At 32.1% G+C, this 127771-nt stretch overlaps 9 protein-coding genes across 16 annotated transcripts; 4 read left to right on the top strand and 5 right to left on the bottom strand.

The window, feature by feature from the left end:
• Window positions 1–15929: 15929 nt before the first annotated feature.
• LOC126853669 (5'-nucleotidase domain-containing protein 3) lies at window positions 15930–21562 on the top strand. 3 transcript variants are annotated; one of them, XM_050599637.1, is made up of 8 exons: window positions 15930–16159; window positions 17569–17744; window positions 18219–18446; window positions 18949–19089; window positions 19224–19381; window positions 19469–19655; window positions 19746–19886; window positions 20028–21562. In XM_050599637.1, the coding sequence occupies exons 1-8, from the start codon at window positions 15970–15972 to the stop codon at window positions 20382–20384; spliced, it is 1578 nt and encodes a 525-aa protein (XP_050455594.1). In that variant the 5' UTR covers window positions 15930–15969; the 3' UTR covers window positions 20385–21562. The 3 variants fall into 3 exon arrangements, with proteins under 3 accessions (XP_050455594.1, XP_050455596.1, XP_050455595.1); XM_050599639.1 differs by lacking the exon at window positions 15930–16159 and adding an exon at window positions 16313–16595; XM_050599638.1 differs by lacking the exon at window positions 15930–16159 and adding an exon at window positions 16890–17300.
• Window positions 21563–21684: 122 nt separating this feature from the next.
• On the top strand, window positions 21685–24724 carry LOC126853677 (dynein regulatory complex protein 9-like). Of its 2 annotated transcripts, XM_050599652.1 has the most exons (6): window positions 21687–21903; window positions 22155–22390; window positions 23043–23410; window positions 23560–23843; window positions 23902–24149; window positions 24436–24724. In XM_050599652.1, the coding sequence occupies exons 2-6, from the start codon at window positions 22169–22171 to the stop codon at window positions 24700–24702; spliced, it is 1389 nt and encodes a 462-aa protein (XP_050455609.1). In that variant the 5' UTR covers window positions 21687–21903; window positions 22155–22168; the 3' UTR covers window positions 24703–24724. The 2 variants fall into 2 exon arrangements, with proteins under 2 accessions (XP_050455608.1, XP_050455609.1); XM_050599651.1 differs by having other exon boundaries at window positions 21685–22390.
• A 95-nt stretch (window positions 24725–24819) lies between these two features.
• LOC126853676 (dnaJ homolog subfamily C member 3) lies at window positions 24820–27720 on the bottom strand. The gene is made up of 6 exons (XM_050599650.1): window positions 27520–27720; window positions 27325–27435; window positions 26999–27198; window positions 26594–26919; window positions 26132–26475; window positions 24820–26018 (listed from the first exon to the last, which is right to left on the bottom strand). Exons 1-6 carry the CDS (start codon window positions 27563–27565, stop codon window positions 25600–25602), a joined length of 1446 nt encoding a protein of 481 aa, XP_050455607.1. The 5' UTR covers window positions 27566–27720; the 3' UTR covers window positions 24820–25599.
• A 593-nt stretch (window positions 27721–28313) lies between these two features.
• On the bottom strand, window positions 28314–38082 carry LOC126853648 (ATP-dependent RNA helicase bel). The gene is made up of 8 exons (XM_050599540.1): window positions 37674–38082; window positions 37025–37097; window positions 36224–36738; window positions 35668–36140; window positions 35282–35586; window positions 34834–35133; window positions 34457–34720; window positions 28314–34306 (listed from the first exon to the last, which is right to left on the bottom strand). The coding sequence occupies exons 1-8, from the start codon at window positions 37716–37718 to the stop codon at window positions 34197–34199; spliced, it is 2085 nt and encodes a 694-aa protein (XP_050455497.1). The 5' UTR covers window positions 37719–38082; the 3' UTR covers window positions 28314–34196.
• An 814-nt stretch (window positions 38083–38896) lies between these two features.
• On the bottom strand, window positions 38897–40709 carry LOC126853723 (60S ribosomal protein L8). The gene is made up of 5 exons (XM_050599747.1): window positions 40579–40709; window positions 40174–40319; window positions 39776–39917; window positions 39324–39637; window positions 38897–39132 (listed from the first exon to the last, which is right to left on the bottom strand). The coding sequence occupies exons 2-5, from the start codon at window positions 40309–40311 to the stop codon at window positions 38953–38955; spliced, it is 774 nt and encodes a 257-aa protein (XP_050455704.1). The 5' UTR covers window positions 40312–40319; window positions 40579–40709; the 3' UTR covers window positions 38897–38952.
• Window positions 40710–41354: 645 nt separating this feature from the next.
• On the top strand, window positions 41355–44991 carry LOC126853670 (carboxylesterase 1D-like). Its single transcript, XM_050599640.1, has 7 exons — window positions 41355–41633; window positions 42595–42880; window positions 42972–43157; window positions 43314–43593; window positions 43672–44147; window positions 44238–44526; window positions 44633–44991. Exons 1-7 carry the CDS (start codon window positions 41376–41378, stop codon window positions 44922–44924), a joined length of 2067 nt encoding a protein of 688 aa, XP_050455597.1. The 5' UTR covers window positions 41355–41375; the 3' UTR covers window positions 44925–44991.
• On the bottom strand, window positions 43437–48444 carry LOC126853636 (proline-, glutamic acid- and leucine-rich protein 1-like). Of its 2 annotated transcripts, none has more exons than XM_050599511.1 (9): window positions 48248–48444; window positions 47772–48164; window positions 47293–47636; window positions 47019–47195; window positions 46672–46936; window positions 46315–46515; window positions 45950–46239; window positions 44997–45859; window positions 43437–43580 (listed from the first exon to the last, which is right to left on the bottom strand). In XM_050599511.1, exons 1-8 carry the CDS (start codon window positions 48296–48298, stop codon window positions 45001–45003), a joined length of 2580 nt encoding a protein of 859 aa, XP_050455468.1. In that variant the 5' UTR covers window positions 48299–48444; the 3' UTR covers window positions 43437–43580; window positions 44997–45000. The 2 variants fall into 2 exon arrangements, with proteins under 2 accessions (XP_050455468.1, XP_050455470.1); XM_050599513.1 differs by lacking the exon at window positions 43437–43580 and adding an exon at window positions 43896–44036.
• Window positions 48445–50987: 2543 nt separating this feature from the next.
• Window positions 50988–105967, top strand: LOC126853656 (uncharacterized). Of its 4 annotated transcripts, XM_050599566.1 has the most exons (7): window positions 59644–59865; window positions 79356–80029; window positions 89604–89967; window positions 91452–91819; window positions 92364–92417; window positions 92481–93301; window positions 105728–105967. In XM_050599566.1, the coding sequence occupies exons 2-7, from the start codon at window positions 79807–79809 to the stop codon at window positions 105776–105778; spliced, it is 1881 nt and encodes a 626-aa protein (XP_050455523.1). In that variant the 5' UTR covers window positions 59644–59865; window positions 79356–79806; the 3' UTR covers window positions 105779–105967. The 4 variants fall into 4 exon arrangements, with proteins under 4 accessions (XP_050455521.1, XP_050455523.1, XP_050455520.1 ...); XM_050599564.1 differs by lacking the exon at window positions 59644–59865 and adding an exon at window positions 50988–51410 and having other exon boundaries at window positions 92364–93301; window positions 105728–105964; XM_050599563.1 differs by having other exon boundaries at window positions 59645–59865; window positions 92364–93301; window positions 105728–105964.
• Window positions 105968–108158: 2191 nt separating this feature from the next.
• LOC126853639 (ras-interacting protein RIP3) lies at window positions 108159–126972 on the bottom strand. The gene is made up of 3 exons (XM_050599523.1): window positions 126495–126972; window positions 113701–113784; window positions 108159–111820 (listed from the first exon to the last, which is right to left on the bottom strand). The coding sequence occupies exons 2-3, from the start codon at window positions 113768–113770 to the stop codon at window positions 109398–109400; spliced, it is 2493 nt and encodes an 830-aa protein (XP_050455480.1). The 5' UTR covers window positions 113771–113784; window positions 126495–126972; the 3' UTR covers window positions 108159–109397.
• Between the last annotated feature and the right edge of the window lie 799 nt (window positions 126973–127771).

The raw sequence follows: 127771 nt of genomic DNA, 5'->3' as shown, positions 1-127771 counted from the left end.
TGCATCTGAATCTGTGTCTTTCGCATCACGGGATGTAATGTTCGAAGGTTATATTTATATCTGTATCGAACTCCTATACATATATATACACGCACACATTAAACGATCTTTCCGCCGACAGGAAGGCTCTTAATCTCTAGAATTGCATTCCACACTTCTTTCTACAATAAAATTAAAATAGACGCACGTCGTGATACATAAAGTCATATATTAACTTTTACGTAAATAATATAAAAATATATTGATATACGAAATATATTATATTATTAAAAATGATATTTCTTGATGTAAATTTAAAAAAAAAAAAAAAAAAATTAAAGTTTCATTCACGCGCGTTAACGCGATTTAAGGAATGTCCAGTTTCATTAGTGAATCGATATAATGAAGTAAGTTGATTGACACTTTTCGAGGCGCCACGCAAAGGCATGCAGCCGTGCGAGTCTGACCGATTTCTTGTTCCGGTAACACCGGAATCATAAGAATTCGACGATTGGTATCGAAACAACGAGTAAACCACGTCGATTTCGATCGCGGTGCCGCTCGACCGCACGCCTGGCTAAGTCGAACGGAAGATTTAGTTGTGACACACTTTCGAATCACGATGCCGGGGGAGGAAGAGGGAGAGGGGAGGGGGCTCTTCATGTACCGCACCCACGAGATTAACATTACAAATTGTGGATGATGCATCCCATCGACGCCACGTAACATCGATTGATTCGCGACCGATCGTAACCTGTCGCGTAAAGACGGAGAAGAGAGCTTCTTTTTTTATATGATTTATATGATTTTATACGATTTATATGAATCGTCGTACGTTCAATATTATGCAAAGACAGATTAACCCACATATCGATATGATACAAACTATGTAGGAATCTTGATCAAAAAGTGGTACGTTGAATTTCACGATGTTATTCCAGAGATTGTAACGATGATAATAAAATAAAGAGAGACTGATTGAAATGTTAGAAATTTGAAAATCGACTTTTGTAGACTTTATGTCCAAATGTTTGAAAATTATGGCCTATAGTTTACTCTCTTACTATCTAAAACTTTTATTAAGTGTTCTAAAAATATTCATTCTCTACGAACGCGATATAAACGAAATGACACAAAGACGTTGACGAGAAGAGAATAATTTACTTCACTTACATCATTAATAAAAAATGACATTTCACGTATAATATACATAGCGTGCTAATAAAATCGATAATCTTCCGCAGAGATGTTGAATTGCGCAGCGAAACGTTTCGGATTCTCTCTGTAATGAGACAAGCAGAGAGATCGCTCGAAGTAGGTACACACATCAACGGCATCTGGTCGTGCCCCATTATTCGTAAGCACGCGAGAGAAGATCTCTCGGATGATTTCGAAGACAATCGCTTTGTGGGCGTTTATTACAGGCAACGACTGTGCCGATGTAGTACCTATACGCGCTCGTAATTTTGGGTCACCGAATCGTTGACTTTCTTCAATCTTTTCACCGCTCGGGCTCGACGAGAGGAAACAGAGAGAAGGAGCGTAGAGTGCACTCGCCAAACCTTGACGAACGACGGAAAAGAAACAGCCGGTAATTACGGTGAGTGCGGGATAAATCTTCGTCGCGTTCGCGCCGCATGACGTACGCGAATTCGCTCAAGACGAATCACGGCAAGCGTGCGATTGCAAGACGTATGCACTTTACTTATTTATCGAGAATAAAAATTCGTCGGCTTGAAAAGCGATGGATCGAACAGAGTCAGATGTTTTTTTTTTTTTTGTGAAGTTGTTTTTTGAACTTTTAATTATAAAAGAAGATTGAATTTTTTTTATTATATATTTAAGGAAAGTTTTTTTCTTTCATCTATAAATACAAATCGCAAAAAAATACTAATGAGATTTATAATAGATCGCTGTGTTATTTATATCATTTATGTCATTTCTGATATCCACGGTTCCAAGAAGGATTGCACTTTCTGGGACAATCCGTACAGATTCGAGATTCTTAGTATGTCAGTGTGCCTATATGCTAATCGCTCGACGATGAGAAGTTCAACGTGTAATATTCGTGTCTGGTGCGAATACGCTTCCACACGCTCGTGACAAATGTAAATTATCATGTACGTCAGTAAATCCCTTGACGCGCGATTATCCTTCGCACTTAACTCCTTCGCGATACGCGCGAATAGTAGAAAGTAGCCTCGTACGTTTTCAATATCCGTCCTCTCTGCATTTATAATTGCGCGTACACGCAATAACGCGCAATCGTAAAATGATCGCGAAAGTAGAAGAGCGGCGCGGTGCTAATTTCGCAATGCGAAAATTTGCCTATCAACGTGGATATCGTGGCGAAAAATTACATCTAATTATAGCTAGCATATTCTAGCACTTATTAAAAGAGTGGCTATGGAAAGATGCTAATCTTAAAATATTTTATAACATTCCGTGTCGGTTATTTTATCATTCATAAAAATCCATAAAAATGTAATCTTGCCCTAAATCGTATTTGAAATTTACACATTGTGTTTGAAAAAAAAAACACGCCGACCAACTGTAGAATACTGTACTTGTAAATTTTATAGTACGGCGGTGCGAAGCAGACAAAAAAAAGTAGAGACGTCATCTGTAAAATAGCTTAAGACGCTGGGAACAACTGTTTTATCTTTCGTTTCAATTTAAGTATTACTGAAATTAGCCATCCGGATGGAATAGTATGTACCATTTCACGCAGCATTCACGCGATAATATAACTAAGGAACGAATGTATCCCAACATCGTTCTCCAACACCGGTTAACTTAAATTTTCTCCATCTCAGCCGCTATATTACATGTAGGACTGTAATTTAAAAAGGGATAGCGCGTCTCTAACCCAGGATTAGGGAACTTAGACTGTAGCTCAGTCCACGGAAGAGAATGGTATTTAGCAAAAGTAGGTATCTATGTCTTCCTCATATATATAACGTATCTTACGGTTCTCCAGTGAAATGTTATTATGACCGCTCTTATCGCAGATTGACTCTTATCAAAGCGTGAGTTGTAATTCTTGCAGGTTGTACACAATATACCGTGCATTTTCGTCGTGTCATTTCATTAATTCGAATTAATCGAGATCTCCTTTCTTCTCGTAATGACTCGCGGAACCTAATTTAATTTTGAATAACGGGAAGCCTAGTACGAATCGACCTTCTCTCGGTCATCGTATCAGCTTCTTCTTCTATACGGCAACTTCTGCGTAGTATTAGATAAACTTAATTGATTTCTATTCACATCGATGAACATGGGGATCTAGTCTATGGAAGGTAAACGCGACGACCGGATGTATAAATTAATCGAGCCCGAAAAAAAAATTTCCGAAGAAAGTTAGTTATCATCGCGATAATCATTAAAATGGATTAAAATGAATTCGATCTTTAATATGGACCGTATACAGGGCATACTAAAATTGTACACTTTCTCTTTAAAGAATGTGTTGTATTATTCAGAAGAAAAACGTTCCCCATTCGTTGCCGGATTACATTGACGTCACTAAAAAGCGCTCCATTTTCGCTTTTCTAATATCGGCACGATGACGACGTCGTTTAAGTCAGTCGACACATTCACTTTCACCACCCACGTGTCAATTTTCTATACTGTTAACCGCATTTGCGTGACAATGACTCACTGTCGCGAAATCCCGTTTTTCGATGAATATTTTATCTCGTATCTCGCTTTACGGGTGTGTATTCTTGTTTAATAAAGACCCATAGTGAAAAAGATTTGAATCCGGTTCGTAATTTTTTAAAATTATTAAAACAGAGTTCTTTCCGCGTTAATCCTTTTAGGGATTGCTTTCATCTTTCAGAAGCTTAATTCGCGAAATACCTTTCATTCTCATTCAAAAACTCAAATTCAATTTTCCCTTTATATTTATTACGTAAAAATCTCATCTATTGATTCATGAAAATATCTTGTCTATATAATCCATTCTTAAATAATCTGTTCATGAAAGTATAAAACATACATATCCGATACATTATAATACTTTCGATATATATTTTTAATCCATACATAAATAAGTGAAAGGGAAGACAATTCCCTGCTATTTTCATACCGCCTTGCGCATGACAATATCTATAAGCAGAACTACTGCTTGCTTTCACTTTTCACTTTTATCGTTTCGCCTCTTGCACGTCAACGACCACCGGAAATCCGAATATAGAATGACGTCAATGAATGGTTACGATATCATTTCTCAAAACTTTCTTATGACGCAGACTATTGGTAATCGAAATTGAGACAATATGTTTATTTTTTTTTTTAATTAATATAATCAGTATAATTTCCCTCTAAATTTTTATTCTTAATACTTGAATCATATTTTTGGCGTTCTTTAAGAAAAAATATAAATAATGTGCAGATATTATTTAATAAACTCTTATTATAAAATACAACACCAATTTTCCTACTTAATAAAAGTAACATTATTTTTACGTTTAAAATTTATTCAAAGAATAATTATGATCTTCTCGTAGGATCGAGTAACGCCGCATTTTTCAGTCGAGCTGATCAAATTTTTTCAACAACGAGCTCGGGTACGCCCCTGGACTCACTTTCACCGGCTGCATCCTGCGTATCCGAAATCAAGATTCTACAAATAAATAGAATAAGAGATGCACCAAGATATGCGATAAAATGCCTACGCGCACTCTTTCTTCTTCTTCTTCAACGCCTTTCATTCAAGATCACATTAAGAGTGGAACTCGTTCCTTTATATTTTATAAGAAGAAATGCTCGAAAACGAGTAAAGATTGCATCGGGATTATTAAATTCTTTTGTCTTTTCAGTCGCGTTACACTTACTTCGAATTACGATACAAAAGAATAGTTTCCAAGGCAGTCATTTTACGTCGTCATCTCTTTACAGAGCGATATTCATCGCAAAATAGATCATTAATCTAACGTTTGCCATATACGAGCAATTACTATCGCGTTTTACTGCAATATAATATGATTTTTATTACACAAATATAAAAATATATATAAATAATATTTCATAATTTTATTTTAATGCAAGTAAGATAATATTATAAAAAATATATATCAAACATATCTATAATAATTATTTATCTTGATTTTTGCACCTCTCTTCTTTCTGTTCTAAGTTTATTTTTCTTGTTTTTTTTTTTTCTGCAAATTTAAAGAAAGGACTAGCCAGCTTAATTAAAAATATGTACTTATATTATTAGGTTTACACGAAATTTTTTAAATAATAAATATAGACACGTTTCGCACGTTCTTTTTAATAAACATTTTTAATATTTTTATGAGAACGTTATTTTTCTATCACGAATTAATTATATATATATATATATATATATATATATATATATATACACCTTCTGAAAGAATTAGATATTGTTACGATTGAAAAAAATTAAGCAATTATATGCAACTGGTTGCCTTACGATTTACAGTTACTTTATTTTTGCATTTTATTTCTCTCGATTGAACTTTCAATGTTGAAAATATCGCACCTCTTTCTGCGCTCTTACTATAAATTTCGTAATACGATCGAACTAGTGCATTCGCCAACAATAGCGTTGCAGTGGCTTTTCTCGCAACGGAATTCGAGCCACATCGATACTGCGGGGAGAATCGCATCTAGCACTCCCGCAGCTTTTGCGAAGTGCATCCGGAATCGATTGGCGCTCGGCATTCGCAAACAGAATATTCGCTCACTGACGGCTAGATACGTTCTATCCTATCCATCAATTTGAACGGGTCATAATCGCTCACTCGCAAATTCTCTTCATGCACATTAGCGCGTTCTACACACTCACGATAATTGTGTATCTTTCTTATCCTTTCACGTCCTTTCGCGCAGGATAATCGTGTATTAAAACGAACATGTTTTTGATTAAGTAATTTTTATGCAATCATTATATCATAATTCTTATTTTAGAACGGCACACATATTTGTGAAATATGTACTTAAAAGTTCTATTACAATTTAATTTTTCACTAATGTACGTAATTTTATTTTACGAAAAAAAATTATATTTTTTCATTGTTTTATGAATATTTAATAGATAAATATTTAATAGATAATATTTAGAATAATATTTAATATTTAATAATAAATATTTATTACAAAAACAAAAATATCAAAAAGTATCAGTTCCAGATTAATCCTCCGTTAGTCGCAATATTCAAGATATATATTCATCATACAACATATTCTTTTATGTATTTTAGTGTCTGGTCTATTAGCCAAGTGCTAATAGAAAGAAAAACTGTCTTAAGAAGCTGAAAAAATAATGGAAAAATTAATGTATCTGTAAGATATTATAAATATATTTAAAAAATATTGCAATTAATGGAAGGTTAATTATACGAAATTTTCCTCAGGACAAACGATAAATATTTCGTATACCAGTAGCTAATTACAGCGCAATATTATCGTCGATACACCGTCTAGATCACGGTGACTTGCGAAATCTGTATCAGTCCAACCAGCGCGGAGAGGACGCTCTGATTCCTCAAGCAATCAGAACATGGCGATCGGCGGCGTTCTCTGGCCCCGAACAGGTTACAATCCGAAACTCAAGTCAAAGTCAGTTGCAATTTTCCAAAGTGTAAGTAGCGAACATATCGAAGATATATGGTCGCGAAGATTTAACCTTCGAGAGATAATCGATGAAACTCGTCGAACTGCTCCTCTCGAGATATGTGCACCACAAGAGCCGAAGATACGCATTCACGACTCCGAGATACCAATTCTCTCAGGTGTTTGTCCGATACTCTCGCAGGGATATTTTACTGCCTCGCGAGAGCCGGTCGCTCGCGGATTATCGACCTGGTGCAAGCGAGTGGTGCACGCTTCGTACACATGGTTTATGGATCGTGGCCTATACTCGGATATACCGTCAGATACTCGGCCAATGGAACGTTCCGAATAATACTTTTAGTTGCACGTTGGCCGATTAACAAAAATCAGAACGAAATGAGAGACCGTTTTTAGCGCCGATAACGGCGAATTATTAATTTCCTCCGAATAGATATGGAGACCGATTCGGTCAAATAAAGTTTAAAAACAATGACTTGATCCATTTTCCAGAAATAATACGAGGGATTATATCGATTTATGTCATATTTCAGTATTGTCAGCATTGCGAAGACTAAAATTTATTTTAAAATTTATTTATTTATTAATTGAAGCGGACGACGTTATAAATAATAAAAATGTCAAATACACGTGTCACATAGATCATTCAAGAAAAAATAATTAAACTAGATCCATATTTAAATCTTTTTAAATAATGTAGAAATAAATTAATCTATAAAATGTAAAAAGAAAATATCACTTACATATAGCATCATAAAAATTCACATTTTAAACTCAACTTACATTTATGTTTATGTAATCATCGGATCAATTTAACATTGTAAATAATACAGCTCTCTCTCTCTCTCTACCTAAGAGATTGTAAATTTACTCGTACGAAGATCAAAGATAACATCTGAAATTGACGCAGCCAATTATTTAGCGCTAAAGTGCACTTTAGCGCTAAACTTGTCTTTAGAGCTAGAGTGACATTTTCACCCACCGTGCATCTTCGAAGAGATGACGAGCGCGGCTTCCCGCGCTCGTCATCTCGAGACGGTACATCCGATCTCGAGTACATGCCGCCGCTCTCGGTTCTCGCGTGAACGCACGAGCGGCACGAGGAGAAAGTTTCTCGAAGCCAGGAAGTGAAGTAGGCCACGACTTTGACCGCTCGCAAGGTCCATACTCCCGTGGCACGCCACTTTGTAATGTCTCGTTCCTTCTCCGGCCTACACAACCGAGCCCCGTGTGTGTCACGCACGTATTTGTGTGCGGTAACGTCGCCGCACCATCATCCGGGGATGTGGTATGCGGATCGTCGATGAGACTCTTCCATCGTCTCGATATTCTTTCTCTACAGGGTGGCCCAGAAAAGGTGGAAATCAGTAGCAGGAACTGATCATATTCTTTGACCAGCGTCCAGCCGACTTTCCCTTAGCGGAAATTTCAATCGAGCCCTGATTACGGAGCGTCTCAATTTTATAGATTTAAACCTCCCTTGTAATATAAAGTATCAGAATATTTACTTATCTCAATATTTTTTTGTTTTGTTTTTATTTATCATAGAAGATACTCTGTCATGACTAAAATTCCAATTTTTAATTGCCAATGTAAAATGACATTTAATGACTATTCAGTCTACATTCACGTTCTAAAAATCGCAATCGAGCTCGTTAAACAAAAGAAATATTTTCGACTATTATACTCGGGAAAATTTATGCTCGGCGCGGAGATGATAATGTATTCTATTACGATTTTAATTGAACACACTGTAGTCGCGGTCATAAGCCGGGGCAAGCGTTGCCTATTGAATTTGTATGATAAACGAAGCCCTTTAATCGACATTATTTATTATAGCATCGCTCCCCGACGATGAGCCGCATAAATAACATGTCCACGTAAAACGAGGAGATATTTTGTATTTGCGTTAATGTCCTGCTAAAAATACACAATATAAAATATAAAATATAAGTGCAATAATATCTTCCATAATGTCATTTTGCCACGATATATAATGTATTTTGTAATTTAATCTAATTATGTTGAAAGAGAAAATTTTGCTTAAGCAATGATAATGTGAGAGAGATATAGAGAAAAATATAATCTTTTTTTATAACTTAGTTAAAATCAAATGATCAGAAAAATTTTCTATTAAGTTAGAGAATTATAATCTAATGTAATCGCGCGCGTGCATCTGTTAAAATTGATATAGCGATTTTGATTCAATGTCGCGTGCTAAACATTAATGCGACAGTAACTATTTAATGCACATCAATTACACATAGTATATTAAAGAGTTTGAAATTATATACATATAATTATACATATCTTATAATGTTTTTCATCATTAAATTTATATATATATATATATATATATATATATATATATATACGTACATTTCTAATTATATAATTTTATCATATATTTTGAAAGAGATATTAAATTATAATTAATAATTAAGCTTCATGAGATGATAATAAGCTGCTTCTACTTCACCCAGACTTTTTTCAACTATTTTTTCCTCCAATTATGCAATGCAGAAATATGATAAAAAGAACGAGGATCAGTTAATGACATATAACATAAAACCTCTTACGTCAATTGCTTGTTGCAATGATTTCTATTGTGCTGCCTGTGGTTAGAACGTGTAAAACTGAATTGTCTTTGCCGATAGCGAATTGGTCATAAAATACTATTTTCAGATACGTCAATCGGACATTACACACATGCTCACCCGACTAGGTCAAGGCTGTTTTTCCATCCGGTAAACGTGCATGGAGAGTGCCACTTGTCGCCTCGTCGTCTCATAATAATATATCCAAATCTCCAATATATGCTTAAAGTCTTCAAAATATCATGTTTACGCTCATTATCAAATTTTGCGGAGAACATTTAACTCTTCGCAAATTTATTTGTTTAATTTCTTTTAATTCCAGTATTATATTCCATATCTAATATGTAAAACAAATTTTTAAAATATTTACAGTTTTTAATGGAACATTTGTACATATGGGATCAATTAAAACCTAACAAGAAGACCGTTACTTGTATTGAAAGGGCGGTTTTCTTACATTCTTCATTGCTCTCCCGCTTGCTGTTAATAGTTAATTGCACACTGTCTTGTTTGCTTTGTTATCTGGTTCTGGGTGATAAATACCGTGCTATTTTCCGACCATATTTCGCGGCATGCAACCAGCGTTAAGGAATCACAAGAATTATTATACTGAGCTTTCTTTTCATTGCCTGCTTCTCCATTGAAATCAATCATGTTGCATTCACACGTATCTCAAATAACGCTAAATCTCTGCAGCGAGTTTTAAACTATGCGGACAAGGATAACAACGCTGCAAGGGTGGTAGCAACAAGCAGGCAATAAAACGATGCACGATTCAATTTTCTTACGCATCAAATCACACGATAAATGTAAGAGTGACGTCACGATAAGAAAGTCGTGGCCGCACTTGTGCAAACAACTTGGAAATATATGTTAAGTAGGTTCCAAACACAAAATGCCCTCATTTGCCAAATATATTCGATAAAAGTATGCCGTATTTATTTAACAATCTTTATTTCATCATGTAAAGTAAAATATCACATACTCGTCCCCGAATTACGATATAAATTTACTGTTGTTTTAATCCGTTATGATTTAATATTCAAAGAAAATTTCAAGACACAACTCGTTAAAAGACATATAAATGTCATCGACATTTAAGAGCGAGAGACATCACATATGTACTTATGAGTCGCGTTAAAAAGTCAACGATTACGATAAAAATGCGTGAAAAATAGGATAAAGCGAGACGATCGAAAAGCATCCCGCGATTAAAGAATCAAGTTCAATATTCACGAATCGGTCACGCTTTGCCGCCCAGATCGATCGCATCCTTCCATCGACCATACTTTCTCCGCGCGGACTCTTGCCAGAAATCGACGATTATCAGCCAGCGATCCGGATTCATCATTCATTTAATAACGAGAACGAAGAGGGAGATCGAGAAATATATCTGAATTTTTTTTGTTGGCTTGATGTTTCATATCCGAAAGCTATAATATAATTATATCAATACCAATCAAATAATATGACATTTCATCTCTATTTTGATAAAAAAATATTCTCTGTAATACTATATATGTTATACATTACATTTATTTTAGTAAAAAAGAATATACTAATATAAAGATATTAGATTTCCTCTTATTCGAGATTTCAAAACTTTTAAATTCACTTTAATATATAATAATTTGATATATAAAAATCAGAGCTGCCTAATAATATCCAAAAACCTCTAGTATATTTTGATAATAAATTTGTTTCAAGTGACTATAAAAATATTGCCACTTAAAACATTTTATTATTGTATAATTCAAAATTAATTCCCTCTGTGTTGCTACAAGATACTTTCTATTATTTATGTAAAATATTGTGGTACAAAACAAGGATATTTATTATATATGATATTGTGTGATTATTTTATATATTGTATATTCATCAAAAAATAATTTTGACGCTAAGAGAAAAATGGAATCACAGTAAATTATATAAATTGGATTGAGGGTAAAATGAAGATTCGCGATCTCTACGGGCAAATGTCAGTTCGATGCACCTGTTAGAATCACGGCGAGAAAGGGCTCGAAAAACAAGACGATTCGACAAGTACGACGTTTATATCGTGATTACGTCCCCGCGTCCTCATTTTCTCGTGATGTGGTATAGTTGGCAACACTAGTTAACGTTCACGCACTTGCATCGACGATCGGCCACCAGTGAGTGATAATCGCGGAGTAGGTCACCGGAACAGCGCCTTTAGCGATCTGCGTTCTTCGCCACCTTTGCGCCGTTTGCGCGCGTTCGCGCGCTCACACACACTCGCGTATCCTTGAGTGACGCGTACTGCAATTTTACATGTCGCACGTGCACGTTAGATGTGTGTGCGACTGTAAAGAAGAGACATTAATTAGACATGAGCCTTTTAAAGCAATTTCCATCACCAGTGAGCCGAAGATGAGTAACATCTTGAAACCGAAACAATTTTCGTTTGTGTCCTCTTTAAATATAACAGTCGCAAAATCAATTTTATCAGTATTAAACTATATCTAATAAAATATTTAAAAAATTGCATAAATTTCGATTAATAAAAATTTAATATAAATATCTATATAGTTATATATAAAGTTAACTTTATATAAATAGTACATATATATATATATATATATATATATATATATATATATATAAAGATTATCCAAATAACTTTTTAAAAAAATTGAAAAAAAATATTAAATTTTTAATTTTTAATATTCATTATAGATTGAGGAACGTGGGTTTTATGCTTTATGCGATTTTATATTATGCTTCAAAGCATTTATATTTTATTAATTTTCCAATTAACTTTTATTAAATTTTAATTATTATTTTTTTTTTTTTTTTAGTTGAGGTGATCCAATACATTTTTAAATCATTTCTATGTTTAAACAATCGTTATTGTATTACATAGTAGACAGTTGCTGCTTCGAACATACACGTTATACCAAAAACGTGTTTGCTTTAAGCGGTTTTGCATCATCAGCGCACGTCGAGCTTTAGATTAAATTTCATTGTCATTAGAAGAGAAAATCGCGCGCACTTCCCTTACGCGCACTTCCCTTATAAAGTCTCCAGGCACCATTAACACAGTCTCTCTAATTGTAATTAACCTCCGTCTACCAAGAAGACAAATACGAGCAATTGTTCGAAAACTACAAGGAGTTGAAACGCGAGCGATAAAAACCGAGTCAAGAAGTCATCCGTGTGATGGGAAATGCGACAATATCTTTATACAGGAAGTGCACATACAATTTACAACTTCAAGTATTCAGGAGAAAATCTTAAAGTCATCACTTTCCGGCTTGATAATAATCTGATCTAAAGAGCACTGAACGCTCCAATCGTATTATACAAATAAGAATTACATCCCTCTTTATAATTCTTCATTTAAAGCTGTAAACAATATGCTTAAAAAATAAATATTAAATTAAATTTTGACGAATAAATTAGGTATCGACGTATCGAGTCATTATTTTCTATTTATAAAAAGTTAACAACATAATTAATAGCAAGATTAATGGCTTACTAAAAAATTGCAATCATTAAAAAATATTTCTATAAATAACTAGAACTGCCGGTTTGTTTTATAAGAAAGATGAGAAAAGCGTTAACTTAAATCATTGGCTAAATCTTATTCGTGACTCTCGTTTATTTTTTACTTAATTAATGGACGCGATTTACCGAGTGCTGCTGCAAATTCGACGATCCGCGAAGAAATGAATCAGCCTAATGGCTGCAAACTAAAATTAGTGAACCATTAAGTAACAGATTAATGCAGATCGAAAATTGCAAGCGTAATTATCAGCTAATTAGCGTGTATCGCTCGCGTATATAACTCGTTACATCTATGTGGTAAGTATTATTATGGTATAAACATAGCGCGTGTGTAATAAATCGACAAAAAAGAAAGACCCATTCGTAAATCACTGGAGAAATTCTTTTCGAACATTTCTTAAAAAGCGAGCGTTCTCGCAAATTTATCTTTCTCCGATATACTTTTTTCTCCCCACAAATTCTCTAATAAATAATAATTATATTTTATTTTAACTTTATAGCGCGAAGCTTAACAAAAGTATAACGATTAGAAATACCGGACTAAATGTTAATCGGAAATAATTGATAAAAAAATAGAAAAAAAATGGTAAAATCATGTTGATGAATCATGAAAAGTGTCAAATAATATTGTATATAATAATAATAGGAAGTTGTAAGCATAAGATTAATTCTCTATAAAAGAGTAAAAAATCAAACTGCTATTTTTAACATGATACAATATTCACGGATATGAAATTTGCGATCGAACGAATCTTCAGCAGCAACAGCGTGCATAACGTTGATTCTGCTGAAACTGTCAATATACGAAACGCAGGATATGCATTCAGTGCCTCGGGGCATCACGGAAAACGTATGGGAAATTTTACAGAGAATATTGTGAATGTGTATACTTTGTAACAACGTAAAATTCGATTGTACTGTGAAATTGTATATTTAAAGTCGAAATTCGACGACTAATATTTCAAAAATTCGATCGTAAAAGCTTGTGCTTTTATTCGTCTCATTTTTATCAAAGAGTTAAAAAAAATATCCGCACATATGTGTACTTACTGTAATACTTTTGTAATATACAACATTTATCAAAATAATATTAATTTTTTGAATGACAGAGAGAATGTATTTATAATATTACTTTACTTTTACCTGTATATATTTTTTTATTATTTTTCATATAAAATCAAAAATTAATCTAATTAAAGAAAAAATATTATGTAACATTCATAATCATAATTATATGCCGAAAAGGTAATCAATCGTTTGAGATAATGCTCTGCAAAATATATATGATTAAATATCATTAACATAGAAGAGTACGATGACCGAGGATCTAAGACTACGTTAGATTAAGGTAATGAGGTCGCGTGTCACCAATAGCATGGTGGATGGTTACATGTGGATATATTGGAAAAGTGCAGCTTCCGCGATTCATCGATCAAGAAGCAATGAATAATCATTTTTGAATATCGTAAGCCGGTGTTACTCTGACGTATCGATACTTGCAAGTAGCATAAGGAAAAAATATGCAAATACACAAATAAAAAAAAAAATACTATGTTACAAAATATCTTTGATGATAGCTAATATTTGGCCGTCCTAGTCATACGAAGTACTTATCGCTTAAAAGCTACTTGTAACGCGCGGAATAATTATTTATTTCTTCGTATTCTTTCATCCTTCCATTTCAATACCGATGATTTTCCATAATCTTACGCCTGGAATAATCGACGTTTACGCGCCTTTTTCTATTGGTCTGTTAAATAAATCGATAGCGGCAAAACACGCGGATGCAGAAGAAACGGACGGATGACACAATCGCTCTCGTTAATCATATCTTCGACATCGTTCATCGCACGCTCGCGGCCACCCATTAAATATGAAGAGGTATAATCGGTATATCGATTGCAAGCGCGAGTAGTTTCTCGCGATTAGGATCTTGGAACTCCTCCTACATGTTGCGCGTGGACGCTGCATCAGGGATTGGGAATTTCACGTTGGATATTTAGCAAAAAAAAAAAAGAAAACCTCCACACGAGATCGCTGCATTCAAATTACACAGGTTGGATTCGTGCGGTAATTAACCCAATTCTCGAGCTAACGCGAAGAAAATATTAAGCAAATAAAGGGGAAGGGAATCGCGCCACGGAATACAGATCCCGCGGGCAGATAATGTCCGTCCGGCTTTCTAAAAGCGCCAAAGCGTTTCGAACATTCGGCCGACCCTAATTGGATATCTAACGTCACGTAGCTATTAGAACGCAAGCGTATTTTAATAGCTCGAAATTGAATCGATCAATTTTACTTTGTGACTTGGGAATAGAATGAAAGAGAAATGTGTGACGTTTTCCAGAATATAGCACGTTTAAGCAGGTCTTTCGTACGCGACGAGAAAAAAATTGACAAAAGAAATTGATGAAAAGAATGCTATCACGTCATCATTATAATGATATGTATTATAATGATGTGTATTAGTGGCGAATTGAATATTTCGTTGTGATAAAAATAACAGTAACGCAAACTACGGCAAGTGTCATTTAAAATCATTTTACAAGCACAAAATAAAAACGCAATAAATAATATATTATATAAAGAAACCTAAGAAAATTTTAAAATATTCAAAAAATATCGTACAATTTTTAAAAATTATTTTTTTAGTGTGAATATGGTGATAAGACGATAAGACGAAAGAACAGGAAATTTTTGAATATCTCAAAACTTTCTTGCGACTCTTCGTGTGTAGAACATTACCTTAGCCACTTAAATTCTTGACAATATCGCATAAGAGGCGCTGTGATTTCAAAACAACGTTGTCATCGTCGATTTACATCACGTTTAAACTCAATGAGTACAAATAACAGTTAACACGCACAAATAACCTTCCCATTATATAAATAATATTTCATATATATATCGCGCACTATCACACGAGACTTACGCGGGCGCGTTTCGCGCGCGGCCTTGGAAGTAACAAACAATCTAGAATGAAATGTCACTTACACGGAACTTCATCCCGCGTAGGTGACGCTCGATGCGCGCGTCGTCCAATAAGAACGCGTCGCGCGGCCGCGATGTACATCTGAATAAAGTAATAGCCAAATGGCGGAAGCAATCGTGCGCTTTCGACTTCCACTTGCCGAGTTGTTCATCTTACTCTCCATTTCTTAGTTCGTGACGGCGCTTCGATTCAAATCGGCCGCCCGCGCAGAACGCCAATCGCCGCGCGCCGCCGCGACAGTTCGCGTCGCGCGCCCGCCAATCGTCCGTGATGTTGCACGCGAGGTTCGTCGTGACAACGTGTCGCGTCGCGGAAACTCGGCTCGCGCGATCTGTAAGCCGGATCACCGCGTTTCACGGAGGATCGAGACGCGCGATAGGCGATCGCGCCCTCAATCGCGGTCATGTGTCGCGCGAAGTTATGCGCGAGAATTACCTGAAAACGTACGAGAAGTGCAAGTGTAAGTAGCAAGCGTCCGCCGCAGCCATGCCAGTAGCCGCGTCGTTCGATGTCTCAACACGTCTGTCTCGCTCGCACACATTCCACGCGCGCGTGCGTCTCCGTCTCGCATGCGCATCACATTCGATATATCGATAAGATACGACCTTGACACAGCGCCGAAGAATTTATTGTTATTGGCGCGGATTTATTTCCCTCGGTGGGGGGGAAACGCACCGTTACGCATACCAAGTCTTTAGGAAGGGATGAGATTTAATTAAGTCTAGAATTTTTTATGCGGATGAGAGAGAGAGAGAGAGAAAGAGAGATTTCGTAGTATTTGGCGACGATGAAGCGATTCTGGCATATTGACAAGTATTTGCCACGTGTCCGAGAGTTACTATTAATGCGCGCGATTAGTCTTTTCCTGTTATTCATAACATACCTTTGAAGGACAGGTTCGATATTACCGACTATATGTCTTTATTGTAAACAATTGATTTTTCTTTTTTAAATACATCAAAAGACTCGAATTACAAATGCATATTTTGTCACTTATGTAAATAAGGAATCAATTAACGCGCATTTATTATTATTCATAAATTCGCTGAGCGTGTCAATAAATAATAAAAATTGAAAGTTTTATCAAGAAAAGTATTTAATCCGATTCACATAAATCTGTTACGGGTGCGAAAAACATGACATAATGCATCGTAAACGCGTCACAAGATTTAAGATTAAAAGTATCTTGTATCTCTGCCAATCCCCTCGTGTTGACAAATTTATTAGTCATATTATATTTATCGTTATAAGCAGACGATCTAAGACTTACTAAGTCATATTAAGCAAATTATTCGAGAGAACAGATAAAAAAGTACATAAATTATTGATGAGGTTTGCTATCTTTTCTCATTACTTTTTAGCTCATCGGACATTCATCTTAATTAATTAATTCGCGACGGCGCCGAAAAGAACGACATAAAGAGGCCGAATAGAAAGAGAGAAAACAACGGAGACAGATTAGATTTAGATCGGAGATTGGTTTCTCACGGCACGACGAAAGCAGAGACGAATGTATAGGCAGAAAAATCTAGGACAGTGAAAATCAGCTTGTGTATCTGTAAAATGAAACGAGAGCACCGCGCGAATTGATCGCCAGTTAGGTCTGAAGGAATATGATAACTGTAGTTCTCATGTCATTCCAATTAGAATCATAATTCGCATGGAAGTAAAATCGAGAACAATAGATATATTTAGGAGATTCTAATTTGTCAAAGAGCATAAAAAAATGATTCTATTATATTATATATTATTTATTATAGAACAGATTTTTTTAATGCACCAGATTCAAACATATAATTTTTTTAAACTTGCGAATCTGTACCTGTAGTTTAGTTAGTAGTTAATTTATTTATATGGTTGCAATTTTAGCAAAAAAACTCCCGCAAGATGTGAATCCAAAGGGTGTATTCGCCTGCAATGAACTTGATTTAAAAGAAGTCCAGGTCTATGGATTTGATTACGATTACACGCTGGCCTGTTACAAGCCATCCATGGATTATTTGCTTTACAATCTGGGACGCGACATGCTCATTAAAAAATATAAGGTTTCTATTACATTTGTGTAACAAATTCGAATATTCATTAAAAACATGATAGTGCTTAATCAATGCAATTTTTTTTTTAATACATTCTCTTTTAAATGATATATTCTTATATCATAATAATATGAATGAAATAAATTACTTTATTTGAAAAGCCTTCAATTTCAAATATGTATAATTGTTAAATAGAAAGAAAAGTATGCATATATGTGTGTCGCGAGCTATCCAACATCTATTTTATTTAAAAAATTATTATTTAATCATATAAATATAACGTGTTAAAAATATAATCTCATTTATATTTTATCGACATGAGGAAGCTGAAAAAATTAAAAGTAAAAATACACAGAATTTTGTCACTTGCCTTCATCTCAAAGGACAGCTACTTAAAATTTTTGCTGAAATCAAAAGACAATTACATTTCCGATTAGAATTTCATCTTGAACTTCGCTTAAACTCATTTAATTGCTCTTCCAGTACCCAGAGGGAATTGCCAATTTGGAATATAGAGAAGATTTCGCCGTCCGCGGCCTCCATTACGACATCGAAAAGGGTCTCCTGTTGAAGCTCGACAGCTTCTTGCAAATTCAATTGGGCGCCGTTTATCGTGGTTTGCATCCTGTACCCGACGACGAAGTCCTCCGAATCTACAAAAATAGAATAATACCAATAGCTTACGTGGAAGCTTCAAACAAACACTCTAATGTAAGTTTATTATTGAGGAAATTGCAAATGTCAATAAATAAAATTAAAAATATAATAACGCATCAAGAGAGTAAGTACACATAATATGAAACGGCATGAAACATATTTCTTTTTAACAAAAACAATGCATGATATGCTTAAAACCATAAACCTGTAAATATAAAATTATTTCTTTTAGTTTAGAGTTTCTTTTTATTCTTACAGTTGATAAAATTTTGTTTTTTTTTAATTGTCAAGAATTCCTTCTTGAAATTTCTTTTGTGCTATGAAATACAAAAAAAAATAACAATTCTCGCAAAATTCATCATTTGTTTCCATTTGTAAAGAAAACTTTTTATAGTGTACTAAAAATGCTTAACCTTCTCTATTTGTATGTATCAACATGTGTGTTTTTGATGATGGGTCGTATTATTCAGAAAGTGAGTATATGAGTATACATATATATAATAATTTTTGAGAAGATTCTAATACAGTATGCACACATTTTTTTCTTTTCTTTAAGGATGCTATACATCGCGCGAAAATGGTTCAATTAGCTGATTTGTTCTCGGTGCCGGAAATGGGTTTATTATGCAACGTTACGGAGTATTTTTTACAGAATCACATTGATTATCATCCAGAGATATTATTTAGAGATGTTAAGGTAAACTGCATTATTCTTGCATAGCCAATCCTGCTAATTGTTTATACAATTAATTTTATACAATATATAATCAATATATAATCAAGAATTAATAACAATATATAATCAAGAATTAAATACAATATATAATCTAGAATTCTGTGCAAAGCTGCCATCCTATAATGCATCAAATGGTGGTGGAAAATGTGTCCGAGTATCTAGAACAAAATAAAGATTTGAAGAGATTTTTTGATCGACTTCGAAAAGCCGATAAGAAAATGTTCTTGGTCACAAACAGCCCTTTTCATTTTGTGTACGCACATTCAAAATAATAATTTTAATTCAGATGAAATATTTATCTGAATATAATAACGTCTAAATATTTTTTAATGTTTTGCAGTAATAAGGGTATGCAATTTTTGGTCGGTGAAAATTGGAAAGACTATTTCGATGTAGTGATCGTTCAAGCGAGAAAACCAAGATTTTTTACCGAAGAAACGCGTCCTTTGAGAATTTACGATGAAGTTAAACAAACGCAATTATGGGATCGAGTCACTAAACTTGACAAGGGTGTTATATATCTTGAAGTGAGTCTTTCTACTTTAATATCTTATTGTTGAAAATTACACATTCGGAACACTACATTAGACATTTTTAATAATAACGAATTATTTTAGGGAACAGTTAAACAACTTCAAGATATGACTGGATGGCGAGGACATCAAGTGTTATACTTTGGTGATCATCCGTACAGCGATTTGGCGGATGTAACTTTAGAACATGGTTGGCGAACGGGTGCAATAATCAAAGAATTAACGGTAATTTAAGCATTTTAAAATTTTTATTAATTTTTTTCTGAATAAAATTAAATTACTATCATGAAAGAATATTAAATCTTTGAAACTAATTCAATATAGATATAATATACAAAGTATAAAGAATTGCATATTATATTACAGCATGAAATCGAAACCTTGAACGATCCAAAATTCAAAGAAAACGCTAACTGGCTTCAGATGTTAACTGGTGTAATCGAGGAACATCAAGATTACGAGGGGCTTGAAGTACAAGAAGAGCTAGACAGGTGGATAAAAGAACGGGACAAACTAAGAAATGAAATCAAATCTGTCTTCAACAAACAATTCGGTTCAGTATTCAGAACATATCACAATCCTACTTATTTCTCTAGAAGATTGTTCAGATTTGCTGACATCTACATGAGCACGATCACAAATCTCTTAGAATATTCCACGAGTCATACGTTTTATCCTAGAAGAGGTGTAATGCCTCATGAATATACTAGTTACTTTATGTAAAGTGTCGGTATTTTTAAAAATAAATACTTATTATTCTTACGCGAGTAAGAGACGCTTTTAGAGCGTACAATCAAAATATTTTGCATTAAACGTCGAATCAATAATAATAGTATTTTCAATCATGGAGAAAGACCGATCTATTTGAATCATAATATAGAAATTTATTTCGAAACAATGAGAGATGCTTGCACATCATACAAATACTTCCGTCTTATTAATAGGTATATATATGCATAATTACACACACACAATGCAAATCTATATCGATCAACGTTAATATGCTTTTACAGTCGCGTAGTTACAACTAATTTGCATTGAAATGTAATGTATGTAAACGCGATAAAACGAGCTATATAGATTACGAAGGCTCTTACATTATTATTATTATTACCATGACAATAGCCATATTATGTAAAATGAAGTGATATATCACATTGTAACGAGTAAAATGCATAGAATAGGAAATGAAGTAAGAGCTGTAGGCAAGAGAGAGCAGCTACAAGTAAAGTATTATTGAAACTCATCAGATATTTTAAGAATCAATAACTACTACAGTTTATTGTTAGTAAATTATATAAGAAGAGATAACATATTTATCGAGCTTTTGCGCGATAGATATGGTTTTTAAAAAAAATGCCAATTTTATCATGTTATTGATATTCAATTATTTTTGCAATGAGATTTATATTTATCGTTAAAGCATAATAAATTTAATATTTAACTTGTATAATGAATATATTTATGTACATAAGCAGAGAGTACAAATCTTTCGCGCGCGCACGAAACTTATCCTCCGGGATTTACATAAAGTGGAGAGAATTGAAATATATTATTATTAGCCTTCTATTTAAGTTGCCATAAAACTTTTTTATTTTCTTTTGCATGGAAATTAATTTTAATTTTCATGAGGATTAAAACTAAATTTTCGATCAATATTTGTAAATATGCCAATAAAAGAGGCTATATTATTTGTTATATTCTAAAAGAATGATTTGTTATACACTATACTCATCAAATATAATTGTTAAGATAATCTAACATGTTCAAACATTTTAGTCATTAATAAATCAAAAAAACTGCTGATTCCTATAAGAATATATACATGTATTTATCTAGTGTATTTGTAAACTAAATGTATTACACTGTTATCAAATATACCTTTATTTTCAATAATATAACTGACGAGATCCTAACATGCAACAAGCAAAAGAGAATATTTCTATATTCCATAATATTTACTTTATTTTTAAAATATAAAAAAAAAAACATAAAGCATAAACATAGAACGATCTTTGCTTGTAGCGTTCATGTGGTTCGAGATTTTTCTTTGTTCGAGATTACCTCTCTATATAGACAGTTTCAAATTTTTATAAATTTGACGATAGCAAAAATTCAATATGACTTGGGAAGAACTTAAGCCCATGATTTCTGTGCCAATATTTTGCGCCGTCACACTCTGTATCTTTCTGGCAGATATACTAATTGACGAGAAAAAATAAAAAAAACCAGAAAAGTAACGGTAAGATTCGTAGGTTAAATCTCTGTCAATGATACAACTATTTTAATCCACAAAGTCATAATTTTTAAAGCTTTGATTAACAGTGATTATTGCAATATCACAAGTCTGAAGTATTTAAAAAATTTCCTGAAATAATTTAATTATATTAATTGATTCTTTTTTCCTCCTTAAACTATCTAAATTTTTATTCATTAAACTTTTGAATTTTATGTGGAATGGCCTATCATTATGTGTGACTGCTATAATAATAGCACAATCCGACAAAATGATAAATGAACTGGGAGTATCTCAAGACATACAAGCATTTCAAATAGACATCGCGCTCGATAAATTATCGTCTATAACAGCTCAAGAAGCTCGTAGAAATGTAATCATCCTCAACGATGCGTCAACGGATGGACATGCCGTTGAAAAAACATTGAAACAGACATCCAATACGTTCATGCAAAATTTGAATAAAATCTCTAAAAACATTAAAAACGAGAAAGTAAGATTAACATTATATCGCAATGAGATTAATGGAATTAGAATTAATCGAAATTTATATGTATGTAAATTATATAAAAAAAATTAATTTTATATTTAAAATTATACTCACAAATCAAAGTTATACATATATATAAATGCATATCTATAATTATATATATATATATATATATATATATATATATATATATATACATATATATATATATATGGAAATATAATCATCGATCGTGGAGCTACTACAATTTTATTCTCAAATGTTTCAGCTACGTTAGATATAACTAATTCATCGTAAGATGATAAAAATCAGAAATAATTATTTAAATATATTAAATAAAAATAATTATTTAAATATATTAAATTATCGGGAAAAAATTCATAAGATATTCTGTAAAGAAAGTTTGGCGAATTAAAAAATTTAACTACTAATTGGTATTTTCTGAAATATGTGATTTAAAAAAATATACATATGTATTCTTTTTCTTAATATCTCATGCATCATTCTGCATATCATATGATATGCAAGGTTTTAGAGTATAAAATAATTGATAATGAGTAATATATCTTGCTAAAAAGATGACTATTGTCAACTTTAAATTTAAATCTAATTTGATCATCTTTCGTCTTGCCTGCTAATAATATTTGTTATTCAGCCGTTACATCTGATTGAATCATCTGTAATCACACCTTCGAATTCTGTGGAGTTGCTCGTAAATATACTGCCGAAATTAAAAACTTCAGAGAATATCGGGGTGCAAAATATGCAGATGGAAGTTCCATCGATCGACTCGTTCACTCCGTTGGAAGCGGCCGCTATATCGTGTGTTCTCAAGGAATGTTTAGATCAGCTCGCCATAATAGGATTCATGCTACCGGCCAAGGTTGACTCACGCTGGGACGACACGTTTAAGACGATCGATGAGACGTACGGAGTACCTGATGAGCCTACAATGATCTTTAGAGAAGAGATGGGTCTCTTACCAATTATACCTACAGAAGCTGAAAAAATACAGAGAGATAGGTGCGCAAAAGCGCACATTGACTTTTTCTAATACATATACTATTGTATAAGCTCTATACATTTCTATACGTTTTGATGTTTTTGATAGATAATTCCTAAAAAAAAAAAAAAAAATTATTTACACACATATCTAACGATTCTATATTTAGGAATTATGCATATCAAGTCCTTGAGAGAGTTCTCCATGACATAAAAAACAATGGCAGATTCGATAGTCTACAAAAAGAAATTGATAATATCACAAAGAAACAGGAAGATGATCGTAATCTCGAAGCAACTGCCCAAATCTGGCTCAGTCAAGCTGAGGAACTCCAAGAGCTGCTGGAATCTGAAAAAAAAGCGAATGAAGAGAATCGAAAAAAAACGATAAAACTCGCGCAGGAGAGCGATGCGCAAATTGATCACGCGATATTTTTAAATAGCGGAAAATTAGGTAAAATGCATCATTCACATATATAAATATATTTCTCGATCGGTATTATTACGCTCAGGCTATGCGCAAAAATGGGAGAAGGCCAGATTGGAACAACAGGAACTCAAATTGCAGCTGCAAAGAAAAGATATGCTAAACAAATTGAGCGACTATTTAAAGGAATATAACGCAGAGCAAATTATATCAGCAGAATTGACCGCTCACTTAGAGGAAGACATCAAAGAAAAAGAAGAGCAGATAGTTAAGTGGACGAAGAAATATAACGTAGAACTTGTGGAACGACAGCAGGAAATCGATGAATTAAAGGTATATTCGAAGATTAACGTAAGAGAATAGTAATATTTTAGTAGCAATAAAAAAAATGATTTCGCATATCAGAATTATTCCTGAGTGATTAAAATATAAGTAATATAATATTTCTCTTTATCTTATAAAAACAAAAATATAATTATATTAAAATATAAGAATAAAAAATTTAAAAAAATATAAAAAAGAAGATTGTGTAGCATAAGAAATATAATATGATGTAAATGATAGCATATTTTCAAATAGTTTGTAAATTATTCACAAATTTGTATTTTTCTCTCGATAGCATCTTATAGAAGAACAAAAATTAGAAATAGAAGAAATGCGTGATTTGATAGACAAGCAACAAAAACTTATCGACGAAAGCATCGTCGAACAGAAAAGATTGCAGGAAGAAGCAAAGCTAAATAAAGCTGCAACTATTATCCAATCGATATGGAAAGGTTACATGGTGAGGCACGAATTAGGAAAGTACAAAAACCTGCTAAAACGATTGAGGAAACGGAAGAAATTAGGAAAGAAAAAAAATAAATTGAAAAAAAAAAGAAAATAAGTAATCAAAAGCTCATAAAAAGAACGTTTTGGCGCCTGAGCAAACAATAAATAATTTGATATTTTATTTTAATGAACGCTTATGTTTTCTTTATATACTAATAATACCTTTTCGATATATCTCTGTAATGGTATATAAATTATTCAAATATATTTTTAAACAAATATCTCAGAAATACAGTATTTACATAAGTTTTGACTCACATTCATGCAAACGCACAACTACACATTATGTGAACATTACCGAGTACGAATATTATACGCGAGAAAGTAATAATAATATAAATATCGATTGAATATATTCGTACTCGATAAATGCGTAATATTTTTTGAATTCGATCTAATTGTCGCACGTTCCAAAACTAAAAATGAATAGCCGCTGAAATAATCAGTGGCAGTGTGATGATCACTGTACATACCATTTGTTTGTACTGCAAGACTTGGAACAATCACAATTTTATCAATAGCATAATATACAGACCGATGGTGCGATGATAAAATTATGCGCGACGAATGTTTACGTGAATTGAAATATATTATATTTATCGTTCAGTCTGTATGCATGTACTAGATAGAGCGAGTACTGTATTATAATTTTTGCAATAAACAAACTAGCGGGCGATTAAAGTCTATCTTTGCATCTCTTTATTAAACGCGTGCCGGGATATGTGTGTTACCCGGTATCGCTAGATGGCCATTGGTCTGTGTTTAACGACCCATCGATTTACTCATTTGCAATCTCCCGAATTCTTTTGACAGGTTAAACACGCGCGATCTCCATCGATGACATAGCGAGACAAAATTCGGGCTAGAATAAAATAAAGATACCGTCGCGTTCAAATCAGCGAGCATTAAAATTCGAGAAATTGCTCTATTATGACGAGATCTTACGACATGTTTAATTGAAGTGGAATTTAAATTGGAAGGGAGAACCATGGAAGTGATGAAACTCCTGGAAGGGATTGAAACCTTGCTGGTGCCGACCCGACTCCGGATCCAAAGGATCCTCGCCTTGATCGAATTTCGCTCTCTTTTCATCGTCCGTAAGAACCTCTTTGGCAGCGGCAATGTCGATAAATTTTTTTTGCGCACGCTTCTTCTCTTCGCCTTCCTGGAAATTATCAGGATGCCACTTCTGTGCTTGCTTTCGGTACGCTTTAATAATATCTCGCTTGTTGGCATTTCTCGATACGCCTAAAATTTTATAATAATCTCGACTTTCCGACAGTTTCTGACGTTGTTGCGCTTTTTGCAATCCTTGCTTAGCTCTTTGCATATTAGGTTCTATTTCTAAGGCATCCTTATATTCTCTGATGGCTATTAAGAAAAGAAGAAAAAGATATTAGTTCATTATATTATACAATTATCATATAAAAGTTCATGCACACGCTTCATCACTATAAAATACAAACTAAAAAATTATAAATTACCGTCGTCAAACATTTCTCCTGCGAGATATGCTTCGGCACTATCGCAAATCAGATCAGGTTCCCTTCTGATTTGCAATGCCTTTTTGCAATTATTGATCGCATGAGTTGCATCAGAGATCCCTGTGTAACATTTACAGAGATAATGATAAGCTGTAAACTGTATATTTTCATTCAACTCTTGCTTTAATACACGTTCAGCTGATTCGATACACGCATCATAATCCTTTGTATCCTCTAGTGCTGTCCTTGCATCTTCTAGCAACTTATAAATCTTTCTTATCTTCTTATAAAATGGAAAACATTCCTTATGATCTGGATCAAGTTTTAAACACTCTCGAATCTCCCTAAATTTTATACCAGATTGTAATATCACATTTCAATTAGTGACGTACGCGCGCGTGTATGTGTGTGTGGTGTGTGTGTGTGTGTGTGTGTGTGTGTAATTGATAGTTAATTACTCACTTTAATGCCTCATCAACTTGTCCGAGACGATACAACCATGTCGAGAGCTTAAAAAATCCTTTAGTATTATCAGACAGTAATTTTGTAGTTGAACGTATATCAGATATAGCACTCATATAATCCCCAAGAAGATTATAGCTCTCTGCTCTCTGCTCTCTAAGATTAGAGGACCATGGACATACTTCAAGGATTCGAGTGATCTGTTGTACAGCTGTTGCATGATCACCATTATATATCATTGCATCAACTAATTTCACATCTTCCCTAGCTGAGTATAACCTATTTAAAGCATACAAGGCATCCCTATTATTTGGCTCTACTGATAGCTGAAAAAGAAAAAAAACGAGAATAAATTTCTATATACAAATTATGATTTACTTAAAGAATGCATAAAAAATTACATACAACATCTCGAAAATCTATTTCAGCCTCATCAAAGTGAGCTTGCTTGAGTAAAATGTTGCCACGCTGCAATCTTGCTGGTGTAAAGTCTGGCTTCAATTCTAAAACCTTATCAAGGTCAAGGAGAGCGAATTTGGCTTTACCTAATGCTAAATAAACTGTGCCTCTCTTGTAATATGTCAGGTAATTGGTCGGATCTCCCTCTGAAAATAATTTATCAATTTTTTATTTTTTTTTCTACGTTAGAATAATAGTCGTCAATTAAATTTATTTAGTAATGCAATTTAAAAATCGAGCGCATTGTAAATTGAAATATGAAATCAACTTACCAACAGCTGCATGATAATGCGATAGTGCGTCCTGCAACTGGCCCTTTGCCAGAAATTCCCTGCCGTAATCTAAATGCTTATCAATCTCTAATTGAGAAACACTTCCGACCACTAAAAAACGACCGTTATCAATTGCGTGAAGATAAGTATTATGCTCAATTATTTAAATTTACGAGAAAGGTTAGGAATACTTACAGTCAAAGGTTAAATCCAACAATACCACCATCATGAAACCGTGCATGCTGAGAGAGAAATTAATTCACCAAGTGCAATGAAGCGACGCTCTAAACAAGAAAATTAATCCGAGATCGCGACGAGAAACGTAATGACCTAACCACCCGATAACACAAAACTATCCAGCCACGCCGCCATTGCATCGTGGTCTTACGCGATTGGTCTTACGCGCATCGTGCTTCCCCTACCACCGCGAGTCGATTCTGATCGAATCTGGTAAGCGAGTCTTGCGACTGCGTATCGCGGGAAAAATAAATGTCTAAAATTAAGAGACTATATTCATACTCGATTATATATTAATATTTAATATATCCTTTTAATATATACTTTTTATAATAAAACTTCACAATTCTGTTTATATATGAAAAATTATCTTTTCAAGCTATCTAAGCAATTAATAACAAATTAATTTCCATAAATATTACATACAGATGAAATGTTATTCTTCTCTCATTTACTTTGATTTTAATCAGAATTCATTTAATTAGAATTTTAATTTAATATGCTTGTATAAAATCAAACTATAAACAAATGGCGTATAAATTTTTTAAGAACAATTGTTGAATCTAAATTTGTTTCACTACTTTATGTATAACTTTATAATTGTAATATAATTTCTTAGTTTTTTTTTCTACACATTTTTTTGTGCATAATAATAAATGGTAATTGCACAAGACAATCAATTTAATTTTTTTTTCTTTATGTATAAGGATATCGGAATATTATGTAGTGGAAAGAACGCACAAAACAAGGACTTTGCACTTAATCCTCTTTTGTGATCTTTATTATATTCATTTTTGTAGGTCTCCTGTCTCACTCGCTCTTCTCTCTCTTTCTCTCTCTTCATATAATACTATATAAATAAATGAGAAATTCACCGAATAAAAGAACACCGAATTAATATGTGATCGTCTCGTATGAGGTATTTTGTAACAATATTGACACTCTACATCATTCTTCACGGAGCATACGTTGTACCTACGCATGCAAGAAGTATGTGTACACGCACTTTGCGGCGCACACAATAACTTATTGCTAATGAACGATAAGTGTACGACACACATTGATCTTCATCTATTTTTTTCTTTGATCAATTTCTCTCCTTTGCGCATTCATTGGGACATTTTTTCTTTATTAATTTATCCAATGCGTATAATATATATATATATATATATATATATGTATATAGAACCATACGTGTATGTGTGTGAGCATACACAATGGTTCATCGGAACATTTCGTTCATATTTGTTTGCGTATTCGACTTCGCCTCGATTTTAGCGCGTATGTAAATTACTAAATAAGAGACCGACAGAATGGTACATTTACCGTTCCGTTAAGATACTCTTTCTCGCTCGACATCGAGTGAAGTAAACGTATAGCAGTATCATTACGGTTACAAGCAACTAACGCGCGAGGAACGTCGCACACAGATTCATTGTACACATTGCACATTCGTGCAACATTACATGTCGTTCATAATATGTTACTCTTATCGCATGTACTGCTCCGATTACGCCAATCGAAGCTGAATTACACGTGATCCTCTCTTACATTCTCCATATTACTCTCTCCGCGACACACGTACGACGATCCTCGACCTCAAATTGAAACATTCGGAACAAGTTAGAAGACATTTCTTTTGCCATCCCACCTCGCTCTACCAAGAACACGCGCGCGCGCGCGTGCCCCATAACGCTAGGATTCGCATTCTTATCGCTATCTCCGGAGAGGGTAAGGAAGCGTTAAGGCCGAATTTATAATAGATGTAATGCATCTTAAGTCATATGAAAATTACCAATAACAATTGATTGTTCTCTTTACATTTGACTGTAATGTTTGAATGTAAATGATGACAATTTTTTTATGGCTTGAAGCTTATTATATACACCTGTTGTAAATCCAGATTAACGCATCCGATCCCTCCTTTCGATGAGTGTCATCGGAAATCGCCCACTCCGACATACACACACGCGCGTGTGTGTAAAATAATAAAAAATACAAGACTATAATCGCACGTGAACAATTTCTCCGCTCTCGCCGGCGGCATAATATAATGTATAATCGCGCACGCATTGCATTATTACATAATACGGCTTACAATGTGTAATGTGTTCCTTGCGGATCATGCAATTTTTTTCCTTCCTTCAGTAATGATTGCAGTCACAGTCAACGCTACTTCTTTCTCTTCTTTTTTCCGTTTTAGTTCATCGTATTGATAGCCCCTCTTTTCGTTTCTCTCTTCTTTTTCTTTGCTCTTTTAAATATTCTTTTAAATTAATCTTTCGTCTGGATCATCATTCTCTGTATGTATACGTATAAAGTGTTTTCTCTAAGGCTGCTCGTCCGATATACTTCAGAGGACCAAACATGACACGAAAAGTACAGTACACAGTACAGAAGAATATTTACTGTTTACCTTCCAAAAAGTGTAAACATAGAAAATAAATACTAAATCGATCAATAAATAGTAATCGTTTATTACATCGTTCTCTATTCTCCCCCACTAAATGTATATTAATACGCTATATAAATCATAGTATCATATTTTTAATTTATACATATGTTATAGTTATTACACGGTGGACATTGACTATTTCGCAGGAACGTAATAACGAGTTTCTCTAAGTGTGTTTGATATTACGCGTTCTAAGATTTATAATGTAAATATAAAGCGACAGTTTTTCTATTGATGTGTAATTAACATCATTATCATTTTGAAAAAAAAAAAAAAATAAAAAAATAAAATAGGAAACATTAATATGGAAATAGCCTTATATGTAATTATAAGTATATATACTTTTCTATATCCTTTTTGTCCACCATGTTAGTTATAAAGAAAAAGTATATTGTTTCGAAATGCATAGGATTGATTAAAACACGTAACGCACGACGCGTTACGAATGCTTAATGCATCAGTAGTACAATTGGATCTTAATCCTTGGATGCACGACCTGATAAAGATTTGCAAAAATAATTTCAATATAAGTTTGAATTGAATATATAAGCTCTAGAGCTCGAAGTTTCGCTAAAAATTATTTAAAAAGAACAAATATTAAATTGAAAAAATAATAAATATCATAAAAAGGTAAAGAGAGAGTGCAAGATCGTAAAAATCTTTCTTATGCATCCAAGGATTAATTATAAAATGATATCAGGTCTATACGTGTAACATTAAATTTGATCTATATCAATCTATAATCTTTATCTGTTTACAAATAAATTTTTGTAAATTTACTTTTCCCTTGATGTTCGTATCATGTATGCAATACGCTTCATTAAAATCCAACGACCATGATGCCTTTTCCTCTTCTTTTGTCACTTTATAAAATAATACGAAATAAAATAGAAAAAAAGAGATGCAAAGGCTTGCGTATGTAATACCAGTCTCGGAACTGATGTAAATTTTCTTGCTAAATGATATACATGTGTATGGCAAAATCTGTGTCGATTGATAAATCATACAAAGATTATTGCCGTTGTAGACAGATATTTGCATGACACGAGAAGTGTCGTCGAATCGACGTATCACTGTCCACGAAGGATTCTCTTTTAATGTTCTTGGCAGGGCCTCCGAGAGCTGACCAAATAGCCTCGATGACGAATCGTATTAAAAATTTGAGAACACTCGCACCCGCGGTCGGAAGCCAACGATATTTTACCTCGTTAAACGCTATTCTCGAATGGTTCTAGATGAAATAATTATCGATCCCTCTCGTAAAAAGAGACATTCACACATCTTGGTCCACGGTCACACGGCATACGATTCACGCACGCGATTGCACTATTAAATCTAGTAATATAACAGATATAAGTATGACGTGTGTCTAAAAATCTTGTCGGTTGTGACGCAAATCGAATTTGTACTTTTTTTCCCTCTCCCTCCCCCCTTTCGCGCGGTAGATCAGATAGATAAGAATCCGACATTTGCATAAAACGATATCGACACCCTATAAAGCCCTACCAACACCATCATTATCAACCGGTAATGACTCTCGCTCGAGCTCATCTATATATCATTATAATGCGCATTATTTTAAGCAGAAACAATGCCCTAGGAAGGTCCCTTGAGACCGCAAGAGCCTAGCGTTCAGCCCTCCCCTGATCGGACAACAGCCACGTTGTCTTGTGTGTGTTACTGTTAACGACTTAATATTCCGTTCTCAGTTCAAACTGAGCTAGTACCTTCCCGACATTCAATACCTGATTAATGTAATACATTTAATGCATTTTGTTATTCCGTTAATTGTTCACATTTATCAATTCGCGTGGAAATTGAATGTCACAAGATCGTTCGATATCACAGTCGTTTTTTCAATTATTTTAGTTGTATGTATTTATATATAGCGCGTTATCATACTGATAAATACAGCTAGAAAATAATATGAGTGCGCCCCATGTATCTTCATATTCAAGGGGCTTTCGTTTGTTTTCTTTCCTTTTTTTGTAATAAAGTTGAGCCTACCATCTCTTTCTCTCTGCTCTTATAGCAGGTTTTAATATCCCTCTGTAACTGCAACCGTATTTTTAACCCGTCTCAATATAATTTATCTTTCATGAGCACTCTTGCACATTCACACTTGATGTGTGTAGACTAAGATTTTTTATAAAGCGCCGTACCAATTTCGCAGGGCAACGTCTCCGTTACATTTAGAAATGCTGTTCAAAGCACAGTTCTATGTAGGATCAACGCAGTTCTGTCTGTAGAACTACTCAAGACAGTTCAGGTACATAAAATATTTATATATACCTGCTTTCCACTAAAACATATATATTTAGCCGTTTTTATACAGTGAAACCTCTATATCGCATATTTTTTCTTTAATATTTTAATTAATCCTGTGTATCTTTACTGCAGCTATATTGAATTATGATATCAGAAAGCATATTTGTATTTGATAATATTGATTAGTAAATACACTGAAAATTCTCTTTTTATATATAATTCGTGAATTAATAAATAACTATAAATTTTGAGTTGTCATAAGGTCCATTTTTGCTAAAAATGTAGAACATGTAAGTTATATGTACATGCATTTATTAATGCAAGATAACAAAAAAGGAATTTTTTTATTTTACTAATCTAGATTGTCGAACATGAGTGATGACATTCAAAAAACTTATATATTTATCGTATTTCGCAAGAAAAAAACGCGATATGATTTTTCTTCTTCATAATTCAATATAAACTAGTATATCATAAGAGAAAAAGAATAAAAAAAATTCTTAAAGAAATTTTTTCGTCATCTAATGCTCATTTCAATTGAAACAGATAGCAAAAAAAAAAAAAAAAAAAAAAATTTTGTGTAAACAAAATTATTTCTTTATATAAATAATATGAAACTTATATTTTGTTATGAAAAATTGAAAAATTGAGAAACTCTCTTGCGTTTATAAGTTAGATTATATAAATGCCATACATATCGAGGTTCCACTGTAATGGCCAAAGTTATCAAAATAACTTTATTAGTTGTAAATTGCATAAGCGTCTTGAAATTTACTAAATTATAATCGATAGAGAGTGTGTATACATTATCAGACTATAACAAAAATGTAAGATTTCTAAAAGTATCTTAAGACGTAGCCTGTGTATATGTATTGCCATTTTTTCGCCGATACCGAAACTCTCGATCCCCGAAAAATTCACGTGGCTTATTCAATTAAAACTTATGATATTGCCGACGCAATATCTATCTCTGGGGACGGCAAAACAACAAAGTACCATTCGTCGCTGAACTACACAGTAAATTAAGAAAAAAAAAAAAAAATAATAAGGAATCGTCATGTAATCTATGGCGATGACGGTGAATCGGCATATCCTAGGCATTTAATGAATGTGCATATATATAACCAAAGAATTATGTCATGCATTCGAAGAAAACTGTGTGACTCTTCTACTGGCCATTATAATAGCAAAGACAATAAAAAGCGTTTATTATAAAACGTTTTGCAATAAGTGTCGAGCATTTACAGACCGAAGATACGCCCACCGCACCCCTATTAGGAAAAGGAGAGAGGAGAAAAAAAATAATAAAGCTACAATGAGCCCCATATAGTCTCGACAGGAGTTCTAAAAAATTTTACTAAGTTTCACCACCTACTATGTGTTACATCGTTATTACCTTCGAACAGGCATTAACGATTTATCGATTTGATTCGTTAGTGATTATATACTACGTGTGTTTCTCAGCACGCACGGCAACAAAATGTTAGATGAATCTCTAACTAATAATGTTGAACAAATCCCATTCATGATACTCGCATTTTTGTATGGTGAGATCATTTACGTTCGAAATATTCCTCGGTAATCCACCGGTACGAATACTAAATTGCACGCAGGATTTGTTATAATGTTGCGCATAAACAAATGTAATATAGTGGAAATTTAAAATATAAGTATTCTTTTTCTGCTTTTTCATCGAAAAATCGATGTGCACAGGCAGTTAGCAAAAACGTGAATATGTATTATACATGAAACTGTCTGTACTTTGCGCATATGTATAACGCGCGCAAAACACGTGCTTGTAGTGTCAGACGTAATAATGTCGTGTGTTTTCCTTACATATAATTGAATTTGCGCGTAGAGTAATAATAATAATAATAATGATAGAAGTAGAAATAGAGATGGAAATAATCGTCTACTTGCTCCCATGCTCCCATGCTCCCCACCAATCAGGGCCACTATTGCCATTGTTAGTGGAATTATTGTACGATGAATTATAATTACCTCCGTAACTTGAATAACCACCTGTAACAAAATGAATGAAACATATATTTAAATATAGAATATTAAATCTGTTCAAATTTGTAAACAATTTAATAATCGTTTCTTACAAACGCAATTGTATATTTTATTTCATTTTTAATATATTTCATTAATCATAATTTTTTAATTTACCTCCATAACCACCAGGTCTAGAGGGTCCGTTACTACGACCAGATCCAGAACTGGGTTGTTGACGATAATCTCTTGCACCAAAACCACCGCCGCTGAAACGTCCTTTAGTGCTGGTGGGACGTCGAGTTGCACTTCCGGAATATCTAGCTTCGGTATACATATCATCCAGCCAGGGTGGAAGTTCCTGATTGGCTTCGATAAGCAGAGACACCAAATCGCGTACCAAATTATGATTTTTGTGATTGAAGAACGAAGTAGCCAGACCTAAATTACACAAAATAAGACGCGATGTATAGTTTAGCCATTTTTCGATAACTCATAACCTTCTCTTACAAAATTTCATTACAAAACAAAAAAAACAAAAAAAAGAAACAAACCTAAATTGCCCATACGGCCAGTACGACCGATACGATGAACATATTCCTCAACGTCACCAGGCAAGTCAAAATTGATGACATGTTTAACATGTGGAATATCGAGACCACGCGCTGCCACTGCAGTCGCGACCAGAATCGGGGCTTTGCCCGCGCGGAAACGACGCAAGGCTTCCTCTCGTTCGCGTTGGGTCCTGTCACCATGAATACTAGTGACTGGATATCCCATTGAGGCCAAATATTCTTCAAGCATATCGGCTCCTTTCTTTGTCTCCACGAACACTAAAGTAAGTGACTCTGCAGCTGCACGATAATAAAAACATAACATTAATAACTTCTTTTTTTAATACATAGTAAAATGTAATTTGCCAATTATAAATTCTCACAATGGATAATTCAATATTAATTTATCTATATATCCTATTAATCGTAATTCAATACTGCAACTCACAAGGATCCGAAAAGTTGCTTGCTTGTAACAAATCGAGCAAGTATGAACGTTTGTCATGTTCTTCTACCCATACAATCTTCTGCGTAATATTCTCGGAGGTCGAACCCACCCGACCAACCGCCAAGAAAATGTAGTTGCTAAGAAAATCTCTGGCCAACATTTGAATCTCTTTTGGAAAAGTAGCAGAGAACATGAGAGTTTGTCTCTCTCCAGTCGGCGGCATGTTGTCTTCTTGGACGATACGTCTTATTTGCGGCTCAAAACCCATGTCCAGCATGCGATCTGCCTCATCCAGAACCAAATAACTGAAATAAGAATAACGATAACAAATAAAGACATAATCATCGTCGTTCTTTAGTCGATCATTATTCTATCACGCATCTTACCGGCAATTGTGTAAGCCGATTTTACCGCGTCCCAACATGTCCACTAAACGTCCCGGCGTCGCCACAAGTAAATGACAACCGCGATCTAATTCGCGCATTTGATCTACTATATTGGAACCACCATATACGACCGCAGGACGCATACGCGATCGGTACGCGAATTTCCGCGCCTCGTCGTATATTTGCGTAGCGAGTTCCCTCGTGGGAGCCAATACTAGACCTAACGGATACTGTTTACGTCTACCAGAGGAATTCGCCTGCGCTGGTGGCGGTCGCGGCCCGCTCTCGTAAATTTGATTCAATATTGGCACTAGGAAGGCCGCTGTTTTTCCGGACCCAGTTTGAGCGCAGGCCATCACGTCACGGCGTCCGATGATGATCGGTATCGCGTATTTCTGCACTGGTGTAGGCTTGTCATATCCTGCCAAGGCAATGCTATTCTTTATTATCTCTGTCAGCTTAACCTCATCAAACTGAAAAATAGGAAATAGTCAAATTAAAGCTTGTTAGAAAAAGTTACTAATATCAAAAGACATCTTCCATATGTTATACTTACAGATGTGATGTGTGACGGTATGTTATCTCCAGTAGCCTCAACTGGGATATCCTCGTATTTGCTAAAATTAATCCCAGTATTGCCAGTACCAAACAGCTCCATCTCCAATCGTTCATCTCTGGCAGTCGGAATCGTCCAGTCGACCTCGTTTCTTCCGCCGCCTCTGCCACCTCTATCGTCGCCCCATCTTCCGCTACCACTTCCCATCCTGTCATTTCTATTCTCTTGCCAGCGATCATTTCTAGTTGGCTCCTGCCAGCGATCATTACCACTAATTGGTCGATCGCGCTCAGAATTGGAATATCTGTAATCCCTTCCATTTTCTTGACTGCGCCTGTTGCGCCCGCCGAAGCTCCCAAAGTTCGCGAAATCGACGTCGCGAGGACTTCGCGAGTCTCGATAAGCACCACCTCTTCCTCTATCTCGTTCCCTTTCTCGATCACGATCTCCACCTCTGTCTCTGTCGCTAAACGATCTTGAGTTGGAAGAGTAATTTAAATCCGCAGGTGGATTACCTGATAAAAGAATTAATTTATATAAATAAACATTCTTTTCTATAGCAATAATAAAGTATTTTTATTTCATAAATTAAGAGACTGAGACACAGTACACCGACTAAAATACATTTATCAGCTTTGTGACTCAATCTTTTTGACTGATTAATTTATTATCCTATTATTGTCATTTAATATTTTGTAATAAGGGTACCATAAACAATAAATAATATATGTTATAAATAAAAAAATTATTTCTTCCTAATTTAACTTATAAGTTAGATGGTTGGAAAATTTTGATACCAACTTGCAGTTTTATGACGAAGATGCGGTGGAACGTAGCGACCCTGACGGGAGCCCTGCAAGTCCAGACCAGCTAACTAAAGAGATAATAAAAAAGATCACGTTAAATATTTCACCATAGCATCGAGTATCAAACATTAAAACACAGGTCATGCAAAAAAATCATTATCATCCGAATAATGATGATTAATTTTCTTCGTTAGGCCGCACGAAAAAAATCCAACCGCTTACATATAACTCGTGCGCTCCAATCGCGGGAATTAACGTATATTAAAAAAATACAAAGAACGCGTATACGTCATGACACACGACATGCCGTTCCTGGAAACTTTACCGCCATTATACATGGCGTACGTCACGAACTGTCCGAGTGACGACAGCCCATCATGCTCGTGGCAAAGGATCGTTCCTTTGATCGGATAAAAAAAATCTCTCTCTCCATTATATTCTTTCCGAGAACAAGCATTTTGCTTGCGAAATTTCGCGGAAAGGACAAATTTTGAGAATCGTTAAGGAACGCCATGGAGACATGAAAAATCAGAGAAAGGAAAAAATGGAGAGAGGAAGGAAAAAGGACTTGCGGAAATAGCTTCTCACAAGCAGCGAGAACGAGATGTAATTCTTTCTCTTTTCTCTCTCTTCTCTCCTTTTACCTGCTGCTCTAGACCTGATCCATTCTGGTTGGCTGCATTACTCATATTACTCTGCCTCGGTGCGTAGTTTTCGCAGCTCTGTCGCTTGAAGCCCTTTTAATTCTCGTCCTCTCTAACACACACACACGCCTCACTTGAGTCGAAAAAGTTCCCGACGCGTCCCAACGCGCTCTACCTCTGTCTTTGTTGTCTCGTGGACTTGATTTACGCTCGCCAACGATTTCGTGACGGCCGACGGCTTTTATCCGTTAATCGAAAAATGGCACGTGTCGGATCAGTCCCTCGATACGCGCGATGCGGAGAAATTCCGAAGATAAATGGCTAAACTGTATGCTAGGATAGCGCGAGAGGCCCCTGGCCGCACACTGATGTCGACGCAACAAAAATGGCCGAGACACGAGCTAGCAAAATGGTGGTAAATTGGTAGAAATAGTGGCGCTTCCGCCGGATATCAAAGTAATGAGCAGATGGGAAATTTCTGGGAGAAAATGTCCCGATTTTATATTATCCTGATGTTCACAATATATATGTATATACTTAGAATTTTACGTTAGGAATATATTATTCATTATATATATTTAGATTTGTCATATATGAGTAAAGGAAATTAATAAATTAATAATTGTTGATCGTTTGTAGAGTAATATGATGCTTTCGATACTATAATTGAGAATTTGAAATCGGGTCTATAAACTATATACTCTACTTTTTTATTTCATATATCGCATAAAGATATTAATTCTTTTTGTGATATAGATAAGAATGTCCACATAGGAAAGGACAATCTCTATATATATTTAAGTATTTACTTTTTATACGAGTCAAAATACTTATCTAAATTCAGATATACATATTACCAAAAGTAGTCATCATATATATCAATAGTTTAATGTACACATATAAAATGTGATATTAATTAAAACTATACAAAAAGAATTTACTGAATTGAATTTGAAAGATAAATATATCGCAAATTATTTTTTTTTTTTTAAGTTAATTTAAGAGAAAATTGCTTTACATTTGTACTTGCATATTCGAAATTAAAATTATAAAATTAATATTAAAATTTTACGTTTTAGAAAATGCAGTTTAATTAAAAATTTAGGAATAAAATTTAATTTTTCGAACAGGTTTCATTTTTAACTTCAGTTTTCAATTCAGCCTTCATTGCCTTTTTTCAATACTTAAATTGGTGAAGTTTCTTCAAGTATGCGATAAATATATTTTTATAGGTATTTTTCTTTTTTTATTGTACATGTGTGACAAAATTATTATATAATTAATCGTCCTTCTTCGTGTCGGTCTTGCCTCCTCTGATTCTTCCAGTACGACGAGCAGCAATAAGACCGATCTTACGACCAGCACTAGTTCCACGCTTGACAGTAGATGCCTTACCAATGTGTTGATGGTTACCACCACCGTGAGGATGTTCCACGGGATTCATAGCAACACCACGAACCTAGAAGAATTCAAGCATCTCAATAACAATGCATAGACTTTAAATTAAATATAAAAACAAGTTTATATTGTTCAGTCAAAAAAATTTCTACATGAAATTCTTCAGGTTTCAAATGTCATAATTACCATCATAACAAAAAAATTATACTATTATTGTATAATAAAAAAATGAATAAAATCAGAAAAATGTACCTTAGGCCAGCAATTCCTCTTTGCCTTGTATTTATGATACGCTCTGCCAGCTTTCAGTATGGGCTTATCTATACGTCCACCACCAGCGACAATTCCAACCATCGCTCTGTTGTTAGAGGGAATGACTTTCTTGGCACCAGAAGGTAATTTAACTCTAGTTTTCTTGGTGTCAGGATTGTGGGTTATCACTGTAGCATAATTGCCAGAAGCTCTGGCCAATCGACCTCTATCTCCAGTCTTCTCTTCTAAATTACAGACGATCGTACCTTCAGGCATCATACCAACCGGCATTACATTACCAATTTGGAGATTAGCTAAAAAATTCAAAAAGATATATGATAAAATTAATATACAATAAGTGTTTATAAATAAGAATTATAATGATTACTATAGGCAAAGCATTAATTTTATTTATCACTGTATATTGTTATTTGTTATAAGCATTTTTGTACCTTTCTTTCCACAGTACAAAAATTGGCCAGTGTACATTCCTTCTGGTGCAATAAACAATTCTTTACGTGTTTTAAATTTATAAGGATCACGGAAATGTACTACCGCTAATGGTGCACCACGACCAGGATCATGGATAATATCCTAACAACAAAGAAAAATAATAGATGTTAAATATCTGTAATTAAAAAAATATTTTTAAAATATGAAAAATTATATCCTCAGAAAGAGCCTCTGATTTGACGTCATTTAATCAATCAGATGTAGGTAAATTAATATCATCACAAATATAAAGTTGGATAATTCATAAACAAACTGAATTAAGTCCATAAAGTCCTAATATACTTCACTAAAGTTGCTCTAGTATTAATTTATAGTAGAATAGAAAATTGTTACAAACCTTTACAACCCCTTTGATAAATCCATGCCTTTCAGAATAGTCCAGAGAGCGGAGCTTTGGTGCTCCCTTCCTCCTTTTGGTGTGGGATCGAAAGACGGATCCCGCACCTTTACGCTGAGCACGAATTACTCGACCCATCTCAAAATCTGAAAAGAAATCACGACATCATGCACAATACACTCGTTATATATACATTATCGTGTCACGTTATATATTTCTGCTGGCGCGTAACCTCAAAGTGACGTACAAAATACAAATCTAATATTTCTCGATTTGTAAAAATATCGAAAACATCTTACGCACGAATAACAGAAAAAATGTATTTTAAAATTTCTTTCAGTGGATTCGTTTCATACGCGTAAATTAAAGTGGATATTTTGCGCCAGTGAAATCTCATACACATACCGAAAGTTCCAACATCAAATAGAGAAAGGCAAAAGCGGAAGTCGGCTGGTCATGGCTCGGCGTGGTTGGGGACACTACTGTACTTCGGAGTGTGTTCCGAAATTCTATCGTGGGATTTAATTGACCAATCGGGACAAACGGAGCAAGAGCTCTTTATTCTGATTGATCAATAAAATGTTACTTTACGTAAGATTTTTGAATGCATTCTTGATCGCGTATTTAACCCGCCAAAATATGATATTTAAATTAAACCTGCTGCTCGTACATACAACATAATAACTTAATATTTAAATAATAAATTTATACTTTGACATATATTACATTTTAATAATATTATATTTATGACTTAGATTATGATAAGCATAAATTAATAAGTAAAGTATATGAGTTAAATAATATATATAATAAATAATATTAATATATATATGACTTTTTGTTCAAAATGTTCAAGATTAAATTATTTTAATAATCTTTCTATTATAAAATTTGACATTTTTATGAAAAAATTTCAATCAAATTGTTTTAGATTCAATTATTTTCTCTCTAAAAAGAAAAATCTAAACTTTTATATTACACTTATTATATATAAAAAACAACAAATGTTAAAATGTTAAATATATAAAATTTACGAACTCTTTATAGACACTAATAATTTATAAAAAAAAAAGATTTTTCCAGGCATTTTCTCGTAAAGAATCGCAAAAACTTTGATATATAACATATCCCCACCAATAATTAATTCACATCGACGAGAAACTCTTCACAATAGTTCTTTCATTTCAACTCATGCGTTCGAAATGGATAGACGCATTGGTTTGTTTTTCGTTCTTTTACTTTGCTTGTTAATCAACGCGAAAGATACAAATTTAATTAGACAAAAAAGAATTGTTGGCGGTATCGCGGCTGCACAGCCACCTAAGGACGATCCGATAGTTTTTGTGAATAAAAATGATCGACACGCGCGTATTATCGGTAATCGCGATTTTGACAAAGGATTCTATATCTTTCGTGGAATCAGATTTGGGGAACCACCCATTGGTCGAGCCAGATTTCGGGTAAGACAAAAAATGTAATTATACGATAATACAAAATTCAGTATTATATGTGTGTAAACTCTATATCTCTCGCGCGCACTTAACATAATTAAAAATCTTTATCTTTTGTATTATATTCATCGAGTAAATAATAATTCATAATTAATTCTATGCTATTAAAAGATTTATTTAATTCGATTCCCATCAATATAAGAATAAAAATTCGAATTTTATTAATAATGCAGATTCAAAAATATAATATTATATTAATATAATATTATATTATATTAATTATAATTATATTAGATTAGATACAGAGTTTATTAAATTAAAATTTTTCATATAATATCTCTACCAGTGCAAATACTAATTATGTGACTAAACCGTTATGTGAAACTACGATACTAGGAACACAATGTGTGCAATAATTAAATTCAATGACCTATCGAGTAAACATGTACGCCGCTTTAACAAGAAGATTGAAAATAATAATAATTTTCTTTCATATAGGAACAAAAAACTGCTTCTTAATATATATTTTACACATTAATTGTTAATGCAAAACTCGGCGACTTGATCAGATTGCATGGAGAATATAATTTTTTATCTCTCGATGTATCCTGTCCCATTTTAATGAACTTGATATACGTTATCAATCCAACCCGAATAGTAGAATAAAGTATATTGAAATTTACATGTTGCGTAAAACGATCGATGTACTGTTCAACATTAATTAATTTTATACATTTTTAATGCGCTTTTATCAATAAAAATGATTTTAATTTAATTCAACTATTATTTTGATCGTTATACTTACATAGATTTATTATATAATATTAATTATATGTTCGTATTAATATACTAATTATAAAATTAAATAATTTTAATAGTACGCCAACAATTTTTGCTCTTTCTTTAAAACACAAAATAATAGTTGTAATTAAAATAGTATATTCATATCGTAAGAAAAATAAATTTACAGCGTGCTTCGCCCGTACATCTTGAAGGAGAATATAACGCCACTACTTGGGGACCTCCTTGTCCTCAGCCCAGCTCTGATGGAACGAACAAAATTATAGGAAGTGAGGATTGTCTCTTTCTAAACGTCTTCACACCATCGCTTCCGGATTCCAGTGATGGTTATCCTGTACTGATATGGATTCACGGTGGTGGTTTTAGAAGGGGTGCAGCGTGTCAGTATGAAATGAGACATTTGATTAAAAAGAAAGTGGTCGTGGTGTCTATTCAATATAGATTAGGGACGTTAGGTAACTAAAAAAAGCATTCTGAGAGATAGATATAATTTTGATATAATAGAGCAAAGAAAGAAAATGAAGAATTTATTGAAATCTTTCCCAGGTTTTTTGAGTACCGGTACGCCGGAAATGCCGGGGAACAACGGGATGTTTGATATGATACTAGCCATCGATTGGGTGAAGGATTACATACACTTCTTCGGCGGTAATCCGAAGAAAATAATAGCCTTCGGTCACGGTACCGGTGCCAGTTCTGCCATGATGCTATCATTGTCAAAATTCTGTGAAAGTAATATATTAGCAACTATATATACATATATATATATATATATATATATATATATATATATATATATATATATATATAATTTTTACGAAGAAATGCGCATTTTTAACGAACAATATTTTTTTAATAATGAAAGAGAATTATTACATTCTTTTACAGATAGTTTTAGCGGTTTAATCGCTATGTCCGGCTCCATTTTATCTCACTTCGCTATCGATAAGGATCCTTCCGAGACAGCCAGATATATAGCGCGTAAGAATGGCTGTCCAACGAATGATACTCGAAAAATGGTGTACTGTCTGCGAGAATTGCCAGTGAATAAATTGATCAGAGTCGATTCCGAGTTAGAAAATATTCGTGCAGCCGCACGAGGTTTCGTCTCCAGTCTATCCAGTCTACTCGGATCCGGTCCCGTCATAGAAGGTTCTGATGACGGAAGGTATAGCAAAATTCGCCGAGAGAAATTCTTCATATTCTTTTTAATTTATACACATTAAGTCCTAATTGCATCTTTAAGATCGCTCCCGAATTTTATGACCGCATCGCCAGAGGATTCTTTGAGGCTTGGCAATTTTCCATCTATACCCTTATTAACAGGAGTCATGAACGATGAAACAGGAGGTGCCGTTTTTGGTCAATACAGAGATGAAGTCCAAGATAAATTAAACATGGTTCCGAATTATTTGACTAATGATTTCGTACCATATTTACAAGAAACTATTCCGAATGTGCGAAACGGATCGCGCTTCATCCCACAAGTTTTTCGTGGCTATTTCAATATCTTTGAAAGTGATAACACGCGGAATACGATCGGTAGAGTTGCGGAAGCTTTGGGTGATTCACTTTATAATGCTCCTGCATTTTTGACTGTCGATCACTGGTCTAAAAAAGCAAATGCATTTCTATACACTTTTGACCATAAAGGAAAAAAAAATTACGGTAAAGACTTTCTCGCCGGATTGCCAATCGTTGACGCCAAACAATCATCAAATGGTATAATTTGTGCGATAATCAATAAATAAAATAAATCTTATTGAAGTTTTTCTTACACACACAATATTAAAATAATTAACTATCTTGTAGGTAATTTGAATCACGGCGACGATTTAGGATACATATTTAACCGAAACACAATTACCGGTAAAAGAATAAGTGACAGCGAGGAACCAGATGAAATGGATGAAAATGTAACCGAAATTTTTACAGACATGATAGCAAATTTTGCACGAAGCGGCAATCTTAGTGTGCCTACTACAAATGTATTACGCTCTAATGGCACTGCTTGGATACCGAATATAATTCCAAAATTCTCAGATAAAACTAATTCTTTCGTTAGTATTAGGACGAATCCGAAAAACATGAATAATTTTAGGTAACGCCGCAAAAAATTTACAGATTACATTTATGATATCATTGAGAATGGTACATTATTAAATTGTTGTCATATTTAATATATTTAATATATTTATATGCTCTAGGTACTGCGAAATGGGACTGTGGACTGTTATGCCAGAACGATTACAATCACCTATGTGTAGTTTATACAAAGTGCCTCTGCAATTAATAAAACAAGGAACGATATCTGTAATTCAGGAACCTATCAATACAATAACCGATTTTGTTCCCGATTTCAAATCTGACCTCAATATCGCGAACAAATCGATCAATCGAAATATTGAAGAATCAAATAAAGAGGATATTACACAACATAAAACAAATGGCAGATTATTACCAAAGGTACCTATACCACGAATACCATTTGCTGGTTAAATTTGTTCTTCATTTCTTTTATTTTATACATATATATCTTTTTATTGTAAAAGAATCAAATAAAAAACATACCAATCTAACTATGCCAACTTGGTTCATCTTTCAATCTGTTTGGAGAATTTCGTATACTGATGTCCGATTCTTCTTTATTTTCTGGATTTTCTTCATCTATCTCCATGTATATTTCTTCTTCAGTTATGGCATATTTCTGAGAAGACATCTCTTCTATTCTTTTATCTGTACATGTTTTACTTGTACACGATTCTATATTTTCTTTGAATTGTTTCTCTTCTATGTTAACATGTGTAATTAATTCACATTCTACTTTATCTTCAGTGGTATTTATGATTTTATCAATATTATGCTGATTTTCCTTTTCATTGTGATGTACTTCATATTGTTCTTGTAATATATTTTCAATTTCTTTTTCTTTGCATAAGTTTTCATCTTCCCGAGATTTATCTACATTTATTATACTATTATCCGTTTCTATTGGTTTTATAACATTTAACATTACACTTGGAAATTTTCCAGTACATTTTGAGGCTGCAATTATATTTAACGGTTTGCAAGTTTGCCGTTCAATAAATGATATTTTCGAACAATCCACATCTGTATCTTTTGCCTCTTGAAACTCTTCTTTAGTTCTATCATTTTCATTTAATTTCCTAATAATGTCTTCACACGAATTCTCTTTCATCTGAGATTTATTTACATTTAATATGCTATTATTTACCTCTATTAATTCGATACCATTTCTATTCTGTATTATTTCAACACATTTTGACGAAATTATTTTTGGCCGTTTGGCCGATACAGATAATGTTGCATCTACATTTTGGGAAAGATTTTCTTCAGCCCGACTTCTTTTGTCTGATTTGCTAATAGTAACTTCTTCTGCTTGACTTTCAGAAACAAATTCATTATCAGGTTTCCTGCAAATTAACAATATATTTTTATGTAGAATTTGTCTCTTATATACACACACACAACATATAAAGTTAAATAAAACTTGAGATATTTACTGTTGTCGAGGCAATTGTAATGTAGGTGCAGCAGGATGTATAATTTTTTCTAATTCAGCTGATGCAAGTATTGCTTCTTGAACAATGTTTACATCAATATCATGAGCTGCCATATGTGATATTTCTAAACAATATTGTATGGGAAATGCTAATGTAATATGTGGATTCATTTGCAAGGCTTTTAATACTTTGAATAGTTCCAAACGGCATTTGTTATCTTTATAAAAGCTTTGCTCGGAACAACTCAAATAAAAGTTGTATAATAAAGGTATCACAGTGTTCAACACATTCTAAAAAAAAAATATTCAAATATTATGAATCATAAAAATGTTTCGTTATAATAGAAAGAACCTAGATAAATTTACCTTGTAAAACGTTTCTTTCAATAGTGTAGTACTGAAAAATATATTCTGCAAAGTAATAAGGGCTTCTCTACACAAATCTGGATCTAAACGTTCACTTTTAGTAGAATCTTTTTCATTATTCATAACTGTGCTATTTTCATACTGACTTTGTTTAAAACGTTTTATTGCCCGTTTAGATAAATGCTGCGTTTTTTGGTGCATCTTAAACAAAATAAAATTTTTTTTTATTAAATAGCTTCTAAATATATATACATTGTTATACATTTAATTTATAGTTCATAAATAATATATAGATTTATCTAATAATTTTTTAATGTATTAGATTTATAAACATATATGCTTATATCTGAAACTTACAGTTAATAATATACGATCTCGTTCTGGTGTTATATCCTTTAATAAGAAACTAATACATTCGTTTGCGATTGTCTCTATACCGGACAATGAACTGGTATTCATAAGCCAAGAACAAAGACATTTGTAAGCCTGTATTTTTACACTTTTGAAAGGTTTACTATTGCTAAATGTTACTTGATTTTCTAAATCAATACTTGTCCATTGCAATATTCCTTGGAATAACCCTAATATTTTTTTTCCAAATGGTATTAACTCCTGTGCAAATCTGAAAAACATGTTTATATTATAAATCATGTTATTCATATTGCTTAATTCAGTAGATGTATAATATTTTATAACATTTATACCCATTTATCAATGCATCAAAAACTGTTAGCAAACTGATATGTAATTTTGGCAAAATTATATACAATTGTTCATTAGAAGAGGTTTTATTCTTTAAATTTAATGGTGTAATCATCAATCCTCGATGCAAAACTCTTAAAATATCCTGAGGCAAAACAGCATTTTTTGCTTCATATCCACTGCAATCATAAATCAATTATGTATCCAAAATGCACACATATTCAAAAGATGATATTGAAATATAACAATTTAATAATATAAATTGAAGACTAGTACCGTAACATTGAGGAAAGATAGATACACAAATTTGAAAATCTCTGTTTCTGTTTGTTGTAATTATGTATGTTATCAGCTATATATGGTAATTCTAACTCATCTTGGATATTTACACTTTCCAGTTCTAATGTTTCATAGAATAATTTATTTAATATAGCATGTAAACTATTACAAAGCAACATTTCATTATATAGTAATCTAGTACATATAGGTGTACCAGATTCTGTTGATTTAAATGAACGCTCTGTCGCTTTAGAGAAGAGAACATAACATTTTGCACTTGCATTAACCAAATTGTCATTTGTAGAATCAATTTGTAATAATATCATTTTTTGTATCAATCCCTGAAAGCATTAAAAGGATATCTTGTTCATATACAAATTTATTAATTTAATAATTTATAATTCAATATTCATTAAAAATTTTATATGTAATATAAAATATCTAGCTAATAATTAAACTTTGATCCATTTTATTACCTGAAACCGTTCGCAAATTTCAGGATAATGATATAGCAAAACAGCTATTAAGTAATACACTGCTCCACATTTTGCATCTGTTTGCAAAGCACTAAGTGTATTTATGATCTGTTTTACATTTCGTGTAGAAATCTGTTTATGTAATTCTGGTATGTTTTTGCAATGTTCAATTAGAAATCCTAATACTTTGCATGCCAGTGTTAAATCTTGTGTACTACTATGCACGTTTTCCACTACTTTAGTAGCATTAGTTATCCAGAATAAACCATATTTGGATAAGACATCTTTAGAACAAGTAGGCAGAATTTTATCTAGCATAAATAAACCATCGTATCGTGTTTGATTTAAATGGGAATTGATGTTTTTTATAATTGTCTGCTGTACTGTCTCGATCTGGAATGTAACACGTGAAACGTACAGCATTTAAATAAATTATGCAAAGTATTTTTGTAAAACTTATGAAAAATATTTCATACCTCTTGGCTATCAAAGGGCACATCGTCATTATCAAGGTGTACAAACTCCATTCTTTCGTTTCTTTCCTTTCATATATTTTCTTTCACAAATGAGACGAAATATATGATACACTAAAAAAAATAATAACACAACTTCTATCTTTGAAAAATGAGGTTACCTTCAACACCACATGTTCTCAAACTTGAATATGAGTGAATTGAGGCGAACGGCGACTTAAATTTGGTCACGTGACAAAGACTGTGGTTGGGAAGACGCTAGAAATGCTTCGAAGCATTGCATTAACCAATCAGAATGAAGAAATTTTTACTCTTTTTGTCTTGATTGGTTAATCAAAGCTTCGAAGCATTTCTAGCGTCTTATCGACCGAAGTCAAGGATTTGAAGATGGAAAGTATAAATGCCATATGCATATGCACAGAAATGCGCATATCTGCAGATCAAACGATTGAAAAATGTTTATAACACCAAATAGAATTCATCCTAAATGTAGACTAAGAAAAATAGATTTCTATCCTGATTATGTTTCTTATAATAAAAAATACTATGATGTGTTATACATGTGTGTTTGTCCTGAAAAATAGAATATTTTGGAGAACTTTACAAGAACAGTTCAATTATAGTAATATTTGTAATTTTTTAGTAATCAGTTAATTTGTAGTTTTTAGATATATTAGATTAAATATATGTATAATCAGTTTTTTGCTCAAATATAAACAAAATTGTCAATATTTTTCGTACGAACACATGTGCGTTATTCATAGATGATATATGCTTAGAGAATTTTAAGTGTTATATAAAGACATCAAAAATACAATGTGAATTGTACTCTCTGCGAAAAAAAGTCTTGACGGTGCTGCACAATGCATTGTTATTATACGACGGCGCCGCTATTAATGTCCTCCTACTTTTCTTGGAATTTCTTAATTGCACCTGCTGCGCGACACTAACATCACACTACAAATGAAAAAGATTACGCATTGTACACGCAAATAAGGATATTGTACTACTAGATATATAATCCAGCGTTCCCACACAAAAAAGTTCCAACATGTTGTAAAAAATAATCGTTTAAAAGTTGCTATTATTATTAATTCAACAAATCATATAGAAGTTTAACACAAATTAATTAATCAATAATTAATAATTAGAAACACTATTCAAGATGCTTTATTGCTGTTGTTCTCCAAGAATTTATTTTATCTGTGGCGATTCGCATACATTATTTCCGCGTGTCTCTAAAAGCGCGGTAAAAATTTTGTTTACGGAGATTTAAAATGCGCTCTTATTCCATCAACTGACATATATCGCTCTGAACAGCTTGAAGTCGCTCTTAGAATTTTGGAATATATATACATGTTACAAAGTACATGTCTATTTATCGTTATCTTATAATGAGTCGACACGGATTTGTTTATCTTACAGGAATTATCGTATAAATTTTGCTAGCAGCTCAACCGGACGAAAATAAGACAAGAATAAGAGCGAACAAGATAGAGCAATATTTCACAAAATCTGATATTTTGGTATTCATCAAAGTCGAGATTCATTCGATAGCTAAAAGGCCAATCCGCAATATTTTTATCAGAGCGGAAATCGCGCGATCTTATAATCATAAACTTATAGGAAATATAGACTGCACGTATCGAACAAATGTTGCGCCAAAATTAGAAAAAGAACGCTATATCTCTAGACTCTACCATGCATTACTTTAATATCTCTAGACTCTGAAACTATCGATGAGTTAAGAACAATTTCTCTCTAGTTAAAAAAAAAAAATAAATACATTTTTTTTCTAATTTTGGCGCACGAATTGCTAGATAATAATACTATATATAACATAAAATAAGCGCAGTCTATATATTTCCTGTCTATTCTCATAAGATTTATAGACTGTGTATATATGTATATTGAAAATTATAATTACATGGACAATATTACACACTGTTCAAGATATAAGCTAAAAATGGATATCAATTTATAATCTATTTATCTATTTAATGATTTTATGTATAATCATGTTCCAAAATCTATCTATACTTACATAAGAATAACATAGCAAAAAGATTTTCTATCTCGTAATAGTGAAAACATTAAAAAACTATATTCTTTCCAATATATATATATGTATATATTCTAAACTTTGAATTTTATTCATATAAAATTCGTTTGACAGTTTGAAACTGTAGAAGCAAATATTTTCATCTTTAGATTTACATTTACATCGGTAGTTAATTATGTTTTGATAATAGAAACTATATGTTTTTGTTGTCCAAAGTCAAATATAACGAAAAAGAAAGAGTGGTATAGATAAACATTTATATATTAATAATATTAATAATCAAACATTTCAATCCATTTCTTGCAATTGTGTCTTAAAGAAAGTCACGCGCTACATGTCAGATAACATTAATACATTTTACTACATAATATTTTTTGCTGTTACTATTTTATTAAAAACAGGAATAGACAGAGAGAAAGAGAAAAAGAGAGGGAAAGAAGGAAAGAGAGAAAGAGAGAGAACATAAATTTTGCGATGTTAGCCGGAAATGGATAAATACAATGCTGTTTATATGTCTCGATCATTCTTCCTCCTACTCATGCTTTAGTGAGAGGCTTTTTCCCTCTCCTTTTAATTCTACTGTCCCACGCCCTACCCCTACTTTCACGGCCCTTCTCCCTCTCCCCTGCGCGTCTTCGCGTCATGAAGTTCGCGACGGTTCAGTTCCCCCACCAAATAGCATTCAGTTATGTTGTGGCGAGCGTCGGTGGTTCGAGGTTCGAGTGATCGGTACGCTTCGTCCTTTCGCGTCGTACGTACATATAATTTACATTCTTGAGTTTTAATCCGTGACGTCGCGATATACGCGATTCGCGATCATAGTGCGTGTTTTAATAATGTATCGCGATCTCCCTTTATGCTGTGAAAACAAGGCAAAGTGAGCTACGTGAAATTATTGACACGCGCAGGACAGATCGTGAAGCGAAGGTAACGCGGAACAAGGATCGGCATCGGTCTGAAATTGCCTTCGAAGGATTTCGCGGGTGAACCGCCAGTGAACCGTCAGTGAACCATATCAGTGATTCCAGACAGAGTACGTCCACCGCGAGAAAACCACAGCTAGAATGCAGCGTGGCCGGCCGATGGACGATGGCTGTTAGAACGGTAAGTGCATTTGTATTCGAATACATATAATCCGCGCATGAGTGCGTACATACATGATATATACATGTATGTATACATACATACGTGCGCGCGAGCACTGCCATATTGAGCAACAAAAATTTTCGAGGTTCGCCGGCATCCGCCGTATTTCTGTCTCTCTCTCTCTCTCTCTCTCTTTTTTTCTTTCTTTTTCTCTTTTCTCTCGACACGTTTTTTCTTCTCTATATATGTGTGTGTGGACATACGCGAAGCTACTTTTTGATTCTGACAGGTGGAATGCGACGGCGGGGTATTGGTTAACGTAAACCGATCGCAGCGACACGCACCAAGAATGCACGAGTGTATCGTGCCGGATCGTGATGTGAAATTTACGTAATTCTTAATAAAAATATTTTTTCATATTTAATTTTAATAACAGATGTAGATACGTGTTCAATTTTATATAGGATGTTTTAGATGGTGGTCATTTTTGGATCATTTTTCTCTTAACAAAAATATTGTATAAAGGATCAACGCTTTTTAAATTACAAACACTTGAAAAGACCTTTCGCATATTAAACTTTATTGACACAAATAGATAAAAAAAATGTGTGAGCATAATTTTTTTTTTAATGAATTAATGTAGTTACAAGTCCGTTGCGCAAATTCATCAGACATTTTTTTACAAAAAACATGTCTGTGATGTATCTATGAGAAAATTATTATTTTATATATGTATATATAATTTATTATTAGACACACACGGTACAAAATCTAGAATTTTATGTACATTACGTTTTTATAATAATATGTTATAAAAATAGAATAACAGTTTTTTATTACTGTTTAACTGTATAACTGTTTAATCTTTCATCGATTTTATTTAAATATTAAATTAGCTTATATCGCATATGCAATAGCTAAAAATAGTCAAATATCTTTGAGCTCACACATTACACATACAGTATAAAAATATTTTAAGAGAGAAAGAGAGAGAGAGAGAGATAGAGTAGAATATATATATATATATATATATATTATGAAACAAGTATATTTTAGGGATCGGTAATTTAAGAAAAAGCATCGAAAAAATATTTTAATGATTAATTTTCCTTCAAAGTATTAAGAAAAAATTGATTTTAATTCGCAGTGTATATGTGAAAAATATTCTCCTTTTTTAAAAAAATATTTTATTAATCTCTTTTTAACACCATGCGGTTTTATTCAAATAAAATTATAGAAAAAGAAATGCGCACGGACTATGTATATAATACCGAGAAGAGCGATCCTTTCGCTTTCAAATCTGCGTCGGTGTTGATTTGCGCGGCATCGGCCTTGTCATTAACTTCTTCATCCTGCCGATTAATGACACTTGTAAAAGTTCCGAGAGAGACGGGCGCGGTGAATTTGACTTTCACTCAAGTGCACTGCTTTCACCTAGCTTATGCTTAGGTCAGAAGTATTTCGAAACGGAAACTCTATTCGTGAACATGCTCGCACGTGTTTTCTCCTGAGAGACGCGCTCCTAAATATGTAATGCGATCTTCGTGAATCCGAGAATCGCACGTGCAGCTTGATAAATGGCACAGACTTAAAGAGATAGACTCGTTATCAACTATACATTTGTCTCCAGAAAAGATATAGTAAAAGACGATAAAGAAAAATAACCCTGTTATCTCGATTCTTAAATATATTCTCGTTTTATAAATATATTAAGCTATCTAAGCCAAATTATCAAAATATAATAAATTATATATGGATTTAATTTCTTAACTTTTTGCTATTTTATGCTTTAAAAAATAATTTTTTTGCTGTAACTATTAAAAAGTTATAAAGAGCTAAATAGTTTAAGCTACCAAGCCATTGTAAAATATAGTACATAAGCAAAAAATTAATAATAATAAAATTTGTTACTATATTATTCTTTTTTTGCTCCTTTTTACTTCCAAACAAATTTTTTTTGCTCTAACTTTTAAGAAGATATCAAGAACAAAATATGGCGCTTAAAAGTAAAGCGCATTAAAGAAATTATTGCCCGAAATAATTGCAATAGTTATATATAAAAATTATATAAAAAAATTAGCAAATTAATTCTATATATACTTTAATAGATTCTGATAATTTGGCTTAGATATCTTAATATATCTTCATTTTATCGCGATGTCGATGCAACATTTATTATAGAAAGTGCATGGTACGTTAGCAATAAGTTTACATCTTTATATCTAAAAATAAGGTGATTGCGAGTGAAACAAGAAAATTGCGAAAAGAAACGAAGAAGTAACGAGTGTGAAACAGCGCGTATCGTTCAAACAAAACTTTCATTTCCCCGTTTATGAACGGATGTCGTAGCTTTTCGTTCGTCCGATATGCGCGCTTTTCCGACATTTACGAAATTTGATCGATTCAAGAGGTGGGAGGGGGGGAGTGGGGAAATATTCGTCTTTAATTTTGTTTATCGCCATGCTGTATCAAGCTCTATAGCATCTTGATAAGCCGGGCCTGTACACCCGAAGGGTCCCGAAGCGATAAAACGACCCACGCCTTGAGGTCTCTTAGAAGACGTTTCGCAGTACGTCCTTGTCTCTTCTTTCCTCCCTCCTTCTGCCTTTATCCCCGTCGCTCTTTATCGCGCACAATAATCTATTTCTATATCCAATCCGCGATACATAACGGAAACAAGTGCTATAAATCGTGGATGCTACTTGTCTCGCTTTGCACACTGTAATAATAATATCCCTGCTTCGCGCGTACGTTTCATAAATTTCGATGCGCGTGAATCTGTACCGATTGAATTTTCCCGATTGGTAATTCCTGATCTGTCTCAAAGAACGAATTGATGATATTGTGATTAATAATTTTAGATATCTTAATAGATATTGTTTAATAATTTTCGTCAATAATACAGAGTTAAAAATTATCAATAATATATTTTATTAATCTTTTTGGATTTAATATTTTTTCTTTATTTGATAACAATTTATTTGATAAAGTATGATTTTATGTAGAGAATTAGAGAAATATATCTAAATAGCATTTATATGATAAAAAAAAAAAAAAAATAAAAATACAACAAAAGAGAACATAAATTTCATTAAGTTTAAATGATTTTTGAAAACATGCACATTATAAGATGCGTTAGATGGTAGGGTTAAAACTAGATATATTGTAATTCGCGAATAAAATTTTTGAGTGCTCAGGAAATAAAAATACGATAGATCGAATGCCAATTGTATGCACATCGCAGAACGAGTTACACGGACACGTTATCTCGCGAGTTGCCCCGATATATTACTTATACGGTACCTGATGAATTTTTCATCATAATCGCTATCCTTCCTGATCGTTAGGCACGTTGCATTTAACTGCCGAAGGGAGCGGCAATCGCCGCGCAATCCACTACTGCCGACAGATTTGAAATTGAAATCTGCATTTGAAAAAAGATTTATATCCGCGTGAGTATCGTCACCGACATCGCTGCTCCAATGTGAATTGAAATCACTAGATCGCACCTTTTTACGAGAAAGATTATTACGCGAATACCCACTTTTGAGATTTTTTTTCGATGTGCGTAGTTTACGTTCGCTATTTCTCTTACGTTAAATATAAATAATTTGGATATTTGAAATAAAGGCATCTCTTATATAGCGATCGGCAATTTGCACTTTCAATTGCGCAGCTTGCAGCAATGACATATTTAACTAGCACCAAACTATGTGAAAAATCGTATGAAAATCATCTAATAAATAAGGGATTTCTTGTTGGAACTTTCATTATTCTGCATATATCTGTGCAGCAATTTCGAAGTACACATTAAAAAAATATTAACTCTATATTGTACAATATAATTAAATTTAAATCTCTGGTTTATTGTGAGAAATAAATTTACGAAATACTTATCGTTGCAAAAATTGATTAATATTACATAGAAATCATGTGTAACGTACTTGACTATAATTAATTAATAATTGATTAATTTACAATTTATATTAATCTTTGCCTCGTTTTCTATGATTGCCGACGATGGATTTAGCGAGTATACGCACTTATCGTTGCTTCATATACATTAAGAATTGTGATCGTTATCGCCTGATATAAATAATCTTCGCTCGATTTCGAATGATTCAAATCAATTTATAATGATAACCCATTTATATACGACAAGTAGATTCTTATCCGCAAATAAAACCTTTTACTCATCATAATTCATACAATATCTTTAAAATATGTGTGATCTAAACTACACATTATTTTACGTTTAAAATAATATTGATAAATAGAGTCGACTTAAGAATTATTGATACCTCTTTCGATATTAAAATGGATGCCATATTTCCTTCAACTCTTGAGTAAATATATGATTATTATTTAACAGAAATTTTCTTTGGAAATTTAATTTTGTTCTTTTTTTCTCATTTTGAAGCATATCAAGAATCATATCGAAAAGTATTAAAATTCAAACTGGATTTAATTAAAATATGATAAATAAATATAAAGTTGACATTTTATATCTTCGAATTATTATTTCTTATACTTAATCTCTTTAGAATTTTTTTTTAATTATATATAAATCTATAAAATTCTTTACAAAAGAGTTAGAACTCCATTAATTACATCGAAATTTTGGAATTAGGGTATACAAAGATAAGAGATTATTATTACATTTGCTCTTTATTTTTTGTTTGCATATAAATTCCGAGAAATTACAGTACAGCCGTGCGTGTGCAGTCTGTCGTTTACGTCATACGCGGACAAATTGGATCTATCTAAATTACCTCGTTAAACATATTTGGCATTCAGCGAGAAGATGCTACATCCGGATATCCTTGCTGTGCAAGGCACGTTTTCTCGCGTTGCGTAATTACTTCGTGCGAACGAGGAAAAAACGATTGAGAGATGAAGGGAAAGAGAGAAAGTGGGAAGAACCCCGGAAGAGAAATATTTTAAAGCAGAAAGTATTGTATTATTTGCGCGAATAATTCTTTTAATAATTCCGTCAGTGCGTAAAAACATGTCGTACGTAAAATTTAATTCAAATATTTTCTCGTTTTTTTCTGATAACTTTGAGTTATTGATGTTACTAAATAACTGATCGAGATAAAAAACTTGATAGTTACATTTTTAATTTAATTGCTTCTTTAAACTAAAATCTAGATAAAAGCAATTCATCGCATCGAGATTAGATTATTCCACAATGATTGTTGCACGTTACTGTTTTACAGTGATATGACAGTATACACTGACATATGACAGTATCGAAAATAATCATCATTTATCTATGTTTTCTAAATCGTTGCTTATCAGAAACGTTATCATTGTTTTATAAATGACGTGGCTAACATTGTCGTAAAAAATATTTCTATATTTGACGCTTGATATGCAATCAATTTGTTTATTTATATTCACGATAATAATACGCAGTACAATTGCTAGAGTATGCTTATTGTCAATTGATATAGACTGATATCAAAAATATTTAACAATGTGTGTTTAACAATATTTAATAAAATTGTACGATCATATAAATTATTACAGGCGTAAAAAAGATATCAACAATCTTTTAGAGGTGGCAATAAAAATTTAATAGCTAAAAATATAAAAAAGTGGAAATTACAGCTAATTAGCAAGTCTAGATATCTTTATTTAGACTTATCAATACTGTCAGGAAGAAAAAGTGAAAAAATTAAAATGATCGTTTCTCGATCGAAGTTTTTTCGAGGTGGAAGCGAACTAATTACGAGAATATCATTATATACTTTGACTTGTGTCATGCCTTTGAAAATGAATATGCATATGTATAATATGCATGATTGATGTCATAATCTACAAAGATCCTGTTTTCTTTCCTCGTATATATTACGTCTTTATAAATCTAAATAGTATACATGTAATCATTTTTCTACAGAAATATAATATAAATTTTTCCAACAAATTATTAAATTTTTTTGTATATAAATATAACTGTTAAAGTAGAGCGTCAAGATATCTCTCGGTAATCCTTAATATTTTCAAAATATTTGCTAATGTATGTGTCATAAATTATGAAAGGTTTTGTTCCGACATCTCCAAGACCTTTCCAATTTATTTAATCGTCGGCTAAGGTCAACTCGATTAAAAAAGGTTACTCGCCCGACCGAGAACAATCTTTATTACATATATCGCTGCTTTCCTTCATGACTCTACATTGTATTCCATATGCAACGTGACTGTTTCGCTTCATGTCTATAACATTGTCGATATGATTATTAACTATTAGGATGAGTTTATGCAAATTTACATACTTCATAGAACATTGTAAAAGAACAAAAAAGAAAAAAAAACGTGTTACAGCAATATACATATTTTGTATCGTGTATTTTAAATATTACTCTTACAATTAGTTCAGATGTGTGATATTGAAAAGAAACGAGCAATCAGACTAAAATTATGTAAAAAAAATGTCTCGCCAATTCTATTCGAAAATTAAAAATAATTGATGATTTCTGCAAAGAAATAACTTGACATTGCGTTTTGTAAATGTATATTAGTCGAAGATGAATCGTTCACATCGTATATGAAATTTCTAAATATTGTTTTATGTTTGTCATAATAAATCAGATATTCAGTGAATTATAGATATTTCAGAGCATGTTTATGCTTTTTTCAATTAGCGGAAACAACTGAAACTGGGAATTGTAAAAATTTGACAAGTTGTTGACCGCGTGATTTTGTAAACAATTGATAAACATGTTGCTTTTCTAATTCAACATTTAATCCACGGTCTTTCCAATGTATTTTCGATATCGCAATATTCCACGCATGGATCAGCGTATTTCGTGATTCCGCAATTTGGCAACATACCCGCATTGGCATGCACATGTGCGAACTGCATGCTTACGAAGCATTAACACCCTAGCACACCAATTATAGCTATTTGCTCATGTAACAGGAATGGTGATGCATATAATATTTTGATAATATATGAAAAGCAGTAGAAATAGTGTTCAAAGGAGTAGAAATAATGTTCAAAAGTCTATGACTCGTCGAAGTAAAAAAAAGTTTGTGTATAATATCGAAATATAATATCGATTACATCGATAAAGATTTAAGATTTAAGAACTCATTTTTAATAAAATCTTTTATAATAAACGAAATGCGAAGAAGAGAATTTTCTCACGTATCTTTAAATTTTATTAGTTGTAATTGCAATAGTTTATGTTTACGTTTAATTTTTTATCGAGACAAATTGAGATAACCCCAATATTTTATAGTGATAAAAAACATATACGGTCTATCTTATTGCATGAGCGTACAGTCAAAGAATAACTCGATTGAAATAAAAACAAAAATATTTCAAGATACAAAACAATCATATATGACGCGTTATTGCATCTTGTTCATTCATCACTTCAAAACATCGCAGGTATATGTATTTCCATAGCCATACTATATATATATATATTGGCAAGCAGGCACGTATATTGTATATATGCATATACATGTACGGTCTACCGCAATCGTGTAGATGTACAGTATGGTGCATTAATGACACTGTTGCAAATAAATCACCGCCTTCTTTGGTACTTTAACGTCGTGTCCATTCTATTCTCTCTAAATTATTCGCGTCTGTACTTTGTACGTCGTTCTAAAAATAATATTAATAAGCAGATGTCAACTTACATACACACAAATTTTGTTATATTTTATATATTTATATAATATATAATTTATATGTATGTGTAATATAGATTTAGTTGCGACAGTTTTCTTTTTAACAAAGCATCTTTTTTAATAATATTTTAATTTAACAAATAATTATAAAGACATTTACGTTCGAAACTTAAAGAAGTTGTGATAAGAGACAAATCTCGATAAACCCGTTGAACTCAAAAGCGTTAAAATAAGGTTTATGTGAATTCGAGTGATCAGGTTTCGTATTCATATATTATTATTCTGCATTAATTAATTATTAATTAATCATTATTATTTATTCATTATTATTTTATATTCTTTTATAAAGCCTTCAATGCAATTACCGTCTTAATCCGTGGTTTTATAATGATTTATGATTTTTGATCCGGCCCTGAATGATACGTCTACTTTAATTGCAAGTGCATCTGCACAGGTGCACAACATTAACGCGCTACATTGTACACACACGTTATGCATGTACACATGTATGTACCCACCTGCGAATGCCGAACTGTTGGCCAATCGCACGCCGAGCGATAGACGCCATCTATAGCCAGATATCGCGCGTCTCGTGTCTCGTCCGGCGAGCAGTCGCGTCTCGCGTCAGTTAGTGCTCGGCTGTTGTGATGTGTGCAACGCACGAGTCTTTTCGCGCAATAAAACGAAAATTTAAACACGATAAAAGCCAATCACCGTGAAGTCTCTCCTCACGTGGGCATTATTAGAAATCGATTCTCACGCGCACATGTTTCCGCGAGCCGTTGGATCAGTCTAAGAAATATCCCCGTTCCAATAAAGACAACAGGTAGGTGCATGTATATTAGGAATATCTTTTGATGAGATATATATCCGCGATAAATTTTTCATGATTACATGAACGCTAACGAACGAATATTTGATCTGAAGTTGCGATGAATTTTCTTCACGTTACTTTCTTTAAAAAACACTGTGTGTTATAAAATAACTTGTAATAAATAATAAATTGTAGGGTATTGTATTGTTCTATTTATTACACAATGACATTAGTTGATAAAATATTTTACCGAAGTTGAGATTGAGAAAATAATGTAAATTCTTATATTTTTATAATTATTAATATAACGCGCGTATTTATGTATTATTCGCTTTGATTGTGTATCAAATATTATACCTCAATGTTATGTTTGTGATTAGTTACGAACGTATTACGTTCTATGAATTTTTAGATCAAATCTGTGATATATCAATGAGAGATTAGGCAAACTTGTTAATGCACGTCGAGATTGCAGCTTCGCTTCCACCGATGTAATTTGAGTTACCTAATTTCAATTAGATCTCGTCCCTTTGATTATAATTCTATGACATAGGCAAAGTATAAAAAAAATTGAAACCAAGTTCATATTTATTGTAAGGACCTCGAAATGATACGTGCTTGGTATTCAAATTATTTACGCAGTCGAGTGACAGCAATAGTAATGACAAGCGAGTAATTAAGAGAGACGGAAGCATTATAGGATGATCATAAAGATCAGATGGTGACAATGATTTATGATATTAGTCCAACGCATTTGTTAGCGGAAATCTTTGTTAGCGTTAAATATTTAAAATATAATTAAAATAAACATAGTTGAGTTACTGTATAATTAAAATTAGCTGAATTAGATTACGCAAAATATTTTATTTTCACACGGACATTTATTTATTTTATTGAAATATATATAAATTTTAAAACGCTTGCAAAAACGCATATGATCCTTTTGATCCGACAAAAAGCAAAACATTTTACTTGAAAAATTACATAAAAAAATTTTTGTTAATGTAAGTTTAAATATGTGTAAACGCGAATAACATTAATTCTCCGGCTATAGTTTATTACTGTGGACACACAAAAAAAATTCTATTCTGTATTTTAAAATATTTATATCCAAAGAAAGGATTTTAATATATTTTAATGTTGCATAATAAGTAAAATAAAAAAAAAATCTTGGATTTTATTTATTTATTATACACATTTATAAAAGACAAATCAGAATAAGTGGAAAAAAAGAAATTTGTTGGTCAGAAAAATTAGCACAAAAATGTTCCAGCAGCGCAGTTTTATTAAATGTTAGATACTTTCTCTGGGCTATAGAGTGCGTTTTTTTCAAGATAATCTACTTTTTTTAATCCTTAATTTTAGTGATTAAATTATTTCATTTTATTGATTAAATTATACGCACATATAAAAAATTTTATTAAAATGTAGCTTGTTTGCGTGAGATTTAACAAGAAATGAAGATTCATTATCTGAACATTAATTGTCACTTATACAATATATATATATTCCAGCATTTATTATTGTCGAATCAAATGGCGGTTCCCTTTTTTTTAATATGACCTTTAATATTTACGCGCGATGTGTGTGCTGAAACATCGTATAGACTAAAAATAAGGCCGCTCGCCGACCCTCTTTCAATTTGCCAAGCAATTGCTTGGTTTGCTCGCGCATGATATCGGCCCTGAAATTATCAATTCTATCTCGCAGCCCCGTATATCTCCTTCATATTACGCAATAATCGTTACATCCAATGTGACATCTTTACGAGGTAACGATGCTATCGATCGATAATATTCGCATGCTAACCTTAACCTGACAGTTATATCCATAATAATCGATACGACAACACGAATATCCTTTAAGAAATTGTTGCGTAATCTCGCTAAAATCCGCAGGACCGATGATTAATCATAGCGTGTCGCAACGCTTTATTATCCTTTTCCTGCTGAAGATGATATCCGGACGAACCTCGCGAAGAACTAATTTTAATTCTTCGCAGGCAACGTTTATTTTTTGACGTTAAATTACGGACACATCCTTTTCTGAAGCATTCAAGGAAAGAAAAGTGTTTAAAGAAAATAATTATGAATATCAAAATAAATAAATCATTAGATTTCATAATATTCAAATATCGTAATAATATTGATAAAAAATATAATGTACACTACAGAGAATATATATCTTATATATTTTATAGCACAAAGAATAGCTATCAAAAATATTTAAAGGAATGAAAATAATTAATCGAATATTTTCTCGACAAGCTGCTGTAACAATATAATAAAAATATTTTTCTTGTTATTAATAAAAAAAAACTTAATAAATTAAATTTACTCATAGAATTGGAAATTTAAAAAATTATCTTTTTATTCTTTTTCTTGAGTGTTAAACTATAAAAAATAACTACAAAATACTATAAAATATAAATAAAACTATATATAAAAACTAAATTTAATAAAAGAAATTGATAGTTAAATAAAGCAAATTATTTATTACAGTTCCTAATTTTTCAATGGGTTATGTAGCTATTTTTAATGGGTTATGTATAATTACTGAGAATTATCAAGTCCCTAAATGCATTAGCAGGAAATTAAAGAACCGGTTTTTTTAGTCGAGTACCGTAACTTTGCTATTTTATTTTGCCTCCGGATACAGCGATACTATAGATGGAGTACGAGATAACGCACTTCTATCGCTTTAACTTTGCGCGGTCTAAAGTGCTTACATTCGTAAATAAATAGTTGCTTAGCTTCCTTTTAGAAAAGATTTCTGGAAAAGAAAAAAATAAATGTAAATAATGACTGCAGCCAACTATATATGTATAAGTATTAAATATGCGGGGGATATATATTTGTTGCGCAATAAATAAATTAAACGAATAATCTGATAATTTTGATTTTAATTTATTACACATAATATCGCTACATTGTGCAAAGTCGGATCGTTTTAGTTTGTATTAGCGATATTATGTGTAATAAATAAAAATTATATATATATATATATATATATATATATGTATTTATGTATGTATGTATGTATGTATGTATGTATGTATGTATGTATGTATGTATGTATGTAGACAGAACGACATGTGTAGATTATTTGTAATTTAAAGATACAGTCATTTTAGGTATTAATATGCACTGATGATGTTATCAATGATTACAATCGCTTCTCGATATCGAAGAGTTTCAATATGCGACGCAATATTATGTGCAAGATTATGTATAAGACAAGAAAATATTAAGTGTTGGTCGATGTGCAGAGCGTCGAGTTGTAAGTTTCGAAGTATAAATTTGTCTTCACGAAAATAGGGAAATAATATAACAGCGCGATACAGTTGTGCATTCTACGTTAATGAGAAAATTAGGGACCACGAAACAGGCGCGCGGTGCCTAAGAACTGCCACTTTAGACAAGTCGCGATTTCCTCTCAGATATTCTTCGAAATTATCATCATGGGAAAGATAACTAGTAAAACCACAAAAGAATGTGCTAAGTTCTGCTGGCAATGGCAGCTTAATAAGGTGCATCTCGTTTGCTGTAATGCGTTAAGCTGCAGTATGAACAACTATATGAATTTCGCCTTTATCTAATTAGGTGCCAATCGCGTTGATATATATATTTAATTTTCATTGTCATCCTATTGATTAGTTGTTGAATCGAGCGGTTGAATTCCGTTATAGCCTGTAGACATGTAAGAGTTACTTTTATACCTGTTATATCTCTACGACTACCTGTCATAGTAAGGTAGGCACAGCAATCGAATGTCAAGGTTGTTTCTCATAGAAAATTCTGTAGAACAATTTCTCGGAGATTGTATCAGTACACTATTGCATGTAAGCAAACTATCTTTTGCATGATGCGACGTAATATCGATTTTAATATTTAACGATAATTTGTCTGTGATAAATTTAAAAGGAGCTTTTTGCTTTAGGAAAAAATTTTGAAAAAAATTACTATGCACAATATTTTATATTTTACGTTAAAAATATATTAAATTGAAATAAAAATCTGACTTTGTAGTATGTTATTTAATTACAATATTAATAGTTTAAAAATTTTTAGCTTTTATTGATTTATATCGTAATTATATACAAACGCAAAAGTTTCGAAATTTCTTTGAAAATAATAATTTTACTGCGTTCTTTGCGACTAGCATTGCACCGTTCTTATTACTAGAACTTTTTCAATTACGTCGGCGAATCGTGGACAAACGGCTTGCAACGCTCCGTTACGCGGAACGCATACGGAAGTATGCTCGCGGAATAATCTGCCGCATTCCGGAAGTTCCATCCAGATGATACACGGATTACGTGACAAGTTTACGCGCAAATACGGTAATTAATCGCGAAAGCGAACAATTGGTGGCTCGCGCGCGTCGCATTATGTACATGATGCTACACGAAATTTGCATTCCGCAGAAAATTGCGATGCCTCGCGAAAGTTCTTCTCTCGGCTTGTTTCACGAAAAGATGAGAGGGTGAAATCGCGTAAATTGAAATTCGCGGAATTTTCAGATACATCATCTAGGTATTTCATGCATGCAAACAATGTTGACACGTGACATTTTCGTAAAGTTTTAAAGCATATGCGATTGACTAAAAACTCAAAAATTGCGAAATGAGAGATTATAAAGAACTGTTCTATCGGGAGCAAGATTAAAACAATTTGTTAAAATAGATAATACAAATATTTTTCTTTGAATAAAATATGTATTACGTATGTGAGAAAACAAAAAGAAAAAAGTACGCTTATTTTTATTTTGAGTAAAAATTAATATGGGAAATTTTTATTCAATGTCAGCAACATGTTATATTTAATCTTGGATCAATACTTAATTCTTTATCTGGTGGAAATAATCCTAACGCGTTTATCTACGCCTTTCTTTGTGTGTATGTATATTATTTGATTTATTGTTAATGATAATTTTAAATATGTGGAATCTTCAGTATTAAGAAAATGTCTTATTTATTTTAATCTTGCATCAGTCGCGACGACTTAGAAGAGAGTCGCACAACAATGATGGCAAACCGTTACACTGGCGAGACGAAACAAAATGCATAAGTGACCGCGAAAAATTAAGCTGCATGCACGGCAGCTCTTCGAGTACCGGGTGCTCAATGCTCGTAAAGTCAAGTTTACGGTAGACCGACATTATGCCGCGCGCAAATCTGTGCAAGGCACACGCTTGGGCGTGTGTTTCCGCTATTTTTCTCTTTCCATCGTACGAGAGATGTCAAAACTCCGGCGCTATAATATTAAAGAATCACTTTGCCTCTCTAACGAAATATTAATATGAAAATCTCGTAAAGTTTTCATGTCAATTCGTACAATTTTCTTCTTAGGAGATACAATGTGTCATAATATGTGTAATGAATATATATATATATATATATATATATATATATATATATATATATATATAGATGCATGTGTTATTTTTTTTGTATCCTTCGAAGTTGTCTTCCAACAATTTTGACTCGTATAAAATGCATTGAATATTTATAGTATTTCATCACAGTAAGCTTCATGAATATGTAAATGTAAAAAAAAGAAAGGAAGAAGAATATTTACACATTCTCAAGCATATCTAAAAAATTCGTATTTAAAAAATGACACATGCATGCATAGGATTCTATATAAAGAAAAAGATTAAAATTATAAGAAAAAAAGATTTGTATTTGCAAAAATCTTTGTATAAAAAATATTAATTATGACTAAATTGTAGGATTTAATGAAATTGAATTAAAAATGAATTATTCCTTTAATCAAGATTTTAATACAATCTTAATATAACTTAGTGATTAGATATATCAAATTATAATGTATTTCTCAGAAAAACACGGTTTATTATTATCTACATCTACAACATAAGGTAGAATAAATGAAATCATTGAATCATTAACGCGCCATCATCTCTCGATTTATATCGGATTCTTCTGGTATAAAAAACATATTTTGCATCGTCATAAAAAATTGAAAAGGCTCATTAGTGATTAATTATTCTGATCGTAATTGCGATAACCGATAAATTTAATCGAAAAATGATAACATATACAGAATGCGTGTATATAAATTAAATCATTCTTTGACTTTTTGAAAAGAGAATTTGGAACATATTGACATTCGCAGCGGCAGTATATAGAATGCTGTTCATGATAATGCACATTAAAAAATATAATAAACGATAAGAAATATTTACCGTTTTTATTATCAAGGCTTACTCCAGTAAGTGATATATTGAGCGATTATTTCGATATAATATCTTGTTAAAGTTTAAAGATAGAATTTACGTAGTTGGAAATTGCATGCAAGGCGAAATTATATAAGCAATCCTCCCCTCCCCAATGATGACGCTCGAACAAAACGTTGAATTATGGATTTTTCCGATCGCGCGATGTGCTCGCGGTTTGCATGATGTTATGCCCTTCAGTTTATTTCGACCTATGTCAATGTTGAGCGTAACGAGTTCTCTGTGCTCGCGTGGTTATCTTATAGAATATATGATTACCCAGTTACAGACACTATTATTTAGATAGAGACGATCTATCGCATAAATCACGGATCTTGCATTTTCGCGGTCATATTTTTATAGAAACGGAATATTGCCCATAGTCGAAAAGAAGTTCTACCAAGTCGCTAATGTCACTTCTCTTGCACGGATATTATATTTTCCTGCATGCATTATAGAATATATTTTATATCACATTTTTTTTTAGATTTGAATATTTTTCAGATATTTGAGTTGGAATAATTTAAATTTTCAATGATGAATTTTTAAATTATGACAGATTATTGACTTTTTAAAGGGGAATGCTATATACATTATATAAGATGAGACTTTTATGCGAGATAGCTGGATGCTAATGGGCGATTTTTTTTGCTGTCGCCTTCCTGTCAGGTGCAAAAACGATGAGTAGCAAGGAAATGCGACTAGGCTTTCCTGCAGATACAGGTGACGACCGGAAAAGTATTAAGCGAGTTTAGTCACGAGGTTAGCATCTACGGACCCTTTCGATATTCGTCGCGCTTTGTCTGTTATTCTTTTTTTGCGATTAAGGTTCCGTTTGACAAATATTTACTATTAGACTCTAATTGTTCTTCTGTTCTATTCTTCAAAGTGCTCTTGTGGAATTTAAACCATCGATTTTTCGTACCAGTCATTTTTCGACAATCAGAATGTAAGTTAGTATATAATATAAAAATGTTAAACATAAATTATACATTTTAAATATATTTTTTTATTCTGATCTTATATCTGTTGATCATTTTATGATATAGTATGCGTAACATTATTAATTAATAATATATGTATAAAAAAAAATTTATTTAAATTTGTCATATGGCTTTATATTTTAAAATTCATATATATATATATATATATATATATATATATATATATATATCGTGTTTTTCAAGTTTATTCTTGGAATAACAACCTAGTATGATTACCTTTCATGACCTTCCTCTAGAAGATGTATAGAAGAAGCGCTTGCTCGATTGCCCGGTATGCAAGTTTGGTCGATCCGACGCTTAACGACTCTCGCAAGCAATCCTTTCAGTAGACGACGTATTAGCACCAATAAAACGCGTCGCGTTGCATGCGACGACCAACATCGCGACAGGTTACAGCAGCAGCAACAGGCCCTGTACCCGTAATCGCTTCCGAAGCCACTCGCGCATATACAAAGTCGGGATTGGCACACAATCGCGCGCGCCGCAATAAACCGCACCGCAAAATGCAAGCAAACATTTCACTCGCGTGACACACTTGACATTCGCCGTCTCTTTCGTTTCGCCGCGCGCCGCGACCGGTTGCCGATACACCAGCCACACCCATCTCTCTCTCTCTCTCTCGTATCTTTCTTTCTTTTTTCTCTCTCTCTCTCTTTCTTTCTGTATGTATGTATTGTACCTGCTTTATCTCTTCTCGGAGGTTCAAGGATAGGAAGCTAAGTTAAGGCGAAGAATATTGCGCGAACCGGCAGCGGCGATAGAGTTTCGTGACGAGAAGGACGTTTCCGTTTTTCTCACAATCTCGACTGCGTTTATCCTGCTAGCTACGCTAAGGAACACTTATAATCATCGACGATCGTCGTCGTCCTATACGCGAGCGTGTAATTTCGCGCGGAATGCCAGAGTTCGAAAAAGAAAAGACAAAAAAATGACAAATAAAGAAAAACAGACCTACCAGAAAAGGTGGAGTTTTTAATGAGATTCGAGATTATGCGTACGATTTCTTTATAGTCTTATCTCGACGGCGGTCAGATATTTGTATTTAAAAAAGCGACCTTGGCTTTTTAGCGTTTCTCATTTGCACACATCTCGCATTCGGACTTGACATTTTACGATCAGTCGTTGCAAATAGATGATCGACGGAATATTTTGTAGACGCATGGCAATGATGTTGAATGTTAATCGCGAATGGATTTTTCGTCTCTCGAATTTTTCGTGCCCCGGTCGATCGTCCAATTCGACGACGATGATAATGATGATGATGATGCGGTTGGCGAGGCGATAATCGCGAACGAAGCGTGATCTCTCTGTGGTAAACGCATCGAAATGCAATCGCGGCTATATAACTGGGACGTTGTAGAAAGTGGTTGGCGATTTTTTTTTTCGTGGTTACAGCGATACAGTTCCTCATGTCGGCATTGATCGTGTATGTGATCCGTTATGAATTCAGGCCGTTGAAAGCGATAACATTACGTACATACATCTTTAGATCCTCGACTTCACACGGATCGTCTTTATGTCGTCGTTAATGCGCAAATTAATCGGGTTAATATACACAATATATATATATATATACGTATTCTCGAGTCTTATACCATCTATATGTATTTTATACCATCTGCAGAATCTTTGATTAATTTGAAATTGATTTTTTTCGAACAAGGACATCGAGAGTTATCAATAGTTCTTGTGTAAACGATTGAAGGTGAACAAATATATGGAAACGAATAAAACATAGCTTTTTAAAGTGTGAACAAATTCCAATAAAACAGCACAAACGAAAAACATGGTGTATTTTTCACAAGTAAATGTAATATTTATAAAGGATTATTTCCACAGCGTGTGTCAGACTCATATTGTATTTTTCTAAACATTGTCAAATAAAAACCAAATAATTTTACCTGGTAACACACATCTTCCTAAAAATAATACTGAAGTTATAGTCATAATACTTTTTATTTTTGATGGAATCGAAATAAATTGTTAAATTTATCCCGACTATATGTTAAAATGTTCGTAGACGTCACACCCCAATAATTCGATGTTACATTTATTTTTATTATTCTTATTATTTAAAGTTTCAAAAAAAGTATGTGTTTGTGTTTATTTTAGTTAGAGTTTCCTCGTTCTTGCTATTTACGATGATCGAGGACAAAAAAATGATAGAGATAAATAAAAATACGGAAAAATGCAGATTCTTATTTCGTTTAAGCAACATGCCAGTCAATTTTCGCATTTACGTAACGCATTGCAGGAAAGATAATTATAAGGTAATTATGCTGATATAGTGGAAACATCATTCTTAATGTGTGCGGCCCTATTGTAAATGCAAATTCATTCATGTTAACCGCATCGGGAATGCTTCCTATGGCTTTTGTATTGATATTACAATTTCATAAACACCAGCTTTCTTCCTTGCTATCATTTTATAATTTTCGTTATGAAACATATTTATAAAGTATCTGCTTTGCACGATAAATTGCACCGTTAAATAAAACATTTAACTAATTATGTGTGTGGACTATTCGGAATTTTAAATTTAAATTTTCCAGCACAATACTATGGAAAATAGTCAAAAGAAAACTGCAAGAGACATATAAAAATAGATTTAAAGTTCAATTACTAATATTACGCGACACCCAATTATTAATGATATATAAAAAATACTTCAAGATGATAACAATCGATGTCAAGACAAAAATTCGAATAAGTAACAAAGAAAATATACAGGAATAATAATTATTAGGAAATTAGAACTTGATGTCTTTTTTCGTCTTGTAATTAGTCATTACATTGCGAAAGTGAATGTTTCGCATGTCAAATCAATTAAGCGATATCCGTGAGACACTAGTCGACTATTGTTACGTCTCTCCTTTCCCGAAAGGAATGGAGTTTTTCACCGAATCCGGATTTCACCGTCCTCCCTCCCTTTTTCCCTCATCGGTTGAAGACCTTCTCTCGTATCTCATATCTCGTCTCGCGCACGCGAAATATAATGACACAAATTTAAATGACTGCGGTTACTCGTAGGCGGTGGTCGTAAGAGATCGCAATTAGGACCCGCTGCCGTGGCCACCGCCGTCGGGGGAGAAAGAAAGACGGACATATTCGGGATACTACAAATGTATACGACGCCTTTTCGCGTGAGAAAGTCTCCCGGGGTATGCGGGAGACCGCGAAGAAGCCGCATTTTCTCGCTCTTCCTTGTCCGGGAAAATGCAGGATGCTACCGGGTTAGCCGCCGATCAGAGACCCGCGTTAATGGAACAACGTCGCGTAAAGTGTCTTTGTGAATTTTATATTCATCGCGCGGCGGTTTTACAATGCGGCTAGGTCTACCTACGTGATGTAGGTATATCTCTGCTGGTAGCGAGAAGCAAACAGCGGAACGAAGACGATGGCGGGCTTTTAGTAGCTTTAAAGAATTGGCATGGTTGACGTTACGACCTTTATGATGCCGAATGAGTTGCGAGCTATTGCTCGGACTTAAACGTGATTGCAATCTTCTCTTCATCTGTTTATTTCCATTACTTTCTATATTTTGCGATCTGCCGGAATTGATACAATATTTCGGATCGAACAAGTGAAGTGATCCGTATTCCGTGAACCGTATATATATACCATTATTATTATATTATAAATACGGTATACAATTGCATTTAAATATTATAATATATATATGTAATATTGTAATATTCGAATGCAACTGTATATCGTATTTATAATAATTGTAATAATATCAATTTAAATAAATTAATAGATATATAAGTGACAAATAATGCGATTTTAATCCTCAACGTGCATTAAAAATTTTAATTCAATCGTGAATATTTAATAGCGTTCATTGTTACATATAGAGCGCTAATTTATATCGATAATAAGAAGAATATGAAAGGCGACAATTTTTCAACGGAGAAAATTTGCGTTCTCTTATTGGAAGGTTACCAATTACAGGAACGATGTCGAGCAATTTTTTTTCCAATGTTTAAAGATTACGTCTTTGTATCTGCTTTACATGAAAACGTTGACGAAAGTTTTGCGGAGTCAATGGCCTTCCAACGGGTCCGAGAATGCCCGTTACAAGAGTATACTCGCCTTTTTATTACATCCACTATACATCGTCGATGCACCGTTTATTTCGTTCCTTTTGTATCACTTGTGATATATATTAAAAGATTTCGATACTCTGCTTACGATAATTTTTAAGTATCTTAAAATTCTAATACATTGTAGTTCAAAATAATATCGAAATAGTATTGTAGGTAACTTTATTTTTCAAATAATTATGTGAAATAAATATGTCAAATATATGATCTTTAAAAGATTTTTCTTTTGTTCATGTGGGTTATGAAAGAGGAATCTGGAACATATATGCATGTATTAAATTTATTCTTAAACATCGTTAAATTTTAAGGATTTAATATTAACACATTACTGGAACCTTTACATGATTTTTTAACAATTAATTTTTTGCTTACATAATTTTTTTTCTCTATTTCTAAAAAAAATTATTTGGGAATGCATTTATATTATTATAACTAGTTTTAAATATAAATAAGAAAAGAGACAAATAATAAAAATATCAAGATTTAAAATTAACATATCAAAAATTATTATACATATAATATACATATATCATATCGGCTCAACTCTTATTAGAGAAAAGATGCGTGTTAGAACAGTTCTCACGATTCTGTACAGTCGGAAAAGCCGTGACTCCCTGCCGCGAGTCATCGACGTTAATTTCGCAATCGTAAGTCATACTTCGCAACACTCATGATCCTATGGCAAACAGCAGTCGTTTAGAAATCAGTTCTCGCGAAGTGTTGGCTGCGATATATACTCGTCGCGAAGGTATATCGCTTTAACATACAATTGTGGGACGATTGTACGCATTGTAAGAGACATGCTCCATTTCTTTTCTCTCTTCTCTGCACGTTTTTTTTTTCTCTGCAAGTCGTTGTCCCGTGACACGACCCGACGTCTCGCGACCCGACCCACCGCAACTATAATATTACAGACGGCGAAAATGTCTTTTCTTTTCCCATCTCTCTTTTTCTTTGCTCTTCTGTTTCTGTAGCTCAGTCTATGAGTCTTTCTCTTTCGTTTATTTGCCCATAAGTTGAGCCACTTTCGCGATAAGAGAGATTTAGTGGATCTCGCTGTATTATATATATATATATATATATATATATATATACTGGTGACATGATGAAAAATGTGGAAAAACTGAGAGCAGTGTAATGTCTAGCAAGATTACAAATATTGAATATGACAGTTTATACATGGGAGGGGTTATACACGGCTTATAAGATGAACTGACAATATGAATCGATTATTATTTATTTTCTTGATGATTTTACTATTATTCATTTTTCTGCAATTATTAGACTAAAAGTTTACCTAGATGACAAGACATCAAGAATATTACAGTTTATGAAATTTAAAAGAAAAAAATTGGAAATTTTTAATCATAAAAATATATAAAAAATATTTTATGTTGATTGTTTTCTCTTTTATAAAAATTTATGTAACATAACCAGTTTTAATAAAGTGAAACAACTGTTCAAATTCTCAACGTACACATTATTTATCGTCTTTTTATCATTGATAATGCCTACGCATATAAATTGCTTTTAATTGAATAGAAAATATTTATATCTAAATATAATAATACTTTAGAATGATAAATAATGTGATGACAGTTATAAATAGTGCGAAAGTTTTATAGAGGTCATTATCGAACAATATGTGAAGTCATCGATAAGATTAATCGGACATGGAATGTAACGTGCGTCAATAGAATGTTTTGTCAATTCTATTCTAGTATGATTGGTTTTGTCAACTTCAATCTTAGCTTTCGACTTTTACTCTTTGGCACTCCATCTGAGCAATGAATATAATATAGGAACAAAGAAAAACATTTAATCATATCCATCATAATATACAAACGAGGATTGTGAAAAATTGATCATTATATTTTTGTATCATTACACATATCTTGTATTCGATTTTTATAACTAACATAGCTTAGCGCATATTAAAAAGTGATCTTTTATAAAAACTACATTTATGTAGATAAAGATATGATTAGTTTTTTACCTTGCTTTGCTAATTTAGACTTGATTGTCAACACTGCTCCATTATAATAGCAAAACTGCTTTCTGATATTTCTCATAATGTCAAGTATATTCGTTAATTCTTTGCACGTTTTAGGTCACCTAAACTCACGAATTCACGAAAGATTTTTGTAAAGGATGCCAACCTGGATATTTGAACAAATTAATTCGCATAAAATTACAGTTTTGTAAATTTATTTATAAAATTTGGATGTGAATAAATAGATATTTAATTTATAAAATATTCACAATTTCATGAAAAAAAGTCATAAATAATGCAGAAAGAGAAAGAAAAAAATATCGGCAATTACATCATTTTTCTCGCATACTAAAAACATCTGACACCTACTCTGCAAAATGATAATACTTTATAATCACATGTCTTCCTGGTGATTATCTAAGCGCGATTTATTCGTTTTTTCTTCAATCTTGATCAATTTCACAGATTTTTTTTAAAATTAATTACCGAGATAATTAATGTTGATAATTATAACGTTATGACGCAATATGACCTTTGATTTAATTCTTGTTTGCAGAAATTCGTTTAACAAATAATCAAAAAATTTCTATAACGAGGAATTATATTGCTGTAAATTTGGGGGACAAATTTTAGATTATTTTGGAAGATCTTCGTCTATCATTGACATTGTATATCAACAGGGAAGCTTCACATACAATTGAGTTGTGTATAATTTCGTGACATTTGAGCGGATAATAATATCGTACCATATATTTGTAAAACATATTTCTTTTAGCAGCTTCGCGTTTAAAGATTCGACTAATCTGTAATTGCATCACGAATATAACGTGCAATTGATATTTGCACATGTTATAAATGTTTTAGAAAATTTTCTTATATGAATAAATAAATTAATGAATTATGAATTAGATATAAATGCGTAATGCGTAATGATTCTTATTAATTTTTTCTCATGTTTGTTGTTTTGTAATGGAAGAAAAGAACACGTTACTTGCTTTATAAAAACGAAGAAAAAATGTATATTTATATCAGATTATTCCATGATTTCATCCATATTTTTGAAGAATTCTGTGAATTCAGCTGTGCAAAAAAACATAAGAATATATTTATGTATGAAACACGCATATATAAATCTGTCGATTAACTGAAATATGCAAATACTTCTTTCAACAATAATAAGAAAGAATTCCACGATAACTTTTAATAAACAGTAGTTCGATGAATAAATAATTATTCTCAGTGATTGCAAATATTAGGATCAGGCTACGAAAAATTAAATTCAACGATTCTTGCTCGTTCGTTCATGTGTCAGCGGAATATTCCATTGGTCTGCTTTTCTGTCCTATATTTCTGCATATATATCAGAAAAGACCAATTAGCAAATAAACGGTTGTACGTGCACAGTATAGCCGCCTTTTCAACGTTTCTTACGTCATTACAGCAGTAACAGTGACTTGTATAACATTCCTATAAAGGATGAATATAAAGATGATCAATTATGGATAGTGATAATTAGCAAGAAATCATGCAAAGTGCCGGGATTATATAACAATGTGAACTACTTTTATTGAATTTTCTAGTAAGATATATTTTATAAATTTCTTACAATTGCATAGCGCTTCAGAGATTTAATACTAAGTGATTCAGTGAGATAATACGATAGCGAAATGAAATAACGATATCAGCAAATAATTGTTTCCTTTATTTGCCTGTGTGTATTTGAATTTTATTTTAATAAATTTATTTTAAAATATTTAATAGTTTAGTTAATTTACTTTTAGTTTAAAGACTTAAGTAAAATAACTTATTATGTCTTTTTTTATTTATAGTACAGTCTTACAACATTTTGGTTTCTGTCTAAATATATTTATTTAGTTTTTATTTATAAATTAATTGGGATTTGCAATTTCACAATTATAATAAAAAAATGTTTATTTTTATTATAAAATAAACATTATAGTTCTCATCTATAGCATCACGATAAAGTTCAGTTTGATCGGCCTTGAGTTGTTTGCGAGATTCTAATTGATGCATGCCGACATCAGGGTTAAATACCTGCACGGGTTAAATATCTCCGCGATTGAGGATCACACGAGAAAGCGAAATTAATCATCATTATCAGAATGTTTTCTCGTTTTTTTTTTTTTAATTAGCAAAAATTGTCAAACTGCGTATTGCGCAATAGAAAATATGCATTCATAATTAAATACATGGGAAATCGGTGGTTAATGCGACCAATCAGTCTCAATGTATAATGTAACTTGATCCGTAGGGCTATGATGATAATGCTGAAAAACGTGAATTAAACAAAAAGTTTTTTGCATCGTATGTCTTTCCTGAGAGCGTAAGCATTTTCAGTTATAGCGACAATAACGACAAACAAGTAATAAATCTTTGATAATTTATTTCTAATAAATCACTTATTCTTCATGTGAGGCATACTTATTCATTTTTTACGTAGATGCAAATCCACCGACTATTTTTAAATTTATCCTCGGAAATCTCAAGATGATCTCTATACGAGAATATACACATTTGCCTTGCGAATTTTTTTTATGGAATTACGAATCTTGAGATTTTTTTAATCGTAAAAAACGCGATGACCAAACGTACTTACCTTTCTTCGGGTTTTAAACCTCTAGATTCTAAAGCAAATATTAATTTTATGATGTTTTATTTGAAAATTTTACACACACATACATACACATATAACATAATATAAAAAATATAACATATATTTCATCATAAAAAGACATGATAACTTTTTATCTTTTTTTTTTTCGTCATTCACAGAACGATTTGTTATTTGCTTAATTACATAACTTACACAATCGCATTAAATATACGTTTAAATAAGACGTACATTATTTGTATGGTACAAACATACTTGTTTTTACACTATTGCGATAGTTACACCTGTCACCTTTTTATGCATCAAGATTGTGATGTTTTGAACATAAAAATTCATTTAATGACCGCATTTAATAATCACGCATGTTTTTCATATCCATTTCAATGCAAAATAAAAATTGTTGATATAAGTTTGTATTTATGCATTGAGGAAAACTCGCTTATTTCGCGAACATATTCATATTTTTTAATTGAAAAATTCTGCTTGGGAAAAGAAATAATTATTGTGTTTAACTCGATACGTCAAAAATTTTTTCGTTAAACTTCAAGGTTAGTGACTGAACGAATGATTAAATTCCAAAGATAATGCGAGCGAGATGCGATCGTTATTAATACGAGTGAGATATTATTTGTTTATTCCAATGCGTTACACAATTCATTATGTAACTAATTGCTATCACAAGTCGATACGTTGATATGTTGATATGCAACAAATTTCATAAAGATTCGAAAGATTTAATATTTTTCCATGAATTTTCTAAAAAATATTTTTTATGTTGAAAAATTATTTTTGTAGTTGTAAATATTTATAACGAAGAAGAGAGATTCGTGCGCGATGGATTACAAGAAAGCGCACAATTTTTATCCTCGATGTTATTTAGCAAGAAGCGCGGTAAGTCACGTTTGGACAAAACGTAACAACAAAAGTCCATCTGCCGCTGCAGATGTAAGGAAAACTCGCTTCTAACTATGCCGGTTATACAAAAACAATTATCCGCGCTTGACGCACATGTTTCAACTATGAGACATGTTCGTAAACAACATAGCAGCGTAGCGCGATAATGCGGGATATTTAGCGAATAATGATAGACAATTTTAGAAAACAATTTAGAAAGACGCATCTCTCAGAAGAGGTAAAAAAATATTTCATACGAGTCCGGAAATGTTTCTCCCGCAACGTTCTTTCGCAATGTTGAGGCAACCGACCGCTATGCTCCAGCAGTGCGCGAAATAGTTCTCTAACAGAAAACTGAATTCGTAGTCGCGATCAATTTTTTTAATGCTAACTCTAACGGTCAAATAATTGAGTGTTTGCAAAAAAAAATAAAAAAATAAAAATAAATAGGAAACAGTATAATATTTGTTTCGCGTGATTCCTATATCATTCATACTGCGTATATTATACAAAGTATATTTTTGTTTTATGTATGCGTCTCAAGTCTTATTGTTAAACAAAATATTGCGCGAACGAATGTCAGCGTTAAACGAATTTTGGCAGAGATTGAGAAATCTTACGATAGTCCGGCCGACAAGACTTCCGGTGAAAACCGTAATTTCCGTTGAGATAAATTAATTGGACAAACGCGCGTACTATATCTCGTATTGTACGATCTTAAAATGAGTACGCAACAGCCTTGTACTCAAAAGGCACGAAACCGTAAGTTTGCATTTCGTTCTCGTTTAAATTCTTATAAACGCGAGTTATATGTATATGTAAGTTTCATCGCGCGTAGCATGAAAAGTAATTTTTCATGTTGGCACAATTTCTGTAAAGAACGCGCAATTTCGTTTTTTTTTGATATTAGTTACGCACAATATTTGCACGAAACATGCCGGAAAAAACTAATTTGATATCGATTGGCAGCGCCTCACTGATAATTAGCTAATAATTACGAGTTTTTCTTCACAGGAAAAAAAATAACTCGTGCCTTCATATTATCTTATTTTTCATAACAGAAATTTTGATGCAATCCGAATACAATTTACAATTTATTGTTTTTTTATTTTTTCATTTTTTTATTTTTCATTTTTTTTTCATTTTTTTATTTTTTTATTTTTTTTATTTGCATTAGTTTTCCTCGTCAGGGTATCTACTACCTGGAAAAACATGAAAAACTTGAAATTCTCAGGAATTTTTTTTGTTTAAGGATTTCTTTTGTTCATTTTAACAGATTTATAATCTGTAAAAAAATTAGGAAATTGTCATGGAATTTTATTGGGATTCGGGACATTTTTGAAAAAATTCTATTTTGGATAAATTTGTACTTATATTTTAATTAGTCAGCATTCTGCCGATAAGCCAAGTTGTGAAAATTATGCGTTTAAAATATATTATAAATGTATATCTGTCTCTATTCATATATACTATATATCTGTTTCTATTCATATAGTTCATAACTTGTGTGGCTTTGTATAGTGAAAATTATGTTAAACATACAACAATAAAAATTTGTTTTAAAAAGGTGCACACACCTTTGGTGATCTTTAAAATATTCTCTTTATGTGTGGAATCTTAAACAAAATATCCAGAGATCAAGGAATTTTCAGAGACTTGTTTTACATGATTTGAATAGACATCCTGTTCACCGATGTTTCTTTTAATCCGTGAATCTTTTTAAATGTTTGAAAGCAGTTTTTTTAGGGTTCTTAAATTCTAGAGATCCATTGTAAACGTGTGTAAAAATATTTTGATTTCTCTTTTTTATATTATTTTATTTTTTTATTATTATGTAGACAAAAGAGAATATTTTTGTACATTCTTAAGTTGAGACCTTTCCTAAGAATTGTCTTTTTTTTTTAAATTATTTCTTTCACAGAAGATCGAGGCCATAAAATTAATAGAGTTAACTTTTGTGTTTTTATGAGGCAACGTTAAAATTCTTTTGTTGTACCTTTATACTCGACCTCGGAACTTTTTGAATACTTTTCTAAGGTTATTACGAACCAAAGATAAATTTTAAGAATTTTTAAAGAAATTTCATTAAAGTCATAAAAATAAAACAATTATTAAAAATAGACATCAAGCTTTTAGACATCAATTTCTAACTTAATAATTTTTTTTATAAATAATTTATTTGTAAAAATAAATATCTTTAGCTTTAATTACATTGTATGTTTATTTATTCTTACCACATACTAATTTGTATTTTTCCTTATAACCCAAGATCTGCGAAAATAAAAGAGAATGTATGAAACAAAGTTTTTTAATAGATATTTGATATTTATTTATTGGATAATGAGTTGCAGTTTTGCAGAAATCGAATTACTATACATTTGACAGCATTATACAAATCAACATATTCAAGATTATATTGAATTATATACGAGTTTGATCAGGATCATTTAATAAATTTCAATCGATCTATTACAATCTATTTTTACAAGTTATAAATTTCGCGTATTTTTTTCTGATGAAATTTATTATATTTGAAAAAAAACATAGCATATATTAGGTTGAGCGGTGTCACTGATTGACCTTGCGTAGAACAAATTGATCTTATTTATGATCAACGATCATTTGTTTTATTTCAGAGACGTATCGTGAATCTCGCTGGCGGGCAAGAAGAACGTGCAGTGACATACTCGGAAGAAAAGGAGATGACACGCGGGGTCACACAAAAGAACGAAGCTGTGATTTTTCCGCGCACGCGCGAGCAACGATAGGGAAAGAGAACGACCTTAAAAACGACGAATGACAGAGAGTTTTCTGAGTGATCGGCAGTTGCTTAAAGTGCCGACAATTTAGTCGAGCTTTGCAATCTCCCTCGTTCGCTGAACACCGGTCGGGAGACAGCTCTCTTCTATCTATCTTGATTAGACGAGCAAAAGATTTATCTCTTCTCCAACATTGAACGATAAAACATAACAAAGAAGCAGTGACACGATGTAGTGTGGTGATTCGGCCGAGAAAGAATTTTTTTACGCGAACTCGAAACGAACGCGAAAATCGAGAAAAAATTCTCCGGGTGAGAAAAACGCAAAGATGAAGACAATGGGTGACGTCGTTGCGGATCCTATCGATGAGAACGATGACACTGTGCAACCAGCCGGTGCGAGCAAGGAATTCGGTCAGAGGACACTGAGATCCTTAAAGAGAGGACTGGGTCGACTCTGGAGACGACACAGAGGCAACGTGTCGATAACTGAGTATGATCCCTCTTACAAGGTCGCGTATCTTGGGAATGTGCTGACCGGATGGGCCAAGGGTGAGTGAAACTTTGATTTTATGAGCGTTTGTCACTACTAATTATATTTTATAATTTTATTAGACGAATGAGAGAGATAAACTTTTACTTAATGAATACCAAAACTTACGTTGTCGTATTTAATTTGGTATTTCAATAAAAAAATTTTTATCTTTTGTATTAAAAATTAATATATGTATTTTTAATATTTGAAAATATAATTTTTATTTTTTATATTAAAATTTAATATATTGTTAATATTATAAAATAAAGGATGATTTTTTTCATAGATATATTATTTATTATAAATGATAAACCGTCTAATCAGACATCATGTATGCAAATTATTTATTTTAAATTTGTACATATGTTATTTATTTTCTTTTTTTCAATTTATCTACAATAAATATATGTATTAAAATTTGCTTGTATGTGTGATAAATTAAAAAAGTTACTATGTATGTAAAAACTTTCAATGCCTACAATTTTTTTAATAACTTAAAAATTCAATTATTAAAATCATAAACATTGAAAGTCTTTAGTAATTCTTTTAATTTATCACAAACAAATTTAAATACATACATTTAGATAAGTTGAAAAAAAATAAAAGATACATACTGATTAACTTCTACGAAGTTAAAGTAAATAGTTTGCATATATATTTCATCGCCATAAAAAGACAAATGGCAGAGAGAGATACAATTTATTTTAGCTACTAGCTAAAATATTTATACAAACACTCACGCACGCTCATATAATAATTATTATTCAAATAATAATAATTTATCATTTATAAAAATAATATATTTATATTAAAAACATTGTTTTTTTTATTAATCATAAGAATGTTGCATAATTAATTAAAACTATAAATTTCTTTTTGCCGATGTAATTATACTAAACTAGAAATAGAGTTTATAGAATTGTTACTTATTTATAAATTTTTATATAAATTGGAGCAATATTATTATTTGCAAAGATTGGCAATTGATGTCTCATCAATTATCGAGGCTTTTATCGTCATTCAATCGAGTTATCGAAGTGATAGAAAAATTGAACCATGGTTTATCGGACAATATTCGTCATCGGTAATTACGTCTCCAGATAAACGACAATTAAAAACAATAGATATATGCAATAGATCGCGTACATGCGCGTATTCTCTCGATCATACAGCCTTGATGCATAAAATGATCAACCGGAAGTGCGCGGTATTTCTTGCCGGTAGATTAACAAGCAGCAAGGTTATCATTAATTCTGTCGACCGTTTATCGCATATGAGTCTCACCCTTACTGCATTAAATTGTACATTCTCATAAATCTTTTCTCCCCAGTCGAGAAATTTATCTTCAAAACGATATGGATTTTTGATTAATTTGAAGTAGTAATGTTTTTTGCAAATGCCAAGGTTTATCATAAGTACGATTTTTAAAATGTATACATTGTTAATCAATCATTTAATAATTCAAGAAAATTTGAGAGATTAAAGAAAGATAATATATAATTTTTTTTTTGCGACAGAAACTACTTGAAATGTTGGTCGAAAAATAAGATTTTATTATCTATTTGCAATAGCTGATTCAGCGAATGCATTTTATTTTTATTTATCATGTTTCAAAAGATGCGATTTAATCAAAATTTATGTAACGACGAATTGAAATTTAATTAAGAATAAATATTTATATGATAAAGATTTAATCTTAAGATTTGAAAAGATATCACATCTCGGCAAACTCTTCCGTCGAATTTTCGCTAAACAAAAACCAGTTTCAAGTTTGCCGAGGTATTAACGCTAGTGAGAAAGTTGTGACTTCCGAAAACGCGACTTTCGCGATAACGAAGGCGGCACGTGATCTTCTCTCTCACATTTCCTCTGTTGTGCGCAAAATGACACGGCCTTCCGGCTTATTCCGTGCACGAGCACTCTGAAAACGGTCAATCGCGGCCGAAATACGACATCGGAACAACAAACGGAAAGCAAATTCGATGAAATTCCGAGCAGTGACATGACCGTAGAGCGATCATCATTGCGCGCGAGATTAAAAAGGAGAAGGAATTATGTAGTGCAACGACCGGACATAGGCGTATACACGATACAGAGCCCCTGACTTTCTATCTACGTCAACTTTTCGTCGCGGCCTTTTAATCATCGTCGATAGCGCCATTATTACGGTACGGCTTACCCGCTGACGCCTATTCGACGATTAATTAATTCATAATTGTCCCTCGAGGTAAGCCGGTATGCGGAATGCTGTTGCTCGACGACATATGTTGTATGGACGTACATACGTATGTGCGAATAGCGGTCGTACATTATGACATATTAGGCCCTAACCGGGATCAATTTGAATGTTATGCGTAAAAAATCGGATGATGTAAAATGGGTACACACAGCTGGTTGAATATTTGTACTGATTGGTACAAATACAGTATTTATCATTAATTGTAAATACGATAATACACAAAAAGGCTAAGAAACTTTAGAGATATTCAAACTGTTTTCTAAGTAGCTTCGATGTATCTCTTCTTAAATCGTAATCGCGTAAATGCCTTATAAAAATATATGCATTCTAAAATTAAAGAATTTATATTATAAATAATTTATAATAATTTTTATTATACTAGAATAATATTCTTGAAAATTTCTGCATAATTATACGCAAATATTCAATGATTTTTTTCTTAAAATAGCATAAATGTGGTATTAGAGTGACAATTTTACTTAGCACCAAATAGTGGCATGAGCATGGACTATAAATAGCCTTAACTCTTTATCGCAGGTTTAATGCGTCATGTTTGTATCTTTAATCAGCGTGGAACTGATACGAGAAGGGGGGTCTAAAAACAAAACATGGAATTTCCAACCGAAAATCAATTAACCACATCGATGTGATAAAATCAGTATATCGATTTTTTTAATAACACATATTGTAAAAAAACAATTTTATTAATTTTCAAACATTGTTTCTTTTCTGTTATTATGAGACACAAGCGCATTCTTATCAGATTATATCGATTAATGTTGCAATATTTTGCAATGAATGAATCAGTACAATCTCATAAGGCACATAAGACTAAGATCAGTTTTATAATAACAATATAAAGCACACAGATTTCTTTTATAGATATGACTATATTAAAAAAATAAATATTGGTTTTTATTGATCGCTTTTTTAAATATTATATTATTATATGCATATACTTAAAATTGTAGTTTATTTAAATCCAAATGTATCATACATCAAATGATTTAAATATATTTGAAAAGCATTCAAATTTGATCTAAAATCTAAGAAAGACAAAAGCTTTTAACTTTAATTAACATCATATATATATATATATATATATATATATATATATATATATATCTAGACTAATATATTATTATATGTTTAAAAAATTGCTTAATATTCCGGAATGCCGTTCGTGTGCGACAGACAGACACACACATATACAAATACACGCTTACAATTTAGCTTCGGAAGGCTAACGGTCTTACCACGTCGCGATACGAAAAATAAAAAAAATGTATAAGAAAGCTTTGCTTTCTGTACTACTAGTCCTTCATCGAATTCGCGTTATGGTTTCCAGTTTTGCCTCGAACTTGTTCTCGTCGACCTTCGCGTCACCTAAATAAATACACACGATGTTTTGTCCATGCATTTTTAGCTTACATAGAATCGAAAAAAGACGTAATTTGAAAAGGAAAACATATAACGATAAAACACACGAGCAACACAGCTAAAAATCATTTTTCTTTAACATAGGGTGCTTATTTATTGAAAGAAATATCTGAATTTTTCATGAGATATTTATATTGTACGAAAACTATAGACACTATAATGCGAATTTTCAAGAATATTTTGTGGCTTTGTCAAACTGTCCAAAAAAATTTATTTTTACACTTCCTTGTCCGTCATGTCTATTTTTAAAAAATTGTGTTTAAATAATGATCTAAAAAAATTTGAAATAAATTTATACAAAATAAAATTTTTTGGTGAGATGTGTTTTTTTCTTCAATTATTATTTAATTTCAAAAAATTTTGCAATTTATGTAATAAATTAATTATTCATAACTTAAACTACATCGAAGAAACGCAATAAAGTATTGCATGATTTTAAAGTTACATGTACGTATTTTTAATTATGAATAAAGAAAGGATTTGATTATGAATAAAGAAAGGAAATATCTATGATTATAAAATCCTTGGAAGTGAAAGTCTTCATGAAAATGAAAGATTAATATTGAAATCATTAACGTTGCAATTTTATAAAATCAATGTCATAAAAAAACTTAACGCTGAAAAAGATTGCTTACCATTTTATTTTTATAGTTTTTGCGAGGACATAATTTTATTTTATTTCTTGATATAGCGGACGCCAATCACGGTTGTTCTTTTTTCTTTTTTTTTTTTGCAATCACGCGATTCACATTACTGCGTGTTTAGTTTGTATTCGATCGCGATATTGAAAAGTAATAGGCACGTTGCATCTCTGACAAGTTGCGCAATTCTACGTGTCTGATAAGCTGCGAATTATACCAGGAGAGCGCGAAACCGGCATCCTGTTTTTTACTCACGGTCATTAGAATTGCATTCCAGAAACTTTAAGACGTGTTTCGCTTTTCATTAATTATTCACTTGTTCATCTCTACGAAGTTAACAGCACATTAGTTAGCGAGTTTCACATAGGGATCTCTTGTTCGCTTTTATTGTTTGCCATTGGCTGAGAGTATTACACAGTGTGAACTCGATCGTTACATCAGCCAAAGTAAATTTGCACTGAAATTTAAATCTCGTAAATTAAGTTTCGAATCTATAAATAGAATTAAAATTGTAATTTTTATTTAATTTTTTATTTAATTTTAAGTAAATTTTATTTTAATGATATCTTAATTTATGAAAAGAAAATTCGGTAAATATATGAAACCAATGCATTATATATTGTATACATGTTAATATTTGTGAGGATAGAAATATTTGATCCTGAAAATCAATAGCAAGAATTTTAAAATTATGTATTTTACTACGAAAATAATTTAACTTTATAATTTCTTTATTATTATGTATATACATGTATTTGCACGTAAAAGGATATTTGGCACACCTTTCATATTGATCATATTTATCATGATTTAATAAATAAAATTGCAAATGCAAATATATAACTTATATTTTTTTATTATATGAATTTACATACTAATTTGATTTTTATATAAGATTTATACGAAATATATGAGACGCTGTATTTTTATATAACTGCAAAAATTATAGAATATTACTTCCTTCCATATATAGATAAGCTTTAGCTTATATAAAGAAAAATTATGTTCATAAATATAACACGTTGCAACATTTTCAATTTAAAATTATATCGTAGACAAGAAATTTTGTGAAAACCGCAAAAGTCAAGTGCTCGTAAAAACTTGCGATAAACGTCGGCGAAAAGAAAAACATCAATGAAAGGAAAATGTGGCGCGCAGTCACGCTAAAGTTGTAAAATTTAAAGTTTTACTCTGTGTGTGTGTGTGTGTGTATCGTTAAATTATTATATTTTTAAAACATCCTCCCGGACAAGCTTCTAGAGCGTTTCGTATTATGTAATTACGAGGAAAGAGAGACTCCGCTTGCATTTTAAATAGAGTGACACACACTAAATAATTCCAAAACTATTTTTCTATTATTGAATCGTAATAATTTTAATATATTCTTGCACGGTTTTATATCACGCATTACATAGAAATGATATACTTATTATAATGTTATATTATACATATAGTTATATTCTATTGAAAATATATTTCCTCTTGTTATTATAAAATTATTGATACGCGTTTTTTAAAAATGATATATTCGCACACGTATCGAATTTTGCCTATAATTATTTATCATTATTATTGGCCATTTTTATTGGCTATAGCAATCAGTCGATGCGGATAAGATTATATTTCTTTCTGTGATAAATATCTCCTTTTTTGCTTTTTTTCCAAATGAATAAAATATGAGTGAATAAAATATTTAAAATATAATATTAATTTTAGTAGACATTTGTAGTACTGACAATTTCCAAATTATAAATAGGAAATACTAAAATATTTATTTTTAAATCGGTATTTACAAACCAAAATTAAATGTATGGGAGAAATATGCGTAGTGCAAAAATATATAATTTATTGAGTAATGAAACGTAGAAGTGACGTATGAAAACTGTTTGTTGAAGAGTGTTAGAGTTTCTAAGGAATGATTTACTTCGTTTAAAGGGGAGCTCCGTTATTATTGCACCGTTTACCCTACATATATGTAACGTTATTCATCGTCTGACTGCACGCGACATTCGGTCTCGTCATGCGATGCCAATGTTGTTTTCTTCGTGGAAAGTTTCGTGGCGGTTCTGCAATGCGCGCATTTTCGCGAAATCCGGACGAAAATGAATGAGAGCCGATACGCATGGCAGCAGTTAACGGAGGAAAAATTAACGGTCGGTCGCAGCATTACCTTTAATATCGAGAATCTAACGTGTTAACGTTATAGTTTGGCGGTGACGATCTCCTGATACCCTCCTCGCCATCGCTTCCTGTTCCGCATCGTTCCAGACCGTCTGTTTTTCCGTTCGTATTATAATAATAATTCGATCGCAATATTCGCGCTCGACTTGTCATAGAATACGGATTTTTGTTAGTTTGTTTTAATAGATTTACAGGATATACTCTTTTATATTACAAGCGGGCAACTTATATGATCCTCTATTGCCAAAATTATTAGTTGGGATTTAAAAGACGTTCGTTAAATAAAAATATCACTTCTCAACAATGTGTGTTACAAGTTACTTTTGAAATAAAATCCACATGGAATTGAATAAAGAGATCGAAATTTTTTTCACGGATTTTCTTCTCTTCTCGTTTTGCTCCTTCATCCATGAAGTCTTTCATTTTTTCAAAACAATGTTGCAATCGAAAAGCACTTTGCGGCACGCCAATGAACGCTGGCGTGGCGTTTCACCTGCAGCGAGGGATCGCTTTTATCGGATCTCCCCGCGCGCGCACTTTCTCCGGACACGCTCGGAATAAAATGTTGTTCCACTGAGAATGTACGAGGCTTCCTATACGCAAATTAGCCAGGCATACACAGAACCATCATTGTTATCCGCGGTTCATTTGCATTCGGTTTCATGCCCCTTTTTTTCCGGGTAGTCGGTCACAGCTCGATTGCGGCGCGCAGATCTCGATTTGCGTAGACATGCATGCTTTCTCTCGACGTTTATTTGAAATGATAGATACGGACGGCTTATCTTTTTTTTTTTGTGATAGTCGATAAACGGAATCGCGTTACGATCATTTAGCACTAATAAACGCGAAAAAAGCATTAGGTTTATTTATCGTTCATGTCTTAATATTTATGTCCCGTGTAGGAAGAAGGAAACGAAAAAGAAACGCGGACAAATTCGCGCGGTTATCCTCTTCGATAAGTAGCGTGAATTCACTTGAAGATCCGTATAGGTATCACGGACGATTTATAAAATCGCATAACAGAGGCGAATCATATCTTTTTCAGAGTAATAATAATTCGTCGGGATTCAAAGAGATATCTCGTCTTTTCGATCAATGTCCAAGCTATCGCGTTGCTTCAAAGACGCAAACTCGCCGTTTAAATGTTGCTAAATATGCACGCCTTAGTCATCTGCTTCTGATCACAGTCTTTCCTGCACGAGCGAAATTCAATAAACACGCATGAGCTAAATTCCATGTCATTCCATTGGTCTCGTGCAAAGCGTTGGTATAATACACTCGTTTTTTTTTTATTCATTGACTAAATGTGTTTATTGCATTAATAGCAATCATTTATTATAATATATTTTACTGAATTAATAAATATACTATGATTATATAGAGATATTAGAAACTCATGTGAATAATATTTCTTAGTCAGTTTTATTTATATAAAAATACTTTATCTTATAATTAATATCCTTTATTATATAATTGTTTCATTTTTTGCGTGCACACATTTTATAATTGTTTAATCACGCATGCAAAAAATTTCAAAGATGTATTAGGTTTTTTCTAACTATTTAACAATCCTAAGTGACCGCAAAATAACATTATCTCATTATAGCATCAATGTTTTGACTTATGCGCAATTAACATATATCTAATAGATGATTAATGTAAAATTTACAGAATAAATCATTTTTGATAAAGATTATTTTCTTTAACCTTAAAAATAAAGCTTGATGAAAGTTATCTCTAAGGAATATTTATGAAACGATAGTAAGAATACATTTTTTATAGTTGTAATAATTTTTATAAATTTTTAATCAATTAATTAAAATTGGTTTATATTTCTTAATAAATTGCGTAAGTATTGCTTTTAATTACCTTACATGTCTTGTTTTCTATCCGTGTTTTTTCAAAGTCGTTATCAAGCCTATCGTTATCAAGTATTTTGTATATAAATTAAAAGCAGCCGGTGACGTTGAGAAATTATGCGCGTAGCACGCTATTTGCATAATGACTGTTCTAAGACGTCGCATAAAATGCCAAGGAATTTTTTGTTGCTCCAGAAAATCGCCGCTGCTTTGTCGTCAATCGTGTTACGATTATTGATCTTGACCGGCAGGGTAATTCGCTCGATACGACGTATATAATCAGAGATAGGATCCGTATAAGCGTTTGCAATTATTAACCGAATTAATTTACTCGTTGGCAATATAACTCACAGTTCAGCTCTTATATTTATGATTATAAAGAACTTTACGTTGTCGTATATGTTCCAGATAGTGTCCGAAAAGATTGGCGGGAATGAAAATTTTGCTGAATTCTTCCGTGAAAAAAAAAATCTTTTGAAATCACATTTATCCGCCTGGATTAGATTTTAATTTATCACTGCCGTGCTAATTAGAGTATAAATACTGGATCGTTTACATTTACATCGAAAAACCAGAACCGCTTTTAGATTTGCGCGAGAAATCTTTTTTTTGGCAAGAGACCAGCATTGCGTACCTATCTCACATCGCTGTCTCTCTTTTTTTTCTCTTGCCTGCACCTTTCTCCCTGCCTCTCTCTCTCCCTTTCTCTCTTTCTTTCTTTATCCCTCCCTTCCTATTTCGCCTGTCGGCTCGGCTCGCTTTCGAACTCTGCTAAGTAACTGTACTTGTGTTTCCTGTATCTCTAAATTGGTAACGCGATCCAAATCGGCGCATAGCGGCGAATCGAACTGTATCGAAAGTCAGAATACACTGCGGAGAACATGAAACGCGCAGCTCTATCTCATCCGTATACTCAATCGCGACAAAAATACATAGCTGTACATAAGCATGCGGATATATTGTACACACTTAGGTAATTTGGTCTTAAAACGATATACATATTCTTCTGGACAGTTTCGTACGTATTCTTTAAACTAGTAATAGGAAATTATTTATAAAAAAATTCTTGAGAGAAAACATCATAGTTTAACTTTTTCTGTACGAAATAACTCGAACGATCCTGCTTTAAAGTTTTTACAAAATATTGAAAAACTTCTAAACGACTCTTGCAATTAATATAAAACCCTAGCCATCATATAACAGAAATTTAAGAATCTTAATGCTCCTGCAGGTGAAGGCTGCGTCGAGAAGCCTGTATCTACCTTGTGGCGGAACTATATGACCAGCAGCAGACCCGACGTCTGCATGAGACTGACGATAACCAACGGCGGTTTGACCGCGACCACGAAGGACCATGGTCTCACCGAGTATTGGGCCCACCGTGTGACTTATTGCACGGCCCCAGTTTCGCATCCGCGACTCTTTGTCTGGATATACAGGCACGAGGGTCGCAGATTGAGGCCCGAATTGAGGTGCCATGCAGCTCTGTGCAACAAGGAATCCACCGCGAGGAGACTTGCCTCTATTCTGAATACCAGGCTACAACAGGCACTCTTGGAATTTCGTCGGGATAAAGTTTCCAGGCAAAATGCCAGGTAAGAACAACAGTATGACAGTATCAATATGCTGTTAACAACAAATTACATCAGCTAAGAGGAAATTCTTCAATATTTTAATATTAAATTATTGACAGTTAATTATTCAAAAAGATTTAGCGAATCAAATGTCAAAATATCAAGGTTGTATTTCTTTCTCGGAAATGATAGAGATAAGTAGAAGATATTACAGTAAAATTTACAAAATTGTGGTATTAGCGAAAATTAATGGGTACTATCTTTAGATAGCTTTAGCTTACAAACAGTGAGTAAGAATTAGCAAACGCTACAGCAATATTGTTCAATATTTACTGGGAATTAAAACTAGAGTATTGCAGAAGGATTTATAAGATATACATTACAAAAGGAATTAAAACTAGAGTATTAGAGAGGCATTAATAAAACATATTACGAAGTATATTTGCGCGTCTATTCTCAATATGCTAAAAAAAAAATACAAAATTTTCTTTAAAATTTTTATTTTTTAATCGAGTCTAAGAACCGATTATATGTGCGACGTATAATTTTTTACTCAATTTTTTTAGCTGATTAATTATTTTAGAACTATTCCAAAATGTATGTCTTAATATTAAATTAATAATAATATGAAATATAATTAATAATATTTAATGTTAATAGAAAATTAAGTGTTTATAATTCATGTATCTCTTTTGCTTCTAATTAAAACAAATCAATCGCGCGACATAATTTTCCAAACATAGAACAATTCTTTGAGTTTCCGTTAGGCTCATTTCAATATGGAATGGCGCGCATTCTTCGCATTTTTATCGTGCCGCATTCGTTATATCGTCGACCATACAAATTAAGTTCCACTACTTAATTGAAGAGAGAAGAGAAATTTCTTTACTCTCTTTTCTTTCTCTCTTTCGCGCTCTTGAGAAATACGTACTGTTACACGCGTTTATGCATCTACCGTACAATCACGATTCCAATCATTGTAGATCGATTGTAAATCGTTATGTGTGATTGAGTCACGATCCAGGACAAGAAGTGATCACCGATCGGTGTACATTCGGGTCAGTGTTTCCAAGTCATAAGTCAAACATTAATACTTTTGCGGGAATTGCATTAATACGATTGGCTCGCTACTTTCTGCCCTACGTCATTCAAAAATCTTTTTTTTTTTTTTATTGAAGAAAATATAAAGAACAAATAAAGCACATCTTGATAAGTTGATGGACTATATATAAGAATTTTAATAAATTAAATTTTATGATCTTAATTGATTAATAGCTTTTATAAGAATTGAAAATATATATATGAATCAGCAGAAAATAACATATTGCTAACAAAATTATGAGAAAAAAACGTATAGAATAAAATCTATTTCTATTAAATAAAAAAAAATTTGCTAAAGGGATTAATTATGTATTTATTACGAAATTCATAGTTTGAAAAAATATGATATTACGGCAATATCTTATATTGACGAGATCGATTATCATGATAACAAATTGTTACAGGCTGTCTCTGGCGAGCGCGTTGTACGACAACCCGTCTTTGCCACGTAGGAAGCTTCTTCTGAGCACTGGTGGCCAGAACTATCGGCCGCCTTTGGAAAGATCGAAGAGCGCGCCAAAACTATCAGCGATCGAAGAGGATGCGGTAGCCGAAGAGATAGAACAGCAGAGACTGCTGGAGGAATTGCGCTCCTTGGAGACCGTGACACGTAGTTGGGAAGATCAGGATAGTTGGAGGATAGCCAGGTTATTAGACGCTCTCAATCGCGAGTCCTCTGATGAGAACGGTAGCATCTCCAGTGGATGCGAAACCGCTAGTACGGCAACAAGCGAGGAGAGAGCCATCGGTGCAGAGGAACACCTCGCAGGAAGTTAGTATTGTTCGCAGAATTTATTATTGTTGAATATATCAGACTTATGCAAAGCAAGTGATAATTTCTTTTTTATGCGCTTCTTTTTTTAAATTCTATATTATAAAAGCAGTTACATAAATGTAATGGACTTGAAATTATTTGCGTATTTATATCGGGTATATAATTATCGGGTATGTAATTAAAATAAACGAAAAATTGTAATTTATCGTGACTTTGCATATTAAATTTTAATATTTATCTTTTACTTAACGTCGATAAACTAAAAATATATGGCTAATACTGTATTTATTTTGGAGCACTATGTTTATATAATATTATTTTACGGAACATTAAATTTTTTTCTGCTCATTATCAGTATATATATTTTTATTTTTAAAAGTTTAAAGTTTTTTAGAATGGGCATATGATAGTAGAGATTTTGATATTTGATTATATGTTTGAAAAGGGCAGTTGCTTGACAAGTTATACTGTTGATGCGCGACATATGAAGTCATAATGTCATTTCTCTCTATGAACTTGCTTACCTTTAAAACTTTTTCAGTTCAAAACGATCAGCGAGGATCAATCAAGAGGGCTGTTTTCTCGGAGAATCGAGGTATTAAAGAACTAGGACCACGAAGGAATTCGGAAGGCTCACCTCATTTCATGACATGCGCAGGTAGTCCTCGTTTTAATCCTGTAGATCCTATGAAGAGGTTTCCCCTAAGAAGCGAGGAAGAAGAATCAATGGAAGAAGAGGAAGAGGAGGACACTGCTTCGAATATGTTCGATTTTGAAGATATTGAGGATCTTGACGACGTAGTGGATTATCGGCCGAGGGGCGAGATATTGAACAGGATCGAAGAACAACAAAATAGAGAGAGGCGAGCAAAGGAGATATATCCTAAAATATATCCTAGGACAGGCCGTGAATTTCTACAAAATGAGGAGACTTCATTTTTAACTCTGGATTCTCTCGATGAGGAAGCCGATAGCGATGAAAGCGGTTACGTGGAGGCTCCACCAAAGTCTTTATTAGGTCACGACGATAAAAAGGAAGAGGAAGAGAGCGAGCATTCGCGATTGGACTCGTTCAAGAATCAATCAGAAACTATGACTGCACATAGAAACATAAAAACCGACGAAAACGAAAATCAAAGGATGAAACATGAAGATCCCAAAATAGACAAACAAAAGGAAATAGAATCTAATAAAGTAGAGAAGAAAGATTCCTTATTAGCGGTCGATGAAAATCAAAGAATCAAGGAAAGAGAAAGAGAGAGAACGGATTTCAAATATCCTATTTCAGAAACTATAAAAAAGTTAGCTAGCGCGTCACTGAGATCCAAATCCCTCGAAATGACGAGCAACAATTGCTTGAATGTCCTACATAATTTTAAAACCTCCAAGTCATTTGATAGTGTGAGAAATGATGAAATTACCATGGAATCTCCAAGTCTCCACCAAAGGAAGCAATTGTTGGCACAACATGGTGTTATGGTTTGAAAATTTTTTTTATTTTATATATAAAATATTGAATGGAAATTGATGAATGGACATTTATTCAGTATCGAGTCTTTATGAACAATCAAAGATACTTATAATTATGTTTCACAAAAATATCAACAATTTACAGAAGGGTATTAATTAATTTTTGATTCAAAAAGTGCCTGATTAATATTCTTGACAGATTTATCAAATTTTGATATTTAGTTTATTGGATCAAAATGGGTTTAATTATAAATATTCATCCTGGAATCATTTTCCTTACTACTCGTAGTACTTATAGTACGTAAATATAGATATTAATTCGGTGATGGATATACAAACCCTGTTGTTAAGAAATTTTACTTGAATAATGTCAAAGCAAATGATCAAAATATATTTTAAATGTGCTTTTACATAGCTTCTGAAGAGCTAGTTTAAATGCTTGATTGTGAGTTAAAAAAAACCATCATCGAGTTAAAAAAACCTTCAGTACCGGAATGTAGATCCTAAACCCAGTATTTTAAGGTGTATGATTTTTCTACTTAATTGTCTAAGTCTGAGAATTGTGACTTTACAGAAAAATATAAGTCAAAGTCAAAATTAATAGGCCAATTAGTAAGCTAATCAAATTCGGTTAATTATATTTAAAAGATAGAACGAGCCAAATTGGTAGTTGAGAAATCTTTAAAAATATTATTGAGCTTTTATAAATTACTTATAATAATATTATTGTTTTATTATTTAATAACAAAATAGTGATTAAGTTTTATTTTATTCTTTTTTATCATTATATGGCGTAGAAGGAATTATCTACTTCCGGTTCTGACATTACTATACAGGTTGACAAGGAAAATATACCGATACTATATACGAGATGGATATGAAAAATGAGACTATTGAATCTTTAATAATCATGCCTGTTGCATGTAATTGTGGTTTCGTGGTTAAAAAATAAATTATTCTGTTTGAGAGAACAGATTGCAATGCAAACAATTGATAATATTAGAATGAAAAGTTCGTGTATAAAATTGCAAGAGTAGTTACTTTCTTCAAGTATAATCAGATCGATCTAATTTAATAATATGAGTTTTTGTGTTGCTATATTATATTTCCACGAATAAGATTTGCGATTAGAAAGCCTATATTAGAAGATAAATTACAAAGGTGCCCATTAGATCGTTCGATTCGTTACCGATAACGCATCGCATCCGATTGATTATATAATCATTTATTGGTTGATTGTTGCATGTAGAATGTTTCTTATAAATGAATGATCAACACTAAATCGGCTAAGCCTTGATTTTGTCGACTATAATATCGTAATTGATGAAAACAATTAATGGAGAATAATTGACTGTGCTTGTACCTATAATTTTTTACAAAGTGGAGAGAAATCGGTTCTTTGCTCGTAATAGCAAGAGTGAAAATGATAGTTGTTTTAATGTACTGTTATTTCATCCTTATTGCGCTCGCAAATTCGTTTCGATGCAGTATTTTTTAAAAGTAATCGAATGATCTTCTCGATTTTTTAATATATCGGTCCCTTAAAAAATGCAATATTAAATTTATTTTAACAACGCATTGGACGTACCCACTATTTATACAAGTTCTGATAAGAACTCGCAGTGATTTGTTAGATCGTAGAGATAAATATGCTTTTTTTTATGGATTGTTACATATATATTATGGTAGAAATTAAACAGTTACAAATTGATTTTTGATAATATCAAGTATTATATTAGTGATCTTTATTCACATATAATATAGCGTGTGTTATCGGTAAGTACTAAAATAAATATTTTGAATCGATCATGCCCGGAGGATTTTGCGAAATCCGAGATTGTGCCAGATACGGCCAAAGTCTTTATTATGACAACAATCCTTGTAAAGGGAAAGAGAGAGAGAGAGAGAGAGAGAGAAATAATACCAATAAAATAAAGGAAACTCGAAGAATCAAACCTACTGGTTTTCAAATCCTTTTGCTCCTGATCTTTAAAGTCATCTTTCGCACTGGTATACAAAATCGCATCTAAAGTTCAACGTCACAGATCAGTTGATAATTACAGATAGCGTGCCAGAAAACATAAATGTTTTTAAAGTCTCTTGAGAGCTTTTTTGCGAAAAGATTGAAACGATCGCATACGAGCATATGATCGATATTGATAAATTTTTCCTAGCATGTATCATAGATATAATTTATGCCGTAAATGAAAAAAATTTGTGCATGATACATTAATATTATATATCAATTATTTTTTGTGTTTGAAGAGACTCTCTGATATCTCAAGAAAAATTTTTATATACTCTTGTGACTCGCAAGCGATTACAGAAATAGTATAATATTTACTATAAGAAAGATAAAAAGTAGTAAATGATTTATTCATTTAAATAAGTTTTTCTTCCTTAAAGAATATGCAACTAAATAAATAATATGATTGATATGGATGTATGAAATATGAAAATTAATAAGATATTATTTAGTTTATTAATTCTTTGCTAAAAAAGAAATAGATTTAAATCCGCCAAAGATTTCGTATCGATTGAGAGGAAATGAACAATGTTTAACACAGGAATAAAATGAAATTTTCTTTTGCAATATAACTTGTATATATTTATTTTGATGTGGATCAATCGCAAAAGATGGCGAAATTTATGTTTACAATATACACACAAAAAAGGATTATTAAAAAACAATCAGGAAGAATCAAATTAGAATAATGAGAAGTGAAGAGGAGTTTGTAGATTGCACGAACTAACTTATGTCTATGAAGATAAGATATATTATTTTTAAAGATTTATCGATGATTACTTGTATATAATTGTATACATTATATTTATATTTCTTTTATAACAAATAAATTAATAATTTGCATACATAATAAATATCACTCTAGAATATTAAAATTTAATTTATGAAATAATAAAATTGAAGAACATATGCATAATGTGAGTTGTTAAAGTAACAAAGAGAAATCTACATTGTGTTATTGAAATAATTTTAATTCGATTATATAAACATTCTATTATATATATTGCTATATACTTTTATAGATAATATTAATTATTATATAATATTAAATTTGATTGAAGAAACAAAAAAATATATTGCTAAAAAAATACGAGTGATATTATTTAAAGATAAGCTTTTCAAAATTAATGGCAACTACATAAAAAAAAAAAGAGAAAAGAAATTTTGATGCAACCGTGTATATTATATTTATCTGCGCTCATAAAAAATTGCGCCATTATTTACATGAAATACGAAAACGTGGAATGCAATCATCCGCGTTCTTAGCAGCGTATACCAGGCCTTGCACGGAGTCAAGATCAAGATCAAGGTGCCGTGCCACTGTATGGGCTTGTTCATCGGACCCGCAACGAGACTCCAGCATGAACACGATAATGCCATGCGCGCGTTGGTACGCGCTACCACTATTCTTGCTCGCACCATCACACGCATTATGTCGGTGTGACCTACTGAATGAGCGTCGAGATACATGACACACACACACACGTACAATACACATACCATGCGCTAAGAGGCGAGTAGGGACCGCGGCTTCTTCATCTCGCCCGTTGGGTTTCTTGCGTCCGGCCGGACCACTTCATCAAGATGAACCATATAAAAACATACCTTCGTTCATACCTAAAGATTGCTCGCGCACTTAATAAAGTTACACAAGGACGGTATGCGTGAACCTGAATTATAAAAAATATATATCTTGGAGAAGAGTAAAGAGAAATTTTTGGAAAAATTCTTTAAATTTTAAGTACGACTTATACAGTTTGATAATGACATATGTTGAACACACTCATGCTACAGTAACTACAAAGATAGCTAAAAAGTATTTCAAAAGATTTAGATAAATATAAAAGCAAAAAATTTATATTTTTTAATATTTTTACTCGTTATACTATATATACACATATTAAGTTAAAAGCAATCTTATTGTATAGTCAGAAAATAAAAAAACAGCAAAACTAATTAATATATTCCGGATTCAATGCTTTCATAGAAAAAAGTTCGAGTGTTTTATTCAAATGTGCATACATGAAGTAACAATAATAATGAATAATGGATAATAATGATAATAATGAACAACTTTATATAAACTATATATACTATATATAAACATAAAATAGCCAAATATATATCCAATGTGATTTTTCAGATATAAGAGAATATAGCAATATTTATTATATTTATCTGAGAAAATAAAAACAATTGTGATTTAAACACACAAATTTATATATATTTTAATTAAGATCTTAATGAGTTAATAAAAAGACGTCTGTCAACTCTCGATTCAACCACGTGACATTTAAAAGTGACACACTAGCTAAACGAGGTACATATATCTCGAATCTCTTATCTTTTTCGAGTACACCAGGTGGTATGAATTTGGGGCCATCCCGCACGGGAGCCCGGCGCGCTGCCTGTGGTAGGAGATGCACGTGGACCTCCATAGAGCGCGAAGCGCACCTCACAAGGACCCCGCCGTCCATACATGTGCGCGAGTCGTGAGTAGTGTTAACGGCCTTGCTTTATGTGGGTCATGAAACAAGGTCCCAACAGTACGGGGGAACCCGAGAGAACACAGACGCGTTTAACTTATACCGGTAAAGACGTTCCGATGCATAAACACACAACATACACATACATACATACATACATGCTTACATAGAGCAACGAATCTTCGACAACAACTTACGCTGACATCGAACAAAGCTTTCTATCGAATCGATGATATGATGCATCTTTCTTGCGGAGCATCGAATACGGTGATCAATCGTATCTGCGTAGATTATAGAGAGAGAAAGAAAGAGAAAGATTTACAGGTGACTCTCGATATATGCGGAAATTCTCTCTGCGGAATTCTGTCGTAACGTAACACATCGGTCGCGAACAATGTTCGACAAACAGAATCTTAGAAGTTATATAATACGATTTTACATTTCACTTATTTTTATTTCAATACACTAATATTGTATATTAATAGTCGCATCGATCTTCTTTAGAGAATTATACTTGGATAAGATAAAGAGAAGGAGAAAGGAATTTGCTATATTTTGTATCAAAAAATATTTGAAAAGTTGATTTTAAATTGAATTTATTTCGTTTTTAGTATTCTTACATTTTTATACAATTTTCATATGTTTCACACGTATGGAAATCAATGTTGATCTGATAAAAAGAGTTTGAAAAAAAGTTTTTACATCTTGTTTAGTTTATCGTAGGGGACACAATCTTAAAATAAATGGAAATTAATATGATGTTTTAATCTATTCAAGCAATCTTGTTCGTACTTTATATATATTCATCACCATCTTTAAAAGCCAGCATCACCTCTTTTTGTAAAAACAATGCACTTTGTATGCACGCAACGTCAAAGAATGCTTAATCCTCGGAACGATGAGCGATTTATTGCAACGAAAACATTATTAATGATGAATTTCATCGTGTTTGGGGCCTCGACTCGAGAAGGGGACTCGAACGCGGCTAATGGGCCGAGCTCGCGATTCGCGACTCGCTTAACGATCAAGTTCGATTTCTCTTGGCATCACGACGACCGCGGCCATGTGCACGAGTGAAATCTTATGGGATTCTGTCAAAAATTATTTTTATCTAGAAACGAAAATCACATTCTGTGCGTGGATACCTCGAATTAATTACCATAGCTAAGCAGAAATAAAAGACGAAAATGTCGCTGGACAGCTTTCTACTAATTACTTAACGACACAAAATTCATTTTCCAACATCTAACATACATATTTGTTTATTTCAATATTTGAAAGATATATATACGCAAAGAATAAATTTTGTCGAGCGAAAAGAGAAAAGGGACACGTTGACAATAAATAACTTGCATTTCACGGACGGCGTAATCTTTTAAATCGCATTTCCTACATGGATAATGATGAATTGGATTTTTTTAGTCTTGTGCAAGGAATCGCGCGCTATCATGAAACTCGTTATAAATCATTTCGATTTGTAATAACTTTCATAAATCATCTAATCGTCATATCGTACGCAAGCAATCGTGAGCGCAATGGCATCGTTACACGAAGGCATGCTAATCATTTATTTTACATGCGCTTCTACTACGTTAAAAAGATAAACAAATCAACACACGAATCATTAGTCCTTGATCGACATTTTTAGAAATTCATAAAACGTCTTCGTGACATAGCAAAAAATTAACGTCGTCAAAATTCTTTTCTTATTAATACTTAATTTACCTTATTCAAAATTGTTGGAACAAACAAGGAATTAAGATCGTTAAGATAGTTAAAATTCGTTCTTTTTATATGCTTACAAAATACAAACACATATGGAAATTTGCATAAATGTTATAATTTGTTACATTTGTCGACATCAATTTTTGAATTACAAATTTTGTGTTTAATAATGGCAGACTTCTTAAAAAGCGGCATGCTTTCGTGTAGCAATGCATATATCTTATAAAAATCGCGATGAGAAGGGAGCGTACAATGGTAATTAGGAATTCCTATTTAAATGGAGCATCAGATAAAAGCAAGAACAGCTAGATATAGCAGTTACGCGTGCGACGAATTCTTAACTGTGTTTCTCTCTTATCTACATAGTTTTTCTCTATTTTTCATCTTTCTTTTGCTATTATCAAGACTATTTACGAAATATATTTGCAGAAAAAAATCTCAACATCTTCAATCACCAATTGAGCATTTATTTCGGGATAATTTAGTGTGCGATTTGCCGTGATCAACAATAAACTGATGCATGCAATATTTTTGTATGACTATTTTAATAAATAATAAAATATGTCATATAGTCGTAAATTATTTTAGTAGAATAAACGTGATTCTTTTCAAGAATACTTTAATAATGAAATATTATAATTTGTATCATAATTGTGTTACTAACAGTAAAGAATAGATAAGAATATTTTCAAAAATTTTCTATTTTCTTGCTAATTAATAAATATACTTATATTTAATATATATACTTAAATTATTTAATAATTGACAGTATTAAACACATCTTTTTTTTAAGGTTGTTTACATTTTCTTATACGTATTTGCTCAGCTTGCGAAATTATTCTGTAACTTGTAACAAATTAACATCAAAATCAGCCTATTGTTGATTGTGGCTTAATGCACATTAAAGGAAAACATATCGAAGTCTATTTGTTCCTGGATGACGAGTGTTGCGTCGGTGAAGCGTCGCGTATCTTTTGACACAATCTCGCAACGAAGTTGCATCGTGTGAGGACCGATATGCCAAGACGACGATGGGAACTTTACCACGGGGAAGAGAATCTCATTACTCGGCCGGATGTGTATGTGCGAATATCGTATATATATATATATATATATATACGTGCGCGACATATGTATATGAATGTATACAACACATGGCTGCTCACCTGCCAACCATACTAACCGGGCATTCATTGAGAAGGAGTTCGAGATGTAACTGTGTGAACTATACCACTCACATGATCCGAATCGCCTTTAATTATTCGTCCATTTGCGAAATTCTCTCTTCTTCCCCGTTACACTCCACCTTGTCTTATTCCCGTGTACGTAATTCGATGGTAATGAGAGATGAGCGAAAGGGGAAGAGACACTTCACAGACTCCCAAATTGAAAACATGTTCTTAACGAGACATAATTTGCCTTATACGACATTTTTACACGCATAATTTTGCATTTATCGTCTATGTTATTTTCTTATATCTTAAAATTATTTTCTATACATCTTGTATTTTTATTACTAAACTTTTTGAGTGCCATCGAAAGAGAAATACTTATTAATCATACATCGAAAACTGGGTCATTTGTGATGTATAATTTTTTTTAAAGAGAAATATATATATATGTGCGTGTGTAGAGACGTATGTATTTATTGTTCGTATCGTATTTATAGTACAGTGATTTATATATATGTGGCATAAAAATTACAAATATATATTTGTCACTAAAAGTTTATCATATAAAGACAGAAAATTGACAAGAACATTACAAGAATCAAAAATGTTTCGGTTTTCCTCCAGTTAAGCGAAAATTAAGCATTTAAATTATGCATTTTCTTACATTTAAGATCAAATAATGACAGAGAAGCGCAGAGATAGGATGCTAATATAACTTATAATATAACATCTGAATAAATTAATCTCATATAAGTTATTACAATACAACTTGTTAAAAATTAATTAATACTGTGCAGATGTATCTACATAAACTATAAAATATATAACTATCTATACAAACAAATTATACGAAATCAAAATCAATGCAATATTATAATATTTTTTTTGTATGCATTAAGGTACTAACATTTAATTAAATTAATACATGTTGATATTATTTTACACGTACATACATGTTGATATTATCTTTCACGGTAGCCTTTTTTAATTTTTACGTTTATATGGATTTTATATTGCAAGACTTTCCTTAGATTCTCGAAAGCGTGTCGAACTTGAAATGAGCGATTTGACGTCATTTCGATTTCTCAACAGAAATCCGAAAATTTCTGTCGTTTCATCACGACATGACACAGTACATTGTCAAATTATTGCTTTGAAAGATTGCCCATTTTATTTATGCATGGATAGATGATTCCTCGATCGTAATCTTTCCGCAGGAAATCTGGCGTATGCATCCAAATTTACACACATAATCGCAAGTATGTCGATTTTCATCTTGTCCTAGTTTGAGCGTAATCGCCAAGATGCGCACGTGTAACACATAAAGCAACGGCGTGGGATTAGTAGAATTGCACGGTTCTTAACAATATGTCGAAAAAGGATATTTTTTGTTGTACACTTTAAAATATATTTATTTATTAACTAAAATTTTTAATTTAACTAAAATGTAAATTATATTTATTTAGAATGATATATATATATATATATATATATATATATATATATATATAAATCTAAACAGATTAAAATAGTAATAAAAATTAATTACATATGTTTCAAAAACTTATGAACAATATTTATTAAAATAGAAAGAATTACGTATATATAGAAAATTTAAATTGACGTGACTTTTGATAATATTTATAAGAAATTTTAATATATAACATACAAATAATTTTTGTTATAATTTTTATCTCTGTATCAAAAACTTATTTACTTGCACGTCTACTCGTTGCTTTATCGTGTGTCCTACAAATGGTAACATCTATTTATTTATTTAAACTAGTAACCGTAATAAGATGCAAAGTAAAAAAGATGCATTTTATATCGCTTTCCACTTTAGTTAGAGAAAAATTACATCATAAATTGTTCTGCCATATATTGGAATATATATACTGCAAATTTTTAAAATTTCGAAAAAGCGTCTATTTATCTATATTTCTGTATATTTCTATATCGTACAAAAATTTTAATAAAAATAGAAACTTTCTAATTGTATAGTTGTATAGTTCTACAGTGTCTTCCGCCGGTCTTGCAGCACATTTCTATCATAAAGATAAAAATAAAAATTGCAAACAAAAATATATGGCATTCGGAATCTTTTTGTTGTCCACCTTGCTGGTATTTCAGCAATTTTGATTAGAATATTCTAAATAATTCGGACAGGATTAAAATTTTAAGATTAAAATTTATTGTGACATAAATCGCAAGAAACATGTCCGCGGCAGAGTCGCCAGATCTATCGCACGAATTTCGTGCCGAGATAGGTACACGCGGGTAATAAACAGCTAACGATGCGCGATCGGAACCGTAGGATAGACAGACCCACTCTTCAGGATCCTGAAGCGAAGCGAGTTGCAAAGTGTGCCATGTAAGTGGAACATCGCTGCCTGGTACCGACGAAGTATACCAAAGTAGTATAACGTGGTCCTCCTCCTCCTCCTTCGTTCTTCTTTGCCCTTCTACCTCCTCGTCATTCTCTACCACTACCACCATCTCTTTCCTCTTCCTCAGCCGGCAACGAGTCTGGCACTCCTCCTTCGTATATACGGTGAAAGACTTTCTTTAAGGAGGTTCCACACAGTGGAAGAGCTGCACACATCTATTGCCTACCACACTATATACACTTACCGCGGAGAAAGAAAGAGAGAGAGAGAGAGAGAGAGAGAGAGAGAGAATTGTCCATTGTCTCCTTTGACGGCCCTAATTGATACTGATCCTCCAGGTTGTATCCGGTTTCGTCTTCTCGATATGCTTGACGATATAAAACGCTCTCATTGTATGTGATAGACGCATACGGTGTCACGCATTGATTCGGCCACCATATGCATCCTCTTCATCCGAAAAGTCGCGTGTGCCTTGTATCGTGGATGCATCGATCATTTTCTGAGAATCCGAAAAAATTTTACGAATATAGTACTGTCTCTCTTTCTCTCTTTCTCTCTCTCTTCTCTTTTTCGGAGAAGTTTTGGATATTGAAAAAAAAATGCAACAGAGATGTTTTATGTTTTATGCCTGTCATGCGGGGATCTCTTCGTAATATTAGGAAAAAGAAAAGAAGCAGGAACATATTATGCAATATTAATTATTTGATTATCTTATATAATCCTCCTTTTCTTCTCCCTAATGACACCATAACTGTCATAAAATATTTTGTTGCATAGTTTTTTCGATATACAAATACACACATATACATATATACATAAATCAATAATATTATATTAAAAAGAAATTATTGTTGGAATGAATAATTTTATATTTTATCTAAATAATTTGTTACTATGAGTACTTCTCTCTTTTTGGTACTTTTAATTATAAAAAAATTTAGTACTGTTTTATTATATGATTTATTATTATAAAGATTCTGTTAGGAAAAAGGGGGAGAGGGAAACGGAGCAAACAATACTATCTCATTTAAATTTCACGATTAATACAATTGCTCAAATAGCTCAAAACAATTAAGAGATTATTTTTTTAAAGAACTTTAAAGAATAACTTTTTGAAGATAAACTTGTCTGTTTACTAAACTTGTTGTTTAGTAAAAAAAAAACCTAAAATAGTGTTTATATTATAATGGCGTTTAAATTATAATATATTATATATAAAAATTCGAAGATTAGAATATATGCACATCCAAAGAAATATTAAAGCTCTTTTACTATGTTACATATACGTACGCTTTTTAAAATGCTTTCACCAATTGTTTTTAACAATGTATTAAAACTTCTCACACATGTTTCGTATACATTTTAAATATCTAGGGTACTAAACAAACAGATGGTCGCTAACATACATGATGAAAGATGTAACATTTTGCGAATAAATTACACAATCATCGTAACTAATAGGAGGCATTAATTGAACATATTCAATATAAGCGCGATATGTTCATTGAATCTGCCAACTTCGACAAGTAAAATTTTCTCTCTTTCTTTCTTCTTAAAGAAATATTTGACAAGCAACAATTCAGCATCACAGTGCGAAATAATTCGATCTTTGGCAGCACTTTCGAAATTTTTTTTTACATATTCGTGGTTTTGGAAGGGACGAAGAGAAAGAGGAGATACTATGTAAGGATTGAGGATAGGAAGCCTTGTCGGTGGGCTCCAAAAATTCAGGTCACTCGTCCGATTGGGTACGTGGACCATCATGGGAACCGCGGTGCGACAGATCCCTCCTTGATAGTTTAGCCACGATTCATTTGAGTCAGCGACATGTCGATCCATCATCCTGCTTCTCTTTGTTGCTTCCTCTACATCTTTAAACGACTGCATAATACATATAATTAGATAATAAAATATTAATTTATTACAAAAATATATTACATGTGAATATAAAATATACTATATATATATATTTTTTTTTTAATATATATAAATAATGTTCTTTGGGTTCAAACATATGTTTGGCAATTTAACTTTTAGTATTACGATTATTACCTTCTATACTTGTACTATGATTATTATTTTTTCTATAGTCTCAATTTTTTCTAATCATTTGTTTTACATCCTCTTCACAGCAGCGTATTCTTTTCATTAATCGCTTTGCGACTTCTTTTGCAGCATTATGCGTTTTATTATTATTTGCTCTTAATATCGATATTTTTACATGCTTTTTGAGTCGCTCATTGTGTGGATTAATCAACAGTACAGTTAGACTCACAGTGGCCATACCTCTGTTTACGATTCGTGTATGATCACAAGAGCTTCTTGCGTCTTGTTGTCAGACAGAAATGAAAGATTCATCCCTCTCTGTCTCTTCCTTATTTTTTCATTCTTTCTCTCTCATTGTCCGTCTGTATACTATGTTTCTCGGTTTTTTTCTTCTTTGACATATGAAATCACGCGTCTTCTTGTCCCATACCGAAGAGACAACATCGCACTGTGTATAACCTCGGAGATCATAATTCCGTTATATCATTATATTCAACAATAATCCGCGGTCCATGTACCAAGTATAAACCGCCAGGAACAAACCGCCACGCAAACTGTCCCAGATCCTTTTTCAATACTATTCTTTGTTACAGTTCGTCGGTAATTTGGCCCCGTTGACTGCTTGGAATGACACTCGCCTCTGAAGTCCGGAAGCTGACAACCACGATGATTATCGGAAATAAACGGCACTCTGATTACTGCTCTGATAAATTTTGTAATAATAAATAATGTCAGCAGTGGCGTAACTTTACGAACATCGTGATACAATATAGATTTTTTTCACATTTAATTGTGACACAAAACGTTATCCAGAGAGAATCGAATCGCCGTGAAATCTTCTTTCATTTTTCTTACTTTTTTTACATTTATATAATGTATAATATATAATAATAAATTTAAAAACATTAAACATTTATATATGCGCGCATGCATACGCACACACATATGTATATGTGTGTGCATAAATATTTACATTGCTTATCATAATATTATTATTTATTAATTATGCTTAAGTTGGTATATTTATAAGTGTTAGAACATTATCATAATCTTTTACGAACGCATATCATATGTTATCATTATCTACCAAATTATCTCTTGAATTGTTTTCTGTCACTGCGAATAATGCAATTTTCTTTGTTCATATAGTTATTACAGAATCAAATATTTTTAATATAAAACGCCACTGCTGCATTGATTATTATAGAAAGTAATCGATTATTATAGAAGTTAATTAAGAAAAGTATTCGTGTGGGAAAAATAGAAAATGAAGAGTGAGATAAAAGGATACATCGTCGGCAAGAAATGACAGCATTATATTGCGGTAACAATCATTTAATTAAACGTCTTTTTTTATAAATAATGTACATGTACAATGCGCATGACTTTATACATTTTGTAATTATTAACTACCACAATAGTGACGAGAATTCGAGGATCGAGTAGCGACAGATAAATGAGTACAGGTCGCGTAAGTATACAGTAAGCATCCGCAGAATTCGACGACTAATATCGAGAATCGCGAGCGTTCCCGCGTTAGAACAATTATGAGATAATATCGTCGATCCATCGAAAGCTCGTATCTTGTTTATGATGACGATTCTAACAAGGGCGTACACACATCTTTCATCAATTTGTGTGTACATATATATAAATAAAAGAAACCCGTACATTGATCCTTATATCACAGGATCGTGAGGGGAGTGCAATTAAGTAATTCGTCGTATAATATTTTACACACGGTGTATCTTAAATTTATAAAAAGTGGATAGAAACAAGGATAGAATAAATAAAAAAAAGGCGGAGGAAAAGCTATCTTACAAAGTATGCGAAGGAAGATAAATAACGAGAGAATCGAGGATAATTATGCATATTAGAGTCCATATCACAGATTTTAATGACTTGGATATATATATATATATATATATATATATATATGTTAACAAGGATAAGCTCTAAGTAATTTTCAAAAGGTTTTAACTGTCAATCGTTTTTTATTAAAAAATTACTATCATTAATAATTAATTATTAAGTTTAATGAATAGAACATAATATTTTAAATATATTTCTTTTTAAACGTACATGGTATCAGAAAATTACGTTTTACTCTTTAAATTAATTTTAATAACTTTTAATCAACAATGGGCGATGGCTAAAACCTTTTGAAAGTTATTCAGGACCAATATCCTTATATCAAAACTATTGAAATCTGTGCAGTCGACTCTAATATGCGTATTTATCGAATCGAGAGATAGGATGTTGACAAAGATTGATATAACTAAAAAATAATATGTATATATAATATATAAAATTTGGCAAAGTCAAAATGTTAGAATAAATTGTATAAATATATTTCTATATTTAAGTGTAAATAGTAATATTTAATTGTAAATAATTTTTATTTAATTTTTGAATATTATATATTAAAAATAAGATTAATAAAAATCTCAAGTCACTCAAGAGAGTGTAAGTAGCTGGAGACTTCTCGTCGTTCACTTCAAATCTTTAATAAACTTATTTTTAATATATTTTTAATATATTTAAGTGTATTAATAATAAAGTTAATAAAGTTTATTAAAGATTTGAAGCGAGAAGTCTCCAGCTACTCAAAAAATGCTATACAAAGAAGAAGAAAAATTTTTTTTATCTCTTTTTTTATATAGAAAGTTTTCATATTCTTTAGTTTGTCTTTTTAATAATTTTTAATAATTTATTATTATTGCCACATTTTATATATTATATTATACATTTATAATTATATAATAAAATAAATATATACAATATGTTACGGTGAAGTCAAAATAATGTTAGAATGAAAGACAAAATATTATCATAAAGAAAAAATAAAAAGTCATTATATTTTATATTTATAATTTTCTTAAGTTCTAATTGAGCTTTAAAATTTTTATTTATTTTTTATTTTTATATATTTTTAATATTTTTTTAATTTTAATTATAAAATTTCAATTATAAAATTATATTTTTAATATTTTTTACTTGTCAATTAGATTGCAGATAAGTAAAAATAAATAAAGTTTATCAGTTCTTTCATAAAATAAGCATTATAAACATGATCAATAATTTCGTCAAAATTTCAAAGATTATATAGTATTGTAATGTCAAAGTTTGTTTTATATAAAATCACCGTAACATATAAATGTACAACACGATTTTGATGAATTCATTTCTGCATGAATTCAGATTCTTATAAAAATATCATCAGTAGATAATATTTTATAACTTTGCATAATTTTGATAATCAGGCTTTACTGTCTTTATTAAAAAGGCATATTTGGAGAGTTATTTCTTATCGAGAGTGAAGATGTAATATAATAGATGATATTTGAATTATTCAAATCTTTTTTTAAACAGGGCATTTTTTACTCGCTAAAATTTTTATTTTTTACTTTTTGCAATTAAGCTAATCGAACATCACACTTCGTTCGTCGAATATAAAAATTGCTATATATATTTTGAGAAAAAAAAGACAAAATTATCTTATATTTTCAGATTATCTGCTATATAATTACACGAGGTGTAAAACGCAGAATTCATCATTAAACTTGCAATGCAAGAAAATGGCAAACAATTTATGACCAAACTTACCAATAGTAAAAATGTTATAAAATTTTTTTTTTGTAATTAAAAAAATGAATATTATTTTATATTTTTGGCTTAATTTTAAAATTAATACGCAAAAATAAAAAAATAGTAATTTTGAAATACACAATAATAATAATCGATGTTTAATTATTCAGCTTATGATATAGCTTCATTGCAAAAAATAAAGAATAAAAATCTTGAATAAAAATGCGATGTTCAGAGAAGAGTTTGAATATGTTATCAATTCAATTTCAATTAGTTATCCAATCTTTAATTTGTGAGCTTAATGGAATATTAGAATACATAATTCCATGCATGTCTTAAGACATGCATGGAATTATGTATTAAAACTAATATTATATGTCGCTATTTTGAATGTCGGCCATAATTATCTCCATTAAATTAGTAGCGGACTTGTATCCGCTTATCTTTCTCCAATTAAAGGGACACATTTAAATCAACGAATTCTAATGAGAATGATCACATACTGTATACTGTCACTACGATGGCCGCATTATCGCCATGTATCATAGGTACGATATAGCATAATTTAAGTATGTTTATAAGTCTATTCTTATTATATGTCTTTACCTATGTTATTTATCATTAGAATAATCGATTTTATTATATAAAGTGTGTCCCTTCAATCAAAGAAAGAATTTATTCCCTGCCGCCCCTTTTGTGAATCTGCTGGTGTTTGATAAGATGCGCTTTTTGTCTGAAAGCCTTACTGCATACATCACACTTGAATGGTTTCTCGCCCGTGTGTGTACGCAAATGCACCTTAATATTGCTCTTATTCAAGAATGCCCTGTTGCATATGTGACACTTATGAACGGGCTTCTTTGGATTGCCAATCACTTCGGATTCCGTTCCGTATGGTAATACTGCTGTATTGAGGGCCGGATTCTTCTTGTTCGGATTCTGTCCGGAACCCGGCGAGGATCGCGATCTTTTTCTAGGATGCGAAGGAGTAGCGAAAGACGAGTGTAAGAGGTCATCAGGGCTGCAAGACGTTGACACTCGGTTTGGCGGGCTGAGAGGTGGATAAGGGCTCGTCGATGACGGCGTTTCGCCACAGGATGTGTTTTGAAGACCGGCATTGCCGGCCTGCAATCTCGCTTGCAGTAGGGGCGCATAGCTCTGCGTAAGCAGATTTTGTAGCGTGGAACCAGCGTGTTGTTGAGTCGGCATGGTCGGCGTCGTGGTCACGTAAATCTGTGGTGCGAATGAATTGGGCGACGTGGTCTCTTGGGTCTTGGGCGAGCATTCATGCGCTATATCAATCCAATCGGCGATATCTATCCAGTCGTCCCTTGAATCCGAAGTTTGCTCCGAACTAGGACCGTTTCCGTTTCCTGGCACCGTTGTGTCTGCTATCGCGGAACCAATAATCTCCGCTATATCCTCAATATCGTACTCCATCTGTTGCGTCGACTGTGGCAGTTGTTGTTGCTGGTGTTGATTTTGAGGCTGTGGCTGTTGTTGTGGTTGCTGATGATTTTGTGGCTGATGTTTTTGACTTACCTGCGGACATGGTGTACTCGAGGACACTACGGGCGGTTCGTAATATTCCTGATTAGAGGAGGGTGTCGGCGATGCGGATGGTACAGATGATCTCTGACCGGATGAGGCTATCGCGTGATAGTGATGGCCAGATATGCCGTTGATTGAAAGGTGTCCCGTGTAATTAGTGAAAGATGGAAGTGGACCCTTTATTTCCATTAACGATTGAGCCGAGGCGACGTTGACAGTCGAATTTAGCATAAGTGAATCCCACGAAGCATCTTGAAATCCGGCCGTTTGTTTCACGTCTGGTACTCCACCCTCAAGGAATTCGGGTCCATTTGTGGCCCAAGAAGACAACAACAAGCTGTCTACACCGACAACCTCGGCTGGTGAATCACCCATCACGATTCCAGAAGTCTGACTGCTATGCGGCGGTTCGACACCGGAAGAAGTCAAGTGCGACGGCGTCGTCGGTGGACCCGACTGTGTCTCGTATTTCATCTCAGTTACAATGTTCGATGTTGGCGAAATGTTGGTATTTGAAAAATTTGGCACGATCACGTACTGCGCTAACGGTGCACGGTTTTTTTCGATGTTATTTCTTGGATAGGGAGGTGGCAGCTTGAAAATAATTGGATCGAACTTGATATTTGTATTCGCACCTACCACGAATTCTTCGTCTGATCTTGCTTTCATATAAGTATCCAAATTCTGAAAGTAGTTATGCTCTTTTTGTAGCTGTTGTTTTTGTTGAGTCTTCTGTTCGCTGTTCGATGATACCGTAATCGGGAATTCGGAATTGTTCAAGCTAATGGTCGGAGAATAGTCCGGCAATACGTACGTCTTCGCCAAATTAGAAATTTTAGGTTGTTCAGATGTTATGACTCTTGCATCCGATAATCCATCAGAATTAGAGAATTGTTCCTGCTGTAGCGAATTGAAAATCTCAGAGATTTCGTCGATGGAGAACTTGTCTGCTTCGTAAAATTGCTTATTGCAATTTTCAGCAACAACCGCTCTTGCCGCTAGATTTTCAATATTAATAGTATTCCCTTTGTTCGTTGATGTTATATTCGGAGTAGTGTATTCTTCCTTTGATGATGTTGTAAATGTGGTTGCTTGTTGCAGAAAGGAAGGAATTTCGATCTGTCTGTATGAGGGTGTGTATGCAGAAGATATATCGGGTTTTTGTGTGAGAGGCTGTACGTTATCCTTCTGTTCGTTTGTCTGCGACTTGTTTTTATTTATTTCTGCCGATGACAAAAAATTCAGCTCATTGCGATACGACGATGTTGTCGGGATAGAATTTACGAGATTGGCAAGACTCTCACACTCTGTTGGTTGACGTTGCGTATTAGCTCGCAAAGTGTCATTGAAATCTGCATGTACGAGATATTGTGTAACTTGAAAGCGGTAGTTATAGTCTCTTGGATTTTCCCAAATTGATGCTATGCACCTTGAATTAATCAAATGTTCAGGCGAAGTCTCGAAAGATTTGTAGCCACTATCCGGACTATCGGGACGTGACTTATCCAACCTGTTGCTAGTCCGATAGTCATTGAAATTTTGAATATCTGGAACATGAAAAAAACGTTGATTGCCATTAATCACATTTATAAATATAATTTAGATAAAGATATGATTTTATTAATAATAACAAAGAAAAAATTTTATTGTGCCTTTTCGAGATTTATCTTAAGATAAAAGACGAGCTTTATACTTAATAAGGCTAATATTAATGAAAAAAAGAGAGGAAGAAAAGAATAAACAAGAGCAGATCCGCGAAGCAAGCGAGGCATGTCATATAGCTTCGTGGCACGTTTGTAGTCGATAGTACGGTAGATAGATAGGTAGGTTATCATTAGATAGATAGAGAGGTACATATTCAAGTTAGTACGATACATACGTAGAAAATACATAGGAATATACATGTATTCTCTCATATCTTATAATATAATTACATAATTATTAATATAATAATTATATTTAAATGAATGTATGTTTGTGCGAACAATTACAAAATAAAAAAAAAACAAAAGAAATATATATATATTTTTTTTATAATATCTATCTATTCGTAGCCAATATCGATTCGTATATACATATACATACACATACAACTGTGCATACGAACGCTAGATAGATTTAAATCTCACTCTTCTCTCGAGAAGAAAGACTTACTCTAGCTAACTAGGTCAGTAGCACATTAGTCAGCTATGGCCGAGTACACTCAGCAATCAAATTGTTGCATTTAAATATACATATATACTACACATATATTTCTATTTATATGTACATGTATTATATATATAAAATACTTATAAAAATATTAATATTAAGCTAATATGTAAATATATAAAATAATAATAATAATTTTAAATGCCAGTAACAGTAAAAACATATACAAAAAGTTAGAGATATTAAAATATAAGCGCAAGACATCACAGAATCAATTATAAATAATAATACAGAATAAGATTTATATTACTATATAAAAAAAGAAGAGAGTAAGAAAAAAATAAATAGTAACATTAAAAATAGTGCCGAGGATTATGATAATAACTTCAATAAAAGTAAAAGTAACGAAAAGTATAAACATTATAAAATGCACATTCGGTATACAATAATATATAAATACACAACACAATATTATCTAATTAAAATAAGAAACATTATAGAGAGAAGCACTTTAACGAATAAGAAAGAAAAAAAGATCAGATATCATGAGGAATGAATAAAAATATATATGTAAGAACAGTATAGAAATAAAACATTTGGAGCTTAGTAATATAGCAAGAGGATAATAAAAACTGAGAGCATTACACTACAAAATGAAGACGATATACAGATACAATACATACAGATACAATAGATAGGATAAAGTACTAAAACATAAAGAACATTATATAAACTAAATAATATATTATTATATATTATTATTATATTATTATATTATTATATTATTATATTATTATATTATTATTATATATATAAAATATTAAAATATTATAGTTAAACTTTAATTATAATATATATATAATATTATATTACATATATAATAATAGAAATTATTATATTGTAATATAATATATTATAATATAATCTTATATAATATAATCTTATCTTATATATATGTATTTGTACCAGATAATTTTTTTTGATATTAAGAAGCGATGTATATGTATATGTATATTATATATCATACGTCAAAAAACTTATGTGAAAACATCATGTAAAATATTAACTTTTTAATTCTATTCTAGTATTCTTAATATTTTGTTATAATTAAAATCACGAATCTATTTGGAACAAAATTGTGCTGACACAAGACGTTTTTCTCTCAAAACACACAAATAAATTTCATCTAAATTTAAATAATTAAAATAATTTCCTATATGAAGATTAAAATTTATTTTCTAGTATATATGATATATATATAAATAAAGATTAATACAGTTTGCGTTCTTCATGTTGAACTTCTTGTGTTGAACTCTTGTGTTCGTTGAATTGTCGGCTTCTCTCATTCTTTGGCTTCGATCTGCACAATAATATCAACAATATTAATAATAATGTTTTAATATAAGTGTTACATATACATATAATACAAGGTGTTCAGAAAGGAATTATACAATTTACATATATTAACATATATAATATAAAGTTATATATTAACATATATTAACTATTTTAAATATTAAAAAAAGAAGGCATTTATCAAACGTTATTAGCAACTTGGTTTTTTTTTACGAAAGATATTGGACGTGGCCTTCATGAATATGCAAACAAACTTTAACTGATACAATCTTGTTATCGAAAACCTTCTTCAACTTTTCCGATGCTAAGATGATATTCTGATGATATCTCTTATGAAATATCTAATAGCAGTTTCAAGATTTTACGCTCTTACTATTAAAAAAATACAGTTAGTAACACAAGTGTATAGCCTTTCCGAATATCTTGTATATTCTCTTTAGCATATAAATTAATATATTTATTTTTATAATTATATATATACAATTAGATATATATGCAATAATATGTGATATTTATAATAAAAATAGTGAAAATTTATAGAATTAAGAGAGTTACTCATATATTGCGTTATGATGTCAGAAACGAGAAATGAGCATGTAAATTATATAAGATATAAATTAAATTAGTTTTTTTTGTATTTTATCAATTTGTACTATCGACACAAATGATGACATATAAAAAAATTGATGTTTTTCAACAATTAATTTGCAATAAAAAATTTACATGATTTCTCGTTTTTCTCATCACAGCAGTGATGAACGAAATGCAGTGAAGAGATAAGCGTCAATATATACAGACTTATCAGAACTTGTCACCAAAGCATTAAGTATTCTCATATATTTTGTAAGAATTAGCATCAAATCATTAAATTAAAACATTATATGTATAACATTATATGTATAATTATACGCTATATGTATAATTCTCTCTATTTTTTTTTATAACATTATCTTTATATATTTTTATACACAGAAAAATAATATAAGAATAACTAATGAAAAACATAATTTAAAAAAATGTGCAATTAATGTTGCATGTGCAATGCTGTATTTATATAAAATTAAGGTAAGATTACATCTGCATGATTTTGCGATCTAGAAAAACGAGTTTTCTATAGTTTTTTATGCGCTAAATTCAAATCCGTAAAGTAAAATGGCCATTACGTCAAGTTTTCAAGAAAAACGGGATTAAAATCCCAAAAAACGCATTTTTGGAGGATTATTTTTGAAAATTTATAGCAGACAAATATGCAAGAGATATGCAAAAGATTTCAGGGTTCAAATGAAAATTTAAATATTGTATTTTAATATAAAAATATCGAATTCTTGTACCGCAATCATCATCGAACCTCAGATACACTTTGTTTTCAAGTGTAGTCGCATTGTGTCAAGTAGATTATCCCATGCAGTCCGATTGTTTTAATCATAAATTTAATATACGAAATTAAAAGTGTTTAATCGCACTAAAATGTCTTTTTTAAATTTGTTTAAAAAATAATTTTTTTTTTAATTTTGTTAAAAAATCAATTTTTTTAAGAAATAAAAAAAGCGTTTTAGTGCGATTAAGCACTTTTAATCTTGTTTATTGAATCTGTTATCAAAATTTTTATTTTTTGCAACGATTTTGCAATAAGACTGCAATCATGGAACAATACTATTACTTTCATATGCAGATGATTAGGAGAATATTAAAAAGAAGAAATAAAAAATAAATGTTATATATATATTAATATATATATATATATATATATATATATATATATATATATATATATATATTTCTATTCAGCTATTCAGATCTCACGTCTTATGCTACTTTAACACAGTATTTACAACTCCAGAGCGATGATGAAATCTTGCTCAATGGATGCAGTATATATATATAATTTACTAATATTATTGTTAAAATTACTAATAATAATAATATTGTTTTTAGTATTGTGATAACAACTGATTAATAGAAAAGTGAGTTGTAAGATATATGTACATAAATGCATTATTATGTTTTAATAACAATATATTTTTGCATTAGTAACATTAAATTAGTATAGCAAACAACTTAAAATATTGTTATTATTATTATTTAATTCTAATTGTAACAGTTAATTAATATAAGAAATACTATACAAATAACTAATAGCTAATTAATATAACAAGTACTCACCTTTACGTGATATATTTATTGATATATTATTATATTGATATTTTGATAACACACACTTTTTACTCCCACTTATATATCACATAAACATATTACGCTTTTTTTTTGTTAAGATCGCTATTTTTTTATTGCAGCTACAATGAATGTATAATCAAAAACGAAAAAAATATATAAATTTCTTTTTGTCATTCTTAACAAAAATAGTTCTTAAAATAGGTCTACAACAATTGATCAAAATGTATAACTATTTATTTATCAATCCATGAACCAAAAAGAAAGTCTTCGATATATTTTATCAATATAATATCTTATTTCAATATAACTGCAATAATGAATGAAGCTTTAATATATCTTATTATTATAAATCACTGAAGTATAAATCACTGAAGTTTTATTACATGCGCACAAACTAACAAATTTAACAGACACACTACTGATCCATTCTATTGATTATGAAATATGCAAATAACTTTAATATATTTTAATTAACTTTAATAATATTTTTGCAATATTTCCGTTTGTTAATAAATAGATGATAATATTATCAAATTTAATTAATGTAAAATTTATTTATAAAAGGTTACGTCAAACCTTATTGCTAGATATTTAATAAAATTTATAATGTAAATTGTAATTTATAATGTAAAGTATTTACTGTTTACCGTTGGTCATTTACATTTAATAAGGATAGACTTGAATTGATGATAAGGACTTGGGTGCCGAAGTTTATTTGTGATAAGAACGGAATAAATATGAGTCCCTAACATATCGAGATAAGATTAGAAAATAAAGCAAAATCTACGATATTGATATAAAATATAGTAGTAGAGATAATTACGTAGAGATAAAAATAATAGTATGCAAGAAGAAGAAAAAACGGCAGATCAAGAAACGAGAACGTATAGATGTATTAAAAAAAAAAATAAATAAATAACAAGTTTATGTTATATAAAATTCGCGAATAATAATTAAGTAATTGAAAAATAAAGAAAATATATGAATTTAATCCTCTTCTGGATTTATACAGCTGTTATTGCATGACAATCGATAAACTGTCATATCCACCTGTCAGACTACGACTTCCAGGAGGATATTCATTCTATTCACGCGTAAAGCGCTCTTTATTGCTCACATCCTGCTGCACGAAAAGCTTAAATTCGATATCCTTTCTTTTTTCTGTTCCGATTGACATATCCGCGTGACCGCGGGAGCACGTCATGAGAAACATGCATATCGGCCTCACCGTTTTGGTAGTACCTGTCGCTCCCGCAAGCACCCATCATCATCATCATCATCATCATCATCATCATCATCATCATTGCTATACTCCTCTCGCGAAACTCCGCTCTTTGCGCTCAACTTGAGCGCGCCAAGTCCGTCCTTGTCGTCGGTTAGAGTCCGTCCTTGTCAAGTGTAAACGGCCGACGGTAAACGCTTCGGAGTAGGTTCTCCCACCGTTGGCACCGACCCCCCGAGACTTATAAAGCGGGTGGATGGGGGGTCCTCTCGCCGTGACGTGTTGCCGTATACCGTTATTCAATGGCGTGGACGTGTCTCGCACGATCACGCGGTGGGCCCGCGATCGATCGGGCCCGCTTTTTCGGGCCTACGACAATGTTTCAGTGAGCCACTTATCAATGGGATCACCAGGTATCCGTGCGGCACGACAAATTCGGCCGTAGCCGTGCGGAGCCGTTTGATGTTTACGACTCTGCTCCGTGTTTACGAAGGTACATGCGAAGGAATATATGCCTTTCTCTCTTTAAAATTTAATGTAAATCATTACTCTACCCCGCTAAACATTCTGATACTTATTGATAAATTTATTTTTTATCCACCATGGATTTCGAGATTCCGTTTTATATATATATATATATATATATATATATATATATATATATATATATATATAAAACGGAATCTCGAAATCCACGGTGGATAAAAATAAATTTATCAATAAGTATCAGAATGTTTATATATATATATAAATATATGTTTATATATATATATATATATATATAAAATTATTAAAATATTAGTTATATGATCTCTCTCTCTCTCTCTCTCTCTCTCTCTCTCTCTCTCTCTCTCTTGACTAAAATTTTTAGAAAAAGTAATTTAAGCAATAGTTTTTCATAGCTATTATCAACAGATATAAAATTTATTGGGACATTTCTTAAAATTCTGCGAGATATGTAGTTCTCTCGATATATATCTGGCATGTCTGACTTATAATGTCTATCTTCTACTTATGTTCTATTAATTAAAATATTCTCTTTGATTCGTGTATATAAATAGAACAAGCTATTTATTTTTGTTTCATTTACTCATTTATTTTTAATCTTTGTGTTACAAAATTTAGAATTTTAAACAAATTTTGAATTAGCGTTTAATTGATAATTGTAATTTAATTTGGGATACATCAGAATCATCCATCAACGCAATTGTTTTTATTCTAATGATCTTAATAATAAAGAAATACCTTTCCCTTTACAAACATGAATATAAAATGTAAAATTAACAAATAAATAAATAATTGGCCTAAATACTCCGCATGTAACAAAAGATGCTTAAGAGATCGCTCAAATTTATTTATTTAAAAGATATTTGCATCTCAATATAAATGTAAGATAACTTTTTCCGGAATTTTAGAAAATATTTATAATTTTTTTCAAAAGATTTTTTAATAGGCCCATGGACAAGAATGAAATGTCCATCCATTGGTGCGTAGTCACGCATTCCGTGTACACGTGTATCCGCGTACACGCGGAGATACCTGTATCATTCTATCCGTCCCGTCCATCCTCTCATCGGGCCCCCTCGAGCACGAGTCCGTGGGAGGGGGCCGCCGAGCCGCTCGCGAATATCCGTGCCGTGACTACACGCCGAAACCATACCGCGCACGCCGCCTCGAGCCGCGCGCAGTGGGGCGGCCGAAGTAGGCCGGAGCACCGTTACAGCCGGCTGCACGGCCGAAGCCTACGTAAATCGACTTGATTTTGCCCGAATGGCTTTCCTTTTCGTTGTGAAAAATGGCGCGTGCGAGCCGCGGTTTCCGCGCCGACCCACTTCTACGCGAGCGACCATGCGTGCGATTTTCCTCGCGATTCCCGCGCGCGCCCGCACGTGACGATCTATCGCGTCGCGCTATCTTTCCGGTTCCTCTACGAATCACACATCCGCATTTTTTCCGTACAAGTATATTTCGTATAGCGATAGAAATATTTTATACTCTTATTTGTGCGATAGAATTTGTAGAATTTAAATTTGCAAACTATTTTAGAGTCATCTTATTTTTAATCAGCGAGCTATATATTCTTCACTTACAGCAATTTTTTTGCGCGAAAAATTTAATAAAATTTAATTTAATCTCTGTATCATCCCGCAAATAGCCGGAAGAGACGCGGCGCGCAACGCGCGGCACACTTGTTCGCGCGATGACTATGCCCGGCTAAACTATATCGGCACGTATACTGGAGAACGGAAGTAGGTCGAGGCACCGTTACCGGGTAGCCAAGAAGCTCGGGAGGCCTACGCAAGACCAGTCAGATTTTGCTAAGCGTTCGAAGCAACCGACCAGCGATATACGCACATACATACATACGTACACACACACACACACACAATCATGGCTTTCCTTTTCGTTACGAAAAATGGCGCGTGCGAAATGCGATTCCCCGTGAATGACCTACATCGGTCAAACGAGTCACGCTCGCGCGAGAGCGTCTTCGTCCTCGCGCGCCTCGTTGGCGGGCGACCGGTTGGGAACCGCTCGGTACCCGTGACCCACACACCGCAGCACGCAGAACCAGACGCGACCAAACGTGAAATTCATTTCCATACTTCCGTGTCCGGCTGTACACGGAATGGATCTTTTCGCCTCGTTACGCAGCAGCGACGGACTACGCGTTCGTCCGTTCCCAATCGACTCGCTTAACGCGCTTTTTTTAATGTCGTTTTCCTTTTTAATTAATAAATGCGGAAAATATGAGTTTCTTCAATGTTTCAACGTTTTGAATCAAAGAGAGGCTTTACGGATTAAATTTTTTTTATAACAGTGTTTAATTATTATTTTTTTCTTTTAAGGAATTAAGACTAAATGTATAACATTTTTAATGCTTATTTTGATCGTCACAATAATTATTGGAATAATGATAAGAACTAAAACAATGTTATTTATGAATGTCGTATTAAGATATTAATAAAAAAAAAAATTGTAAAAAAAGATTTGCGGGGAAAAAAGAGTTTTCGCGCAAATTCGAGATTGCATTTATTAATTAAATAATTCAGAATTGTAAAAAAACTTAAATTTTAGAATTTCAGAATTAATGTTAAAAATATTGAAACAAATAAAGATATAATCTGCTTGTTCTGTTTACAAATAAAAAAATAATTTAACTTCTAAGTAGAAAACAGACGTTTAAGTCAGACACGTCGGATTTATATTGAAATAGGAGCATAGGAAATCTCACGGCTTTTTTTTGAGAAATTTTGTTTTATCTATTAATAATATGAATAGTTAGTAAAATCTAGAGATAAAGAAATATTTTAGAATGTGCTTTTGCATTCCAAAGACCAACACAAGAATGCAAATAATATCTGTATATGTATCATCGTATATGCATCGACTGTATCGTCGCGACGATACTTTAGTATTAATTCTTTACAAAATAGATCAACTAAATGAGGGTATTATCTTTTATCTATTGTAACGGTATGTCTGAGAGTGGTTATTTTTAGCGGGTCATCAAAGTAGTACTTTGTAAGTACCGATCGTCTATGTGGGCAGATGAAAAATGCTATCTAGATTTACCACATTTTTAATACTACTATTTCACGATTTTTCGAAACGCGTCTATTGGCACAAGTCGATAAAGCATCTTTCATCAGAATATCAGAACATGATTTCAAATAAGTATGTTTTAACATTTGTCATTTTCTGGAAAATGAGCACAAAAGACTATAGATAATTACTTGCTGACTAATTGCATTAATAGATACCGTGATTTTAAATGAGTAACTTAAAATTTGGCATTACGCATAATAATTTATTAGGATTCCGCGAACGAATTATCGTAACACATCGATGCACAAATTAAAAATATGTTAAAAATATAATTAAAAATATATTTTCTTTTATATCTTTCCGTCAATGAAATACAAAAGAATTTATACACATCTTGCTGTAAAATATCATCGAGTATTTTGCCAATATTTGCAAAGATTTTTATAGAAATTGAAGTGGAATAAAAAAAAATAGAAAAATAAAGACTGATATAAAACTAAAAAATGTTCACGAAATATAAAAAAAAAGAAATATTATATAATGATTAATTGTATATCGTTTTAATTGTGAATGGATTTTATTAGGTGCAATAAGACTCTTTCTTCAAATTGTTTTTTATTTTACTTCCGACTTCACATAAATCTCCTGAACTCTCAGCAGGATATCTAAAGGTATTCTATAGAGGCAAATGTAAATTCTTTGAAACGCTATTGACAAAAAGGTACAAGTAAAGAAAAGAGAAATAAAACTTGGAATTTTATTTTGATAAATCTTAAAGCAACAGATTTTTAACAAAATCTTTTTTTTTAATTTGTGTTATTGAACTTTTTGTGAGTTAAAATAAGTAAGAGATAAATATATGTATACATATATACATACATAGATCAGTATAACTTATATCAATAAAATCATATTTTAAATTTAATACAATTTAACACTCTAGAAAGTGTGTGACCTCTTTTCGATACTGGTATCTGACCGTTGACATTTGCTTCTTTCGCTGAAAAATTTTGAGCTAAATTCTTCTAATTAAAATATAATATAAAACACATATTTTATTTTATATTAATTAGCACCTGAACGTTGACATTATAAATATATGCAAAAGAATTGTTACATAATCTTAAAATATTGTTAATCTGGAAATATACATATCGCTCTTGTTAAATTAAATTTTAAAATTGTAAATCAGATCCAGAAAATTGATAATATTACAAAATAAATAATTTTGATTGTGAAAAAGCTCGAGAAATCATATGTTTACGCGATAAATTTCTTCCCGAACAATATGATTGTATTGTCTGTTATTGAAATTGACCTTTGCTTGAATGTTGACATCAAAAGGAGAATCTAGTCGCGACTCGATACGTATATAGATGCGTACGCGAGGCAACCTGGCACCGCTTCGTCGTCGGAGAAAGTGCGACGACCCTTAAGGTAAAGGTTAAAGACGATGAGGACGGGAGACGACGTGGAGGAAGTATGCGCGGATTGGCGGATATTCGCATAGCTGCGGTTGAAGCATCGAAACAACACTGATCTATCGACATTTCATAGCACTTTCGCTGCAAGGACAAGTAGCGTACATACGAAGCAAATCTCCGAGCGTATTATTAGAAAACTCTAAAGATTTAAAAACCATCATCGGACCACAAATAACATATAAGTCTAATAATTGGAATAGTTTATAAAAAAATGCAGTTCAATTGACGCCTAGAAGTAAAAAACATTGAATATTTTTTAAACATCTTCCTCGTTTTTCTTATTTTTCTATATTTTTCCTTATTCTCGTCTGTGCAGCGTCTTTACGCATTCAAAATTCAGGTAGAAAAAAAGTAATAAAAGAAATTACGAGGATTTTTACAAAAGAACATTCACGCAACGAGCGGTCAGCTACGTGGATTTTTCTATATAAGAACTCTCCTATGGATTGACGCGAATGACCATAAAGGTGCCCGCGAATCCATAGACCTCTGTAAAGACCGTGGATGGTGATTGCGGAGTTCCGTAGACCCGTCGTCCATGGACGACCATGAGCGACCGTGGAGGTAAAGGTGGTATCTATAGCCTCTACGGAACCGACGAGTCGGAAGACCTCCCCACCGGTCTCCGTCGGAGTACCGGTTAATGTGGTACACTGACCTACTCTCTAGTCACTGCTGCAAGAGTGAGAACACCCCGCCATACTGTTGTTCCGCCGTCCTTCTCTCGCAGCAACGGCGCTACTTTTTCTCTCTCTCGTCTTTCCTCTCTCTTTCCTTGTCTATCTCGCATTCCCTTTCTGCTTCTATTTCTCGCCGTTTCTTTCTCAAGCCTCTCTTTCTTTCTACCTCTCTGTCTTTTTCATCTCTCTCTTTTTACTTTTGTAAAATTACATCGACCGTTTTATGAAACGATGTCGGCAAAATTGACCCACAAAAAACAATGTCTTTATTGAATTTTACATTTCAGCATATAATACAAATTACAAAATTTAATTGGCCATTTAAGGAGGATATTTTTAAGAAGACCATCACAAGTGAGCTGAAAACTTTATCTGTATATATACGTTTAATTTTATAAGAGTTACATATATATTTAATTTTATAAGAGTTTAATTATATATTAAATGTATATAGTATGATAGAGAATATTCATCATAGAGAAAATTATGAATATTTTGAACATTTATATTAAAAAGTTATTATTTAAATAATACGGTTTTTAAGTGTTATTAAGTAATTTTCTTTAGAGATTATATTAATTAATGTTAGATTTGCAAACTTCACTTTTTTTACAATCACCTCTATCAAAAAAATTCTCTCTAAGCGTATTGTTATATAACATTTACACCAGCAAAATTTACAATTTATATATTAAAACAAATTATCTCTTTATTGCACGCTTAAAATATTTCCTATATTGTATCAATATTTCATGTTAAAATATTTTTTAGCATTTAAAAAATATTATAGCATGCGATGAAGAAATTTTAGTAAAATATTTTACAACCAAATCTAATGAAAGTTATTGCTCGTCAAAGAGATAGAAGAAAAATAGAGACTTCGTTTCTACGTGGTGCATTAACTATGAAAAGTACATTCTGCGAGAGAATAAGACATATTTTGCTGAACCATGGTCTTAACAAACATCTAATTACTGTAACAGTCTAGCACAATAATATTCTAATTATGAACTCACTTATTTGTAAAGAGCTATTAATGTTAGAGAAACAAAAACTAATGATTCTTTTTTATCTCTAGATATTTTTATATAAATCTTTATCGTTATCATTCAGCGGTCTAGAGAATCTAATAATCGGGACGAGAAATTAAGCGGACTATTAATATTATCAAACTAAATGTGTGTGCAAAAAATGTCTAGCCAGCTATCCGTCAGCATTCCACACGATTATCTTTCCACATGATCATCTCGCGATTAACAAATGCCATCGATTCTCTATTAAAATATTAATTGAACAATCGCCGCCGCGTGTAAGAATAATATTTGATCGAAATGGAGCTATAACGGATAGAAGAGAATCATTGCATAAAATGCATGCGCTACTAGAAATCGGCGATCTGACACTGAGATTGTCCCGAGCCAGTCGTAGATTGGCATCGAGGTGCAACGAACCGCCTTGCGAGATGTCTACAACCTCGAGCAACAAGTCGGATCCCCACTAGCAAATAGCCGAGGAAGTCGTTCCGGAGAAATTTCACCGCAAACTTAGCAACCTTTCCCGTCGTCATTGCCATAGTTTAGCTAGTTCACGTCGTTATTGTTGGTGCTCGAATACCTAATAAGCGAATTGGCGAAATTTGTAAATGAATCATTAAGAAAATATGTAGATATATCGATAAAGTGTATATATAGAGAGTTGTGTGTGTTTTTGCTTGCGGAAATTTGAATAGTCTTCACTGTGATAAGAAATGATAGCACATTACAAAATTTTGTTAATCGTATAGTTTGCACAAATTTGCATATATAATATCATAAAGGAACATAGAATCTTAAAATATATTTAAAATCATAAAATTTGTGTGAAAAATAATTTTAATAAAAGACGTGAAGTTTTCTTATATTTTCAAAATTGCATTGGCGCAAGAAAAAAAATGCCATTGAAATTATTTTGACAAAATATTATTAAAAATACTTTTTCTCTCAAAAAATATAAAACGTCAGTGCATAGTTTTTTTTTAAATTTTTATTTTTTTTATCAAAAACACCGCAATCTTCTTTACGACCCAATTTTAACCAAGTAATCTTCTCTGCAGTAACAATTCTAAGTTCCGTTACTAGGTACATGTTAGTCTCTAAAACCAAACTTTAGTATACAATACTTCCCAAAATAGAAAAAAGAATACGAGGGTCTAACATTGACTGACAATTTTTTATAAACAGATACGGATTCATCTTCTTGCTTTTAACATAAGTTTTGATTGTCAGATTTTTACTCGGTCAAAAATTCGTAATGGCCCTCCCTAAAAGAATTTTTTCCCTTCCAGAATTTCCAAATACGTTTGAATCTAAACTTGACCTAGTCTTAAGTGTGATTTACGATAACGGACAGCACGATATAGATTCTGATCAATTCGATGCTGTCGCAAAATTATCGACTTGTGCGCACAAATAGACGGTTACTTATTGTGAGTAGCGAACGAAGTTCTATCGTTAGAAAGCGTGGTAATTCAAGTGACGTATGTGGCACAAGAAGTACTAGACGACAACCGATTCGTAAAATTATGGAACACCACCAGAGCTTATTGGTATTCTCAATTCAAAATCTGTATTCTTACCCATATCCTCTATGCAAATTTAGACACAATGTCAATAACACAAATTGCATCATTGGTTTATTTTCAATGATGCCAATTGCATGATTTTTATTAGAGATATCGTATTATTCAATAATATTACACAATCAATTCATTTTAATTATTTTTTGCTCTTCTTTGTATAAATATCTTAATTTTATTGCTAAATTTTATTATACTAGTAACTCATACACAGTTCCTTTGATTAATGGTAAAATCAAATAGAAAATAATTTTTCATGAAAAAAGCAAGTCAAAAATAAATAAAATAAAATAAGAAAAATAAACACAATAAAATCTTTTTTACATCTTTTTCAAAATTTGTTTTTCTGAAAAAAACTTTATAAAAAGTTAAAACTTCAAAGTTTTGACATTTATATTTATTTTTATAATTATTTTCATATTTATTTTCTTAAATTTGAAAAAACGTTAAAGATGATCTTATATTACAGATCATAAAATTTAACAGCAATATATAACAATATATATACGGCAATACATAGCAATTTGAAATAAGTTGGAGGAAATTATCGTATATTTTTATCATTTTTATTTTTCTTACTTCAATAAATATTATGTTTCTCAATTTTCAAAATTTTACAAAAAATAATTTATTTTAGGAATAAGACTTTATATAAAAAAAACTTATTTTATTCTATCTCTAAATAACTCCCTTTTTCGCGATTGTACCATCATCCGAAGAAACCCGGTCTATGCGCACGTACGTGCTGCACTGTGACCCTTGCTTTCCACGCACCTGTTGAGATGATTCAAGATGCATATTACCACGCGCACCCTTCCGTTAACTATAAATCTTATCAATCAAATATATATTTTTATCATGCGATAGTGTGCGTTTATACCGTTTATCAATACGTATGGAAATCGTGTGGAAATCAAAGGTCATATTTCAAATTTGAAATGAAAACATTCGTTTAAAAATGATTATATTTAATAATAATTGTTGACTTACTTGCAACACCTAAGCTGATATCGTCTCTACGATTTCAGAAGGAAAATTTTTGTTGTAAATCTATCCAAAGCACAATGCACACTGTGTGTCACTCGATTAGCATCCTAATCACACGCACTAATTCGATCAATGGATCACGCGCGAGAAGATAACGTAGTCCACCACTATCACTGGCAAGAAAAATCCGCAACAAGATTGTGCAAATGTCCCCAATGTTGTTGCGATGCAATGATATCTTGTTCGCTGTACGCGAAATGATCGTACCCAAAATGCCTCTTGATGTCACAGAAAAAGGAGACATCTCACGAATTCTCCATAACGAAGAACTTATCAGTCTTCAAAAGCTCAAGAGCAGACCGAGTACGTTAACAGTACGACGCGTGAGCCCTAACTGTGTTGGGTCTTACTCAGGCCCGTCAGTCATGCGGCAGGACTCCCCCACTTAAGTACTCATGTTCTCTCAAAGGCAAGAGTACTCTTCTCCCGCTCCTTTCGCACTAAACGTCATCAACGCCCAGTCGTCGTTCTCTTCCGCTATTGTAACGACATTTTCCACCACTCTAATATGCTACCCTTTGTATCATTTCCATATCTACTCCTCAAGAGAGGATAAGATGCGCATGAACAGGACATACCCAATCAGAATAAAGAATTCTTGTCGTGTAATTGGTCAATTAAAAAATATTTATTTTATATTTATTATATTATTATTTGTTATATTTGTAAAATTCAATAGAGTACATCCTTATAAATTATGTGAATCGAGAGGGAAGATAAAATAGAATGGAAGAGTCACTGTTAGTAATATTTTAATCAAGCCTATAAATTCAAACATTTTTTAAAGTTTTAAATATTTAAACAAATCTGAAAATATATGTTATTTTCAATTTTTTGTAATATATTGATTTATATATATATATATATATATATATATATATATATATATATTCTCTATATATATAGATATAATATTCTCTCTCTATATATAAAATTATATAATACAAATGTATTATATGTAATAAATTTAATATTATTATTTAAGATTTATTTTGTATAATATAATAATAAAATATATATGTATTATTATTATTTAAAAATTAAATTAATTTAATATTAATAATTTAAGTATAACTTAAACTTTATTTATAATTTATGTTTAAATATATCAGTTATGTAAAAAACTTTTTCTGTCACGCGATATATACATATATATATATATATAATTAAGAATAGAAATTTTTAGTTTAAATATTTTTTGTTATTTTGATTGTTTGATT

Source organism: Cataglyphis hispanica, chromosome 12 (genome assembly GCF_021464435.1).
Source record: "Cataglyphis hispanica isolate Lineage 1 chromosome 12, ULB_Chis1_1.0, whole genome shotgun sequence".
Classification (NCBI taxonomy): Eukaryota; Metazoa; Arthropoda; class Insecta; order Hymenoptera; family Formicidae; genus Cataglyphis; species Cataglyphis hispanica.
The sequence above is the reverse complement of the archived record's forward strand: the minus strand, read 5'-3'. Positions and strand labels throughout refer to the sequence as shown.

What these genes read in the sequence shown, in the direction of transcription:
- LOC126853669 (XM_050599637.1), top strand. Translation starts at nt 15,970, where the DNA reads ATGTTGCACGCGAGGTTCGTCGTGACAACGTGTCGCGTCGCGGAAACT. An exon ending in TATTATTTAGAGATGTTAAG is followed by an intron (nt 19,090 to 19,223) that starts GTAAACTGCATT and finishes TATATAATCTAG; the next exon opens with AATTCTGTGCAAAGCTGCCA. An exon ending in AACAGCCCTTTTCATTTTGT is followed by an intron (nt 19,382 to 19,468) that starts GTACGCACATTC and finishes AATGTTTTGCAG; the next exon opens with TAATAAGGGTATGCAATTTT.
- LOC126853677 (XM_050599651.1), top strand. Translation starts at nt 22,112, where the DNA reads ATGTGGAATGGCCTATCATTATGTGTGACTGCTATAATAATAGCACAA. An exon ending in AAAACATTAAAAACGAGAAA is followed by an intron (nt 22,391 to 23,042) that starts GTAAGATTAACA and finishes TTTGTTATTCAG; the next exon opens with CCGTTACATCTGATTGAATC. An exon ending in GAAAAAATACAGAGAGATAG is followed by an intron (nt 23,411 to 23,559) that starts GTGCGCAAAAGC and finishes TTCTATATTTAG; the next exon opens with GAATTATGCATATCAAGTCC.
- LOC126853676 (XM_050599650.1), bottom strand. Translation starts at nt 27,565, where the DNA reads ATGCACGGTTTCATGATGGTGGTATTGTTGGATTTAACCTTTGACT. An exon ending in CAAGTTGATGAGGCATTAAA is followed by an intron (nt 26,476 to 26,593) that starts GTGAGTAATTAA and finishes TATAAAATTTAG; the next exon opens with GGAGATTCGAGAGTGTTTAA. An exon ending in AGGAGAAATGTTTGACGACG is followed by an intron (nt 26,019 to 26,131) that starts GTAATTTATAAT and finishes TTTTCTTAATAG; the next exon opens with CCATCAGAGAATATAAGGAT.
- LOC126853648 (XM_050599540.1), bottom strand. Translation starts at nt 37,718, where the DNA reads ATGAGTAATGCAGCCAACCAGAATGGATCAGGTCTAGAGCAGCAG. An exon ending in TACCGTCACACATCACATCT is followed by an intron (nt 36,141 to 36,223) that starts GTAAGTATAACA and finishes CCTATTTTTCAG; the next exon opens with TTTGATGAGGTTAAGCTGAC. An exon ending in TAGACCTGGTGGTTATGGAG is followed by an intron (nt 34,307 to 34,456) that starts GTAAATTAAAAA and finishes ATTTTGTTACAG; the next exon opens with GTGGTTATTCAAGTTACGGA.
- LOC126853723 (XM_050599747.1), bottom strand. Translation starts at nt 40,311, where the DNA reads ATGGGTCGAGTAATTCGTGCTCAGCGTAAAGGTGCGGGATCCGTCTTT. An exon ending in TTATCAAAGGGGTTGTAAAG is followed by an intron (nt 39,918 to 40,173) that starts GTTTGTAACAAT and finishes CTTTGTTGTTAG; the next exon opens with GATATTATCCATGATCCTGG. An exon ending in TTTGTACTGTGGAAAGAAAG is followed by an intron (nt 39,638 to 39,775) that starts GTACAAAAATGC and finishes TGAATTTTTTAG; the next exon opens with CTAATCTCCAAATTGGTAAT.
- LOC126853670 (XM_050599640.1), top strand. Translation starts at nt 41,376, where the DNA reads ATGGATAGACGCATTGGTTTGTTTTTCGTTCTTTTACTTTGCTTGTTA. An exon ending in GAAGGTTCTGATGACGGAAG is followed by an intron (nt 43,594 to 43,671) that starts GTATAGCAAAAT and finishes TGCATCTTTAAG; the next exon opens with ATCGCTCCCGAATTTTATGA. An exon ending in AAAAACATGAATAATTTTAG is followed by an intron (nt 44,527 to 44,632) that starts GTAACGCCGCAA and finishes TATATGCTCTAG; the next exon opens with GTACTGCGAAATGGGACTGT.
- LOC126853636 (XM_050599511.1), bottom strand. Translation starts at nt 48,298, where the DNA reads ATGGAGTTTGTACACCTTGATAATGACGATGTGCCCTTTGATAGCCAA. An exon ending in TTTGATGCATTGATAAATGG is followed by an intron (nt 46,937 to 47,018) that starts GTATAAATGTTA and finishes CATGTTTTTCAG; the next exon opens with ATTTGCACAGGAGTTAATAC. An exon ending in TTACAATTGCCTCGACAACA is followed by an intron (nt 45,860 to 45,949) that starts GTAAATATCTCA and finishes GTTAATTTGCAG; the next exon opens with GAAACCTGATAATGAATTTG.
- LOC126853656 (XM_050599564.1), top strand. Translation starts at nt 79,807, where the DNA reads ATGAAGACAATGGGTGACGTCGTTGCGGATCCTATCGATGAGAACGAT. An exon ending in GCTGACCGGATGGGCCAAGG is followed by an intron (nt 80,030 to 89,603) that starts GTGAGTGAAACT and finishes ATGCTCCTGCAG; the next exon opens with GTGAAGGCTGCGTCGAGAAG. An exon ending in AGAGGAACACCTCGCAGGAA is followed by an intron (nt 91,820 to 92,363) that starts GTTAGTATTGTT and finishes AAACTTTTTCAG; the next exon opens with TTCAAAACGATCAGCGAGGA.
- LOC126853639 (XM_050599523.1), bottom strand. Translation starts at nt 113,770, where the DNA reads ATGAGAGAAGCCGACAATTCAACGAACACAAGAGTTCAACACAAGAAG. An exon ending in CAACATGAAGAACGCAAACT is followed by an intron (nt 111,821 to 113,700) that starts GTATTAATCTTT and finishes TTCATGTTCCAG; the next exon opens with ATATTCAAAATTTCAATGAC.